At 42.9% G+C, this 144,179-nt stretch overlaps 1 long non-coding RNA gene across 1 annotated transcript; it reads right to left on the reverse strand.

The window, feature by feature from the left end:
* Positions 1-28,936: 28,936 nt before the first annotated feature.
* Positions 28,937-105,548, reverse strand: LOC130272660 (uncharacterized). Its single transcript, XR_008843668.1, has 3 exons — positions 105,422-105,548; positions 69,142-69,262; positions 28,937-29,044 (listed from the first exon to the last, which is right to left on the reverse strand). It is a non-coding gene; the product is annotated as an uncharacterized LOC130272660 (long non-coding RNA).
* Between the last annotated feature and the right edge of the window lie 38,631 nt (positions 105,549-144,179).

A 144,179-nucleotide genomic window follows, 5' to 3' on the forward strand; every position in this document is an offset into this window, starting at 1 on the left:
AGAAAGGGAGCGGACTCAGGGTGTACAGGTACACCCTTGGTCCTTAACAGGTTAAAATACCATACATTTTTATTTTCTTTCAGAATGTTAAAAATAAATAAACAGATAAGCAATCTGATTGGTTGATATGGGCAAACTCAGCAATTTTTCCTCTGGACAGGTTTTGATAAATCTCCCCCATGTGTGTATGTATGTATGTATGTGTAAATACATACAGACAGATGCTTTGGTATTAAGTCACAATGTACTGGAAAGCATGTGGCAATAAAGAGGTCAAGATACTATTTATATCATTCTGAAAAATTATGAGAGTGAAGCTAGAATTAGGCAACCCGTAATTTATTGTTTCCTTCTTGTTCACAATCAGATATGTGTAAAGCGAAGGAGCATGTAAAGTTAAACAAACAGGAAAGTAAAATGTGATAATCAATTCCCACAAACGTAAACATGATTAATGATAATCTTAATAAAAATATTAGAAATTATCTTATGTTAGTATTGTCATTCAAAGGGGAGATCAGGAAATGCTGAAATTGTCTTCTCGTTCTTAATTGTTTTCTCCTACCGCACAGTTGGCTTTCATCCCAGCATACTTTCCACTCTTCCCAAGTGGTCTTCACAAGTGTGCCTTTAAGTAGTGTTCTGATGAGCCAAAAACCACCTAAGTAAACAAAGAGAATTAAAGGAGTGAGTAGAGGAGTTACAGGAAAGGGAGAAAGTCTTTCAAGGCCTGACTAGAGTCATAAAGTCTAGACTCCAGATGTGGCTATGCAGCAGAAATGAGTTCTAAAATGGACCTAATGCATTTATCTGCCAGATGTCACAAGGCCCAGAAATAAATCCTCAGAAATGGTGACATACTTGGCTCTGCATGTTCCAATAGTTTTATCTTAACAGTTATGATGCAAAAAAAAAAAAAAGTGGAAAAGCATTAGATTGTTGTCGTACATGACAGCCAAGAGATATAAAGGGAATCATTTTGTAAAGTGTCCAATTCTTTATAGAAGATACAACATATAGTAACAAACTATTACAGATAAAATAATTTGGTTATTAATGGCAATATGTGACAATCTTAATATTACCTATTGTCCACGTATTACAAAAGGAACACATGCATATGTTAAGAAATTAATCGAGTTAAGTAAATAATGAAATCCATTTATTTTTAAATGCACTGATAGTTTACAAAAACAGATAGATACAGTTGCAAAAAAGTAAACAAACCATTGAAGATGACTGGATTTCTGCATTGGTTACTAATAAAATGTGATCTGATTTTGTAAGTCACAATTCTAGACATGGCTGTATTAATAGCCTGTGTGGCCTTAGGAACCAAGTAAGAATATTCTCCAATTAAAAAAAAAAAAACAATAAGTTATTTTGGCATGTTCTTTTGGCAGTTCTTTTGGAATAGATACCCTGAGATGAGTGCCACAATATAATCAGCGTTGGAAAAAACAAAGACAAAACTAGCTTTATTCACAATGGGGGGATATTTATCTTTGTTTGCTTTGGTAAGCAAGTTCTGAGGTCATATTTTTTTGCTTTAGTTTTGCTTATGTGCTACATATTTATCAAACTATCACAGGGGGTTGATAAATTTGGAGCACACAAGCAAAACCTAAAAGTCGCAATTAAGACTTTTGTGAGACTTTTAATTTGCTCACGTACGCTTGCACTCTAGGTCAGACCTGGAGAAGACTTGCGACTTTTTGTAAGGGGTTTGCGACTATGTTTTGCCTACGTGCGACTTTCGCACATCATAAATTTGTGACCATTGCAAAGAGAAACATTTGCTTAGATAAGGCTGTTTGTAGCTTTTTGCGTATCCACAAAAATCACACAAAAAAGTGCTTAGGCACATGTGCAACTTTTTGTGCGTCCAGAGTAAGGAAATAAGGCTCTAAATAGCTTAATAAATGTCCCCCAATGTCTTTTTTATAGCTTCTAATGTCAGGATATATTATGCCAAGAGAAAAGGGAAGGACCTAAAGATACATACAGAGGGAGCACAAATATATATTTGTGTGGATGTCTGATTGCTTTTAACCTGTTAAGGATGCAGGGTGTACATGTATGCCCTGGTCTCCTAACAGGGGTTTGAAGCATGCTTACGAGCTGAGCACACTTCAAACCCGGTGGGTCCTGACTGCTATCAGCAGCCAGGACCAAGTGTTAATGCCAGGCACCGCCGATCGGGCCAATGGCGGGCATTAAGCCTTTAGACTCTGCAAACAAAGTTGATTACGGCATCTAAAATTAAAGTAAAATTATCCAGGCAGCTCAGCAGAGCTGATCGGGACTAGGGATGAACAAATTGAATCTAACAAATCCAAATTCGTTGTGAATTTCAGGAAAAATTTGATTCACAACGAATGCAAATATCGCCGTGAATCGCTTCATAAACTCCATTTAGTGCGGTCCTGGCTCCAGGGCATCTAACATGGCTGATCCACATGTGAGGACATGGGGCAGGGAATCCTGGGGAGGCAGGAACAAGGGTAGCGATCTGCAGCCATCTGCAGTAACTTCAGCCTTTTATTGCAGAGAGATAGAGAGGCAGACAGCGCTGTGTATTGCACAGAAAAGCATTTTTCCAGCAGCGATTCACCTCCCCTTTCACATCAGTGTTCTGTTGCACAGAGAGAGGGGGAGAGAGCAGTGTTTGTTGCACAGAAAAGCTTTTTTACAGTAGCGATTCACCTCACAGTCACAAAAGCGTTCTATTACAGAGAGGGACAGAGAGCAGTGTGTTGCACAGTGTTTTGCACAGAACAGCAGAGATTCACCTCAAGCCCAAATCCTGCCTAGAAGCACTGATAGGGAAGGGAGTGAGTCTGAGAGATTGAGTGCAATTATGGGTGTAGTACACGGTGACTATCTGCTGCAGCACTGGTGTGTACTGGAGCGCATTGTCCTTCCCTCATAAGTGCATACCACATACGTACATCTATGTGGTGTACTATTTTGTTCCTGTTAAAGTCTTAAGGGCCTAGATACTGTGAAAGGGCAGCCAAAAGTACACACCGGCTGGTGTTGTAAACATATACTGTTTTAAGCGTATTGGAGCGCATTGTCTTCCCCTCATAAGTGCATACCACATATGTGGTGTACTATTTTGTTCATGTTAAAGTCTTAAAGACCAAGATACTGTGAAAGGCCAGCCAAAAATACACACCTGCTGGTGTTGTAGACAAATACTGTTTTAAGCATACTGGAGGGCATTGTCCTCAGAGTTCCCTCACTCAGGTTTATGGAACGGACTATTGCAGAAATTTCTACAACTTAAACTTCTATGGAAATCCACCCTTGATGACCTTGTCACATATAATACTACCTCTTTTTTTGATAGCACTTTTTTCACAGGTTTTAGTGTTTTTTGAAGTTTGTGTTTTTTACACTTGTATGTTCTGTAATTAGGGCTGTAGCTCTGATGAGGCAAGTGAAGTGATCGCCTCAAGTATGCTGTTGCAAGGGGGTGCAACGGGAGTCCAGCATGCATTACACTGAGGCATTGATTCCCAACCAGGGTGCCAGGACACTCTGGTGGGAAATATAATGCTAACATTTTTTTTATTTTCTGCCCAGGCCTGCATACCTGTGAGTCACAGGCATGCAGGCCAGGCGGAAGGGAAGTCTGTGTGCAGTGCCGAGACGGGTGATGCTGTGGCTCCAATCCTCGTGTATCCTCCCTCTTCTGTGGAGCAGCTCTGGACTCTGGATTCTGCCTGTTCCCTCAGCAGAATGATGTGGATGGAGGGAAGGAGCAGCGCTTACAGAGGCCTACTCAGCTTCAGGTACTGCATCCCAACCCTTCTTTCACTTCTCTACACCTCTCTGTCACCCCTCGTAACCTCTCTGTAACCCCTGGACACCCCTCTGTTATCCCGTACACCCCCCTGTCACCCCTGTATGCCCCCCTGTCACCCATGTACACCCCTCTACACCTTGTCTCCCATGTACACCCCTCTGTCATTGTGTGGGGTAATGCAGGAGGCATTGTGTGTGCTTGTGGGGGGGGGGGGGTAGCTGGAGGCATTTGAGTGAGGCTGGAAACATTGGGGGAGATTTATCAAAACCTGTGCATAGGAAAAGTTGTCCAGTTGCCCATAGTAACCAATCAGATTTCTCATTTCATTTTGCAAAGGCCTTGTTAAAAATGAAAGAAGCAAGCTGATTGGTTGCTGTGGGCAACTAGGCAAATTTTCCTCTGCACAGGTTTTGATAAATCTTCCCCCTTGTTTTTTGTGGGAGCGCTTGTGGCATTGTGTTTGGAGGAGGCTGGAGACATTTGTAGGGAAAAGGGGACGATAATACTGGAAAAGTGCAGAGCCTAATGCTAATATGTTTGTTTTGCAGGTTTCATGATGTCCTGTGGCAGATGGGGAAGAAAAAAAAAGAAAATGACTGATTATTCGGTAAGGGTGTCCCACTAATGTATGTTTTTTCCAAGTGGTGCCCCAAGCCACAATGGGGGTGGGCACAATTTTCTGTTCTCACCTCAGGAGCAAAAAGAGCTAGCTACAGCTCTGTCTGTAATGCGCATCATGTAACAATGTTTAGCACTAGAGATGAGCGAAGTTACAGTGATCAGACTCTCTCCTAGGACTGTATCCACCTTTTATTTGTACCCCAAAATTGTAAAGTGCTGCAGAATCTATTGGGACTATATAAATAAAATTATTATTACTATTATTATTACTTACTAACAAGCATTAACTGAAGCTGAAATGAACCCCCCTTCAGCACACAGTGCATACCTCTACATAAATCCACTGAGTCTTTGTACCCTCCCTGGAATCTCTGTCTGCTCAGAGCTGGTGGAGATTTAAGGGAGGGTGCTCAGGCTCGGTGGATTTATGTTGAAGCATGAGCTGTGTGCCGTGTACTGGAGGGCGATTACATTTGGAGAGGGGGCACGTCCATGCCCTTTTCAGCCAAAACCAAGAAGCCACATCCATTCAGGAGCATGGCTTATACTATTTTATTGGAGAGTATTCTGACTGGTACCTCATTTCTGCAGCCTAGTGATCTTCTGTGTAGTGGAAAGCCTCTGCTTTTCCCCCCTATCAGTGATGTGAAACACCAAGAAGGGGAAGAGGAGCACATTCAGTAATCTGGCAAGCTTTAGTGATGGGAAAGCTTCCTTTGTGCAGAGGTGCAATAGTAAAAACAAAAGAAGCTGAGTGGAGAGTCCAGAAAAAAAAGTATTTCTGTGTACTACCATCTCTCTGAGAAGCAGCAATGTTCTGAAACCCTGCCTTCTACTACCACTGCTGAGGCCCGCACCCATCTCTGGGTGAAGCTGGGTGAAGCATGCAGCAGTACATTGTACCCCCCAGCTCAGCACTCAATCAAACTCATTGCAGGAGACTAGCTTCCTATACTTATAATGGAGCCTATCTCCTGCAATGAGTCATAGTGAGGGCTGAGCCAAGGAGTGAAGCACTCTGCGGCGCATTTCATCTGGCTATATCTAGAGTTCGATAGGGCTAGAGTTTGGCTAGAGTTCGATAGGGATCAAAACTTTTGACATGTTTGTATGACTTTTCAGAAGTTTGAAAATCTGTAGGTCCACAAATATAATCAATCATAATCAACCAATAAACTAAATAATAATTTCCTACAGATAGGTGCTAGAAGGATAAAACTAACCATACCTTTAGTTTTGCTGATTCCAGTTTATAAAGTTATAAAAGTGCCTTTTTTTTGTTAGAATTAGAAGAATCAAACTGGTGGTGCTGAGCTGCTAAGCATGCCTACTGTCCCTTCTACCCTGCATAACTGTAAAGGGTTAAATGTCCAGCCCTGTATGTCAATCAGTCAAAGGTGGGTGGGAGGATGAGTTGGGAGGCGTGCTGCTGCAGTTCAGCACCACCAGCTTGATTCTTCATTTTCTAAAGAAAAAAAGGGCACCTTTATAACTTTACAAACAGTGATCACTAAAACTAAAGGTATTATTAATTTTATCCCTCTAGCACTTATCTGCTGGGATCTGCAGCTCCATACCTTCCATACCAGTTTTCCTTTAAAGCCACTACTAGCAACAGCCCCCTTGAGAAAGGTTACGAAACTGCGTTGGGGACGGTGGAGCAATACACAAATGGGTAAGATATTGGCACTTTAGATCCTACTTAAAGACTATGTTTACAGCACCATGCACTTTAAGACTAGACTTATGTCCAGTTAGGCACCTTATTCCAATAGGATATCCTGCACCTTTATCTGAGGTTTGTAGCAGTTTGCACTTTATCCTGAAGAGGCATAGGAAAGGTACTCCACCTACATAGATGAGACATGGTTAATAGTCATTATTGAGACTAGTAGTGCTCCCAAGTATCTGTGGTGTGTATTGTTCCCTGTATAGTTGCTCGGCCTAAGCTCGGAGGCCCTCACTTGTTGTATCCAGTTGTTTTATATTTACTATGTGTAATGACTATAATAAAAGTTATATTTTATTGAAGCCGTAGTGTGCAAACTCTTTTTTCTTCTGGTTGTGGTATATAGCTTAGGATAATGCAGACACAGCTCTTATGCCCCTATCAGTGGATATACTATTACATTATATTGCAGTAAGAATGTAAGTAAGAAAGTGTGATTAGTGTTAAGCAAATTTACTGTGTTTAACCAGACTCGAACCTGATGGTCTGGCGATTGATTGCTTTAGTCTGAATATATAAGTGCTTCAGCTGCTTGGAAAAGTCCAGGATGTCAGTCTTCTAGGACTTTATTCATCCTTTCCAGACATCCAATGTACTTTGAAAGTAGCACTAGTCTAGGCAGACTAAACAATCAACGGCCGAACCTTCAGAATTGGGTCGAACTTATTGCAAATGCACTCAAAACTAGTTGTGATAGAATATCCTTTTGCTGGAAAAAGTTAAAGAGTACCTGTCACGGTCTTGTTAAATTTTACAATCCTCCCAGTTCATTGCCCCATCAGGATAATATTTTTTAGTTTTCTACCTTGATATTGCTCTGTATTTTGTGCTCAGACTCAGTCACTGTCACGATTCGGCTTACGGGTTTGTGGATCCGCTGTGTCAGCGAGGGATTGGCGTGGACCGTGCTAGTGGACCGGTTCTAAGAGGCTACTGGTTTTCACCAGAGCCCGCCGCAAAGCGGGATGGTCTTGCTGCGGCAGTAGCAACCAGGTCGTATCCACTAGCAACGGCTCAACCTCGCTGACTGCTGAGAAGGCGTGGGACAGAAGGACTAGGCAGAGGCAAGGTCAGACGTAGCAGAAGGTCGGGGGCAGGCGGCAAGGTTCGTAGTCAGGATGGATAGCAGAAGTTCAGGTACACAGGCTTTGGACACACTAAACGCTTTCACTGGCACAAGGCAACAAGATCCGGCAAGGGAGTGCAAGGGAGGAGATCAGATATAGCCAGGGAGCAGGTGGAAGCCAATTAAGCTAATTGGGCCAGGCACCAATCATTGGTGCACTGGCCCTTTAAGTCTCAGAGAGCTGGCGCGCGCGCGCCCTAGAGAGCGGAGCCGCGCGCGCCAGCACATGACAGCAGGGGACCGGGACGGGTAAGTGACCTGGGATGCGATTCGCGAGCGGGCGCGTCCCGCTGTGCGAATCGCATCCCCGCCGGCCATGACAGTGCAGCGCTCCCGGTCAGCGGGACTGACCGGGGCGCTGCAGGGAGAAAGACGCCGTGAGCGCTCCGGGGAGGAGCGGGGACCCGGAGCGCTAGGCGTAACAGTCACAGACTGGAAAGGGGCATTCCCTAGCAGGTGTGACATCATCTGAAGCCATACAGGGTAGAACTTCTTCACTCTGCTACACACAGTCCAGAGCAGTTTGAGAGCAGTGTCCAGAGCAGTGTGAGATGCGCTATGATTGGCTAAGGCTGCAAATATACATTAAAAAAAAAAAAATGTAAACAACATACATTAGAAAGATTTTTTATTTACAATAAGTAATGCAATAGCAAAAATTAATTTTAATGACAGTGACAGTGCCCATTTAACCTCTTATGGAAGCAGGGCGCATCATACCGGATCGGTCCCGGCGGCTTATGGTAGCCGGGACCCTGGACTAATAGTGCGTGGCACCGATCGTTGTGCCGCGCACTATTAACCCTTTAGATGCAGCGATCAAAGTTGATCGCCACGTCTAAAACGAAAGTAAAAGCTTTCCAGCAGCTCGGTCGGGCTGATCGGGACTATCGTGATAAAATTGTGATGTCCCGAACAGCTAGGACGCGAGCGGAGGTCCCCTTACCTTGCTCCATCGCATCCGATCGGCATTTGATTGCTCCAAGCCTGAGCTACAGGCTTGAGCAATCAACCCCCTATAACGCTGATCCATGCAAAGCTATGGCTTTGCAGGGATCAGTGTAAAATATCAGTGTGTGCAGTGTTATAGCCCCCTATGGGAGCTATAAAACTGCAAAAAAAATTTGAAAAAGAAAAAGTGAATAAAGGTCATTTGACCCCTTCCCTAATAAAAGTTTGAATCACCCCCCTTTTCCCATTTAAAAAAAAAACTGTGTAAATAAAAATAAACATATGTGGTATCGCTGCATGCGGAAATGTCCGAACTGTAAAAATATATCATTTATTAAACTGCACGGTCAAAGTCCAAAAAATGCACTGCTAAGAAACAGAAGCCCCCAAAATGTACAAAATTAAATTTTTTCTTCAATTTTGTTGCACAATGATTTTTTTTCCGTTTCGCCGTGGATTTTTTTGTAAACTGACTAATGTCACTGCAAATTAGAATTGGTGGCACAAAAAATAAGCCATCATATGGAATTTTATGTGCAAAATTGAAAGCGTTATGATTTTTAGAAGGTGATGAGGAAAAAATGAAAATGCAAAAACAGAAAAACGCTGAATCCTTAAGCGGTTAAGGGATATCGTACATTGCCAAGACTTCCGTGACCTCCACTAACCACTAATACAGAGAATGAAGGGTAGTGGTCTTTCTGTGATCTCCTAGCCATCTGAGAGCTTGACATTCCAACACGTTGCAATCCTTGCACAGCATGTAGTGGTGATGTACTTTGAGAATAAAAATCATTGTAAGGGTATGTGCACACTGAGTAATGAGCAGAGGCTCCATCTGGCGGCCACTTCTGAAATCCGTCAGTGGTAGGACCGCATGGCCCTGCACCGTTACCATTGACAACAATGCAGTGCTTGCGGAATTCTGCGCAAAGAACGAGCAGGTTCATTCTTTGTGCAGTGAATCCCAAAAGGGTAGAGAGTTAAAAATTTGCTCCAAATGACACCCTGTTCCAAATTATTGTGAAAATTCTATTTAAGTGTCACAAAGTTTAAATATTTTGTTTTTCAGTTTAACTCATGGATGGCATTGTGTCTCAGGGCTCTTTTCATCACTGAAAACAATCTCAGACACTTGTGATAATTAGATTGCCAGGTGAGCCCAATTTAAGGAAAAACTACTAAAGGTGGGTGTTCCACATTATTAAGCAGAGCACCATTTTCAAGCAATGTGGGGAAGAAAACGGACCTCTCTGCTGCTGAAAAGAGTGAAATAGTTCAATGCCTTGGACGAGGTATGAAAACATTAGATTTTTCACAAAAAGTTAAGCGTGATCATTACTCTATTAACCCTTTGAGGACCAAGGGACGTATTTGTCCCATGTTTTTAATTGCCTGTATTAGGCAATTAAAAATATGGGACAAATACGTCTCTTGGTCCTCAAAGGGTTAAGAGAGTTTGTGGCTGATTCAGAGCACAGACGGGTTTGTGCAGATAAAGGCACATTGAGGAATATTTCTTCCAGATCCATGCATCGGATAAAGAGAGCAGCTGCTAAAATACCATTACATAGCAGCAAACAGATAATTGAAGCTACTGGTGTCTCTGGAGTCCCACGGACATCAAGGTGTAGAGCACTCCAGAGTCTTGCAACTGTGCATAAACCTTCTGTTCGCCCACCACTAACCAATGCTCACAAGCAAAAATGGCTGCATTGAGCAGAAAAATACATGAAGACTAATTTTCAAACAGTCCTGTTCACTGATGAGTGCCGTGCAACCCTGGATGGTCCAGATGGGTGGAGTTGTGGAATGTTGGTGGATGGCCACCCTATTCCAACAAGGATGCAAAATCAGCAAGGCGGTGGTGGAGTCATGTTTTGGTCCGGAATCATGGGAAGAGAGCTGATCCACCCCTTTAGGGTCCCTGAAGGTGTAAAGATGACCTCTGCAAAGTATGTGGAGTTTCTGACTGACCACTTTCTTCCCAGGTACAGAAGGAAGAACTATGCTTTCCGTAATAAAATCATCTTCATGCATGACAATGCACCATAAAAGGAGAGAAAGTCATGGTGTGGCCTCCATCCTCCCCTGACCTCAATCCTATTGAGAACCTTTGGAGCATCCTCAGGCAAAAGATCTACGAGGGTGGGATGCAGTTTGCATCCAAACAGCAGATCTGGGAGGCTATTCTGACATTTTGCAAACAAATTCAAGCATAAACTGTCCAAAAACTCACAAGTTCAATGGATGCAAGACTTGTGAAGCTGCTCTCAAATAAGAGGTCCTATGTTAAAATGTAACATGACTTGTTAAAATGTTTAAAAAGTTAAAATGTTGTTAAAGTTTGATTGAAATAGCTTTTGATTTCAGTAAATATGCTGCAAACACAACAAATGACAATTTTCAGTTCTTTACAGCCTATAAAGTGTTTTGAAACTTACTGTGCGTAATAATTTGGAACAGTACGTTATCATTTTTTATGTTTAAAAAGTACTGTTATCGTTAGGAGGTTTGTTCAATAAAATTTGAATTGTACTCTTAATAGTTGATAACATGAGAATTATGCTGACTGTTATTTACATCAATTATTTAGGTAAATGAGAAAAATATCATTTGCATAATAATTTGGAACATGCTGTAGTATATGCGGCCACTGATTGTACAACTTTTTATACAAACATCAGCGTTATAAACCTGTAATATGTATTCTTTATTCGCCTTATCTTTAAGCCGTTTCTTTCTTTAAGCTTTATTTTGCCGTTTCTTTAAGAGGTAACGATATGTAGGTGTGACTTGAACCGGTGTACCACGTGTGTTGTGGAAAATCTAAATATAATGTTGCAATCGTAGAAGAAAAGAAAAAATACGGAGCACTCACACTGTGACACTTGTACGGAGGCTGGTGGCTGAAGGTGATCTCAGTCCCGGATTTCCATGGCGGGTGTTACGCTATGCGCTCCAGCCTCACACGCTGGCCATGAGCGCATGGTCCCCTTACCTTCTGCTGCCGACGGGGCTGGGACTCGCACTGCGAGACGCACCCGCATGCGAGCCCCAGTCCGTCACTCTCCGGGTGTTTCCCCTGCCTCTGCTTCCACCTCTCTGCTTCAGCGCACGTGTCCCCGTGCCTTAGGGCGTGCACTGGAGCTTTAAGATTTAAAGGGCCAGTACGCTCATTAATGTAACCACCTGTGTCTTGTTGATAGATTCCTCCACCCTCCTCAGTTCTCTGCCAGATCTTTGTTGCCTTGTGCCCTAGAGAAAGCGTTCCTTTGTATTGCCCTGCCATGTACCAGATCTCCTGCTCTTGTGACCTTGACCTTCTCTGCCGCCAGCCTACTGAACTTCTGCTACGTCCCGACTACGCTACTGTGCTGCCTGCCCTGACCTACAGCTATCCTGAAGACGAGTTGTCTCATCCCTTCTGTGCTTTGCATCTCCTCAGCCACCTGTGTGGTCGAGCCGTTGCCGGGGGTTACGACCTGGGTGTCGCCTGCAGCATCAAGCCCAACCTGCTTTGCGGCGGGCTCTGGTGAAGACCAGCGGCACCTTAGACTCCGCTCCCTGACACGGTCCGAGTCATCTGCCACACAGGTCCAGCGGATCCACATACACGGGAGTTCCTGTCTTCAGAAACGTGAGTGTTACAGCGTGGAGGCGGCAGGTGTAGTGAGGGGAGCCTCAGACGCCGGCCATGGACCGTATCAAGCCCACTGGCGCTTTGTCAGGCCTGACGAAGTGCCAGTGGGCGTGATACGGTCCGTGACCGGCGTCTGGGCCTCCCCTCATTACACCTGCCGCCTCCCCGCCATGGAAATTCGGGACTGACATCACCTTCAGCCGCCAGCCTCCGTACGAGTGTCACAGTGTGAGTGCTCCGTATTTTTTCTTTTCTTCTACGATTGCTATATTTCTTTACAGTGTTTAGAAATACGTAGAGCACCTCCAGACAATATAGTTTCCTCCTATTCACCTATCCAGGTTGGATGATATACATCCACCTGTTAGTCAATTGATTGGGTTTATTTGCAACAGATTAGAAGATAAAAGCACTAGTGCCGTCCCCGACTTTTCTTGAAGAGTGAATTAAATGTAATGTTGTTTCCCTTTAAATTTGCCATGATTAAGACTTGTTAACAAGTCGAAATGTGTTGTTGTTTCATATGTGCTTTTATCTTTTGTTATTGTGTTATATTTTTCATCCACTTGTATGTTGAAACAGTCTGATTTAAACTTTGAATTTTAACATTCTATTGGGAACCAGACACCTGCCTTTTTTCATTTGTGTCCTAAATGAACACCTGAAAATTGTTTTCTCCAGCAGGACAATGCTCCATGCCAGGTCAATCAAGGTGTGGATGGAGGACCACTAGAGTGAGACCCTATAAATCACTGTGACCTAGGAGGATAATCCATCTCTGATGAAGGAAAGCATTACTTTCCGAAACGCGTTTTTTGTTTTTCGGCCTCACGCTCTCCTTGTAGTAATGATCTCACTCGCAGTGATAGCTCACAGCACTCCGTAATCCACCAACAGTACAGCAGGCTGGTGAGATGCCACCGGCCGGGGCAGATCTCCCAAATAATAGGCTGACTGGAACAACAGACTCCTGAAAACTACTCCAAGCACAAAAAGCAAGTACAACGGGACAAACTACATACTATCAAGGACACAGACTTAGAGCTTTGCGGGATGTTTAAGCGGAGACAAGAACCTCCCTCTGGGCAGAGATTCCGAGTGCACTCCCCATCACGATTTTAGTAAGTGAGCCTCTATTACTATTTCTAGTTTTTATTATTAGAGCGCTGATACACCTCTATTTATATATATATATATATATATATATATATATATATATATATATATATATATTGTATAAAGCTCAATTTTTGGTGGTTTTAGCTGAGATCCACCTGTTGTATCTAGACAACTTGTACAGGATCTATTCAGCGCTGGTGTTATCATTTCATTTTGTTATACACTAGATTTAGACCCTGTTATGGCCAGCCATATGTCCAGATCTGAACCCTATTGAAAACCTTTGAAATCAAGAAAAAGATAGATGGTCACAAGTAGAGATGATCAAAAAGAACCCCGTAGAATCACAGTTTTATCAGAACTTTGGTAAAATCTAGTTTGGCTAGAACTCAAACTTTGGTCAGTTTGGCTAAAATAGCTTCAGCTAAATGGTAGAAAGGGAATAAGGAAGGATCAAATGATCTAAGGGAATCTCATAATGCCTTTAAAACAGCTCCTCCAACCAATCAGTAGTCAGTATAGGGATGAGGTCAAAGCCACTATAAATCCTGTGGACAAAGCTTTAGCAATCAGAAGGGACACTAAGCAGTAACAACACAAATAGGAGAAGTACAACCCATATATAATATTTGTAGTAAAACAGCAATGTGGAGTGCATTCTATATCTGTATCGTCAGGGCAAAATATGTTGTAATTGGTAGTGTGCCAGGTCTTTTTTGTGTCACTTTTGTTCACTTTCTAGGATGCAAATCCTGTTGCTCTGCCCTAAAATGGGACACATTTTTCTTCACTTTCTAGGTAAAAAAAACTGTTGCTATTCCCAAAAAGGGATAATTTTTTGTTCTACTCAGAAAAAAATATTGCTTTTTTCAATACCTCACAATAATAATAATAATTTTTTAACATTAATTTAAAAATCATAAAATATCTGCTAATACGGTAATTAGTAACAAACTTTTAATTTTACTCATTTTTACCTATGAATTTTAAAACTAGAAAAACTGATAATTTTGCAGTAGTCTCTTAATTTCTTCCATAGCTGTATATGTATATGTGTATATGACAGGAATATGGTGATATAGGCTGTTGAGGCTAGCCAGAGGTGATGACATAACTTAAGGGGCAGGGCCAGAGCTCAGAGATAAGATCCATATAAGCCTCCTAAGACAGCAGAAGATGATGCATTGTCTTGGGATAGAGTGAGAATAGAGCTGGGAGCTAGTGACAATACCCCACTGACAATGAAAGAACTACACAAGTGTCTGGCAGGGGTATATTATGTAAAAGCACTCTGAAGCCAGTACTATTTCTGATAACACAATATTAGTAACTTATAAATCTTGGGGTGATAATATGAAACTCGATTACCCCAATAATGGAATAGTTCTAGTACCTTGTCTCTGAGCTCAGTATCCAATTACTACAAAAGGATGTAGTAGGAGTGATTTTTGTATATTTTCATTTTCTATTAAGCCCTTAAGGACCAAGCCCATTTTCACCTTAAAGGGGTATTCGAGGATTTTTTTTTTCTTTGACTATGTTACAGGGGCTGTAAAGTTAATGTGTAGTTAATAATATAGTGTCTGTACCTGTGTGTGACGGTTTTCTCACAATTCTTCTGTGATTTTCACTCCAATATTTATTTTTAACTGCATAAAATGCTTCAATGGGTGGAGGGATCGCTTGGTGGGAGAGAGATCAATCTGCAACTAATGCAACAGCTGTAGGCACTCTGATTGAAAACAACAGGTCTTTTGAATGGGTGCAGCTCATTAACGTTTCAATGGGTGGGGTGGCTGATGTGTGGGAGGGAGGAAAATGAAATTGTGGGATTTGTAGTCGAAAAAAGAAAGGTCAAATAGGAAATACCAATTCACAAAAAGCTAGCCACAGTGTTATGGTAAACTCACAACATAGCCATTTAGCCCAAAGACAAGCACAGATCCTTCCTAAGCATGTCCATTACTGTCCACCAGGTACATACTAAAATCAACCGAGCATTTTTTGCACATCTGACCACTAATAACTCTGGGATGCTTTTACTTATGAAAATGCAGTGTTTTTCCCCAAATTTTACATTTTTACAATGCCCCCCAAAATGCATAATCCCATGTATTCTGAGTATGAAAATACCACATGTGTGGACGTCAAGTGCTCTGCTGGCAAACTAGAAAAGCTCAGGAGAGAAGGAGCACCATTGAGTTTTTGGAGAGAGAATTTGTTTGGAATGGAACTCGAGGGCCAAGTGCGTTTACAAAGCCCCCAGTGGTACCAGAACAGTGGACATCCCAACATTTGACATTATTTTGGAAACTACACCCCTCACAGAATTTAATAAGGGGTGCAGTGAGTATTTAAACCCAACTGGCATTTCACAGATCTTTGTAACAGTGGACTGTGCAAATGAAAAATTACATTTCTCATTTTCACGGACCACTGTTCCAAAAATCTGTCAGACACCTGTGGGGTGTAAATGCTCACTGTACCCTTATTACATTCCGTGAGGGGTGTAATTTCCAAAATGGGGTCACATGTGGGGGGGTGCATTGTTCTGGCACTATGGGGGATTTGTAAACACATGTGGCCTTCAATTAGGGAAAAAATTCTCCCCAAAAGCCCAATGGCACTCCTTCTCTTCTGAGCATTGTAGTTCCCCGCAGAGCCCTTTACATCCACATATGGGGTATGTTCTTACTCAGAAGAAATGGGGTTAAAAATTTTGCGGGGCTCTTTTCCTATTTTCCCTTGTGAAAATGAAAAATTTAGGGTAACACCAGCATTTTAGTTAAATTTTTTTTTCTTTTTCCCATCCAACTTTAACTATCATTTATCAAACACTGTTAAGGCTCACTATACGCCTTGTTACGTTCCGCGAGGGGTGACACGTGGGTATTTTTTTTTTGTGTTTATGTCCGAACCACTGTAAAGTCATCCCCCCCTGTGCAAATCACCAATTAAGGCTTCAAATGTACATAGTGTGCTCTCACTGTTGTGTGTCCGCAGAGCATTTTACGCCCACATATGGGGTATTACAAATTTTGGGGGGCTTTTTCTCCTTTACCCCTTATGGAAAGGAAAAGTTGGGGTCTTCACAAGCCTGTTAGTGTAAAAAAAATGAAAAATCTTACACTAACATGCTGGTGTTGCCCTATACTTTTCATTTTCACAAGAGGTAAAAGGAGAAAAAGACCTTCAAAATTTGTAATGCAATTTCTCCTGAGTACGGAAATACCCCATATGTGGGCGTAAAATGCTCTGCGGACGCACAACAAGGCTCCGGAGTGAGTGCGCACTATGTACATTTGAGGCCTAAATTGGTGATGTAACACAATTTTTCCCCTTAAATTCCCCCCCCCCCATAAAACTGAAAAATGTATTGTACGCCAGTGATTCCCAAACATTGTGCCTCCAGCTGTTGCTAAACTCCCAGCATGCCTGGTCCGGAAATGCTGAGAGTTGTTGTTTTGCAACAGCTGAAAGCTCAGTTTTGGAAACACTGCCGTATGATACATTTCTCATTATTATTGGGGGGGGGGGGTACATTGTAAGGGGTTGTATTTGTAGTTTTTTACCCTTTATTTTGTGTAGTGTAGTGTTTTTTAGGGTACATTCACATGGGCGGGTTTACGGTGAGTTTCCTGCTGGGAGTTTGCGCTGCGGCAGAAAATTTGCCGCAGCTCAAACTTGAAGCAGGAAACTCATTGTAAACCTGCCCGTGTGAATGTACCCAAACCTCCAGCTGTTGCTAAACTACAACCCCTAGCATGCACTGAAAGACTGCTGGGGGTTGTATGCTGCTGGGGGTTGTAGTTTTGCAACAGATGGAGGCACACTTGTTGGAAAACCTTCAGTTAGGTTCTGTTACCTAACTCATTACCTTCTAACCAGTGTGCCTTAAGCTGTTGCAAAACTACAACTCCTAGCATGTACTGATCGCCGAAGGGCATGCTGGGTGATGTAGTTATGCCACAGCTGGAGGTACGCAACTACAACTCCCAACATGGCGAGACAGTCGTTGCTGTTCCTGCATGATGGGAGTTGTAGTTTTGCAAGATTTAGATGGCCACGGTTTAGAAACCACTGCACAGTGATCTCCAAACTGTGGCCCTCCAGATGTTGCAAAACTACAAATCCCAGCATGCCCAAACAGCTGTCTGGGGATGCTGGGAGTTGTAGTTTTGCAACATCTGGAGGGCTACATATTAGAGACCACTGTATAGTGGTCTCCAAACATTAGCCCTCCAGATGTTGCCAGGCAACAACTCACCACCTTCCGTAGGATCGCCGCACCAGGGAACCACACCTCATCGCCGCCCGCCGTGGGTAAGTGACCTCTGGTGCCGGTCACCGCCGGTTTCCCTGCTCTGCCCACCCACTGTAGTTCAGGCAGAGCGGGGAAACCGGCGGGGAACCAAACTTTAACCAGTTGCAGGGATAGGGGTCACCCCTGCCACCTCACTCCTATCCCTTCAGGGGGATCGGGGGTGTCTTGGACACCCCTGATCCCACTTACTTTCCGGGACAATGGAGACCCGTATGACCCGGAATCACCGCAGATCACCGGTCTGACTTGACCGGTGATTTGCGGCAATCTCCGACATGGGGGGCGGGGGTCTCAGGACCCCCCCGGAGGTTTGCACGGGGTGCCTGCTGAATTATTTTAGCAGGCATCCCAGTCCAGTCCCCGCCCGGTGAGCAGCGGGGACTGGAATTCCCACGGGTGTACAGGTACACCCTTGGTCCTTAAGTACCAGGGAGCCAGGGCGTACCAGTACGCCCTGTGTCCTTAAGTGGTTAATAGATTATCCTTTCTGATGTAAGTTGTTAGCTTTACACAACTGTATTTTAGCTTTAATGTTGATAAAGGGCCAATGAAATTTAATGGCCAGGTTCTGGATTACTTCACTCATGTTTACAAATAGAGATTATATGAATGATGCTGTGTAAACATGTATAAAGAAGGAACTTATTTTTTATATAATAATTACAATGTCGTTTTCCTAAGTCATAATTTCATTCCTTCAGATCCTTCCTTAGGTCACTTTTTCCTTGCAATAATTTAGTCAGTATTTTGCATTAGTATTTGTACGCTAAAACCAGAAGTTCATTACAGAGAAAAACTTTTATAAAGAAATAGGCATCTATTCAATGTTTTGGACCCACTCCTAGTTCTGGCTTTCAAATACTGATACAAAATACTGAACGATATGTTGCTGTCTTAAAATGGCCTAATAATCCTTCTTCAGAACAAAAATAACATGATGGCTTGGCTATTCACAAATGAATGTCATATTAAATTAATTTCATCTTAGTTTTCCAGATATCTGACATGCATAGTTGCTGGTGGGCTGAGCAACTAACAAGAAAAATTCAGAGAAAAACATCATCTTAAAATGATGTGAACAAAATATTATCTCAAGATGTATCATGTTAAGACAGTGTTATGTAACATTCACACTACAGATGTCTCTGAAAATACTGTACATAAACATCTTCTTGGAAAATAATGTGTGATATACCAGCTGTGATAGTATTTACAAACAGCCAGTATAAATAGTTGTTTAATACAGGTAAGAGCATGTGTATAATATAACGTTTCCATTATCTCAAAATAGATTAACTGTTGAAAACATAACAAATTCAACTTTCAACACTATTTGATTCACTTTTTTTTGTTATATTGGTTTAATTCTGGTTTGCGTTTTACATACATTTTCACTATTTGTATACACTATTTGTATACATTTGTAAACAATGTATATACAGCTTTCTGCCAGACACAGAATAAGTCTGAGTTCCCATAATGTACTGCTTTCGTGTAACAGGAAACAACTTTGTGCTATTTTGCAGGTTTTCTTTTATTAGGCTAGGTTTCCACACAGGGTTTTTTTTTTCTGGCGTTTTTGGAAAACTGCAACTGTAGTTTTTGAGTCAAAGCCAGAAGTGAATTCAAAAGGAATGGCAAATAGGGAGGACTTATACTTCTTCTCCCCCCTTAAATTGCAGTGGCAGTTAAAAAGAAGCCAGAAAAAAACCTAGCCTTAAAGGGGTACTCCACTGCCCCAGCATTCAGAACATTTTGTTCTGAACCCTGGGTGCCTGCTGCGGGGGGTGTGATGTCGTACCACTGCCCCTCCTATAGACTTGTATTGAGAGGGCATGGCGTGACATCACAACCCCCGCAGCCCGCACCCAGCATTTGGAACAAAATGTTCCAAACGCTGGGGCAGTGGAACATCATGTACGCCCTAGCTAGAGGTGCATTTACATACTCACACCCCTCGCACAAATACAGCCTTAACCGACTCAATACTTTACAAATGTAAAAATAGATAGATAAATTAGAAGATAGAGTGATAGCCTAATATAAATATTTAATTGAAGCTATCACTTTTGGATTATTTACTTATTAAATTGTAACTTTGTTATAGCTACAATATTCTGACACAATGACAGTCGGTCATCACTTTCTGAGAATTTAAGTAAAAACCAATACGTTTATTCATTTTTGGAAAAATGGCTGCCACAACAAAACAAAAAAATTGCGATGTCTACATAAATATACAAAACATAATTACTAGACTTCAGGACTGCTCTAACATATTAAAGCAATAAGTAAAAAAACTAATATAAATATTTTTTTACATTTTTTGATCGAAATTGACTGCATTTGTTGACTAGAAACAAATTGTCATATGTATTTTTATACATATGTAGAAGCTTTATATAAAAATTCCTTGTAAAAAAGTATTAGCATTTTACTAGCAAGTATTTTATTATTGTTTTTATAATTTTTAACTTCTTGTAAATGCCCTTTTTTTCAGGGGTGTTGGAAGTTCTATAAAGAAGCTTACAGGAGGGAAAAAGCCACTACAAACAAGAATGCAATGAAACACCAGTGACCATTTCTTATGCTGTGACATGGTCTCTGTATTTTTTAAACATATTTTATTTTCATGTGAAGAGTTTTTAACAGTATTGTAGCTATGTTAATGATTCTAAATTGTGTGTTGTCCAATAATGATATTAAACAGAAAAGAAATGATTACATAATCAGTTCCCGCAGTGTGTACTTGGCATCAGCTGGAAGATTTCTAAGCACTTCATTTATTTGATTTTATTCCTGTGTTCTTAAAAGGTACCATATTCAACAGCACATAATATTAATCTTTAGAAATTAAATACTGAAAACTAAAATATAATTGCCTCTCTTGTATTCCTTCTGCTACATTGGTGAAGTAAAATCTTTTTCATTAAGCCCAGCTATTTTTGTGAATATCTTGTATTAATGATTTTATTGTTCTGGTGATAACTTCCAGCTCCTTTTGTTTCCAAATGTAAATTTTGAGTAATTATAAAAAATAAAAAAAAATAGATATTCATTCATTTACTCAAATTACTGTTATTTTGTGGGAAAAAATACATATAATTTTGTGTTTAATGTTGTGTAATTAATGTGTAACTGTCCTTAGGGTGTGTTCACACGTTTACATTTTTAATTGCAATTATTGAGCACATGCCAGAAAAATTCATCCCTGACTCAGTATTCAATCATGAAAGACCAGAATGTGTCTATACACCCCTTATGTAGAGTCATTTCCTTTAAAGGGGTACTCTACTGGCCAGCGTTCAGAAATAAATGTTCCGAACACTGTTTTTGCGCACTGTTTTCGCGCACGCCCCCGTGATGTGATGGTCATGCCCCCTCATAGCAAGCCTATGGGAGGGGGTGTGACAGCCATCACACCCCCTACCATAGACTTGCAGTGAGGGACAGGGCCATCATGTCACGGGGGCGTGGCCGATCCCCGCAGCGTGAAAACAGCGTTCGGAACATTTAGTTCTGAATGCTGGCCAGTGGAGTACCCCTTTAACCAATTGCAGATCACCTGAAGACTATAAATGTCCAGATGTTTCAAAATTAAATGGTCACTGTCTTTTCCAAAACTTTCTGTCCTTGTGATAAGCTATGTACTTTCCAAATTTTTGTAAGTCACTTCCATTACCAAAAATGATTCCTTACTCCACAAAAACAACACTTAAGTGTTGGCCACTAGATGCCTACCTGTTGTTACATTGAACATGTCTAGTAATAACCTCAGCTGGATTGCAGGAAGTAGGATCAGGGCTTAGCATGTCCTCAGTGGTTGAGAGATGAGAGAAAGAGAGAGACTGTTTACCTGCAAGCTGTAAGTGTCCATGGAATATGCACTGGCCATGAAAGGTAAATCAAAATGTTCCACTCTTCTCAACAGCAGCAGTGTTTAGTGTATTTCATTAATTGCTTTATCAGTGCTGCTCACTTCCTTTCTAATTATAGCAGTGCATCTAATCCAGTGCATCAGTAACACCTACTCTCCCCATTTGCAATCTATAGTAGTGTACTACAACTCACCCCAACCACATACACCACAGTCCCAGCCTGTTCAGTGCTCAGAGCACTCCTTTTCTTGCTGTACTTCATATTATTAAATTTCTGCTCGCACAGCATCTTGCAAATGCAGTATAGGGTAGATGTCAAAGTCACTGTTAAAGCCTAAGCACATAGTTTCAGCAGGCATTTTACAGACATAAGGTGTTAGGTGAAGATCTCTGTGAGGGACACTAAGCAGTGAACAACACAGGTAGGAGGACCACACACATATATAATAGCTGTAGAAAGTGTAATGCATCTGTTCTGTCAACATCTGTTTTAATTAGAAGTTAAGTGTGACAGTTTCTATGTTTTAAATTAATTGTGAAAAAGCCGTGCAGGGTTTTGTGTCACTTTTGTTCCAGGTCTGGGATGTCAGTCCTGTTGCTAAGCCTAAAATGAGAATAATTTTTCACAGCTTGTAAAAAGCCATTGCTTCTTCACTTTTCAGGCAAACAACCTGTTGCTTTTCACTGAAGAACACCCTTTATATTAAAATTTAACTTTTATTCTCTACTATTAAAATTATTCAAAGAAAAAAGCCCCGTGCATATATAATCAATTATGATACTCAAGATAAAAGTAACATATCTCCATCAAGTGTACAAGAAGCGTGTGGAGCCCCCAGTCCAACATGAATAAAACAATGGACTGGTAGGATCCCAACACACAATTTCCGGCTACACACCAAGAAAATTTCAAATGCACACACAAATAATAATTGCTATTTGAAGAAAAAACAACTCTCAACGCGTTTCACCCTGCTATTATCGGGGATCCTCAGGAGAGACACCGGACAAATACAATATATCAATGCAAAATGACAGATTGAAACTCAAGCATCATCTGGGACAGTACCCAAAACATATATTAGATGTGCTCAGTGCAATTAAAGATAAACAGACGCTCCCACAATGGAGCACTCACGAGACCCCGCGTCTATGATGACCCCTGTTGCTACTTCAAAAAAGGGGATACTATTTAGACCACTTGGAAAAGGCCATTGTTTCTTTTGATACATCTATGTGCATATAAACACCAATAGGCATCTACCTGTAAAAGGAGATAATTTTTGGACGCAAAAAAATCTGTTAGTACAATCTGCAAGTGTCTTTTTATTTAACCTGTTTGTAACAACTGAGTACCATCTGTTTACCCATGCATGTTGCCATAACTTTAAAATTAACTTTATCTTGTCTTACGGTTAAGAAGTACTATGCAAAGATACACTGATAGGTTACCTAACAGTGTTAAATGGGGCTTTTAGGACTCTAAGGCTCAGTTATACAAATGTATAGCTATCAGAGAAGTACAGCTTTAGACAAATCTTGTTTGGTCAGAACCAGATCCTTTTGCCAGAGTTTGGCAAACCGTCAGAATCAAACTTTTCAAAAGTTTGCTCAACTCTGCTAGTATACTGCAAATGATCTGACCAGCACATTGCAAGTCTGTTAAGTGCACTTTCAACAGATCTATAATAGCATGGCAGAGATAAGTATGTTATTTGTTGTGCTGTGATTGGCTAGAGAAATAAAGAAGGAAGTAATTGTGTGTGTCCTACGGATAGTTAAAGAAGACCTGTGCACAATCAGTGCTTTGTAGGTATTGGAAGCAAAGAATGGTCCCTAATATGGAAGAAGTTATAAATACATAGCAACACTGTTATAAACTAGAAGAAATAATAGCGAAGGGGAAACATTTAATAATGCATTTTTACAAAAAATGGACATTATGGAGGGAATTCACGGGGAAATAGAGAGTCTTTCTCAATAAAAGGGTAAAATGCAAAAGAAAACAAGTAGTAAACATATAAATATGAGACACACTAAAAAGTGGGAGCGGGTGATTTGGAAGATGAAGGTACCACTGGATGTTAGTTTTCTTTGTAAATGTAATGTTTGTTGTGTATAAATATGTTTGGAGAATGTGAGGATATATTTGCATATGATGAAACTAATATGATGTATTTCTATATGATGAAACTCCTAAAAAAAAAAAAAAAGAAAGAAAAAAGAGAACCTGCTGGCTAAAGCCCAAAAACGAGATTGGATACACAGGTGATGAACAGGATTATACAGTCAGTGGTGTGTATTATATACATAGGAAAAAAGGGAAAAAAAAGAGGACAGTGCCTTGTGCTCAGATCGAGACCAGTGCTCTACTTTTTTTTTTTTTGAGTTTTTTTTTATTAGGCATACATGCCACTCAATGTGCAACATTCCCACCCCTTGACTGAATTCCACCCATCACTTGATCACTTAATCAATTGTCAGTCAGAGTATAAACCCAAATATCTAAGGAACGTTAGGATATATGAAGAAACTGTAAAAAGGTGTGTGATCAGGGCTTCCCAAGCTATTTAATGACAGTAACATATCATTTTTGGGGGTTGGCCACAGGTCTTCTTTTAACTGTGGTCCAACCTCTGTAATGGAGAGAAATAGTCCCACAAAAGGGACTCAATAACAACAGAGAGAACACCTTGTCATAACTCTGAAGGGTAAAGCTAATAAAATCAAGCAGGTTTTTAATGGTTTTTTTTTTGTTTTGTTTTTTTACATGCTGAGTATACTTTAACTCTGCAGGAACATTAGTAAATGTCCTTGCAAAGTCTACAATAACAAAAAGATTGTACCAATGTAGGACAGGAATGTAGGGTGTCATTTCAGACTGTACTTTACAGAAAAAAGACAGGAATAGTTTATTACCATCCAATATCGTTCAATAAGTGACGTGCACTCTGCTCAGCAGAAGGCTTTATGCCTACCATCCTGGTGATCATGTAAATACTAGATGCTAGGAGCTAATATTTCAGACAAATTTTAAAACTTTTTTAACCCCTTGCCGCAAATAGCCGGGTTTATACTGCGCTGCGGCACGGGAGGGTTATGAAGCGAGCTCAGGAGCTCAGCAGCCAGGACCCGTGGCTAATGCTGGACATCGCCGTCCGGCAGATGTCCGCCATTAACTCTTTAGACGCGGCGATCAAAGTTGTAAATAAAAATAAACATATGTGGTATCGCTGCATGCGTAAATGTCCATGTCACGATGCCGGCTGGCAGGTAGTGGATCCTCTGTGCCAGAGAGGGATTGGCGTGGACCGTGCTAGTGGATCGGTTCTAAGTCACTACTGGTTTTCACCAGAGCCCGCCGCAAAGCGGGATGGTCTTGCTGCGGCGGTAGTGACCAGGTCGTATCCACTAGCAACGGCTCAACCTCTCTGACTGCTGAAGATAGACGCGGTACAAGGGATTAGACAGAAGCAAGGTCGGACGTAGCAGAAGGTCGGGGCAGGCAGCAAGGTTCGTAGTCAGGGTGGATAGCAGAAGTTCTGGTACACAGGCTTTGGACACACAAAACGCTTTCACTAGGCACAAGGGCAACAAGATCCGGCAAGGGAGTGCCTGGGAGGAGGTCAGATATAGTCAGGGACCAGGTGGAAGCCAATTAAGGTAATTGGACCAGGCACCAATCATTGGTGCACTGGCCCTTTAAGTCTCAGGGAGCTGGCGCGCGCGCGCCCTAGAGAGCGGAGCCGCGCGCGCCAGCACATGACAGCAGGGGACGGGAACGGGTAAGTGACCTGGGATGCGATTCGCGAGCGGGCGCGTCCCGCTGTGCGAATCGCATCCCCGACGGCCATGACAGTGCAGCGCTCCCGGTCAGCGGGACCGACCGGGGCGCTGCGGAGAGAGAGACGCCGTACGCGCTCCGGGGAGGAGCGGGGACCCGGAGCGCTAGGCGTAACAGTCCAAACTATAAAAATATATTGTTAGTTAAACCGCACGGTCAATGGCGTACACGCAAACAAATTCCAAAGTCCCAAATAGCGTCTTTTTTGGTCCCTTTTTATACCATAAAAAAAAGAATTAAAAATGATCAAAAAGTCCAATCAAAACAAAAATGATACCGATAAAAATTTCAGATCACGGTGCAAAAATTGAGCCCCCATACCAGAAGAGGACAATTTTTAATTTATACATTTTCCTGCATGTAGTTATGATTTTTTTCAGAAGTACGACAAAATCAAACCTATATAAGCAGGGTATCATTTTAATCGTATGGACCTACAGAATAAAGATAAGGTATCATTTTTACTGAAAATTTACTGCGTAGAAGCAGAAGCCCCCAAAGTTACAAAATGGCGTTTTTTTTTCTTCCATTTTGTCGCACAGTGATTTTTTTTTTTCATTTCGCCATAGATTTGTTGGATAAACTGACTGATTTAATTACAAAGTAGAAATGGTGGCGCCAAAAATAAGCCATCATATGGATTTTTAGGTGCAAAATTAAAAGGGTTATAATTTTTAAAATGTAAGGAGGAAAAAACTAAAGTGGAAAAACGCTATGTCCTTAAGGGGTTAAAACATTTTAAAAATGTTTTTAATAGAAACTTCATTTATATAATAAGCCATTTTTGGTTGTTTCTTTTAGTATCCTTTAAAAACAAAGAAATCACACATTCTTAACTATTAACTAACAATCAAATAACATTTAATTAAACTTAATTTACTTAAATATATTCAAAATATGATATGCAATATCTCAAACAATTTGTCACTTCCTTGACTGCAGTTTTGGCTTCCCTTTGGGTTTACTGTATACTGAGCGATTGAATCACCAACTGCACTGACTGCCTTGAAGTTCCAGCTTCTGATCACAGTATATAATGTCACTCTGTGGCATTCCTTATTTGCTTCTTAAATCACAGCGCCAATTAATTTTTCCAAATCTCTTGATGCAATTATAGTCTTTGTGTGAAGTTTCAATCCGCTTATGGAACACTAATGGGAAAAAAAGAACATTTTAATTCCGTGTGTTTCTGACAGTACATGTGTGCGTGTGTATGTGTGTTTTATGAATAAAGTGTTGTGCTTTAATTTTATTTTACCCAATTATATGCTTGAAATATTACCTATTATTCACATGCTATCTAGTAAAACAGAATTAGGATGCTGTCTTGTATATCCAGTAGGCTTCTAAAATCCAATGTAACCTCTTGCTTTCTGCTATGATGTTAAGATGCTACTTAACTAAGAGAAAATCTCCAGATCACAACAAACTTTGGTGGTTTTATTCCCTGTTCCATTTTTTTTTTTTTAAATGACTACTAATACTCATGGTAAGTCACATTGAGACCCCATGAAACATTTGCAATGGGGCCCACATTTTAAAATAAACACAGAACAAAATGCACACTCAAACACAGCACATGGATATAAACAACACACACTATATAAAACAGACTATATAAAAGTACATCAAAATGCAGTGTTGTGATGGTATTTCATGATTATCACACGATACATTTAGACATAGCAGTATTATTATAGAAATATTGACTTTTTTATATACTATATACTTTATATTTCTATATACTATAAAGCTATTGCACACAGTGGCTTATAATGCTTAGGGGATGGACCCCCAGTGATCCCCAGAATGCCGTAACAATAAAGCCCTGAATGAACAGGCCACACATTTGCCGACACAGCTTCATTCATTCATTAATTAATTCTCCATGGCTCTCCGAAGGTTGCCAAGCACTGCCCTCAGCAGCATTTGGAAGGCTCACTAAGGCTGGGTTCATATATGTTTGGCATCTGGCATAGGTGAACGCAGCCTAAATCTCAGTGCAACGGATGCCACAACTTAAGAAAACTTGTCATCAGTTGTATGGCATAAGGCATCCATTTTTTTCTGGGCAACGGACAGGGGAACCCTGTCCGTTGCCCTCTGGTGTGTCCAATCATCCTTGAGTCAAAATTGAGACGCTGGATGATTGTGAACTGTCTCATTCAAATCAATGGGATCAGTTCTAGCATCAGTTTCCCTCCGGTGCACGCCGGAGGGAAACTGTGCCCGACGCCGTAAATATGTGAACCCAGCCTAAGAAAGAATAGAGCAGTGGCTGCACATATGTGTCCCTATGTTGTTCTGGGACTCCCACTGATCAGCCAGCTATCTGCTATCCTATGAACAGGGTATAACTTTATGAAATTTTAAAAACCCTTTAATCTTTGTACGCAAATACATTTTCACCTACACTGACCGCATACACAAAAACAGCCTACCCTCAAATGTACACAATAAATAGCATAAATATAGACAAATATAGAATAAAAATCTATTCACTAGAGTGCTACCATTTTTCAGCCTATAGGACAGTTACATGAACTTGCTGTGTTATTGATTTTTAGTCAAATTGTGGATTATTGTGAACAACTACTCACAAGGCTTAGACTAATTTAGTAAATCAAGGGCTTTTTCAGCAAAATCCTATAAACTGAAATTTTTTTTAAATATTTGATTTCGTGTGTGCATCATTTTATTTATAAAGTCAGGTTAACTGAACTTTAATAAAACCTTAATATTAGTTTATTTAAGATATGAATGTACACAAGTGCAGGCATATCCCTGTATGCAAGTGACTTTCCACATTGCCATGTGACAATAACTACTCTTTGTAGTATTGTGTTCAATGTGTTCCACATAATGTTGTGTCCTGCTTGAGTATTTATACACCACAGAGCTATAACGTTGCAATTATAGCATTTAGTAATTTGAGTACCAGTTGAGCTCTTTAGCATTAGGACCCGATCCAGATTCCTGTGCCTGCCAAATAGAAAGGATTTTGCAGCTCCATAAGTAAATTTCCTAATGTGTTAACCTTAGCAAAGCAGAAGAAAAATTATGCAAAACCGTTTTTAAATAACAATGTACATAGTAGTAGGATTTCATCATACTTTTTGGTGGAAGGAAAATAATAATACAAATAATATTATTAATAATATAAATAATAATAATAACAACATTCTTCAAATATTAAGGGGAATCTGTCAGCAATATCACCTGCACTAACTGCTGATACTGCCTTTTACTGGGGGTGATCAAAATAGGGGTTACCTTATCTTCTTAGGTACCTCCATTCCCGAGATGTCGTTAAAAATCTTAATATGTACATTAGGATTTTGGTGCACAAGGAAATTTTTGGTCCCTAACTCATGGCCCCCTAATTCATATGCCCCCATTTTTTGCCTGTAGCTACTATCCGCAGAGATCCTGGACATTTGTGCGATAATAGTCAGGGATGGCTGATCTAGTCAGGGCTGGGGGTGTCAGATTGAACAAGATCCCAGCATGTAGCAGTTATGCGCAGAAAGGGAAACATGTATATTCATTAGGGATCATGAGTAAGAGACCAGCTGGGAAGAATAACCAGGGCACCTTGGGGGCTAGGGAAAGCCCTGAGTGCACTAATTTACATATTTTATTTCAGGAACAATTTTATTTCAGGAACAATGGCATCTAGGAACATAAGGTGACCACTCTCAGTGTCATCTACACTAACAGGCAGTACCAGAAGGTTAGTGTGAGTGATGCTGCCGGGGTAGGGTCACACATAGCATATTCGCACGCTGTGCAAAATCTGAAGATACTCTACCCTGTGTGTGTAATGAGGTTTGGAGGTGGGCCCGAGAGTCAGTCATGGCTTACATGGGTAAACCTGAGAGTCTTCTTGTGGGAGAATACGCAGTGTATATGCAGTCCTGCAGCAGCAAATCAAAGCAGACATTCATGGTGGGGTTTTCAGAGATGATATCTTAGCGTCCTTCAAGACCGTCAACCTGGCAACAGAATAAATGTGTTACGCTGCCCCCACCATTTGAAGCTCGCTGCAAAGATGATAGGGCTGGTGACGGACAAAAGCAGCACATTATGGATGAAGCTGGGGTCTCCTGAAAACGTTTCTAAGTATAACCTGTGCAATTTTCCCATTGGGTCTGAGTTAGACTGCATTATGGAGGGTTGGTCAGACAAAAAGGGGAAGAGTCTTTTTCAGCAGTCCTTTTGGGACATAGGTAGACAGTACCATGGGGGAAAGCTTAATTCCCAGTTGAGGCCCTAGGAAGACTGGGGAGTACAGAGAAGAGGTTATATACAATCCTGTGAAGGAAACAAGGACAAGCATTCCAACCTGACTGTGGGCTTCGTAAAGGCTCTTAGCTATACCCCCATCCACCTGCCATGGTTCCGGACATTTTTCAATTACCTCTTCTCATATCTCAGTTGGAGAGCATCTAGAGCACTTTGAGGATGTCATTCAAGACCCTTGGGTCTAAAGGGGTACTCCGGCACTAAGACATCTTATCCCCTATCCAAAGGATAGGAGATAAGATGCCTGATAGCGGGGGTCCCGCCGCTAGCGACCCCTGTGATCTTTCACGCAGCACCCCGATACCATCAGCCCCTGGAGCATGTTTGCTCCGGGTCTGATGACTGCCGATCACGGGGTCGGAGTATTGTGATGTCATGGCTCCGCCCCCTCAATACAAGCCTATGGGAGGGGGCGTGGTAACGGGGTGCTGCGTGAAAGATCCCCAGTCCCCAGTGGCGGGACCCCCGCGATCAGGCATCTTATTCCCTATCCTTTGGATAGGGGATAAGATGTCTTAGTGCCGGAGTACCCCTTTAAGGATACTTCCAGAAGGCTATGCTATAGACCTCTTAGAAGATCCTCTGGACACATTTGTTTACACAATGATTCTTCCCTCAGCAAAGCAGGCCCTTCTAGAAACCCACATTCTAGAGCACCTTGACAAGGATAAGATGGAGGAAGTTCTGGCAGGGTAGTGTTGGTGAACTCAATGCATTCTCTTCCAATGAACATTTCACAAAGTTCCACCAGGACTGATTCCATCAGGTTTATTCCTACCTTTGCTCCCAAGGAACCATCACTAATGAATCAGAATCAGTTGATTTCTCTTCCTGTTTTGGCTCTTCATCCTGCATCCTTTTAAGAGCAAGATATTCACACTTAAGACTTTAGGAAGGATGAGATTCTTCTCATCCTATTTGCTGGTAATTTCAAATATTGCATGGCAATCGTTTTGGAAGCTGAACGGCTTCCTTCCTTAGGGAGGAATCCCTGAGGAAGGAAGCCATTCAGCTTCCAAAACGACATAGGATTCAGACACTGCTGTAGTCTTTTTTCTAGTAAACTATAGTGACGTCACTATTAGCAGCCAGGAACCATCGGGCACATCCTACAGTGGACAGAGAGCATGGTAGAGATGCCGCCGGCCGGGGCTGTCCCCTAGCATCATCTGGGAGATGATCCAAACACAGACCAGAGATACTACGGTAAACCTCTACTACTTGTACATACTACATTTTTGTATTTACACACAGAGAAAGTTAAAACTGCTAGCATTCTTCATTCCATTTCTATACTACGGCATCGCAGCTCCTGAATTGGATGCCGACACTGCCAGCTGGTACAGCGAGTTCAGCAGGACACATCGCTGAACTCCACAGGATCTGTGCATCAACTTTACCATAACAAAGGAGCTTCTTATTGCAGTGCTCAGTTTCTGCATCTTTTCACTACCATCTACTTTCACCTGCATCAACAGCTGTACTTACTAGGACCATCAGCCACAGGTACTGACCATTGTTCTATTAATTACATACATTTAAATACTAGTGCACCTAAGTATACTATTGGTATATATTGTACTATAAATTGTGCCACATTGAATACATTTAACCTATTGTTCCATACCACAGCGCAATTGGGTGTGTTTATTATTATTCAAATTGTTAATTCCTAACAATAATTTGTTTTCCCTTAGTCCTGCCAGAAGCACACAAGTTTTTCACCCTATTTGTAGCATAGTTTTTTCTTGCTATAATACAGTGGGCTGCTGGTGATCTTCCCTTCTATAGGGGGTATTTAATTGAATTATGGAGTACTTCGGGATATAAAAATGTATCCCATATCCTAAGGATAGGGGTTAGGTGTCAGATCTTAGGGAGTCCAACCGCTGGACTCTCATCCTGAAAAGGGCGCATGTCCACCATCACACAAAGCTGTGGTCAACACGCCCCCTCAATGCATCTCTAGGGGAGAGCCGGAGCGCTGCGCTCGGGTATCTCCAGTTCTCCCTTTGAGTTGCTTGAAGGGAGCAGTGTTGGCCACAGCTTCGTGTTGGTCGACACTGCTCTTTTTATGCAGAGAGCTGAAGGTTGAAGGATAGGGGATACATTTTTATATCCAGGAGTACTCCTTTAATTATTATTTTTTTTTTCTTGGGCTCATTAAAATAAGTTCAACCAGTCCATGGGGGGTAGTAAAATCCCACCTGTGGTTCTGTAAAGACTAAAAGAAAATAAATAATCATTATAAATTAATGATTTTCTCACATTGCTTCCAAAATTCCTCTAACTAATCTCAGATTATGCTCCTTGTGTTCAGTTTATTAATGAAAATGCTTCACTTCTGAACCATGTTCATTATTAGGACATAATTATTACTATATGGGGACACAGAAGAGTATGCTTACTATATAGATGGACAGAAAGGCATTATTGCTATATGTGAACAAAGGGGGCATTTTCACTATATATGGGGTACAGGAGGGAATTATTACTATTTGGGGAACAGGAGGGCATTTTTTCTATAAAATATAACAGGTGGGCATTATTACTCTATTTTTTCAATAAGATATGGTTCACTTAAATGGCCACTGTCACCAAAAACTATATTTTTAAAAACAATAGAAAATAAGTATATCTCTAATACTATTTAATCCCCCCCCCCCACAGTTTCCCTTAGAAAACTGCTCCTATAATAGGGGCCACTAGAGGTCCTCACAAAATGTCCTACACCTGTTACTATGGTCTTACCGATGTTAGCAACATCAGCATCTCAGTCAGAATACAGGAAGTGAAAGCGGGGGCTTTATTAACCCCTTAAGGACCGGAGGTTTTTCCGTTTTTGCATTTTCGTTTTTTGCTCCTTGCCTTTAAAAAATCATAACTCTTTCATATTTACACCTAAAAATCCATATGATGGCTTATTTTTTGCGCCACCAATTCTACTTTGTAATGACGTCAGTCATTTTGCCCAAAAATCTATGGTGAAGCGGGAAAAAAAATCATTGTGCGACAAAATTGAAAAAAAAACGCTGTTTTGTAACTTTTGGGGGCTTCCGTTTCTACGTAGTACATTTTTCGGTAAAAATGACACCTGATATGTATTCTGTAGGTCCATACGATTAAAATGATACCCTACTTATATAGGTTTGATTTTGTCGGACTTCTGGAAAAAATCATAACTACATGCAGGAAAATTAATACGTTTAAAATTGTCATCTTCTGACCCCTATAACTTTTTTATTTTTCCGTATATGGGGCGGTATGAGGGCTCATTTTTTGCGCCGTGATCTGAAGTTTTTAACGGTACCATTTTTGCATTGATAGGACTTATTGATCACTTTTTATTCATTTTTAAATGATATAAAAAGTGACCAAAAATGCACTATTTTGGACTTTGGAATTTTTTTGCGCGCACACCATTGACCGAGCGGTTTAATTAATGATATATTTTTATAATTCGGACATTTCCGCACGCGGTGATACCACATATGTTTATTTTAATTTTTATTTACACTGTGTTTTTTTTTTATTGGAAAAGGGGGGTGATTCAAACTTTTAATAGGGGAGGAGTTAAATGATATTTATTCACTTTTTTTTTCACTTTTTTTGTGCAGTGTTATAGGTCCCATAGGGACCTATAACACTGCACACACTGATCTTCTATGTTGATCACTGGTTTCTCATAAGAAACCAGTGATCAACGATTCTGCCGGATGACTGCTCATGCCTGGATCTCAGGCACTGAGCAGTCATTCGGCGATCGGACAGCGAGGAGGCAGGAAGGGGCCCTCCCGCTGTCCTGTCAGCTGTTCGGGATGCCGCGATTAGCCGCGGCTATCCCGAACAGCCCGACTGAGCTAGCCGGGAACTTTCACTTTCACTTTTAGCCGGCTCAGCTTTGAGCGCGCGGCTAAAGGGTTAATAGCGCGCGGCGCCGCGATCGGCGCTGCGCGCTATTAGAGGCGGGTCCCGGCTTCACTATGACGCCGGGCCCGCCATGATATGACGCGGGGTTACTGTGTAACCCCGCGTTATATCAGAAGAGCAGGACCAAGGACGTACCGGTACGTCCTTGGTCCTTAAGGGGTTAAGCCTGTGTGCGCTCTGTGTGTGAGGATCTCCGAACACAGAGGCTGGGGAGAGCTGGCAGTGAGTGAGCTGCTGTGATTGGCTGAGAGGAGGCCACTCACCCTCACACCTCCCCAACTCTCTGCAGCAGTCCTGTAAGCTGTTTGAGATACCGCGATTTCACCGCGGTGGTCCCAAACAGCCCGACTGAGCAGCCGGGTCACTTTCACTTCAGACGCGGTGGTCAACTTTGATCGCTGCGTCTGAAGGGTTAATACAGGCATCACCGCGATCGGTGATGTCCTGTATAAGCCGCGGGTCCCGGCCGTTGATCCGGGACCGACCTATATGCCGCGGGGACATCGCGTGACCCCGCGGCATATCGCGGGAGCCGGCGGAGGACGTAAATATACGTCCTTCGTTGTTAAGGGGTTAAGGACAAATGTTATTTTTGCATTTTCGTTTTTTCCTCCTCGTCTTCTAAAAATCATAACTATCTTAAATTTCCATCCACAGACCCATATGAGGGCTTGTTTTTTGCGTCACCAATTTTACTTTGTAATTACATCACTTATTTTACCATAAAATGTACGGCGCAACCAAACAAATATTATTTATGTCGGAAAATTGAAAAGAAAACCGCAATTTAGCAAATTTTGGAAGGTTTTGTTTTCACACTTTACACTTTCCGGTAAAAATTACATGTTTTCGTTATTCTGTGGGTCAATACAATTAAAATGATACCCATGTTATATGCTTTTCTATAATTTTACCGCTTAAAAAAAAAATCTCAAACCATTTTAACAAAATTAGTATGTTTGAAATTGCCCTATTTTGTCCACCTATAACATTCAAATTTTTCCGTATATGGGGCGATATGAGGGCTCATTTTTTGCGCCATAATCTGCAGTTTTTTATCAGTTCCACTTTTGCTTAGGTTGTACTTTTTATTAATTTTTTATAAAAAATGTTTTGGAATAATATGTGACAAAAAAGCAGCAATTTTGGACTTTTTTTTTATATTTTTACGCTTACGCCGTTCACCGTATGGGATAATTAACAATATATTTTAATAGTTCAGACTTTTACGCACGCGGGGGTAAAATGGGAAAAACGGACATTTTACTTTTTTATTGAGGGAGGGGATTTTTCACATTTTTTTGCTTTTTTATTGTACATTTTTTAACTTTTTTTTACACTTTTTATGTCCCCATGGGGGACTATTCATTGCAATCAGTTGATTGCTAGTACTGTTCAGTGCTATGTATAGGACATAGCACTGCTCAGTATTATCGTTGATCTTCTGCTCTGGTCTGCTCGATCTCAGGCCAGAGCAGAAGACGACTGGAGGCAGGTGAGTGGACCTCCAGCCGCCATGCTGGATGATCGGATCCCCGCCGCAGCGCTGCGGGTGTTCCGATCATCCATTCAAAGTACCACACTGCTGCAGATGCCGTGATCTGTATTGATCACGGCATCTGAGGGGTTAATGGTGGACATCCGCGCGATCGCGGATGTCCACCATTACAGGCGGGTCCCTGGCTGCTGATAGCAGCCAGGACCTGCCGGGCATGACGGGAGCACCACTCCGGTGCTCGCGATCATTGCAGCGCATAAATGTACGTCATGGTGCGGTAAGTACCACGTCACTATGACGTACATTTACGTCCAATGTCGTTAAGGGGGTATAGCAGTATGTGTAGTGTACATTTCTATACAGGTGGGGGTATGTGCAGAGCATTGCCTCTCTCAATGACCCAGGGCCTCTGAGTCTGCAGTCACTGCTATTCACATATGTACATAAACTAGAGTGCGATGCTCTGAACATACCCCCCATTTATAGCAGTGTGTGTACTACACACACTGCTATGCATGGGGAGTATGTGCAGAGCATTGCACCCTAGTATCTGTACATTTCTATGTTAGCTGAAGGGATTGGACAAAAAAATCATCGGGAGCGGGATTGAAAAACCAGTCCTGCACAGGGCTCTACTACATCGTGTATAAGGAGAACAGCAGGCAGCAATCCTTCTTCCTCTCTGTGAAACATGTGCTGCAGAGAACCAGAGAGGAAAGGGTTACAGAGCAGAGTGCAGTGATTGGCAGACAGCTCAGTGACGCACAGTGAGGGAGGAAGTTTAGTCATATACAGTGAGGGCAAAAGAGGGACACACACCCTGCCTGAGAGAAGATGAAAATTCAGTGTGAAGTAATATAAGCTACAAGAAATACAGAAGATAGACTCATAAAAGTATCTGTACATGATCAGGATGAGGTGCTGAGTAACATATAACTTTTTTTTTTTCTGGGATATGATAGGTACGCTTTAACAGTTTGCATTTCCAAATCAAGCATCACTTCAATCCTTCTTTTATTTAAAAATACTGACCAGTAACCAAGTTGATAATTTTACTCTGTAAAGTTGGATTTTCACATAATGGCTTGGTCAGTATTTTGGTCAGAACTTGGCCAGTAGCCAAATCTAGAAATGAGTCCGAAACACTGAAAAAAGGAGTAAATATTTGTCACGATTCGGCTTACGGGTTGTGGATCCGCTGTGTCAGCGAGGGATTGGCGTGGACCGTGCTAGTGGACCGGTTCTAAGAGGCTACTGGTTTTCACCAGAGCCCGCCGCAAAGCGGGATGGTCTTGCTGCGGCAGTAGCAACCAGGTCGTATCCACTAGCAACGGCTCAACCTCACTGACTGCTGAGAAGGCGTGGGACAGAAGGACAAGGCAGAGGCAAGGTCAGACGTAGCAGAAGGTCGGGGGCAGGCGGCAAGGTTCGTAGTCAGGATGGATAGCAGAGGTTCAGGTACACAGGCTTTGGACACACTAAACGCTTTCACTGGCACAAGGCAACAAGATCCGGCAAGGGAGTGCAGGGGAAGTGATGTGATATAGCCAGGGAACAGGTGGAAGCCAATTAAGCTAATTGGGCCAGGCACCAATCATTGGTGCACTGGCCCTTTAAGTCTCAGAGAGCTGGCGCGCGCGCGCCCTAGAGAGCGGAGCCGCGCACGCCAGCACATGACAGCAGGGGACCGGGACGGGTAAGTGACCTGGGATGCGACTCGCGAGCGGGCGCGTCCCGCTGTGCGAATCGCATCCCCGACGGCCATGACAGTGCAGCGCTCCCGGTCAGCGGGACTGACCGGGGCGCTGCAGGGAGAAAGACGCCGTGAGTGCTCCGGGGAGGAGCGGGGACCCGGAGCGCTAGGCGTAACAGTACCCCCCCCCTTAGGTCTCCCCTTTTTTTTGTCCGGTAACTGCCTCCCCTGGGATGAGGACACCGGGAAAGAATGGAGGGCTTCCTCAACGGGAGGCAGTACAGCAGGAGTTGGAATGGGGAGGGAGGGCAGAGGGTGAAGCTTGGTACGTTGCAGGGAGACACAAGGACGGGAGCCATGAGGGGGCACAGAGGCTTGCCTGGCGGGACTGGGAGGGGGGGAGAGGCACTTCCTGTGGCAGGCAGAGTCCCAGTTCTTGACCTCCCCGGTGGTCCAATCAAGGGTGGGAGAATGAAGCCGGAGCCATGGCAGACCGAGGAGGACCTCAGAGGTAGAGTTGGGGAGAACGAAGAGCTCAATCCTTTCGTGGTGGGGTCCAATAGACATCAGGAGGGGTTCTGTGCGGTAATGCACGGTGCAATCCAATCTGGCTCCGTTGACCGCGGAAATGTAGAGCGGCTTGACGAGACGGGTCACCGGGATGCGGAATTTATTAACAAAGGACTCCAAAATAAAATTCCCAGAGGCACCAGAGTCCAAGCAGGCCACGGCTGAGAGGGAGGAGTTGGCTGAAGGAGAAATCCGCACGGGCACCGTGAGACGTGAAGAAGCAGACTTAGAACCAAGAGACGCCACACCCACGTGAGCTGGGTGCGTGCGTGCGTTTCCCAGGCGTGGAGGACGGATAGGGCAATCCACCAAGAAATGCTCGGTACTGGCACAGTACAGACAGAGATTTTCTTCTCTACGGCGATTCCTCTCTTCCTGGGTCAGGCGAGACCGATCCACTTGCATGGCCTCCTCGGCGGGAGGCCCAGGCGTAGACTGCAAAGGATGCTGTGGGAGAGGTGCCCAGAGATCTAAGTCTTTTTCCTGGCGGAGCTCTTGGTGTCGCTCAGAAAAACGCATGTCAATGCGGGTAGCCAAATGGATGAGTTCTTGGAGGTTGGCAGGAATCTCTCGTGCGGCCAGCACATCCTTGATGCGACTGGATAGGCCTTTTTTAAAGGTCGCGCAGAGAGCCTCATTATTCCGTGATAACTCGGAAGCAAGAGTACGAAATTGGATGGCGTACTCGCCCACTGAAGAATTACCCTGGACCAGGTTCAACAGGGCAGTCTCGGCAGAAGAAGCTCGGGCTGGCTCCTCGAAGACACTCCGGACTTCAGCGAAGAAGGACTGGACTGTGGCTGTGGCAGGATCATTGCGGTCCCAGAGCGGTGTGGCCCAAGACAAGGCCTTTCCTGAAAGAAGGCTTACTACAAACGCCACCTTAGACCGTTCTGTAGGAAACAAGTCCGACAACATCTCCATATGCAGGGAACACTGAGACAAAAATCCACGGCAGAGTTTAGAGTCCCCATCAAATTTGTCCGGCAGGGACAAGCGTAGATTAGGAGCGGCCACTCGCTGCGGAGGAGGTGCAGGAGCTGGCGGAGGAGATGGTTGCTGCTGTAGCAGAGGCAGAAGTTGCTGTAACATGGCGGTCAACTGCGACAGCTGCTGTCCTTGTTGGGCAATCTGCTGCGATTGCTGAGCGACCACCGTGGGAAGATCAGCGAGACTTGGCAGCGGCACCTCAGCGGGATCCATGGCCGGATCTACTGTCACGATTCGGCTTACGGGTTGTGGATCCGCTGTGTCAGCGAGGGATTGGCGTGGACCGTGCTAGTGGACCGGTTCTAAGAGGCTACTGGTTTTCACCAGAGCCCGCCGCAAAGCGGGATGGTCTTGCTGCGGCAGTAGCAACCAGGTCGTATCCACTAGCAACGGCTCAACCTCACTGACTGCTGAGAAGGCGTGGGACAGAAGGACAAGGCAGAGGCAAGGTCAGACGTAGCAGAAGGTCGGGGGCAGGCGGCAAGGTTCGTAGTCAGGATGGATAGCAGAAGTTCAGGTACACAGGCTTTGGACACACTAAACGCTTTCACTGGCACAAGGCAACAAGATCCGGCAAGGGAGTGCAGGGGAAGTGATGTGATATAGCCAGGGAACAGGTGGAAGCCAATTAAGCTAATTGGGCCAGGCACCAATCATTGGTGCACTGGCCCTTTAAGTCTCAGAGAGCTGGCGCGCGCGCGCCAGCACATGACAGCAGGGGACCGGGACGGGTAAGTGACCTGGGATGCGACTCGCGAGCGGGCGCGTCCCGCTGTGCGAATCGCATCCCCGACGGCCATGACAGTGCAGCGCTCCCGGTCAGCGGGACTGACCGGGGCGCTGCAGGGAGAAAGACGCCGTGAGCGCTCCGGGGAGGAGCGGGGACCCGGAGCGCTAGGCGTAACAATATTTCCAGACTAGTTTTTCTTTGTGTCAGTTCCGCTCCTGGTTTTGGCTTTATATACTGACCAAAATACTGAACAAATACTGTCAAAATATTACATGTGAACCCAACCTAATTCTGTATTATCTTTTAATGACTGACCCCTTTTTTGGACATATATTCCATCTAAATTGTCCATAAATTCCACCTAAACTGTCCATGAATTCCATCTAAATTGTCCATAAATTCAATTTTTGTCATCCATTTTTTATGTTATTTCATAATGTTTATCTGCAAAACATCCTATAAAATAGATATATTTAATGTTACACTAATATTTTTAAATGGCATGAGAACTATATCACTGTAGAAGTGTGTGGTGCACATGTAATAGTGTATACATTCCATTATAAACTCTTAAAAGGGATAAAACTGTTCCATGGTAAATAAAAAAAAACTTGGCTTGGCTCCTCTTCAAATGTTTTAATGAATACACTAGTAAGGGTAAATGGTTCAGTTCTGTGTGCCCTATATAATATACAATATAATGAAGGAGACTTTTCAAAATATTTAAACTATGCATCCTCTTTGATAGGGGACTGCCCTGGGACATAACTATGCATTAATATTGCATTTATTTAGCTGACGCTAAATAACCCTCTTTGATCTAGTCTCATATAATAAATTCTCTAGAGGCTTCATGATAGTTGCATATAATTGAACTAAGAAAATTAATAGGAATTTTGCACATCCCTGAGAATAATGCCCATGATGTATATTTTTTTGCATTATTATTGTATTTTTAATATTTTTAATAATATTATAAGAATCAATAACAATACAATTACTTAACCCCTTAAGGACTCAGGGTTTTTCCGTTTTTGCACTTTCGTTTTTTCCTCCTTACCTTTTAAAAATCATAACCCTTTCAATTTTCCACCTAAAAATCCATATTATGGCTTATTTTTTGCGTCGCCAATTCTACTTTGCAGTGACATTAGTCATTTTACCCAAAAATGCACGGCGAAACGGAAAAAAAAATCATTGTGCGACAAAATCGAAGAAAAAATGCCATTTTGTAACTTTTGGGGGCTTCCGTTTCTACGCAGTGCATATTTCGGTAAAAATTACACCTTATCATTATTCTGTAGGTCCATACGGTTAAAATGATACCCTACTTATATAGGTTTGATTTTGTCGCACTTCTGGAAAAAATCATAGCTACATGCAGGAAAATTTATACGTTTAAAAATGTCCTCTTCTGACCCCTATAACTTTTTTATTTTTCCACGTACAGGGCGGTATGAGGACTCATTTTTTGCGCCGTGATCTCAAGTTTTTATTGGTATGGTTTTTGTTTTGATCGGACTTTTTGATCACTTTTTATTCATTTTTTAATGGTATAAAAAGTGACCAAAAATGCGCTTTTTTTGAATTTGGATTTTTTTTGTGCGTACGCCATTGACCATACGGTTTAATTAATGATATATTTTTATAGTTTGGACATTTACGCACGCGGCGATACCACATATGTTTATTTTTCTTTTTTTTTTACACTGTTTTATTTTTTTATGGGAAAAGGGGGGTGATTCAAACTTTTATTAGGGAAGGGGGTTAAATGACCTTTATTAACACTTTTTTTTTACATTTTTTTTGCAGTGTTATAGGTCCCATAGGGATCTATAACACTGCACACACTGATCTTTTACACAGATCACAGGCGTGTATTAACACGCCTGTGATCAGTGTTATCGGCGCTTGACTGCTCCTGCCTGGATCTCAGGCACGGAGCAGTCATTCGCCGATCGGACACCGAGGAGGCAGGTAAGGGCCCTCCCGGTGTCCTGTCAGCTGTTCGGGACGCCGCGATTTCACCGCGGCGGTCCCGAACAGCCCGACTGAGCAGCCGGGTCACTTTCACTTTCACTTTAGAAGCGGCGGACCGCCGCTTCTAAAGGGTTAATACCACACATCACCGCGATTGGCGATGTGTGGTATTAGCTGCGGGTCCCGGCCGTTGATGAGCGCCGGGACCGACGAGATATGATGCGGGATCGCGGTGCGATCCCGCTTCACATCGCGGGAGCTGGCGCAGGACGTAAATATACGTCCTGCGTCGTTAAGGGGTTATTAAAGGAGTACTCCACTGGGAATTTTTTTTTTTTTTATCAACTGGTGCCAGCAAGTTAGATAGATTTGTAAATTAATTCTATAAAAAAAATGTTTTGTCCTTCCAGTACTTATAAGCTGCTGTTATGATCCACAGGAAGTTATTTTCTTTTTGAATTTCCTTTCTGCCTGACCACTGTGCTCTCTGCTGACACCTCTGTCCATTTTAGGAACTTTCCAGAGTAGGAGCAAATCCCCATAGAAAATGTATCCTGCTCTGGATAGTTCCTAAAATGGACAAAGGTGTCAGCAGAGAGCTATGTGGTCAGACAGAAAGGGAATTTTAAAAGAAAAGAACTTCCTGTGGATCATAACAGCAGCTAAGATTTTTTTAATAGATGTAATTTACAAATCTGTTTTAGAAATCTGGCACCAGTTGATTTAAAAGAAAATGTTTTACAGTGGAGTACCCCTTTAAATAGGTAAACTGGTCAACTTTGTTCCCACCACTTCCTCTCTCTGCCAGTTCCCTGCCCAGAGTTATTGCAGAACATTTTAGTACACAGCAGACTGCTTTTCAATTAGTACATTTGCAGAACCTGCTGCAATCATTTCCTGTCTGCTTCTCTGCCTGTGGTTTTATTCATATCCACAAAGAAATACACCAATTAGGTAAATGAATAAAACATAACTTTTACTTAAAGATCAAAACATAAAATTAATCAAATATAAGGTTAACGTAATAACACCATCAGTGTGGGGGAATGGGGAAAAGGGTACAGGTGAATACCTAATCTTGACTACCTACAATGGGCCCTTCCTAATATAGTGTGGATAGGGTAAGGGAATTAAAAGCAGATGGTGGCAGAACTCCAACGCGTTTCATCCTGTAATGTGCAGGACTCATCAGGGAGTAGACATAAATTGGTAATGTTATCAATATTCAAGATCTAATACTAATAAACAGTAACACATATAGAATAGAAAGCAAGTTAGGTCAGTCAGGCACTGTCGTATGCAGTCAGTAATACGGTGAGGTGGTAAGGAATAGTGACAAGATAGATGCAACATATAACATTACACAATAGGCACTGTTACACCAATACAAAATCAGAATTATTAAATAATATTAATATAGAATTATATAGAATAAACTCCCAGGGGATCCAAATTCGAACCAAGATGTACAATATCCCTGAAAGATGATGATACAAATATTCAGTATATGATCCATAATGTAGATATATAAATGTAAAACAGATAATAATAAAGCTTACCTAACAGATAAGTACTGGATGATTGTTGTAATAGTGATAAAAGGTGTAACAGTGCAATGAGAACGGTCTCTAAAGGTAGAATAGAGAAATAATAAGGGTCAATACAAGATCAAATGAATCTGTGTTTGACCCAAAGGTAAATGTCTTACCTGTGGTCACTAAATTCTGAACCTGGTTGTATCGGATGATAAGGTACAGATATAAACCCAAATGCAAAATGACTGAGAAAAGAGAACAATAAAGAAGAAAATCCATAAGTAACAGAAAGGGAAAAAATCAAGAGAATGAGCCCACATATTAAGTAATAGAATTACCTGCTAGTGGCTGAAGTGGATACTTCAAAAAGGTAGCAACCAGAAAACCACAGTGCAGGTCGGTGAAATCACCTATAACCCAAGTGGGGCTAAAGAAAGAGGTGTATATGTGTAAAACATATATTAGAATTGACCACATACATTAAAGATTAATGTAATACAAAATAACAATAAGAAAGATGCAATTTACCTACTGGATGAGACAGCAGAGGATATCGCCGGTGATCCCTCCAGTTGGAGGATGCCACTGACATCTAGAGTGCGATGCGCTCGTTTTATATTACCCGGACCGGAAGTACAATGACTTCACGTCCGGTCGGTGGAACGCATATGCGTTCCACCATAGAGAAGATAGGGGCAAGATGTATAAAGCCCCTGAGAGCACCAGGATGGTAAACGCGGCCTCAATTGGGGTCTTAGGAAGATGATAAGTGGAGATAGATAATCGGACATCTAATACATTTCAAAAATCCTAAATTAAGAAAAAATTCCAGAAACGGAAAACCGCAAGTATCGACGACTTCCAGTCTATGGAACGCATATGCGTTCCACTCAGTTATAAATAGTGATTTTGAGCAGTAGACAGTCTAAAATGATAAAAAAGATAGTGAAAAGATATCTCATGAAGCAATAGAAGATAGAAGGTCAGCCAATTATTATAGTAAAGATGGAAATAATTCAGGATATATGATACTACGATATAAATGGGAATTGGAGAAAAATAAATAAAAGCAATGAATTCATACAGAAGATCTAATATACATGATCAATAATGTAACAGATGACACGATCAGTGTTGTAAACAATGAAATCAGCAAATGAAAGATGTAAAAGAGAGTGACTCATTTAAGCCAGATGGTGTCACGGTCTGTAGGCAATAGATCCACCTAGCCACTGCTCAAAATCACTATTTGTGACTGAGTGGAACGCATATGCGTTTCATAGACCGGAAGTCGTCGATACTTCCGGTTTTCCGTTTCTGGAATTTTTTCTTAATTTTGGATTTTTGAAATGTATTAGGTGTCCGATTATCTATCTCCACTTATCTTCTTCCGAAGACCCCAAATGAGGCTGCGTTTACCATCCTGGTGCTCTCAGGGGCTTTATACATCTCGCCCCTATCTTCTCATATGCGTTCCACCGACCGGACGTGAAGTCATTGTACTTCCGGTCCGGGTAATATAAAACAAGCGGATTGCGCTCTAGATGTCAGTGGTGTCCTCCACCTGGAGGGATCACCGGCGATATCCTTTGCTGTCTCATCCAGTAGGTAAATTGCATCTTTCTTATTGTTATTTTGTATTACATTACTCTTTAATGTATGGGGTCAATTCTAATATATGTTTTACACATATACACCTCTTTCTTTAGCCCCACTTGGGTTATAGGTGATTTCACCGACCTGCACTGTGGTTTTCTGGTGCCCTTAAGCCTCTTGACAAAGCCGCGTCTTGCGGCGAAACATGTCGAGGGGGGCATAGGATAGGTTTTTTAATATACAGTGCAGACTCCTCCACTAACCGTGTGTACACTGCAGGTACACACAGGTAGATAATAGGTGATGCCTGGCTGGCACAGATAATTAATAATACAGGAGGAGAGATACACTGCAAATTTTAACTCCTTTTTTGTTGGTGTTTTGAAATTAATAAAGATTATACCTTTTAATAAATATATGGGAAATATAGGGAATTAGTGGATCACTTCGGTGATCTTTTGGTGAATTGGTTTAAATAACCCTCCATATATTGGTCCGCAGTTGGATCATGTGGTTTTCTGGTTGCTACCTTTTTGAAGTATCCACTTCAGCCACTAGCAGGTAATTCTATTACTTAATATGGGGGCTCATTCTCTTGATTTTTTCAGTTTCTGTTACTTATGGATTTCCTTCTTTATTGTTCTCTTTTCTCAGTCATTTTGCATTTGGGTTTATATCTGTACATTATCATCCGGTACAACCAGGTCCGGAATTTAGTGACCATAGGTAAGACATTTACCTTTGGGTCAAACACAGATTCATTTGATCTTCTATTGACCCTTATTATTTCTCTATTCTACCTTTAGAGACCGTTCTCATTGCACTGTTACACCTTTTATCACTATTACAACAATCATCCAGTATTTATCTGTCAGGTAAGCTTTATTATTATCTGTTTTACATTTATATATCTACATTATGGATCATATACTGAATATTTGTATCATCATCTTTCAGGGATATTGTACATCTTGGTTCGAATTTGGATCCCCTGGGAGTTTATTCTATATCATTCTATATTAATATTATTTAATAATTCTGATTTTGTATTGGTGTAACAGTGCCTATTGTGTAATGTTATATGTTGCATCTATCTTGTCACTATTCCTTACCACCTCACCGTATTACTGACTGCATACGACAGTGCCTGACTGACCTAACTTGCTTTCTATTCTATATGTATAACTGTTTATTGGTATTAAATATTGAATATTGATAACATTACCAATTTATGTCGACTCCCTGATGAGTCCTGCACATTACAGGATGAAACGCGTTGGAGTTCTGCCACCATCGGCTTTTAATTCCCTTACCCTATCCACACTATATTAGGAAGGGCCCATTGTAGGTAGTCAAGATTAGGTATTCACCTGTACCCTTTTCCCCATTTCCCATATGCGTTCCACCATAGAGAAGATAGGGGCAAGATGTATAAAGCCCCTTAGAGCACCAGTATGGTAAACGTGGCCTCAATTGGGGTCTTAGGAAGATGATAAGTGGAGATAGATAATCGGACACCTAATACATTTCAAAAATCCTAAATTAAGAAAAAATTCCAGAAACGGAAAACCGCAAGTATCGACGACTTCCGGTCTATGGAACGCATATGCGTTCCACTCAGTTATAAATAGTGATTTTGAGCAGTAGACAGTCCAAAATGATAAAAAAGATAGTGAAAAGATATCTCATGAAGCAATAGAAGATAGGAGGTCAGCCAATTATTATAGTAAATATGGAAATAATTCAGGATATATGATACTACGATATAAATGGGAATTGGAGAAAAATAAATAAAAACCATGAATTCATACAGAAGATCGAATATACATGATCAATAATGTAACAGATGACACGATCAGTGTTGTAAACAATGAAATCAGCAATTTATGTCTACTCCCTGATGAGTCCTGCACATTACAGGATGAAACGCGTTGGGGTTCTGCCACCATCTGCTTTTAATTCCCTTACCCTAACCACACTATATTAGGAAGGGCCCATTGTAGGTAGTCAAGATTAGGTATTCACCTCTACCCTTTTCCCTATTCCCCCACACTGTTGGTGTTATTACGGTAACCTTATATTTGATTTATTTTATGTTTTGATCTTTAAGTAAAAGTTATGTTTTATTCATTTACCTAATTGGTGTATTTCTTTGTGGATATAATTTAACTTTACACCAAGGGTGTGCATCATCTGCTAGGGTATTAGAGGGACCCTTATTATCTTCCCTTCCATATAAGACTTGTGGTTTTATTCAGTATAAGGCAACACACAATAAATATGCTTCATTCTTCCCTGAATGTCCTAATAAAAGTGTGTGTTTATGACAGGCAGATGGTGATGTAGGCTGTAGAGGCTGGTCAGTGGTGGTAAGATCACTCAAAGGGTGGGCCTAGAACTTAGAGACAAAACCTAGCCACACCTCCTAAAATAGCAGAAGATGATGCATTGTCTAGGGAGGGAAAAAGGGAGGACCCAGGCAATCTCCTCACTGAAAAGTAAAGGACTATACAACTTCCTGTAAGGTTTGAGTCAAGCAAAAGCACACTGAAGCCCGTCCAATTTGTGACAACACTCTATTAGTAAGTTATGTATGTTGAGGGGATTTTGAACTACACTTTTCTGATACTGATAATGTAAAGTTAAACCAATGACTACAACATGACTGGAAAATTCCAGAACTCAGGTGACCAATGTGCCTAGAAAAAGTGCAAATAGAACTTAAGTATAATTTTTAGGCTCATTTCACACTATGCATGCAGTAATTTTTCCGCCATGATGCCCTGTCACTGCATAATGTCCGTAATAAATTGCGGGCATATACGGGTGGAAACGGGCAGTTACAAAACCCCATAGGCTGCAATGCGATTTAGTCACGGCCGTCAGGGGTTTTGTAACAGACGGTTTTCCCCGATATAGTGACGGAACGTCTGGCGGAAGTTCCTAAACTGAACTATTTCATAGTGTGAAAGGAGCCTTAGTTGTTTTAAAAATATGTCGATAAAGTTCTTATGAAGTAAAAATAGAAGGTACTATGGTGACTTGTTGCACCACATTCAATTATCTAAAGGTAGGAAATTAAATGTTTACATATCTCTTTATGAGATCTTAAGGGTCTATTCACCTGTACAATATTGTGTGCAGATTTGATGCACAAATTTGATGCGCAGGATTTCAAGCTGTGTTCAATCATTCAGTTTACATTGAAATCTGCAGCAGAAAATCCTGCGCACTATATCTGCGCATCAAATCTGCGCAGAATACTGTACGTGTGAATAGACCCTTAAGGTGTAACCTGTTAGAACAGCAAAGAATAAACATATTATAAAAGTTAAATATGTCCAATATAGAAGATGACAGCCAGGCACTGCGAGTATACTAGCAACGAGGGATATTTATCAATGTTTGCTTATGTATTCCTTTTTTAGTACTTTTTTCTTTGCTTTTTAATTCTTTTTTGCTTATGTGTGACTTATTTATCAACTGGTTTCAGCCTGTTGATAATTTTCTTTCACGTAAGCAATTTTTTCTTTTTTACTTTGGTAGTAGCTTTTTCTGCTCCATGTTTGAGCTGAGTAAATTTAGTTAATTTTAAACCTTGTTGTGGTGTTTTTTTTGCGCAGTTGCGACTGTCGCAGTTAATAAATACCAGACTACCCGTAGTCCATTTTAAAATTATTACTACGTAGTTAAGTTTTGGAAAACTTGCTTTTCTCGCTTTCCGGTCAAAATGTTGCACGAAAAATCGCGTAGTTGCAGTTGCCACATTTGTGCGACATTTTTAGTAAAAAAAAAATTTACTAAATCGCTTGATAAATGCCTGTCATGGTGAGCACTTAATTAGTCACATGTGTAGTGAGCGGTCTGTAACACAGGTCAATGCGGTGCTCAGTGTCTAAATTAAAGCTATATACGACGTATTGGAGATAAGAAAAGACACGGCAACTCACCATGGTTGACAGCTGTGCAGCGATGGTTTAGTCAGGAATGCATGGCAAATTCACATACATTTCAGACGCACATACACGAGGATCGGGGAGAGTGGATAAGGTGTGGGGACAAGGCAACGTCCGTTTCACGTCAAATGACCATCGCTGCACAGCTGTCAACCATGGTGAGTTGTCGTGTCTTTTCTTATCTCCAGTACTCATATTGTAAAAGTGGTTAATGGTCCTCTCTAGAGTGAGCTTTTAAAAGTATGGTTCACCTATTTGTGCCGAAAGAGTAAAGATCCAATGGCTTTTTACAAGTTGTGAAAAATGATCCCCATTTTAGAGTATAGCAACAGAATAAGCATCCTAGAAAGTGGACAAAAGTTCACAAATCCCTCTATGCATTTTTTTAAAATAATTTTACACACAATTTCCAATAAAAACTGATTTTGCACTGACAGAGCAGATGCAAATATCTCTCTCTACAGTGCTGCTTTATTATAATTATGATATATGTGCAGTCCTATACTTATCTGTGTTGTTCGCTGCTTAGTGTCCCTCAAAGAGATCTTCACCTAACACATGCTATCTCTAAATTGGCTGCTGAAGCTTTGTGCATAGGCTTTTATAGTGGTTTTGACATCACCCCTATATTGCCTCCTGCATGGCTGAGAATACTGTTTGAAAGGCCTTATAAGATTCTCTGAGGTCATTTGATACTTCCTCCATTCTGCCACGTGGCTGATGTTATTTTAGCAAGTTCTGCCTAACCAAACCACCCAGAGTTTGAATTCTAGCCAAACTGAGCTTTTGGTTCTATGTGTTCATTTCGCTCATCTCTAGTCCTCATCCTACAGGGCAGTAATGCAATGTGTGTCTAATATAAATAGAACAATAAAGAGGGATATTACCCAAATTTCACAAAATAAAAAACTAAAATGACACTCGGCCAAGGAAATTTACCCATAATATCATACATAGATAACTCCCTTTTTGTAATCAAAGAAGTAGAAACTGAGATGGAATGTAAACCATATAAATTATGTTGAATCTTTTCACAAACCAGAGCTGGAAAATATGTTTGTATTCCTTAAATCCTCTTTAAACTTCTATTTTCTTGACTTGTCTTTGAAGTAAGCCGTTATATGCAGGTAGTTTAAACAAACCCAAGCTTTTTATAACCATTCTAAATAATAAATCTTCTAGACTGTATAAAAAAGATAACACATTTTTTAAACATACTCATTAAAAAAAAAAAGGTGTATAAAAGACATGTGAAAACACCGGAATTCACGTGACGCTCTGTTTACACCACATATAGGACATACTGTTGAAGTATATATATTTTTTTCTTTTATTTCTAGAAGACATTTAGAACTGCATGTATTTTGTATGAATTTGGTTTTTATAGTTAAAAAACATAATAAAACGTGAATAGCATATATATATATATATATATTAATTAACCTGTGATACTTTGCCCATGGAAGCCTATAAGAATATTACAGATTATGGCTATGTTCACACAGTCTATGTTATTGAAAAAAATATGTCATTATAACAACATAAAATGTGGGTCCATATTTGCAAATTTAATGTAACCAAATAAATGGGCCTAATCTCATACCAAAGGAAAAAAAAAACACTAGTCCAACATTAAATATATCAAAAATGTGTACCTGTACAATAACACTGGACACATGTGTACTGCCTGTCACCCAGCTTTCCCAGTCTTCTGAAGGGAATATCTGTCTGGTGAAGCAGCCACATTGGAGAGAAGACATGTAGTGAAGTACCAGATGCACTGGCGTCTCTAGGGGGGCAGAGGGGGCCATGGCCCCCACTAGATCAGGCCGTGCCACCCCTTGGGCCCCCAAAATTTAAAATTAACTAAGTGATATTCTAATAACTCAGCCGGCGCCGCTCTGGCGGCATTTACAACCACGCCGGTGCCGCAGGGGAGCACTGCTTCCTTTTCCCCTCCCTCTCACCTCGCGGCTGATTATTTTGATGTGGCTGAGCGGCACCAGGGTCACGTGCACGCAACCCGTGCTTTCTGGCAGTCGGGCTCGGCGGACAGAAAGAGGAGCGGGAGCGGCGAAGAGACAGAGTGTAAGCAGTGAGAAGAAGTTAGAACCTGAAGACACAGCAAGAGCACTAAGTAAAGTAAGGAGAACTGAGCAAGGAAAGGGGAGTAGAGTGAGAAGAGCCAAGAGCAGTTAGGACAGTTAGGGGCAGTTAGGAAGAGCAAGTAAGGGGGTCTGGGGGTCTGAGCAAATAAGGGGGGTCTGACAAAATAACTTAAGGGGGGCTGAACAAATATGGTGGGAGGTTGAGCAAATAAGGGGGGCAGAGCTAATAAGGGGGGCTGAGCTAGTACGGTAAGGGAAAGCTGAGCAAGTAAGTGGGGCTGAGCTAATAATGGGGGACTAAGAAAATAACTTAAGGGGGGCTGAGCTAACAAGGGGGGATGAGCAAGTAAGTTAAAAGGGAGCTGAGCAAGTAAAGGGAGATGAACAAATAAGGGAGGGAGGCTGAGCAAGTAAGGTAAGGGGGAGTAAATAAGGGAGAAGCTGTAAGAGGGGGATGAGCAAATAGGGGGGCTAAGCAAGTTAGGGGGGCTGAACAAGTAAGGGGGAAGGCTGAGCAAATAAGGGGGATGAGCAAGTAAAGTAAGGGGGAGCTGAACAAGTAAGGAGGGCTGAGCTAATTAGGGGGACTGAGCTGTAAGAGGATGCTTAGCTAATAGGGGGCTGAGTAAGTAAGGGGGCTGGGCAAGGAAGGGGGAGCAGAGAGCAGAGTAAGTAAGGAGGAGCAGAGGATGTAAGGGGGGAGTGAGCAAGTAAGGGGGGGTTGAGCAAACAGGGGAGGCTGAGCTATTTTGGGGGGGTAAGCTAATAGGGGGCTGAAAGCTAATAGGGGGGCTGATCAAATGAGGGGGTGCTTAGCAAGTAAGGGGGGCTGAGCAAACAGGGGAGGCTGAGCAAGTAAGGAACAGCAGGGGGCTGAGCAAGTAAAGGGGGTGCAGAGCAAGTAAGGGGGGGCTGAGCAAGTTAGGAGGAGCAGAGCAAGTAGAGGGGAGCAGAGAACAGAGCAAGTAAGGGAAACTTGAGAGCAGAGCAAGTAAGGGGGACCTGAGCAAGAAAGGGGGAGCAGAGCAAGCGGACAGTGCGGCTACACCTTACCTACCTGAGATTGCAGTTTGCAGAGGGAGCCAGTGGAGCGGACAGTACGGCTACACATCATCTACCTGAGAAATACACCGGCTTGACAAAGCCATTCGGCGCACATACGGTCCGTCGCCGTTCAGTGTCCCCCCCGCGTCCTGACCATCTTCTTTCCCTGCATGTACCTGTAAGATCTTCTACAATAAAGGCCTCTTACTGAATATTACCTGGTGAGTGCTCCACTGTCTTTTTCCTTCATATTGGATACCTGAGAAAGCAGTTTGCAGAGAGAATGAGGGGAGCGAGCAGTGCGGCTACCTTTCCTACTTGAGAGTGTAGTTTGCAGAGTCTGCAAAAATCTTTTTTTTTTTAATTAAACATGTTCTGCACGGTGTGTGTGTGTGTATATATATATATATATATATATATATACATGTATATATATATATATATATATATATATATATATGTATATATATATATATATATATATATATATATATATATATATAGTGGGGATCAAAAGTTTGGGCACCCCAGGTAAAAATTCGTATTAATGTGCATAAAGAAGCCAAGGAAAGATGGAAAAATCTCCAAAAGGCATCAAATTACAGATTAGACGTTCTTATAATATGTCAACAAAATTTAGATTTTATTTCCATCATTTACACTTTAAAAATAACAGAAAACAAAAAAATGGTGTCTGCAAATGTTTGGGCACCCTGCAGAATTTATAGCATGCACTGCCCCCTTTGCAAAGCTTAGACCTGCCATGTACTGGATTGTTCTCAATCATCATCTGTGAAGACAAGGTGATGTTTTAAATGCCCAGACTCATCTGACCTTGCCCCAACAATCAGCACCATGGGTTCTTCTAAGCAGTTGTCTAGAAATCTGAAACTGAAAGTAGTTGACGCTCACAAAGCTGGAGAAGGCTATAAGAAGATAGCAAAACGTTTTCAGATGTCAATATCCTCTGTTCGGAATGTAATTAAGAAATGGCAGTAATCAGGAAAAGTGGAAGTTAAAGCAAGATCTGGAAGACCAAGAAAAATATCAGACAGAACAGCTCGCAGGATTGTGAGAAAAACTATTCAAAACCCACGCTTGACTGCACAATCCCTCCAGAAAGATCTGGCAGACACTGGAGTTGTAGAAAACCTCTTCTACATCCTCACCACAAAAATCAGCGTTTGAACTTTGCAAATGAACATATAGACAAGCCTGATGCATTTTGGAAACAAGTTCTGTGGACCGATGAGGTTAAAATTGAACTTTTTGGCCGGAATGAGCAATGGTATGTTTGGAGAAGAAGGGGAACAGAATTTAATGAAAAGAACCTCTGTCCAACTGTTAAGCATGGGGGTGGATCAATCATGATTTGGGGTTGTATTGCAGCCAGTGGCACAGGGAACATCTCATGAGTAGAAGGAAAAATTGATTCAATAAAATTTCAGCAAATTTTGGATGCTAACTTGATGCCATCTGTGAAAAAGCTGAAGTTAAAGAGAGGATGGCTTCTACAAATGCATAATGATCCTAAACACACCTCGAAATCCACGGGGATTACATCAAGAGGTGTAAACTTAAGGTTTTGCCATGGCCTTCACAATCTCCTGACCTCAACATAATTGAAAATCTATGGATAGACCTTAAAAGAGCAGTGTGTGACAGACAGCCAAGAAATCTCAAAGATCTGGAAGACTTTTCTAAGGAAGAATGGGCAAAGATACCTCAAACAAGAATTGAAAGACTCTTGGCTGTGACTACAAAACGCATTTACAAGCTGTGATACTTGCCAAAGGGGGCAGTACAAGATATTAACTCTGCAGGGTGCCCAAACTTTTGCAGACGCCATTTTTTGTTTTCAGTTTTTTTGAAAGTGTAAATGATGGAAATAAAATCTAACTTTAAGAATGTCTAATCTGTAGTTTGATGCCTTTTGGAGATTTTTCCATCTTTCCTTGGCTTCTTTATGCACATTAATACATTTTTTACCTGGGATGCCCAAACTTTTGATCCCCACTGTGTATGTATATATATATATATATATATATATATATATTTATGTATACACACACGTTTTAACCCCCCCGCACACTTTTGTCACTGGTCCCCCATGTTCCCCCGCTAAATATGAATGCTGGAGACGCCACTGACCAGGTGTCACACAAGTACTCTTAGTGCATGACTTACAGTATTTCCCCAGCTTTATAGGACTCCTAAATGGCAGAATACTAGTGTGACATCTGTTACTTTATCTCTCCAATATGGCTACTTCACCATACAGACATTCTCTTCAAGAGACTGGGAAAGCTGGGTGATAGGCAGTCCATAAATCTGGGGAAGTACTGTGAGCCCTGCACTGTGTACTGTCAGTCACCCAGCTTTCCCAGGCTCCTGAAACCCCAGATGTGATGGCCTGCTTGTCCTCCGTCTAGTTGTCACTGAATTTTATGGCAGCTGAGTTGTTACCCTGCCTCCACTCTTATCGCCCCTCACACTAACTCTGGGACACCACCACTCAGCATGCTGCTCAGTGCCCCTTCTTCCTATGTTTCCCTGGCAGGTATTAAAGTAGGGATATCATGCAAATGGATCTAACTACTATGGGAACCATTAGGGGGTTACTACTGTATTTGGGCATTGTTAGGGGGCAAACTACTGTGTCAGAGCACTATTATGGAGGTAGCTACTGTGTGTGGGTAATATTGGGGGCACTATTATTGTGTGGGGCACAAACTGGAGCATTATAACTGTATGGGGTGCTTATGGATAGAAAGTATGTATAGGTGTAGGATGCAGGTAAAGTGCAGAGCCTAAAATTTTTGTCTGACAGATTCAGCGGAAACAAGTCACAGCTGGAAAAGGTCGCCTTCTAGGCCGGAAAGAAAAGAAAAACCAACTACTCCGAATAGAGAAGACATCACCTTGATGTCACCTTTTTGTAACTGCAATGTATTGTGATTGTAAGGGAATAATATTGGTCTGTATATAGTGTTTGATATACAGTTAACAGTATGGCGGCATTATTCAGTCATTAAAGGGTAGCAATATGTGATCAGGGTGTAGCTGATTATTTGTATCCTGTATAGAGATTGGTCTTGATTCTGGGATTTATTCACATATTATGTGTACAGTATATAGTGACGTTATTCTGTCACTGTGTGCAGGTACTATATAATAATACGTGGCAGTATTATTTGTTTTCTTGTGTCGTTTTTTTTTATGTTAGTACAGTGACCCCCCGACCTACGATGGCCCCGACATACGATCATTTCAACATACGATGGCCTCTCAGAGGCCATCGCATGTTGAAGGCAGCATCAACATACGATGCTTTTGTATGTTGGGACCATTGCATAAACGCCTATCCGGCAGCGCAGACTGCTTCAGCTGCCACCGGATAGCCGTTTACGGTGCCCCGTGTGGTCCGCTGACGATCACTTACCTGTCCTCGGGTCTCCGGCGTGCCATCTTCGGGATCCCCTGCATCGTCGGCGCTCTCCATCGTCATCACGTCACTGCGCACGCTGTCCCGTCATCCAATAGGAGCGGCGTGTGTAGCGACGTGATGGCAGCGACGTGAGAGCGAGGATGCCGGGGAAGCAGAGGCCTTGCCGGAGCATCGAGGACACCCCGGGGACGCGGCGACAGCGATGGAAGGCGACATCCAGGGCAGCGGTGACGAGTGGTGACGGTCCAGAGCAATGGGGACACGTGAGTATAACCTGCAATACCAGTGGTCTTCAACCTGCTGACCTCCAGATGTTGCAAAACTACAGCTCCCAGCATGCCCGGACAGCCGTTGGCTGTTCGGGCATGCTGGTGTTGTAGTTTTGCAACATCTGGAGGTCCGCAGGTTGTAGACCACTTTCCTATACTTTACATTTCACGGATCCCTCAACATACAATGGTTTCAACAAACGATGGTCCGTTTGGAATGGATTACCATCGAATGTTGAGGGACCACTGTATTAGTACACTGGTTTTGTTTGGTATGATGTGAGGTTTGGGGGATCCGAGTTTTGTGAACAGCCAGGTCTATAGTAGTTAATCCGCCAATGCATGCATGTAATTTATATTTCAATGTGCTTGTATATAGATGTAGGATTTCTTAGGGAAACGTTCAGCACATCACAAATAGTGCAAATATTATACCACAGCGTTTGATAGCAATAACTCTTTTATTCCTTTGTTCTAATGATCAGTGCAGCCATACCCCATTGTCAAAGATTAAAAAAAGGTGTTTGCATCCATTAACATGCCAACATCTGTCCATAAGGCTAGAATTCCACTGAGGTTTTTGCCATGCGTTTTTTTGGCTTAAAAATGCCAGAAAAAAACACCAGAAAAATTGGCACTGTTTTTCCCTGCATTTTGGCATTTTTTCTGGCGTTTTTTCTTGCATTTTTGCCTTTGTGTGGAATTTGGTATTTTTTGGCCCCTTTGGCATTTTTTGTACAAAATTACTTGGGTACCAAAAAAAAAAAAAAGGATGCAGTAGGGAAGTAAAAACATGTATTTAACTAAATGTCTTTTTTTTATAACAACATTCTTATAAACATTTTTATAAAGTGTGTGTGTTAAACTTTTTTCTTTCTCTCTCTCTTTTTTTTTTTTTTTACATTTTTTATGTAGTACTACTACTCCCAGCATGGAACAGACTGTTCCATGATGGGAGTAGTAGTACCTGTTTTAATAGACACATCACCCCGGGTGTCAGACTGACACCCGATGCGCTCGTCCATAATATAGCAGAGATGCGGCTCTATACAGCACTCACATCTCTGCACTATACTCCGTCCAGTGATGTAAATAGAACATTATTCAATCATATTTTCTGCCCAGAGCTGTGATTGGCCGGATGGTTGCAGCCAATCACCGCTATCTGAGGGAAATATGAATGCTTGATTGGCCGGCAGGAGTATAGTGCAGAGATGTGAGTGCAGGAGAAAGCTGCTCCATCTCTGCTATAGACAGGATGATTGCAGCTGATGTCAGTAGTGATACCGCTGTGATCGGTTCTTACCTGCAGGTACTACGACTCCCAACATGGAGCACACTCTGCTCCATGCTGGGAGCTGTAGTACCTGCATAAATAGACAGATCGCAGCGAGTGTAATTTCTGACACCCGCTGCGATCTGTCTATCAATGCAGGTACTACAGCTCCCAGCATGGAGCAGAGTGTGCTCCATCTTGGGAGTACCTGCAGTTAAGAACAGATCACAGCGGATATCACTACTGACACCCACTGTGATCCTCCTGTATAATGTATGGATGTGGGCGGCCGCTCTTCTATGGTCCCCTGCACTGACTTATATATACACATATTCCTATTTCCCACAGAAAGCTGTGATTGGCTGGAACCATCTGGCCAATCACAGCTCTCTGCGGGAAATATGAATAGGTGTATATATACGGCAGTGCAGGGGACCATAGAAGAGTGGCTGGCCGCATCTATGTATTATACAGGAGGATCAAAATAAGCGGTCTATTAGTACAGGTACTACTACTCCCATCATGGAACAGTGTGTTCCATGCTGGGAGTAGTAGTACTACCTAAAAAATGTTGGGGGAAAAAAGTGAAAAACACACACACTACATTTTTATTATTGTCAACTACATTTTTAGTGCTTTACCCGCCCACATAAATTGATCCCTGTTTAAAAACTTATAACAATTTTGTAATAAAAAAGATAAATTTTGTTAAATACAATTTTCCATCACTACTGTATCTTTTTTATTATTATTTTTTTTAATAGTACCATACAAAATTTTTATAAAAAAGGTATCTCCATCACTTTTTTGGATCGCTAAAGTCCAAAAAAGAATAAAAACCGCCAGAAAAAATGCCAAACAAGGTTTTGTAGGGTGTTTTGAAAAACCAGCCCAAAATTGCTGAAAATGCCAAAAGGATAAAAAAAAAACGCCAAACTGAAAAACGCCAAGTGGATCTGGCATTTTGCAGTTTACTATTGACTTGCAGCTAACATCTGGACACAGCGTTTTTTCAGTTTTCAGTGTGGGAAAATTGGCGTTTTTTATGGCGATTTTGCAAAAAAAACCTCAGTGGAATTCCAGCCTAATGCTGCATGTATTTTCTGCTGTAAACAGCCAAAAATATTACACAAATTAAAAAGCAGTTTTTGGACTATTGCTTTTGATAACGGGGGGCCCAGACGCTATGGCTGTATTGGGCCACAAAATTCCTCATGGTGGCCCTTAATGCTGGTGATGTAGGACCTGTGGAGGAGAGGAAAGATTGTGGCTGAAGGACCTGTGTAATGCTGTGGAGGAGGTGGGGCTGAGCTGGAGAAGAGGTCACATGTCACTCCAGTAAGGTAAATTACATGGAAGGAGATTTGTTACACAGTGTCACCACAGTAGTAGGGTAATTACATGAGGAGGAGGTTTGTTATAGTGTGTCACCACAGTAGTAAGGTAATTACATGAGGAGGTTTGTTACAGTGGGTTACCACAGTAGTAGGGTAATTACATGAGGAGGTTTGTTACAGTGTGTCACCACAGTAATAGGGTAATTACATGAGGAGGTTTATTACAGTGTGTCACCACAGTAGTAGAGTAATTACATGAGGAGGTTTCTTTCAGTGTGTCACCCCAGTAGTAAGGTGATTACATGAGGAGGAGGTTTGTTGCAATCTGTCACCCCAGTAGTAAGGTGATTACATGAGGACGAGGTTTGTTACAGTATGTCACCCCAGTAGTAAGGAGATTACACGAGGAGGAGGTTTGTTACAGTGTGTCACCCCATTAGTAAGGTGATTACATGAGGAGGAGGTTTGTTACAATCTGTCACCCCAGTAGTAAGGTGATTACATGAGGACGAGGTTTGTTACATTGTGTCACCCCAGTAGTAAGGAGATTACACGAGGAGGAGGTTTGTTACAGTGTGTCACACCAGTATAAAGGAGATTATATAAGGAGGAGGTTTGTTACAGTGTGTCACCCCAATAGTAAGGAGATCACATGAGGAGGAAGTTTGTTACAGTGTGCCACCCCAGTAGTAAGGTAATTACATAAGGAGGAGGTTTGTTATAGTGTGTCAACCCAGTAGTAAGAAGATTACATGAGGAGGTTTTTTTTTTTATAGTGTGTTATACTCATGATAGGGACATAAGGAGGTTTTTGTTACAGTGTATTATCAGAATGATAACCCCTTAAGAACATTGGGGGATATATATAACGACCTGTACAGAGGAAAAGTGGAGCAGTTGCCCATAGCAACCAATAAGATCCTTTTTTCATTTTTCAGAAGCCTTTTAAAAAAATAAAGACGCAATCTGTTGCTATGGGCAACTGGTCAACTTATCCTCTGCACAGGTTTTAACCCCTTAAGGACGAAGGGTTTTTCAGTTTTTGCATTTTCTTTTTTTCCTCCTTACCTTTTAAAAATCATAACCCTTTCAATTTTCCACCTAAAAATCCATATTATGGCTTATTTTTTGCGTCACCAATTCTACTTTGCATTGACATTAGTTGTTTTACCCAAAAATCCACCGCGAAACGAAAAAAAAAAAATCATAGTGCGACAAAATCGAAGAAAAAATGCAATTTTTTAACTTTTGGGGCTTCCGTTTCTATGCAGTCCATATTTCGGTAAATATGAAACCTTCTAATTATTCTGTAGGTCCATACGGTTAAAATGGTACCCTACTTATATAAGTTTCATTTTGTCGTACTTCTGGAAAAAATCATAACTACATGAAGGAAAATGTATACGTTTAAAAATGTCATCATTTGACCCCTACAGCTTTTTTATTTTTCCACATACAGGGTGGTATGAGGGCTAATTTTTTGCGCCGTGATCTGAAGTTTTTATTGGTTGTTCTGATCGGACTTTTTGATCACTTTTTATTAATTTTTTAATGGTATAAAAAGTGACCAAAAATACTGTTTTTTGGACTTTGGATTTTTTTTACGTGTACGCCATTGACGGTGCGGATTAATTAACGATATAATTTTATAGTTCGGAAATTTACGCATGCGGCGATACCACATATGTTTATTTTTATTTACACTGTTTTATTTTTTTTATGGGAAATGGGGGGTGATTCAAACTTTTATTAGGGAAAGGGTTAAATGACCTTTATTAACACTTTTTTTTTGCAGTGTTATAGCTCCCATAGGGACCTATAACACTGCACACACTGATCTCATACACAGATCACTGGCGTGTATTAACATGCCTTTGATCAGTGTTACCGGCGCTTGACTGCTCCTGCCTGGATCTCAGGCACGGAGCAGTGATTCGCCGATGGGACACCGAGGGCTCTCCCGGTGTCCTGTAAGCTGTTCGGGATGCCGTGATTTCACCGTGGCAGTCCCGAACAGCCCGACTGAGCAGCCGGAATACTTTCACTTCAGATGCCGCGGTCAGCTTTGATCGCCGCATCTGAAGGGTTAATACAGGGCATCACCGTGATCGGTCATGTCCTGTATTAGCCGCGGGTCCCGGCCGTTTATGGCCGCCAGGACCGACCCGATATGACACGGGGTCACTGCATGACCCCACGGCATATCGCGGGAGCCGGCGGAGGACTTAAATATACGTCCTTCGTCGTTAAGGGATTAATAAATCTTCCCCATTGAAGGGAAACATATACGCTTTGGTGCCCTGGTACTTAACACACCAGAAAGTACACTTAAAACCTTAGGGACAGACTAACTATCAAGCGAGTGCAGGAGCTGTCAGAAGCCGCGCACTTACAGTAAATGAAATAGAACGGCGTTCTTGCTGTTCTCCTTTATTAACCCCTTAAGTGCCGTAATCATGACACTTAAGTGCTGCAATCACTGTCCCCATAAACCAATTGGCTACCCTGCAACATGTATGCGGAGGTCCAATCCGTTTACTCCCCAATCGGAGTTCCTCTCAACTGCTCCAGGTGGGTCCTGGCTCCAATCTGCTCATAGTGCCTGCTGAGCCAGACTCTACTAGCAGATCACCAATAACACTGAGTAATGCTATGCAACAGCCAAGCATTACACCAGTGTAAGCAATCTGAAGATTGCATGTAAAAGTTCCATATGGGGGGGCGTAAAAAAGTGAAAGTAAACTAATAAAAAACACACATAAGCTCCTCCCCTAAAAAAGATTTAAATCATTCCCTTTTTCTAATAATATTAATTTTTTAAATAAAAAGAAATAAAAAAATCTGCATATTTGGTATTACTGCACGTGAAAACATCCGAACTATTAAAATATAATGTTTATGATCTCATACGGGGAACGGCATAAATGTAAAATAATGCCAATGTCCACATCACAACCCAGAATAAATTGAATATAAAAGTGATCAAAAAGTCTTTTATGTGCAAAAGTGGTACTGATTAACACTACAGATCATGGCGCAAAAAATGAGCCTTCATACAGCCCCATATGGGGAAAATGTTTAAAGTTATAGAGGCCCTAAGACAATTTAAAAAAAAATGCTTGAATTTTTTTTAACCCCTTAAGGACACACGACGTACTGGAACGTCATGTGTCCGCTCCCAATGTATAACGCGGAGCCACGGTTGTTAGAGGCCGGGACCCGTGGCTGATCGCAGTGCCGCGCACTATTAACCCTTTAGACGCAGCGTTCAAAGTTGAACGCCGCGTCGAAAGTGAAAGTGTGCCGGTTAGCTCAGTGGGCTGTTCAGGATAGCCGCAGTGAAATCGCTGCATCCCGAACAGCTTACAGGACAGCAGGAGGGTCCCTACCTGCCTCCTTGCTGTCCGATAGCCGAATGACTGCTCAGTGCCTGAGATCCAGGCATGAGCAGTCAAGCGGCAGAATCATCGATCACTGGTTTCTTTTGAGAAACCAGTGATCAATGTGAAAGATCAGTGTGTGCAGTGTTATAGGTCCCTATGGGACCTATAACACCCAAAAAAAAAGTGAAAAAAAAGTGAATAAAGATCATTTAACCCCTTCCCTATTAAAAGTTTGAATCACCCCCCTTTTCCCATAAAAAAAAACACAGTGTTAATAAAAATAAACATATATGGTATTGCCGCATGCGGAAATGTCTGAATTATAAAAATATATTGTTAATTAAACCGCACGGTCAATGGCGTGCGCGCAAAAAAATTCCAAAGTCCAAAATAGTGCATTTTTGGTCACTTTTTATATAATGAAAAAATGAATAAAAAGCAATCAATAAGTCCTATCAATGCAAAAATGGTACCGTTAAAAACTTCAGATCACAGCGCAAAAAATGAGCCCTCATACCGCCCCATAAACGGAAAAATAAAAAAGTTATAGGGGTCAGAAATGACAATTTTAAACGTATTAATTTTAGTTATGATATTTCCAGAAGTACGACAAAATCAAACCTATATAAGTAGGGTATCATTTTAACCGTATGGACCTGCAGAATAAATATCAGGTGTAATTTTTACCTAAATATGTACTACGTAGAAACGGAAGCCCCCAAAAGGTACAAAACAGCGTATTTTTTTCAATTTTGTCTCACAATGATTTTTTTTCCGTTTCACCATAGGTTTTTGGGCAAAATGACTGATGTCATTACAAAGTAGAATTGGTGGCGCACACAATAAGACATCATATGGATTTTTAGGTGCAAAATTGAAAGAGTTATGATTTTTTAAAGGCAAAGAGCAAAAAACGAAAATGCAAAAACGGAAACCCCCCCGGTCCTTAAGGGGTTAAAAGCAGTACAATAATAGAAAACCATGTTAGCATGGGTATCATATTGACCCACAGAATAAGATGGCATATCATTTTGTGTACTCCAAATAAACAAACCCCTCCTCAAAAGTTGCAAAATTGCATTTTCTTTTCAATTTCTCTCATAAATTATATATTTTTTTGGTTGCACCATACACTTTATAGTAAAATGAGTGATGTCATTACAAAGCACAATTGGTCGTGCAAAAACAAGCCTCTTATGGGTCTGTGGGTGGCAAGTGAGAGGACAAAATCAAAATGCAAAAAAAGTTAACTTTGTGTCTTCAAGGCCAAAATGGGCTGTGTCCTTAATTCTATGAAGGGTTTGTTACAGTTTGTTATCAGAAAGGTAATTTGTTACAGTGTGAATTCTTGAGTGACAGTCACCCAGGGCCGTCACACCACCACATTAGGAATGCAGCCGCCCTCTACCACTTTAACAGGGCAATGGCTGCTGGGAGTAGATGTGCTGAGACAGTCCCGTCTGCCAGAATATACCGGGCCCTCCGCTGCCCGACAATGAGGAGCAGACAGTAACTAACTTCAGTAAGGGTCTACTGCCATATAGGGGCTATACAGGAGTGCTGGTAATCTCGACAGGGGGCATTATTACTGTTTGGGGCACTATAGGTGCTGGAAAAGTGCAGAGCCTAAAATGTTTGTCTTGCAGGTTCTGTGGAGACGAGTTGTGGCTGGAATTAATCGTCATGACATTCTGGGCCAGATGGAGAAGAAAAAGGAAAGTAACCGACTCTGATCAGAGAAGACGTCACGCGCGAGTCACCTGATGTAACTGTATGTAATCACTTATATGGTCTGCAGAGCCTGTGTGCAGCTGGTGTCTACCAACATTTGGTCACCGTATGTGGGAATATCTGTAGAAGTGAGGGTAGGGGGCAGTAGTTACCTCTGTTCTCTCCTTCTCTGACTACTATATTTGGTCCCATATATTCACATGATTTAACCTTAAACTTAGGGTATTTATCCTCTCAAACAGAGATGTCAACATATACTGCAGTGTAGTGGCAATGCCCCCATTTACTTTAGTGGCCTAAACATAGTCAAGGGCTAGTGTCTATGTTTAGTTAATTTTCTGCATGTTTATATTTACTTAGTGTGACTACTATACAGCACTGTACAGCACAGCAGACCACACGTTTTAAACATATACATGCAGGAAATGGACTAAAGCTTAGTCACTAGTTGACTATGTTTAGGCCATTAAAGCTAAATAGACCACTGCCAGTACACCACAGTATGTGTTGGCAACCCTTTCTGTATATTCTAAGCGTAAGTTTAAATGGTGATGTGAACAGCCCCCTAGTAGCATAACACAGAGGGTTAACCTGTTATTAACCTCTTAAGGACATGGGACGTTCTCTAACTTCCTCACTACCTGGGCTTTAATGCCCAAGGACGTTAGAGAACGTCCTGTTGTATTTCCGGTCTCTGCCGCTCGCCGGGCAGAGATCGGAACTGGATGCCTGCTGAAATCCTTCAGCAGGCATCCAGGGCAAACGCCGAGGGGGGCCATGTAGGCCCCCCATGTCGGCGATTCCGCAAATCGCGAGGGAAATCGCCCTTGCGATCTGCGGCGATACTGGGCTGATCGGATCTCTGGGACCCGACCACCCCGGTAATTTTGCATGATTCCGGCTGTCACAGACAGCCAAGACCATGCTAAAGTATAGGAGCGAGGTGGGCAAGCCTGCCACCTCCTCCTATCCCCTGCAATCCGTCGGTTAGTTAACCGACCCATCGCAGGGGGGGGGCGGTTACTTCCTCCCGTCCTGCCCGGCCCCTTGAAGTCCGGAGAGGACGGGAGGAAGACCGGAGGACGCGGCGGGGGACGGGGGAGTGCTGGGGACCGGCCCCGGTACTTACCTCGTCCCTGAAGACCCGGATCCCGGCGAGGAAGATGGCGGCGGCGGCGACAGGTGAGTATATCTTCAGCCGCGGTCGGGCCCTTTACAGCAATGCACGTCGCCGTAAAGCGACATGCATTGCTGTATTGGGACCCTGTAAACTACAACTCCCAGCATGCCCAGACAGCCCTTGGCGTCTGGGCATGCTGGGAGTTGCAGTTTTGCAACATCTGGAGGTCCACAGTTTGGAGACCACTGTGCCCTTCCAGATGTTGCAAAACTACACATCCTCAGCATGCCCTTACTGTCCAGGCATGCTGGGAGTTGTAGTTCTGTAACATCTGGCCCTTCAGATGTTGCAGAACTACAACTCCCAGCATGCCTGGACAGTTTTGGCATACTGGGAGTTGTAGTTTTGCAACATCTGGAAGGGCATAGATTGGGAACCACTGTATTAGTGGTCTGCAAACTGTAGTCCTCCAGATGTTGCAAAACTACAACTCCCAGCATGCTGGGAGTTGTAGTTCGGCAACATCTGGCTCTAAAGATGTTGCCGAACTACTACTCCCAGCATGTCTGAGAATGCTGGGAGTTGTGGTTTTGCAACAACTGGAGGCACACTGGTTGGGAAACATTGTCTGTTTCCTAACTCAGTGTTTCCCAACCGTGTGCCTCCAGCTGTTTCAAAACTATAACTACCAGCATGCACTGATAAACTGTGCATGCTGGGAGTTGTAGTTTTGTAACAGCTGGAGGTCCCCCCCCCCCTGTGAATGTACAGGGTACATTCACATGGGCAGGGGGCTTACAGTGAGTATCAGGCTGCAAGTTTGCGATGCAACAAATTTTGTGCGGCAGCTCAAACTCGCAGCGGGAACTCGCTGTAATCCCCCGCCCATGTGACTGTACCCTAAAAACACTACACTACACTACCACAAAATAAAATAAAAAGTAAAAAAACACTACATATACACATACCCCTACACAGCCCCCCTCTCCTCCCAATAAAAATGAAAAACGTCCGGTACGCCACTGTTTCCAAAATGGAGCCTCCAGCTGTTGCAAAACAACAACTCCCAGTATTGCTGGACAGCCGTTGACTGTCCAAGCATGCTGGGAGTTTTGCAACAGCTGGAGGCACCCTGTTTGGGAATCACTGGCGTAGAATACCCCTATGTCCACCCCTATGCAAGTCCCTAATTCAGGCCTCAAATGCGAATGGCGCTCTCACTTTGGAGCCCTGTCGTATTTCAAGGCAACAGTTTAGGGCCACATATGGGGTATCGCCGTACTCGGGAGAAATTGTGTTACAAATTTTGGGGGGATTTTTCTCCTTTAACCCCTTATGAAAAGGTGAAGTTGGGGTCTACAACAGCGTGTTAGTGTAAAAAAATAAATTTTTTACACTAACACGCTGGTGTTACCCTTTACTTTTCATTTTGACAAGAGGTAAAAGGGAAAAACGCCCCCCAAAATTTGTAATGCAATTTCTCCCGAGTACGGAGATACCCCATATGTGGGCGCAAAGTGCTCTGAGGGCGCACAACAAGGCCCAGAAGGGAGAGTGCACCATGTACATTTGAGGTGATTTGCACAGGGGTGGCTGATTATTACAGCGGTTTTGACAAACGCAAAAAAAAAAAAAAAAACACATGTGACCCCATTTCGGAAACTACACCCCTCACGGAATATAATGAGGGGTGAAGTGAGAATTTACACCCCACAGGTGTCTGACAGATCTTTGGAAGAGTGGGCTGTGCAAATTAAAAATTTTGCACAGCCCACTGTTCCAAAGTTCTGACAGACACCAGTGGGGGGTAAATGCTCACTGTACACCTTGTTACGTTCCTCAAGGGGTCTAGTTTCCAAAATGGTATGCCATGTGGGGGTTATTTTGCTGTCCTGGCACCATAGGGGCTTCCTAAATGCGACATGCCCCCCGAGCAAAATTTGCTCTCCAAAAGCCAAATATGACTCCTTCTCTTCTGAGCATTGTAGTTCGCCCGTAGTGCACTTCAGGTCCACTTATGGGGTACCTTCATACTCAGAAGAGATGGGGTTACAAATTTTGGGGGGTATTTTCTGCTATTAACCCTTGCAAAAATGTGAAATTTGGGGGGAAACACACATTTTAGTGAAAAAATATATATTTTTTTTTACATATGCAAAAGTCGTGAAACCCCTGTAGGGTATTAAGGCTCACTTTATTCCTTGTTACGTTCCTCAAGGAGTCTAGTTTCCAAAATGGTATGCCATGTGAGGGTTTTTTGCTGTTGTGGCACCATAGGGGCTTCCTAAATGCGACATGCCCCCCGACCAAAATTTGGTCTCCAAAAGCCAAATATGACTCCTTCTCTTCTGAGCATTGTAGTTCGCCCGTAGTGCACTTCAGGTCCACTTATGGGGTACCTCCATACTCAGAAGAGATGGGGTTACAAATTTTGGGGGGTATTTTCTGCTATTAACCCTTGCAAAAATGTGAAATTTGGGGGGAAACACACATTTTAGTGAAAATTTTTTTTTTTTTTTTACATATGCAAAAGTCGTGAAACACCTGTGGGGTATTAAGGTTCACTTTACCCCTTGTTACGTTTCCCAAGGGGTCTAGTTTCCAAAATGGTATGCCATGTGGGGATTTTTTGCTGTTCTGGTACCATAGGGGCTTCCTAAATGCAACATGCCCCCCAAAAACCATTTCAGAAAAACGTACTCTCCAAAATTCCCTTGTCGCTCCTTCGCTTCTGAGCCCTCTACTGCGCCCGCCGAACACTTTACATAGACATATGAGGTATGTGCTTACTCGAGAGAAATTGGGCTACAAATATAAGTATAAATTTTCTCCTTTTACCCCTTGTAAAAATTCAAAAATTGGGTCTACAAGAACATGCGAGTGTAAAAAATAAAGATGGTGAATTTTCTCCTTCACTTTGCTGCTATTCCTGTGAAACACCTTAAGGGTTAAAACGCTGACTGAATGTCATTTTGAATACTTTGGGGGGTGCAGTTTTTATAATGGGGTAATTTGTGGGGTATTTCTAATATGAAGACCCTTCAAATCCACTTCAAACCTGAACTGGTCCCTGAAAAATAGTGAGTTTGAAAATTTTGTGAAAAATTGGAAAATTGCTGCTGAACTTTGAAGCCCTCTGGTGTCTTCCAAAAGTAAAAACTCATAAATTTTATGATGCAAACATAAAGTAGACATATTGTATTTGTGAATAAAAAAATTTTTTATTTGGAATATCCATTTTCCTTACAAGCAGAGAGCTTCAAAGTTCGAAAAATGCAAAATTTTCAATTTTTTCAGCAAATTTTGAAATTTTTCACTATGATACGATGCAAGTATCGACAAAATTTTACCAATAACATAAAGTAGAATATGTCACGAAAAAACAATCTCGGAATCAGAATGATAGGTAAAAGCATTCCAGAGTCATTAATGTTTAAAGTGACAGTGGTCAGATGTTCAAAAAACGCTCCGGTCCTAAGGTGTAAAATGGCCTGGTCCTTAAGGGGTTAAAAAACACATGTGTATACAGTTAAAATCTGTGACTGAGCATTGAGTCTTGCCCTGTTACTAAACTCTTCTGAACCACAGGCAGCTGTATACAGCCTGTAAGAAGCCTGGAACCGTGCAGGATGTCAAGTTTTAGCTTCAACATTTGGTGGTGGGGGGGGGGGGGGGGTGTATATTCGAAATCTTGGGTGAGTTCCCACACTTTTTTTTCCAGGACTTGACCCCTGTTTGCAGTAATAAGAACACAGCATGTCTGCATTGCTGATAATATTATATAACTACATATCTTAAAATATAGGCTGGATTTGTTCACTTAGTCAATTTTGTTCACCGTAATGACGTGTGCAAACGGGCCATGACATAGCAGACCAGTTCATACTCAACAAGATGGGGACCGCAATGCACACATGCTGCATTCTTGTTACTGCATACAGGTATACATTTATATTATAATTCCTGCATTCCTATTGGCCATTATGAGTATATATGACACATTCAGTTGTTACCAAACTTCTTCCTGAGGAAGCCTGGTGCGAAACGGCATAGGGGTGGCTACCTGTGCGAGGGTAAAGACTATGGGTATTGCTTACAATACCTTTTTGTGTGTGTGTATATATATATATATATATATATATATATATATATATGTTAGCAATATCTCTACACTGTCCTTTTTTTGCCCTTATCAGACTGCCATATACAGTCTGTCTGCTGCTGATCCATTCTTTTAATGTTTTTAATTGTATTTGATTTTGTTTCAATAAAGTCTTACAAGTCTGTTTTGCCTTAATTTGTGTCAAGTGTTATTATTTTTACAACTGTAAAAATATTTATATTTCTTTCTATATTGGGTGTGTACAGACAACCACTTTCCCATAGACTTACACAGTGCACATTAATTTTGCAAAAACGGATGCAAATTTTCCACAATTTTACAAACACATTTTGTTCAATTAAATATGCCTAAAAATATACTGTGTGAACATAGCCTATAAGTGAGTACTTATTTTTGTTAACTAAACATTACTTTCCTATGCAGATGATAGGTAGTGGAAACCAAGCCATAGATATGTAACAATTTACTGGGAAAGCACCACAAACATATTACAGGATTAAAGTTGTCAAAATTGCCACCATTGTTTTTTTTTTCCATGACCAGTTAGGCTGGGTTCATGTAATTTGTGATTGAAAATAACTTTATTTGCAATCAATCTTCAATCATATATACAAAAAAAAGGATACATTCACCATACATAGCATGACAACACAATATACAATGTAGGTTCCCTAAGCTACACATCATACTACATGCTACACTAACACTCCTGCATACATTTTAAAAATGTTTTCAAGAAGAACTGTATTTACAATATCAAACAACAAAGCATAGGGGACGATGACAGGGAAAGGAGGTTGGGAAAACAGAGGATAGTGAGGGGAGATCACAGGCCAGAAGCTTTATTGAAAGACAAAGACAGACAAAGAAGACGGGAAGGACATGGATGTTAATCCTCTTTCTCCTTAATTTCTGGACTGTCCCTGATGGAATAGTTCCTCAACTGCCTGTGGCAGTCATGGATGGACATCCTCACCAAGTTTATAATAAGGTTTTTCCAGGCAAAGATAAAAACATCCATAACAGTTCACTGACAAGAATGGGATCGGTCCTGGGCAAAGTTTTCCTCAGATAGAAGAAAAGAAAAGGTCAACCAGACACCAGACATGTGAACGAGCCCTAATAAATAAATAAATAAGCAATATGCTTTCATTTCAGGGCTCTAAACTATATTTTTGATGGCAACCACTACCATCATACATACTAATTCCTGAAAAGTATAATAACAAGTTAGTGAGATAAATAGTGTTACTGTATGTCATGTCTGTATTATGTAGCAAAGCCATATTGCTAGTGTGAATAGAGTCTATAGTGCTAGGTTAAAAGAACACTGTATCGATGACATATCATAAGGGTATGCAAAAAAGAAACTTATATACTGGGAACCTCATTTTGGTACTTAGGTTTTGTTATACTCTTTACATAATACTTGGGCTAATTTCCCACCAGAAGTCCTGCATAAATTCTCACCACCTAAGTGCAAGAGGGATATTACCAACCAGGACTGGGTTCACTTCTCCAAGGACTCTACAGCAACCACATGGCCTCCATGGTACACACACCCTTGTATACAGCTAGATGATTAGTTGTGCTAGGGACAAAAGGGGGGAAAATGAAATTAATTAAGAATTTATTGAAAATGACTGAGGTGACAACATTGTATCTGGGTATTTATAGCTATACTGCAACTGCAATTTCAAGCAATATATGAACACAGTGCTCTGCAAAGATCACAATTAATATTTCAATCAGAGATCAATTATTCATATAGTGAATATTTAAAATAATTATTCTCTGTATGTAAAATATCCACGATATGAATAGCTCCAAGGTCATCTGATGGTCTCTCTGTGTAAATGAGGGAGAAATGAAAACACATAGCTCATTTTACCTTCATTTTAGCTTCCCAAAGAGATGTTTCACCTTTTTGCACTCACTTTAAAATGTCTCTGGACCAGATGGCTGGTTCCCAATTTCCCAGCATGATTGTGACTGACAGGAGATTTTGATAAACCTCTGAAGAATTAAGTTATCTCGCAGTCACCTTCTCTGTCTGACCTTTAACATTGCACGTTTACCACCATTATATTGCTGAATTGCAAACAAAAGATTATTAGCTCTGACTTTCTCTTGCTTCTAAGATAGCCACAAAGCTGAACATTAAAGCAATGCAATGCCCTTTGGTTTCATTAGAAAGGTACAAATGTCATTGTCATTGTAAAGACAAACACGAGGCAGGGAGTGATAATAGATTTGTCTTTTAAGACTATACAGTTCAGGTTCATCTGCTTTGGTGATATTAAACCATGAATTCACCGTGTAGACTATTCCATCTTCAGAGCCTTGGTTACAGAGGGCCCTATATTTATCTGCAAAAATTGTCAGAAAACAGCAATAGACAAGATTGAATTGAAAATCTAAAGGCCCTTTCCTACTATTAAGTCAATATATAGTTTTTGATGGAGTAGAGGTGTACATGAAGCTGCTGGGCCCTAATGCAAGACGGCCCATCTCCCATGTGCCCTTGATATAAGTTAAACCAAATGGATAAATAGGCCCAACTTTATCAATCTGCCTGAAAACCAAAGTGTTTGTTTTTTTCCACAGCAACCAATCACAGCTCAGCTCTCATATCTTAACGAGCTCTTGTAAAGTAAAAGTTGAGCAGTAATTGGTTCATTTGGTAAAATTAGACAATTAGGGTTTAAGGCTGATTGATATGGGCCATCATAATGTGTAAACTTTTTTTTATCAGTAAGTTGTGGAAAACCATTACATTTGCAAACTAATAGCTTTATTTATTTATTTTACCCAGTGTTCTTCTTATCTTGCAAAGGTGCCTACCTCTGCAATTCCTTGAGCTATGCCGCTACATGTACCGTAGCAAACAGAATTCCAATGATTCCATACTAAGGAGCTTTCACATGGCATATTGTTCTATATTATAACAGCATTCTCTTCTACAAACATTACTAGAGAAGAACATTTTTGTAATACAGCATGATTTTATTACTCTCCGAATCTATATTAACCAAAGAGGAAAAGATGAAGCATAAGGAAGTACAATTTGGGCTAAAAGATGTCTATATGTGTGCCATACAACTCATAACTTAAGTCCAGTGGAGTATTAGTATAAAGACTAGTTGTGAACGAGCTGAGCCCAGCAAATTGGTCTCTCTCAGAACTTTGGGGTGAAAAAGGCTCATCAAACTGTCGAGCATTGCCAGTCTTAGTAAGTTCCCCCTATGAATTTTTGACACTTTTTAGGCACATTTCCAATGTGAAAAAAGGGTCATAGCTCGGTAAAAAAGGCACCATTTAAGATTTCACAATGTGAGCCAAAAATGTCCCAAAATGCTGGCACAAATTCCTGGTGCACATTAAGCCACCTGAAACAAGATATTCTAAGGGCTCTGTCACATTTACCTCTATAGAAAAGCACCAGGGGGGGAACAGATGATCCCATTATTTTAAAAGGGACAGTTCCGATTCATTTGGTGCCTCGAATGAGACACCAGATCACCAGACAGGCCAGAGGGGGCAAAGCACGTTACATCATTCCCCTGTACGGTCTGCAGAAATAACTGGGTCCTGAATCAAAGACTACTTATGCACTTTGTCATCAACTGTGGCATTAGTTGTGGATCACTGTATATATGTGACGGCGCATTAAGAATATGATTTATTCAACAGCCACTGAGCCACTGTGATAAATCTGACAAATTGTTAACTTGTAAGTAAGAGTAAGATTGTGTCTGCTTGTGAAGATTAGTTAAGTTTAATGTTTATTATTGTTATTATGCTTGTGAAGATTAGTTAAGTTTAATGTTTATTATTGTTATTATTTCTGAACATAATTATGTACTATTTGCTGGGAATTTAACATCAGAAAAGACTTTTGTGAGACATAATTTATTTAATTTAACATGGACGATTGTCCCAATAAGGTCAGTGATTGGTTTAGTTAAACCCAGCAGTTCTGTCATGTGACAGCTTTCCTGATGATAACATTATCACTGGGACCAAAAGATACCGCACTATGGTTGCTGCTTCTATTGTATACACACTGCTAACTGAGTACTGCGTATCCAGAAATTGAGATTGCAAAAATGCACAGACACTTTTTTGCAGTGCCATTTTTTTTACTACCCTGCAGAAAAAATAAAAAATCATAGAGAGGGCCTCTAAGGGGTTACTTGGAACTTACTATCCAAATAGAATGGAAGAAGTGACACAACAGGTATTTGGAGCAAAGTTAGTCCAGGTGACTAGTCTCTTGTGTTAGCAAACAGATGAAGACTAAGCCACATGAACCTGGTACTTATACAGAAGTGAAAGACATGGTATATGTATATATATATATATATATATATATATATATATATATATATATTATTTATAAGTTAAACAAATGTTAGAGCAGTAGTAAACAAAAGGGGATTATCCTTTTTTTTTTTTTTTCTAGTGGTCAGGTTGGGTTAAATAGTCTCACTTGCCCTAACCCCTACTGCTGCCATTGACACTGACTAGGTCCCTGCTCATCACCATTTTCCTACTCAACCAATTACTGGCTGTAGCTTTGACCTACCCCAGCCTGTTATTGGCTGAAGCTTGAACTCAGTGAGCTTCAAAACAGCAGTGGTGGGAGATTGTGCAGGCGAGTAATGCCTTCTAATGCTGACTGCTTTTAAAAAACAACAAACAAAGTTTGTTCTCTTAGCAATACCACCACATCTCTGTCATGTTATAGCAGCTCAATTTTACACAATTGACAAAAGGTAGTGCAGCCATATCGGTTATTTATTTTGATTGAGCTTCTCCAAAAATGGCAACTGTCATTCTGACAGCATGTTTACCATCAACTGCTGAGATTAAGCCAATTGCAACCTCATAACATTGTGAGTACTCAGAAAATGTATGCTGGACTGTTGGTAAATGAGCAAAAACAGAAGGTTTGTTAATGCATGATGATTTTTATGAAAGAATAGGCTTTTATAGACATATTGGAAAATCACATTGTAAAAAACTTTAATATTTACAGTAAACATCCACAATTACAGCAGTGTTTTAAAAGTAATTATGAAAATGTGCATATTGGCTGAAAGTAGCAGCTGTTGACATTTTCCAGTCACTCAAGCCTAGTGATTTATTGATATTCTCTACCATTATTTGCAGGTGGGACAAACCATTGTATGCTCTTATAAATCTTGTACATGAAGAAATCAAATGAAAAGAAAAAGTTACATTCAGGAGAAAAAGTAGGTGTGATGTGGTATAATGAGCTCCATAATAAGAAATCTTAATTGTAGACATGTTGAACATGACATTTAACCAGTTTATTGTTTTATCTTTACTGTTATAAATCAGTGTGAAGCTACTTTCTAACACATCAAAATGTGATGGTGGCAGAAGACTATATATATTGTGCTGGTGTTAATTTATTATATCTGTTCAGGATCAAACCAGCGAGTATAAGTGAATTGACAACAGCGACACAAATTCAAAATGACATGGCGTATAGGTATCAGGTACAGGTTGCCCATATCAAAAACTTAGAAATAGAAGCATGCAGATACCTATCAGTCTCCTAAATCCCCATTTTACACATTCATATCAGGCAATTTCAAATACATTTTCTATGATAAGCATAATCACCCTGAGTGCAACAGTCTTGTTCCTTCGTCAACCAAGGCATTCAACACAATTGTTCAAAGTCTGGTCATTTCTCACAAGACAATGGAGGTGCGAAGTCTCTGATGTTTTGGGTACTTCTCCCTTCCTCAGGCATGCAAAGAAGTGCACCAACCACCATCAGACACATTGGTGTATGTCATCACATTACATCTAAGTAAGTAGTACTACAAAAATAAAACCCAATAAAAATACAGTTATGGGACACTAGATTGGACGCACATATAGAATTTACAAGCAATTTAAATTAAAACAATGTTTAATAAACCCCTTCCCGCAAATGGACATATATTTACGTCCACTGCAGGCTACAGCAGCTGAGCATGCATCATAAACGGGACTCACGGCTAATGCTAATGACATTGCAGAACGGACTGATGTCTGGCATTAACCCTTTAGATGCCGCAATCAAAGTTGATTGCAGCATCTAAACGCGGTAAATCCCGTTCCCGGCTAGCTCAGTGGGCTGATCGGGACTGCTTAAGCGAAACAGCAGAATCGATCAGCAACATTGATCAGTGTAAGCAATATAAAGATTGCATGTTATAGTCCCTAACAAAAAAGTGAAAAAAAAATATGCATTAAGCCCTCCCCTAATAAAAGTTGAAATCACCCTCCTTTTCCCATTTTTCAATTACAAAAAAAATAAAAATAAACAAAGATATGTGGTATCGCCGCAGGCATAAATGTCTGAATTAATAAAATATAATGTTACTTAAATCCCACCATCAAAAAAATTCCAAAGTCCAGAAATGCGTATTTGGTCACCTCATATACTAGCAAAAAAAAAATTAATAAAACACAATCAAAAGGTGCCATCAAAACAAAAATGGTCCCGACAAAAACTACAGATCACGGTGCAAAAAAATAAAAAAAAAAGTTATAGGAGTCAGAAATGGACAATTTTCACCCCTTAAGGACCCAGGACGTACTAGAACGTCCTGGCACCCTGGGCTTTAAGGACCCAGGACGTACTAGTACGTCCTAGTGTTTCTCCGGTCTCTGCCGCGCCCCGGGCAGAGATCGGAAGCGGATGCCTGCTGAAATGCTTCAGCAGGCATCCAGGGCAAACGCCAAGGGGGGCCATGTAGGCAAATCGCAAGGGAAATCGCCCTTGCAATCTGCGGCGATACCGGGCTGATCGGGTCTCTGGGACCCGACCGCCCGGTAATTTCGCATGATCCCGGCTGTCACAGACAGCCAGGATCATGCTGAAGACTAGGAGCGAGGTGGCAAGCCTCCCACCTCCTCCGATCCCCTGCGATCTGTCGGTTAGTTAACCAACCAATCGCAGGGGGGGGGGGGGGCGGTTACTTCCTCCCGTCCTGCCCGGCCCCTGGAAGTCCGGAGAGGACAGGAGGAAGACCAGAGGACGCGGCGGGGGACGGGGGAGTGCTGGGGACCAGCCCGGTACTTACCTCGTCCCTGAAGACTCGGATCCCGGCGGCAGAGACGGCGGCGGCGGCGACAGGTGAGTTCCTCTTCAGCCGCGGTCGGGCCCTTTACAGCAATGCACGTCGCCGTAAAGCGACATGCATTGCTGTAATGGGACCCTGTAAACTACAACTCCCAGCATGCCCAGACAGCCCTTGGCGTCTGGGCATGCTGGGAGTTGTAGTTTTGCAACATCTGGAGGTCCACAGTTTGGAGACCACTGTGCCCTTCCAGATGTTGCAAAACTACACATCCTCAGCATGTCCTTACTGTCCAGGCATGCTGGGAGTTGTAGTTCTGTAACATCTGGCCCTTCAGATGTTGCGGAACTACAACTCCCAGCATGCCTGGACAGTTTTGGCATACTGGGAGTTGTAGTTTTGCAACATCTGGAGGGCTGCAGCTTGGACACCACTACACAGTGGTCCCCAAACTGTTCTCCTCCAACTGTTACGTAACCACTACTCCCAATATGCCCTTCGGCTGCCTGGGCATTGTGGGAGTTTGATAGACTGTGCATGCTGGGAGTTGTAGTTTTGCAACAGCTGGAGGTCCTCCCCCCCCCGTGAATGTACAGGGTACATTCACATGGGCAGGGGGCTTACAGTGAGTATCAGGCTGCAAGTTTGCGATGCCGCAAATTTTGCGCGGCAGCTCAAACTCGCAGCGGGAAACTCGCTGTAATCCCCCGCACATGTGACTGTACCCTAAAAACACTACACTACACTAACACAAAATAAAATAAAAAGTAAAAAACACTACATATACACAGCCCCCCGCCCCTCCCCAATAAAAATGAAAAACGTCTGGTACGCCACTGTTTTCAAAATGGAGCCTCCAGCTGTTGCAAAACAACAACTCCCAGTATTGCCGGACAGCCGTTGACTGTCCAAGCATGCTGGGAGTTTTGCAACAGCTGGAGGCACCCTGTTTGGGAATCGCTGGCGTAGAAAACCCCTATGTCCACCCCTATGCAAATCCCTAATTCAGGCCTCAAATGCACATGGCGCTCTCACTTCGGAGACCTGTCGTATTTCAAGGCAACAGTTTAGGGTCACATGTGGGGTATCGCCGTACTCGGGAGAAATTGCCTAACAAATTTTGGGGGGCTTTTTCTCCTTTCATCCCTTATGAAAAGGGGAAGTTGGGGTCTACACCAGCATGTTGGTGTAAAAAATTTTTTTTTACACTAACATGCTGGTGTTGCCCTATACTTTTAATTTTGACAAGAGGTAAAAGGGAAAAAAGCCCCCCAAAATTTGTAATGCAGTTTCTCCTGACTACGGAGATACCCCATTTGTGGGCGCAAAGTGCTCTGGGGGCGCACAACAAGGCCCAGAAGGGAGAGTGCACCATGTACATTTGAGGTGATTTGCACAGGGGTGGCTGATTGTTACAGTGGTTTTGACAAACGCAAAAAAGACAAAACCCCACATGTGACCCCATTTCGGAAACTACACCCCTCACGGAATGTAATGAGGGGTGCAGTGAGAATTTACCCCCCCCCCCCTGGTGTCTGACAGATCTTTGGAACAATGGGCTGTGCAAATAAAAAAATTTGTACAGCCCACTGTTCCAAAGATCTGACAGACACCAGTGGGGGGGGGTAAATGCTCGCTGTACCCCTTGTTACGTTCCTCAAGGGGTCTAGTTTCCAAAATGGTATGCCATGTGGGGGTTTTTTGCTGTCCTGGCACCATAGGGGCTTCCTAAATGCGACATGCCCCCGAGCAAAATTTGCTCTCAAAAAGCCAAATATGACTCCTTCTCTTCTGAGCATTGTAGTTCGCCCGTAGTGCACTTCAGGTCAACTTATGGGGTACCTCCATACTCAGAAGAGATGGGGTTACAAATTTTGGGGGGTATTTTCTGCTATTAACCCTTGCAAAAATGTGAAATTTGGGGGGAAACACACATTTTAGTGAAAATATATATATTTTTTTTTACATATGCAAAAGGCGTGAAACACCTGTGGGGTATTAAGGCTCACTTAATTCCTTGTTACGTTCCTCAAGGGGTCTAGTTTTCAAAATGGTATGGGATGTGTTTTTTTTTTGCTGTTCTGGCACCAAAGGGGCTTCCTAAATGCAACATGCCCCCCAAAAACCATTTCTGAAAAACGTACTCTCCAAAATCCCCTTGTCGCTCCTTCGCTTCTGAGCCCTCTACTGCGCCCACCGAACACTTTACATAGACATATGAGGTATGTGCTTACTCGAGAGAAATTGGGCTACAAAAACAAGTATAAATTTTCTCCTTTTACCCCTTGTAAAAATTTAAAAATTGGGTCTACAAGAACATGCAAGTGTAAAAAATGAAGATTGTGAATTTTCTCCTTCACTTTGCTGCTATTCCTGTGAAACACCTAAAGGGTTAAAACGCTGACTGAATGTCATTTTGAATACTTTGGGGGTGCAGTTTTTATAATGGGGTAATTTGCGAGGTATTTCAAATCCACTTCAAATCTGAACTGGTCCCTGAAAAATAGTGAGTTTGAAAATTTTGTGAAAAATTGGAAAATTGCTGCTGAACTTTGAAGCCCTCTGGTGTCTTCCAAAAGTAAAAACTTGTCAGTTTTATGATGCAAACATAAAGTAGACATATTGTATATGTGAATAAAATAAAATAAATATTTGGAATATCCATTTTCCTTACAAGCAGAAAGCTTCAAAGTTAGAAAAATGCTAAATTTTTAAATTTTTCATCAAATGTTGGGATTTTTCACCAAGAAAGGATGCAAGTTACCACAAAATTTTACCACTATGTTAAAGTAGAATATGTCACGAAACAACAATCTCGGAATCAGAATGATAACTAAAAGCATTCCAGAGTTATTAATGTTTAAATTGACAGTGGTCAGATGTTCAAAAAATGGCTGGGTCCTAAGGTGTAAAATGGCTGGGTCCTTAAGGGGTTAAGCATACTAATTTTTGTAAAAAAAAAAAAAAGTTAGAATTTTTTAAAAGTATTAAAATAAACCAAAACCTATATGAATTGGGTATCGTTTTAATCATATGGACCTACAGAATAAAGTTTCCTATATTAATGTTTCTTTTTAGGTGCACTGGGTAGAAACGGAAGCCCACAAAAGTTGCAAAAATGTTTTTTTTTCTGTTTTGCCCTACAAATAATTGTTTGCTTTTTTCACTGTACATTTGGAAGTAAAATGAGTGATGTCATTACAAAGTACAATTGGTGACACAAAAAACATACCCTCATATTGGTCTTGGAAAAATAAAAGTTATGTCTATTAGAAGGTGAGGGGGAAAAAACAAAACCTTTTAAAAAAATGGCTCGATCCCAAAAGGTTTATTGTATTTTGAGGGGAAAAAAAGGGTTTGTTATGCATAACCTAAAAATACAGATCTTACTTAGTCCTTTTTGGCCATCTATACTCACATATGCCATGTCTGCAATCAACAAACTTATGGTTCATGAAAGATAACACTACTACTCTCATCCTTTCCCTTTTCCTTCTCAGTATTCAATTTGATTGCCTCTAGACGTCTGGCCCACACAGATCTTTCCACATGGCACTTTAACCCCTTAAGGACTCAGCCCATTTGGGCCTTAACCCCTTCATGACCCAGCCCATTTTCACCTTCATGACCTGGGCATTTTTTGAAAATCTGACCACTGTCACTTTAAACATTAATAACTTTGGAATGCTTTTACTTATCATTCTGATTCCGAGATTGTTTTTTCGTGACATATTCTACTTTATGTTATTGGTAAAATTTCACTGATATTTGTATCCTTTCTTGGTAAAAAATCTAAAAATTTCATGCAAATTTAGAAAATTTAGCATTTTTCTAACTTTGAAAGTCTCTGCTTGAAAGGAAAATGGATATTCCAAATAAATTACATATTGATTCACATATACAATATGTCTACTTTGTGTTTGCATAAAAAAATTGACAAGTTTTTACTTTTGGAGGGCACCAGAGGGCTTCAAAGTTCCGCAGCAATTTTCCAATTTTTCTCAAGATTTTCAAAATCGTAATTTTTCAAGGCTCAGTTCAGGTTGGAAGTGGATTTTAAGGGTCTTCATATTAGAAATACCCCATAAATGACCCCATTATAAAAACTGCACCCCCCAAAGTATTCAAAATGACATTCAGTAAGTGTTTTAACCCTTTAGGTGTTTCACAGAAATAGCAGCAAAGTGAAGGAGAAAATTCTAAATCTTCATTTTTAACACTCGCATTTTCTTGTAGACCCAATTTTTTTATTTTTACAAGGGGTAAAAGGAGAGAAATCACCCTAAAATTTGTAACCCAATTTCTCTCGAGTAAGGAAATACCTCATATGCATATGTAAAGTGTTCGGCGGGCGCAGTAGAGGGCTCAGAAGGGAAGGAGCGACAATGGGATTTTGGAGAGTGAGTTTTTCTGAAAGGGTTTTTGGGGGGCATGTCCCATTTAGGAAGCCCCTATGGTGCCAGAACAGTGGACCCCCCCACATGTGACCCCATTTTGGTAACTATACCCCTCATGGAATTTAATAAGGGGTGCAGTGAGCATTTACACCCCACTGGCGTTTGACAGATATTTGAAACAGTGGACTGTGCAAATCAAAAATTTTATTTTTCATTTTCACAGACTACTGTTCCAAAAATCTGTCATACACCAGTGGGGTGTAAATGCTCACTGCACCCCTTATTACATTCAGTGAGGGGTGTAGTTTCCAAAATGGGGTCACATATGGATATTTATTGTTTGGCGTTTGTCAGAACTGCTGTAACAATCAGCCACCCATGTGCAAATCGCCTCAAATGTACATGGCACACTCTCCCTTCTGGGCCTTGTTGTGCGCCCCCAGAGCACTTTGCGCCCACATATGGGGTATCTCCGTAGTCGGGAGAAATTGCGTTACAAATTTTGGGGGTCTTTTTTCCCTTTTACCTCTTGTGAAAATGAAAAGTATAGGGCAACACCAGCATGTCAGTATAAAAAATTTATTTTTTTACACTAACATGCTGGTGTAGACCCCAACTTCACCTTTTCATAAGGGGTTAAAGAAGAAAAAGCCCCCCAAAATTTTTAAGGCAATTTCTCCCGAGTACGGCAATACCCCATATGTGTCCCAAAACTGTTGCCCTGAAATACGACAGGGCTCCAAAGTGAGAGAGCGCCATGCGCATTTGAGGCCTGAATTAGGGATTTGCATAGGGGTGGACATAGGGGTATTCTATGCCAATGATTCCCAAACAGGGTGCCTCCAGCTGTTGCAAAACTCCCAGCATGCCTGGACAGTCAATGGCTGTCCGGCAATACTGGGAGTTATTATTTTGCAACAGCTGGAGGCTCCGTTTTGGAAACAGTAGCGTACCAGACGTTTTTCATTTTGGGGGGGGAGGGGGGCTGTGTAGGGGTATGTGTATATGTAGTGTTTTTTACTTTTTATTTTAGGTTAGTGTTAGTGTAGTGTAGTGTTTTTAGGGTACAGTCACATGGGCAGAGGTTCACAGCAAGTTTGCCGCTGGAAGTTTGAGCTGCAGCGCAAAATTTGCGCCATCTCAAACTTGCAGCACTCACTGTAAACCTCCGCCCATGTGAGTGTACCCTGTACATTCACATTGGGGGGAGGGGGCAAACATCCAGCTGTTGCAAACTCCGAGCATGCCCTTTGGCTGTCCGTGCATGCTGGGAGTTTTAGTTTTGCAACAGCTGGAGGAACACTGGTTTGGAAACACTAAGTTAAGTAATAAACTTTCAAGTGTTTTGCAACCAAACTTAGTGTTTCCAAACCAGTGTGCCTCCAGCTGTTGCAAAACTACAACTCCCAGCATGCATGGTCTGTCAGTGCATGCTGGGAGTTATAGTTTTGCAACAATTGCAACAGCTGGAGGCACTGAGGTAGGAAACGGACAATGTTTCCCAACTAGTGTGCCTCCAGTTGTTGCAAAACTACAACTCCCAGCATGCCCAGACTGCCCAGGCATGCTGGAATTTGTAGTTCGACAATATCTGAAGGATCAGATGTTGCAGAACTACAACTTCCAGCATGCTTGGGCAGTCTGGGCATGCTGGGAGTTGTAGTTTTGCAACATCTGGAGGTCCACAGTTTGGAGACCACTGTATAATGGTCTCCAATCTGTGCTCTTCCAGATGTTAGAGAACTACAACTCCCAGCATGCCTGGACAGACTGAGCATGCTGGGAGTTGTAGTTTTGCAACATCTGGAAGAGCACAGATTGGAGACCATTATACAGTGGTCTCCAAACTGTGGGCCTCCAGATGTTGCAAAACTACAACTCCCAGCATGCCCAGAAAGCCAAAGGCTGTCTGGGCATGCTGGGAGTTGCAGTTTTGAAACTCTCAGAGGCAGCAGTGAGATCGCTTTACGGCGATCTCACTGTTGCCAATGAAGATGCCGCACTGCTGCTGCAAACTCACCTCCGGGACGCAGTGCAGGCGGGACCGCATGGAGGACGCCGGGACCGCCGGGACCGCTCGGGACACCGCTCGGACGGGTAAGTGACGCCGGGGGACGGGTCAGGGACACTTAGCAGAGCGGTGTGTGTCCCGATCCCCGTGATCGGAACTCACACACCGCGCTGCTAAGTATTTTGATAGCGAAACGCTGCTATCAGCTAGTCAGATTTGACCAGCTGATAGCAGCGATCGCTGGGGGGGGGGGGGGGGATCTTCATTTTTTACACTCGCATGTTCTTGTAGACCCAATTTTTTAATTTTTACAAGAGGTAAAAGGAGAAAATGTATACTTATATTTGTAGCCCAATTTCTCTTGAGTTAGCACATACCTCATATGTCTATGTAAATTGTTCGGCGGGCGCAGTAGAGGGCTCAGAAGGGAAGGAGAGACAAGGGGATTTTGGAGAGTACGTTTTTCTCAAATGGTTTTTGGGGGGCATGTCACATTTAGGAAGCTCCTACGGTGCCAGAACAGCAAGAATAAAAAAAAAAACATTGCAAACCATTTTGGAAACTAGACCCCTTGATGAACGTAACAAGGAATTAAGTGAGCCTTAATACCCCACAGGGGTTTCGCGACTTTTGCATATGTAAAAAAAATGTTTTTCACTAAAATGTGTTTCCCCCCAAACTTCACATTTTTGCAAGGGTTAATAGCAGAAAATACCCCCCAAAATTTGTAACCCCATCTCTTCTGAGTATGGGAGTACCCCATAAGTGGAGCTGAAGTGTACTGCGGGCGAACTACAATGCTCAGAAGAGAAGGAGTAACATTTGGCTTTTTGAGAGCAAATTTTGCTCGGGGGGCAAGTCACATTTAGGAAGTCCCTATGGTGCCAGGACAGAAAAAAAAAAAAAACACATGCCATACCATTTTGGAAACTAGACCCCTTGGGGAACGTAACAAGGAATTAAGTGAGCCTTAATACCCCACTGGGGTTTCACGACTTTTGTATATGTAAAAAAAATAATAATTTTCACAAAAATGTGTGTTTCCCCCCAAAATTTCACATTTTTGCAAGGGTTAATAGCAGAAAAGACTCCCCATAATTCGTAACCCCATCTCTTCTGAGTATGGCAGTACCCCATTAGTGGAGCTGAAGTGTACTGTGGGCGAACCACAATGCTCAGAAGAGAAGGAGTAACATTTGGCTTTTTGAGAGCAAATTTTGCTCGGGGGCATGTCGCATTTAGGAAGCCCCTATGGTGCCAGGACAGCAAAAAATCCCCCACATGCCATACCATTTTGTAAACTAGCCCCCTTGGGGAACGTAACAAGGAATTAAGTGAGCCTTAATACCCCACAGGGGTTTCACGACTTTTGCATATGTAAAAAAAAAAAAAATTTCACTAAAATGTGTGTTTCCCCCCAAATTTCACATTTTTGCAAGGGTTAATAGCAGAAAAGACCCCCCAAAATTTGTAACCCCCTCTCTTCTGAGTATGGCAGTACCCCATAAGTGGAGCTGAAGTGCACTGCTGGCGAACTACAATGCTCAGAAGAGAAGGAGTCACATTTGCAAACTTGCTGAAATGGGGGGGGGGGGGGACATGTTGCATTTAGGAAGCCCCTATGGTGCCAGGACAGCAGAAAACCCCCCACATGGCAACCATTATGGAAACTAGACCCCTTGAGGAACATAACAAGGAATTAAGTGAGCCTTAATACCCCACAGGGGTTTCACGACTTTTGCATATGTAAAAAAAATATATTTTTTTTCACTAAAAATGTATGTTTTAACCAACATTTTCAATTTTTACAAGGGTAAATAGCAGAAAATCCCCCCCACAATTTGTAAATACATTTCTTTGGAGTAAGGACATACATTATTTTTGAATGATTATGGCTTGGCGGAGGCACAGCGGGTCTTGGTATAGCATGAGGTCAGTCAGGGGCCTTGAGCTTCATATGGAGCCAGCATGTGGGACCCCCCCTCAAGGAGCATTAATGGGGGAGCACTGAGCCCTAAATTAGGGGAACACTATGGGGGACAACGGCCGTAACTGGGGTAGACAGGTGGCGTACAGAGGCCCGTAATATGGGGTACAGTGGGCCAGAAAATTATAAATAATGATAAAACAGGATATGTTCCCAGAAAAATATGCCCGCCCCAAACCCTATGCTCTGAATCATCATTCTGGGAATGTGATGTGTGTGGGCGTCCCTAACCTGTTGCCTCAAATGCGCACCCGTTCAGGTGGAGAGAGAGCGCTGCGCATTTAAGGCAGCATAAAAAGTCCCCGATGAGAGTGACTCAGTGACCTATGACCCATTTTTTGGGAGAAGAAAAACCCCCCAGAGGTCTTCAGGTTTTTTTTTTTTGTTTTTTTTTCAGTTTTTTGGGCAATTTAGTGATTTATGGGGTTAAAATTTGGAATGTACTCTGGACTTGGTACATTGGTCAAATTATGGACGATTCAAAATGTAAAGGGAAAATTTAGGGCTCCATGGAAGTGTGATACTCCCTGAAGCAGCCTATGCAGAGGCGCGGATTATCTGGGCAAGTGGCGCACTGATAGATGGTGTCCTTCCAAATCCCCTTCCTGCGACACACTCTGCATTTTTCTGGCGCCTATAACTCCAGACCCTTGGGAAGTTTGGCCTGATCTTTCCCGGTCGTCAAAGATCAGGAACCTTAGGACTTCTTCCTGGTACTGGAGGAATGTCCCTGTGTTGCCAGCGTACTGGGATAGTACAAAAGCGTTGTACATGGCAACCTGTACCATGTAGACCGCAACTTTTTTGTAACATGCCCGTGTTTTTCGCATAGCGTTGTATGGCTTGAGGACTTGATCTGAGAGATCAACTGCCCCCATATACCGATTGTAGTCCAGAATGCAATCGGGCTTGATGACCGGTCCCACGGTACCTCGCACAGGGACAGGGGTGCTGCCATTCCCATGAATAGTGGTGAGTATAAGGACATCCCTCTTATCCTTATACTTCACCAACAACAGGTTATCATGGGTCAGGGCACGGGACTCACCCTTGGGGATAGGCGTCTTGACCAAATTTAGAGGGAGGCCTCTCTGGTTCTTCCGCACGGTCCCCCAAGCGGACGTGGATCTGGTGGAAAGGGATTTGAACATAGGGATGCTGGTATAAAAGTTATCCACGTACACGTGAAAACCCTTATCCAGCAATGGGTGCACAAGGTCCCAAACGAGTTTCCCGCTAACACCCAGAGTGGGGGGACATTCTGGGGGTTCAATACGGGAATCTCGTCCTTCATATACTCTAAACTTGCAAGTGTACCCGGAGGTACTCTCGCAAAGTTTGTAGAGTTTCACGCCATACCGCGCCCGCTTCGAGGGAATATATTGGCGGAAGATGAGTCTCCCCTTAAAACTGATGAGAGACTCATCTTCCCGAGAGGTCCCTGAGGGGAACGTAGGCCTCCAAAAATGTGGCTCCAAAGTGATCGATGACCGGCCTCACTTTGTAAAGCCGGTCATAGGCGGGATCACCTCGGGGCGGAACATGCTGCATTATCTGCATAATGCAGGCATTTCTGAATCGCCTCGTACCGCCTCCGTGTCATCGCCATACTGTAAAGTGGGGTCTGGTAGAGGACGTTCCCGCTCCAGTAATGACGAGCACTTGGTTTTTTGTCCAGGCCCATATGCAGCGTGAGGCCCCAAAATGTCCTAATTTCCGCTGCATCAATAGCGCGCCATTCATTGGGTCTGGCAAAAAGTGCATCTAGGTGGTGGGCAATGAACTGCTGGGCATACAAGTTTGTTTGCTCCACCATTAGATTGACCAGGCTGTCACTGAAAAAAAACGTTAAAAAGTCCAGATCAGTGAATCCAGCAGGGTCATTCCGGATCCCTGAGTCGCCAACAAACTCAGGAATCCTTGGCTGATAACCCTCTGGGGGGCTCCGGTGCACTTGTCTGGGGGGCCGGACTCCTATTACGAGTGGCATTGCCACCCGTACTAGTGTTGGCCACTGGGTCACTTTCATGGGGAGTGCGTGGCCTCGCCTGGTGGCGTCACCACCGCCTTACAGGGGACTCATCTTCACTACTAGATGACGAGGAGGGCGAAGAAGAACACAAAAAAGTCGGATCTTCCTCGTCCTCACTGGCAGATTCGGAGTCGGAGGCTAAAAAAGCGTAAGCCTCCGCTGCCAAAAATGCCCGGCGGGCCATCGCCTATTTTCTACGGTGGCGGGGGTGGGGAGGTGGCGTGGGGGGAGGGGGTGTGTGCGGGGGGGGGAGGGTGTGTGTGCGGAGGGGGGGGCAGGGAAGTATGTAGTGTGTGGTGCTTGGTGTAAACTTACAGGGGAAAAAAAAAAGTTGCGGCCCAAAAAAAAATGGGTGGCACTCGCAGCACCTTGAACCCCTAATAGGGCCCGGGGTCACACGGATTAGGTGACAGGGGACCCTTGGGGACTCATTAGGGGGTCAGGGGGGGATTTTTTTTTTTTGCTTTATTTTTTACTTTTTTGGGACACAGAATGCCTACCTTGCCCTGAATACTGCTCTCCCTGATCTAGGGGCTCCTGAGGGGCTCTGATCATGCAGAGGGGGGTCCCGGTCCTCTCGTGGCAGCTCTGCTCGCTGACTGAACTCAGCGAGCGCGCAGAGCTGCGTGAGGGGACCGTTAACCCCTCCTCTGCTGGACTACTATTGGCCGGACGATCGACGGCCAATAGCAGCGTTGCTGGGGCGGTGACAGTACTGTCACCACTCCCCAGCAACTGGAGGTGATTGGCGGTGTATTGTACACCGCCGATCACCTTCTTTTTCCGGGTCATCGGGTCACAAGTGACCCGAATGACCGGAATCGCAGCAGATCGCTCGCGTGAATTTGTGAGTGCTCTGCTGCGATCGCCGACATGTGGGGGTCCCGGGACCCCCCTCGGCATTTGCACGGCATGCCTGCTGAACGATTTCAGCAGGCATGCCGTTCCGATCTCTGCCCGGCGCGCGGCAGGTATTGGAAAACGCCAGGGCGTAACATTACGCCCTTGGTCCTTAAGGGGTTAATGGTGGACATCCGCAGGATTGTGGATGTCCGCCATTACCAGCGGGTCCCTGGCTGCAATCAGCAGCCGAGACCTGCCGCGCATGATCCGGGCATCGATCCGATGCTCGCGGTTATGCTTAGGACGTAAATGTACGTCCTGGTGTGTTAAGTACCAGCTCACCAGGACGTACATTTACGTCCTTCGCTGTTAGGGGGTTAAAATATTACCCCATATTTATCAATGAGCCTGAAACCCTAATTGTCTGGCTTTTCCCATAGCAACCAATCACAGCTCAACTTTCACTTTACAAGAGCTCGTTAACATATGGCAGTTGAGCTGTGATTAGTTGCTATGGAAAAACCAGACAATTAGGGTTTCAGGCTGATTGATAAATCTCCCCATCGACTACATTCTTCATACTGTAAGTAAACATCCCTGTCACTGCAAAACTACTTTCCTTAGTGGGATCTTGTACCATTTCACCTTTATTATTGCTGAACAATTTTGACATGTAAGACACAGAAATGTGCCCTTCTTCTGAGATCTCAAAATGTTTGTCTCTGTACCACATTCTGCTTCACACCTACGTAAATCAAATAATTAGCTAAATATTTTCCTTTGCAGTAGACAAACCAAGTCTTCTCCTTAAATAGAAACTCATTTCACACATTTTGGATCTCTCCCAAATAAACCTTGTCATTACCAGATAGTATTCTTTATCAAGCATGACAATAATATATAGCAATAAACAATAGAATATGCAGCACTACCAAAGACAAAGTGGCACAATTGTGGATATCCTAACAATAGCTGCAGGACAACAGCTCTTTAATATCTCACCGCAGGAGATCTGGGTCCTAAGCCTGTGAGTCCGGAGGTGCCAAAGAACTCAAAGTTACAATAAGGTATGCTCAACAAGAAAAGCAGTTACCCGCTCTCACCCATAGGCTTCAGTGGAACGACTCGGCTGTGTCGGCTCTCATGGACATCTCTGGTGTCAGTCCCGCTGCAGGGCGCTCAGTCGGCTGGTTTTGCGCTAATTGGATACAAGGCCAGCAGAAGTGCAATCAACGCAAAACCAGCCTTCAGTCGCTTCTGAGCACCCTGCAGCGGGTCTGACACCAGAGATGTCCGTGAGAGCTGACACAGCCAAGTCGTTCCACTGAAGCTTAGCGGTAACTGCGGGTAACCACTTTTCTTGTTGAGCAAACAACAGAATATGTTCTTTCTCTTTTCTGTTGTTTCACCTCTTCAGTTGACATATTGCCCACCTCATCTGCTACCTTTTGAATCTCATGTGTATGATACCCTCTACATTGAAATATCCTTAGCATTTTTTCTTTCATATTCCATGTCATCGCTACATATCCTATGGGCTTGTATAAATTGTCCTGAAGGTATTCCTTTAAATGGCTGGGTAGCATGGGGTACCAAATTGTTTCTGTCTACCTCTTTAGCATGCAATGTAGTAATCAATGTGCCTTCATTCCTTTTACCCAATTCAACACCCAGATTATTAACAACCTCCCCCACAATGTGGACAGTAAACTCAATTAATTGTATGTGCACTATTAGTCCACAGGAGAAAGACATTGTCCACATACCTGGCCCACATCTTAACAAACTCACTAGAACTTTGCAACCAAACCCATCTCTGTTCAAACTAAGCCAAAAAGATATTGGCCACACTTGGAGCAAAAGAAGACCCCATCAAAGTCCTCTGTCATTGGAAGTTATATTCATTGCCAAATCTAAAACTATTTTTAGTAAGAACCATCTCCAACAATCCCATTAACAAATAAGTCAGCCAATTACTCTTAGATGGACCCTCTGGCTGCCATGTAAACCAATCGGCATCTCATATTCACACTGCATGGAGGGAGGGTGGCAATTAAAATTGTGTGATTCCCTTTTTACTTTAAAGTAAACAACCCTGGTAACAAAGAGAATCTGCAACCTTTGGTTTAAAGGGGTATTCCGAGCAAAAATATTTTATCCCCTGCTGCTGAGACCCCCGTGATCTCCCTGCAGCACCCGCTTTGTATGCGGGTGCTGAATCTACAGTTTTGGAAACCTCCAAGTTTCCGGGACTGGGGACGTGATGTCACGCCACGCCCCCTCCATGCATGTCTATGGGAGGGGGCGTGACGGTCATCACGCCCCCTCCCATAGACATAAATGGAGGGGGCGTGGTGTGACGTCACGTCCCCAGTCCCAGAAACCCGGAGGTTTCCGAAACTAGAGACGCAGTCCCCGCATGGAATGCAGGTGCTGCAGGGAGATCGTGGGGGGTCTCAGCCGTGGGCCCCCCATGATCAGACATCTTATCCCCTATCCTTTGGATAGGGGGATAAAATGTTTTTGCCTGGAATACCCCTTTAAAGGGGTACTCAGGGCGAAAATATATATTTTTTAAATCAACTGGTGCCAGAAAGTTAAACAGATTTGTAAATTCCAGTACTTATCAGCTTATCAAATTCCAGTACTTATCAGCTGCTGTATACTACAGAGGAAGTTCTTTTCTTTTTTAATTTATTTTCTGTCTGACCACATTGCTCCCTGCTGACACCTCTGTCCATGTCAGGAACTGTCCAGAGCAGGATAGGTTTGCTATGGGTATCTGCTCCTGCTCTGGACAGTTCCTGACATGGATAGATGTGTCAGAAGAGAGCACTGTGGTCAGACAGAAAATAAATTAAAAAAGAAAAGAACTTCCTGTGGAACATACAGCAGCTAAGTACTGGAAGGAAGAAGATTTTTAAATAGAAGTAATTTACAAATCTGTTTAACTTTCTGGCACCAGTTGATAAAAAAAAAAAAAAAAAAAAAGTTTTCCACGGGAGTACCCCTTTAAATGGCAACTTTATCTATCATTACCTATTGCATATTCCTGTGTTTTTAGGTAAAATTTTTGGAAAATAGCTGTAAAATTGTGGGGTAATTAATGGTGGTACTGCTAATTGAACATCCTGTGTGAACACAGTCTAAAGTAATCAAAAGGAGGATTCATCTGCAGTTTTAATATGTAGGTTTGGTAACATGTTCTTGCTCATTGTAGCCAATGGGGATGTAGTGGGCCTGTGGCTTCTACTTCATTTCCAGTTTCCAAAATCTCCTTTCCATAGTCTTTTTACATAAAATGGGCAAATAATCTTGCCAATATTGCTTGTTTGTCTCCTAAAGCTCTCTTCTTAGAAGGTGTGCAGTGTTAGGTGCAAACAGTAACATAATGTGAAACTTTACAATAACCTGGAATTTCTTAAAACGTGTATCCCTCATAGTAGATCCTGATACCGAAAATTGTGCAAAATAACTGTAACACCAAAACACTACAGAAAGTAAATGCCTTCCATTACTTTTGAATACCTCATTAACCCCTTGAGGACAAAGAGCTTATATGAAGCTTATATGAAGAGGACAATTTTAAACATACTTATTTTTGTACAAAAAAATTATAAAAAAAAAAAAGAAATTAAACAAAATAAAACCTATATACTTAGGGTATCGTTGTAACCATATGGACCTACAGAATGAAGAAAATGTGTCATTTTTTACCAAAAAGTGCACTGCGTTTGTGATTTTGGGGTGAAATGATTGATGTCATTATAAATTGGTGGCACAAAAAACAAGCCCTTATATGGGTCTGTAGGTGGAAAATTGAAAGCGTCATGATTTTTAGAAGGTGAGGAGGAAAAAACTGAAGTGCAAAAAATGAATAAACAGGATGTTCTTAACCCCTTAAGGACACATGACGTACTGGAACGTCATGTGTCCGCTCCCAATCTATAACGCGGGGCCACGGCGGGTCGGGACCCGTGGCTAATAATGCGCATCATTGATCGCAGTGCCGCACACTATTAACCCTTTAGACGCGGCGTTCAAAGTTGAAAGCAGCGTCTAAAGTGAAAGTGTGCTGGTTATCTCAATGGGCTGTTCGGGATAGCCGCAGCGAAATTGCAGCATCCCGAACAGCTTACAGGACAGCAGGAGGGCCCCTACCTGCCTCCTTGCTGTTCGATCGCCGAATGACTGCTCAGTGCCTGAGATCCAGGCATGAGCAGTCAAGCGGCAGAGTCATCGATCACTGGTTTCTTATGAGAAAACAGTGATCAATGTGAAAGATCAGTGTGTGCAGTGTTAAAGGTCCCTATGGGACCTATAACACCAAAAAAAAAAGTGAAAAAAAAAAAGTGAATAAAGGTCATTTAACCCCTTCCCTATTAAAAGTTTGAGTCACCATCCTTTTCCCATAAAAAAAAAACACAGTGTAAATAAAAATAAAAAGAAACATATATGGTATCGCCGTGTGCCAAAATGTCCGAATTATAAAAATATATCATTAATTAAACCGCACAGTGAATGGCGTGCGCGCAAAAAAATTCCAAAGTCCAAAATAGTGCATTTTTGGTAACTTTTTATATCATGAAAAATAAGTCCTATCAATGCAAAAATGGTACCGTTTAAAACTTCAGATCACATCGCAAAAAATGAGCCCTTATACCGCCCCATACGCGTAAAAATAAAAAAGTTATAGGGGTCAGAAATTACAATTTTAAACGTATTAATTTTCCTGCATGAAGTTATGATTTTTTCCAGAAGTACGACAAAATCAAACCTATATAAGTAGGGTAGCAATTTAACCGTAGGGACCTACAGAATAAATATCAGGTGTTATTTTTACCGAAAAATGTACTACGTAGAAACGAAAGCCCCAAAAGTTACAAAATGGCATTTTTTTTTTCAATTTTGTCTCACAGTGATTTTTTTATCTGTTTCACCGTAGATTTTTGGGCAAAATGACTGACATAATTACAAAGTAGAATTGGTGGCGCAAAAAATAAGCCATCATATGGATTTTTAGGTGCAAAATTGAAAGAGTTATGATTTTTTAAAGGCAAGGAGCAAAAAACGAAAAAGCAAAAATGGAAAAACCCCCGTTCCTTAAGGGGTTAAGAGGTTAAATAGTGTTTAGTGATATGCCCCAGGTATACCGGTAATAAAACCATTATATTCCTAATATATGTGTATAGCAAATTCCATGAGTTTTTACCTCATTCATTATCAATGTGCCAATTTGGAAAACAGCTACAATGAGTGAATTTGTTTTTAGAGGATGCTACATGTTGTCACGATGCCGGCTGGCAGGTAGTGGATCCTCTGTGCCGGAGAGGGATTGGCGTGGACCGTGCTAGTGGATCGGTTCTAAGTCACTACTGGTTTTCACCAGAGCCCGCCGCAAAGCGGGATGGTCTTGCTGCGGCGGTAGTGACCAGGTCGTATCCACTAGCAACGGCTCACCTCTCTGGCTGCTGAAGATAGGCGCGGTACAAGGGAGTAGACAGAAGCAAGGTCGGACGTAGCAGAAGGTCGGGGCAGGCAGCAAGGATCGTAGTCAGGGGCAACGGCAGGAGGTCTGGAACACAGGCTAGGAACACACAAGGAAACGCTTTCACTGGCACAATGGCAACAAGATCCGGCAAGGAAGTGCAAGGGAAGTGAGGTGATATAGGGAAGTGCACAGGTGATCAGACTAATTGGAACCACTGCGCCAATCAGCGGCGCAGTGGCCCTTTAAATCGCAAAGACCCGGCGCGCGCGCGCCCTAAGGAGCGGGGCCGCGCGCGCCGGGACAGGACCGACGGAGAGCGAGTCAGGTACGGGAGCCGGGGTGCGCATCGCGAGCGGGCGCTACCCGCATCGCGAATCGCATCCCGGCTGGAGGCAGTATCGCAGCGCCCCGGGTCAGTGGATCTGACCGGAGCGCTGCAGTGAGGAGAGTGTAGCGAGCGCTCCGGGGAGGAGCGGGGACCCGGAGCGCTCGGCGTAACAGTACCCCCCCCCTTGGGTCTCCCCCTCTTCTTAGAACCTGAGAACCTGAGGAGCAGACTTTTGTCTAGGATATTGTCCTCAGGTTCCCAGGATCTCTCTTCTGGACCACAACCCTCCCAATCCACTAAAAAAAAGGTTTTCCCTCTGACCTTTTTTGATGCCAGAATCTCTTTGACGGAGAAGATGTCCGAGGAGCCGGAAACAGGAGTGGGAGGAACAGATTTGGGAGAGAAACGGTTGATGATGAGTGGTTTAAGAAGAGAAACGTGAAAGGCATTAGGAATACGAAGAGAAGGAGGAAGAAGAAGTTTGTAAGAGACAGGATTAATCTGGCACAAAATTTTGAAAGGACCAAGATAGCGTGGTCCCAACTTGTAGCTAGGGACACGGAAGCGGACATATTTAGCGGAGAGCCATACCTTGTCTCCAGGGGAAAAAATGGGAGGAGCTCTTCTTTTCTTATCCGCGAACTTCTTCATGCGTGATGAAGCCTGTAAGAGAGAATTTTGGGTCTCTCTCCATATGATGGAAAGGTCACGAGAAATTTCATCCACAGCGGGCAGACCAGAGGGCAAGGGGGTAGGGAGGGGGGGAAGAGGGTGACGGCCGTACACCACGAAAAATGGGGATTTGGAGGAAGATTCAGAGACTCTGAAGTTATACGAGAATTCGGCCCATGGAAGGAGATCTGCCCAGTCATCCTGGCGGGAGGAAACAAAATGTCGTAAATAATCACCCAAGACCTGGTTAATTCTTTCTACTTGTCCATTGGATTGGGGATGATATGCAGAAGAAAAATTTAATTTAATCTTGAGTTGTTTACAGAGAGCCCTCCAGAATTTAGACACGAATTGGACGCCTCTATCCGAGACGATCTGCGTAGGCAACCCGTGAAGACGAAAAATGTGTACAAAAAATTGTTTAGCCAACTGAGGCGCTGAAGGAAGACCAGGAAGAGGGATGAAATGTGCCATTTTGGAGAATCGATCAACGACCACCCAAATAACAGTGTTGCCACGGGAAGGGGGTAAATCAGTAATAAAATCCATACCAATCAGAGACCAAGGCTGTTCGGGGACAGGCAGGGGATGAAGAAAACCAGCGGGCTTCTGGCGAGGAGTCTTATCCCGGGCACAGATAGTGCAGGCTCGCACAAAGTCCACAACATCCGTCTCCAGAGTCGGCCACCAATAGAAGCGGGAGATGAGTTGCACAGATTTCTTGATGCCCACATGACCTGCGAGATGGGAGGAGTGACCCCATTTGAGGATTCCGAGGCGTTGGCGTGGAGAAACAAAGGTCTTTCCTGGAGGAGTTTGCCTGATGGAGGCTGGAGAAGTGGAAATCAGACAGTCAGGAGGAATGATGTGTTGCGGAGAGAGTTCAACTTCCGAAGCATCCGAGGAACGAGAGAGAGCATCGGCCCTAATGTTCTTATCGGCAGGCCGAAAGTGAATTTCAAAATTAAATCGGGCAAAGAACAGAGACCACCGGGCCTGGCGAGGATTCAGCCGTTGGGCAGACTGGAGGTAGGAGAGGTTCTTGTGATCGGTGTAAATAATAACTGGAAATCTTGATCCCTCCAGTAGATGCCTCCATTCCTCAAGTGCTAATTTGATGGCTAGAAGCTCTCGATCCCCGATGGAGTAGTTCCTCTCCGCCGGAGAGAAGGTCCTAGAAAAAAAACCACAAGTGACAGCATGCCCGGAAGAATTTTTTTGTAGAAGAACAGCTCCAGCTCCCACTGAGGAGGCATCAACCTCCAATAGGAAGGGTTTGGAAGGGTCAGGTCTGGAGAGCACGGGAGCCGAAGAAAAGGCAGACTTGAGTCGTTTAAAGGCGTCTTCCGCTTGAGGAGGCCAAGACTTGGGATCGGCATTTTTTTTGGTTAAAGCCACGATAGGGGCCACAACGGTAGAAAAATGTGGAATAAATTGCCTGTAATAATTGGCGAACCCCAAAAAGCGTTGGATAGCACGGAGTCCGGAGGGGCGTGGCCAATCTAAGACGGCCGAGAGTTTGTCTGGATCCATTTGTAGTCCCTGGCCAGAGACCAAGTATCCTAGAAAAGGAAGAGATTGGCATTCAAACAGACATTTCTCAATTTTGGCATAGAGTTGATTGTCACGAAGTCTCTGAAGAACCATGCGGACATGCTGGCGGTGTTCTTCTAGATTGGCAGAAAAAATCAGGATATCGTCCAGATATACAACAACACAGGAGTATAAAAGATCACGAAAAATTTCATTAACAAAGTCTTGGAAGACGGCAGGGGCGTTGCACAGGCCAAAGGGCATGACCAGATACTCAAAGTGTCCATCTCTGGTGTTAAATGCCGTTTTCCATTCATCCCCCTCTCTGATGCGGATGAGATTATAAGCACCTCTTAAGTCCAGTTTAGTAAAGATGTGGGCACCTTGGAGGCGATCAAAGAGTTCAGAGATGAGGGGTAGGGGGTAGCGGTTCTTAACCGTGATTTTATTAAGACCGCGGTAGTCAATGCAAGGACGTAGGGAGCCATCTTTTTTGGACACAAAGAAAAATCCGGCTCCGGCAGGAGAGGAGGATTTACGGATAAAGCCCTTTTTCAAATTTTCCTGGACGTATTCAGACATGGCAAGAGTCTCTGGGGCGGACAGAGGATAAATTCTGCCCCGGGGTGGAGTAGTGCCCGGGAGGAGGTCGATAGGACAATCATAAGGCCTGTGAGGAGGTAGAGTCTCAGCTTGTTTTTTGCAAAAAACATCCGCAAAGTCCATATAGGCCTTAGGGAGACCGGTTACTGGAGGAACCACAGAGTCACGGCAAGGGTTACTGGGAACCGGTTTTAGACAGTCCTTGGAACAAGAGGGCCCCCAACTCTTGATCTCCCCAGTGGACCAATCCAGGGTTGGGGAATGAAGTTGAAGCCAGGGAAGTCCAAGGAGAATTTCAGAAGTGCAATTGGGGAGGACCAAAAATTCAATCCTCTCGTGATGAGATCCGATGCTCATTAGAAGGGGCTCCGTGCGGAAACGTATGGTACAGTCCAATCTTTCATTGTTTACACAATTGATGTAAAGGGGTCTGGCGAGACTGGTCACTGGGATGTTGAACCTGTTGACGAGAGAGGCCAAAATAAAATTTCCTGCAGATCCAGAGTCCAAGAAGGCCATAGTAGAGAAGGAGAAGGCAGAGGCAGACATCCGCACAGGCACAGTAAGACGTGGAGAAGCAGAGTAGACATCAAGGACTGTCTCACCTTTGTGCGGAGTCAGCGTACGTCTTTCCAGGCGGGGAGGACGGATAGGACAATCCCTCAGGAAGTGTTCGGTACTAGCACAGTACAGGCAGAGGTTCTCCATGCGGCGTCGTGTCCTCTCTTGAGGTGTCAGGCGAGACCGGTCGACCTGCATAGCCTCCACGGCGGGAGGCACAGGAACGGATTGCAGGGGACCAGAGGAGAGAGGAGCCGAAGAGAAGAAACGCCTCGTGCGAACAGAGTCCATATCTTGGCGGAGCTCCTGACGCCTTTCGGAAAAACGCATGTCAATGCGAGTGGCTAGGTGAATGAGTTCATGTAGATTAGCAGGGATTTCTCGTGCGGCCAGAACATCTTTAATGTTGCTGGATAGGCCTTTTTTAAAGGTCGCGCAGAGGGCCTCATTATTCCAGGATAATTCTGAAGCAAGAGTACGGAATTGTACGGCATACTCGCCAACGGAAGAATTACCCTGGACCAGGTTCAACAGGGCAGTCTCAGCAGAAGAGGCTCGGGCAGGTTCCTCAAAGACACTTCGGATTTCCGAGAAGAAGGAGTGTACAGAGGCAGTGACGGGGTCATTGCGGTCCCAGAGCGGTGTGGCCCAAGACAGGGCTTTTCCAGACAGAAGGCTGACTACGAAAGCCACCTTAGACCTTTCAGTGGGAAACTGGTCCGACATCATCTCCAGATGCAGGGAACATTGGGAAAGAAAGCCACGGCAAAACTTAGAGTCCCCATCAAATTTATCCGGCAAGGATAGGCGTAGACCAGGAGCGGCCCCTCGCTGCGGAGGAGGTGCAGGAGCTGGCGGAGGAGATGACTGCTGAAGCTGTGGTAGTAACTGCTGTAGCATAACGGTCAGTTGAGACAGCTGTTGGCCTTGTTGCGCTATCTGTTGTGACTGCTGGGCGACCACCGTGGTGAGGTCAGCGACAACTGGCAGAGGAACTTCAGCGGGATCCATGGCCGGATCTACTGTCACGATGCCGGCTGGCAGGTAGTGGATCCTCTGTGCCGGAGAGGGATTGGCGTGGACCGTGCTAGTGGATCGGTTCTAAGTCACTACTGGTTTTCACCAGAGCCCGCCGCAAAGCGGGATGGTCTTGCTGCGGCGGTAGTGACCAGGTCGTATCCACTAGCAACGGCTCACCTCTCTGGCTGCTGAAGATAGGCGCGGTACAAGGGAGTAGACAGAAGCAAGGTCGGACGTAGCAGAAGGTCGGGGCAGGCAGCAAGGATCGTAGTCAGGGGCAACGGCAGGAGGTCTGGAACACAGGCTAGGAACACACAAGGAAACGCTTTCACTGGCACAATGGCAACAAGATCCGGCAAGGAAGTGCAAGGGAAGTGAGGTGATATAGGGAAGTGCACAGGTGATCAGACTAATTGGAACCACTGCGCCAATCAGCGGCGCAGTGGCCCTTTAAATCGCAAAGACCCGGCGCGCGCGCGCCCTAAGGAGCGGGGCCGCGCGCGCCGGGACAGGACCGACGGAGAGCGAGTCAGGTACGGGAGCCGGGGTGCGCATCGCGAGTGGGCGGAGGCAGTATCGCAGCGCCCCGGGTCAGTGGATCTGACCGGAGCGCTGCAGTGAGGAGAGTGTAGCGAGCGCTCCGGGGAGGAGCGGGGACCCGGAGCGCTCGGCGTAACACATGTCTGTATAAAACCCAGACAGCCCATTTGATTGGGCACTGTGTAATGCAATGTCCACTCTGAAGTCCCTGTAGGGGTACTGAAGTCTTACTGCTGGTGCTGGATATCTTTCAGATTGCAGATGATCACTGAAGACCTCTTATTTTTGGGGCATGCCTATAACAATATGGGATGGTTTAAAATGGGGCCATGAAGACAACCATTGATCTGTGTCAGTGGTTTCTAGTGAACTTAGCTGTCTTTGCAATATAAAGATGGGAATTCATCAGAATGGCCACCATGTTATACTACACTTGCCCTAAAGTGGCAACTAGGCATAGGTCACCCTGGCAAAATCATTGTTTTTTTTTTTTTGGGGTGGCAGGAGTGCTGATCCCCTGAGGAGAACATTTAAAAAAAATAACATTTTTAAAACAAAGAGCAGTGAGATGATAAAACTCTTTGCCAGAGGAAGTGATCATGGTAAATTTATGGGGACAGAACATTTATCCAGGGAATTATTCCGATATTGGGGTTGGGAATTTTGTTTTTTCCCACCTGGTATGGAGCAATTAGCATCAGGCTCATAGGGTATTTTTGCCTTCCTCTTGATTTAAACAAAAGGGAAATATAGATTAAGCTTGGATGATGTTTGTCTTTTTTTCAATCTTATGAACTGTGTAACTAGTAAGGCAACTTTAGATCAACATAGACTTCATGGGGAGATTCATCAAGACCTGTGCTGAGGAAAAGTTGACCAGTTGGACATAGCAACCAATCAGATTGCTTCTTTTATTTTTCATAGGCCTTTTCAAAAGTGAAATAAGTGATCTGATTGGTTGCTCTGGGCAACTGGTCAACTTTTGCTCTACACAAGTTTTGATGAATCTCCCCCCATATGCACCAAACACTGGGTGTTTATCTCCAAAAATGTCCACAGAACTCCAATATTCAGGAGAAAATTTGTGTGTGCAACAGGGCTCAACTCAGAGGAGGTTTGAGGCTCCAATGATCTAAGATGAAATGTTGCACATAAGTTACAGATAAATAAAATCTAAAAGTATAAAATCATTGATCGTTCACCTAAATATCTCTACATCTTCAAAGCATGAGAGGAATTATAAAAACAAAAAAAGAATGACAGATTCCTCTTCAGCTCTTTATACTTTTAAGGATTACCAAGGTATACTTGTAAATAATCTACAAAACACACATCTTTTGTTGTTTGCATAACGTACTTAAGTGTTAAAAGCTTGTGACTAAACAAACAGATGGCTCACTAGTCTATTGTGCTCAGGCACCTGGCGTGTTAAATCATTGCTTTCACCTTTTGTATGTAAGACTAGAAGGAAATAATATTAGAGGGAATATTTAATGGTATGCACAATCTGGCATAAATTAAATGGTATAATAACGAGTCATATGTGTACATTTGTCAAAAGAAGGTACAGAAAATACTATTCAGTGTGCCTGTTACCTAACTGTTCAGTCCCATTTATTTTAGGTTTCTCTTCAATGGGATATAGAAATTCTAACTCAAACAGTCTTGTTAAGTGTCTAATGATCGGTAAATTTATTATCAGTACAGGCCAAAACATACATTGATATTTTACAAGGAATCATTCAATACATTTCAAATATTAAAATATCATTGAAAATTTGTGATGGGCAAAAATGTGTTGGGCATATAAACCAATTTTAAGGCTTGTATACTAAAAAACATACAAAAGTATTTCAACATTTTTGCAAATCCCTCATTTTTTTGTAAAGAGAGGGGGGGGGGGGGACTTAGTCTGCTAAGACTGTGGGAGGGGCATGGCCACCCCCAGCCTGGCAGGTTTACTGTAATTAAACTGAACATATAGTATTTCTACCTGGTTTGAACATAGCCTTGCATTTATTTGACTATGCTACAGGAGCTGTAAAGTTAATGTAGTTCATAATATAGTGTCTGTACCTTATGTGATATTCGCCCCAATATTAATTTTTAACAACTTAACATGACATGACATCAATAGTCAGTTGTGCAAAGGGAGCCTGTCCTGCTTCAAAGGGTGGGGCAACTGCTGAGTGGGAGAGAAATTATTCTGCAACTAATTGTATTTTTGCAACAGCTGGAGGCACTCTGGTTAGAAAACACTGGTCTTTTGCATGGAATGCAGCCCATTTAGGTGTCAATTGGTGGGGTGGCTGATCTGTGGGAGGGAAGAAAGTGACCTCACACTTACAAACAAGGAACTATGGGATGTGTAGTTTGAGAGAACAAACTCCAACAGGAAATGCCTAGTTCACAAAAAGATAGCCACAGCATTATGGTTATCTCACAACATAGCCATTAAGCCCTAAGACAAGCACAGATCCTTCCTAAGCAGGCTCATTACTGTCTGGCAGGTATGTACCAAAATCACCTTATGGTGGATAACACCTTCAAAAGCATTGAACATGGAAAAGCCATCAAACGCTAAGTTATGAGTATTTTCTGAGTTAATTAAAAAACATAGCATTTGTAGCTGGGTTTACCATAAATACACATTTCTAGTGTTGAGAATAAAAGTTGACTATTTGAAAAGTTGAATAAAAGGTGAGTGACAAATCACTCTAAAAACATTAAAATAACTTGCACATCTTTTCAAATAAAATATTTGGTAAAGAAATTGTTGGACAGGGTAAAGGACAGAACACCCCTGCCATGTCCTCTGCCAGTAAGAATGTTAATGGCAGTACCAGCACCAGTACAGGTAGCAGCAGCAACCAGACACTTGTTGGTAATAGTAGCAGATGCGCCAGCAGGCAAAATTTCTCACTGTCTTCCATGGGTTGTGGGGTTTCAGAGTGTAGTATGGACCTTGTGAAATGGTTGACTCAATTGAGGTCTTCTCAGGAGGAGAAAGAATAGTCTGACCATAAGACATTGAGCCAGGTGTCAGTGGATTCCTCATCATCCACAGTTACATGGCGTGGTGGAAATGTTGTTTCTAGACTGCCTGTTCCATGATGACTGTCTTAGCTTTCCCCCATAGTGATAAGCAGATGGAAAGCATAAGCCATGAGGAGTTGTGTGAGGTCAGTCAACCTTTGGAGTATGTTGCATAGAAGTAGAAGCAGTGGCCGAGCATAGTACCAGCAGGACTGGTGGTGGTAGGGGTGGTGGGGATACTGTAATGAGTCATGGTGGATATGATTAGGGGAGCATAGGGAGCTTAGTGGGGATGACCAAACATCAGAAGTTCATACAGAGAGGAGTGGTGGGAACAATTAGTAGGAGGTTACATGTTCAGAGCAGAAGGGCAGTGGTCAGCAAAGACCATAGCCAAGGTAGGGCCAAAACACCTGGAAAATGTAAAAGACGTAGGCCTGCAGTACTGATCAGCTTTGATGATGGCGATGCTGCTGCATCTTAAGGCTCAAAAGAAAAGTCACTCCTTGATAAAGCCCTTAGGGAAACGCGTTGGAGGAACAGAGCGGAGGTGTGGAGTCCTGCCTAGCATTTATTGCCCCCACTAGTTTCACTGCTGCTAGCCTTTTTTCTTGCACTGACACTTGGTTGTTCTCATTTATTGCATTAATGGAAGCTTGTTTTGCACGTAGCACTTTACTTTCATTCATTTGAGTGATTTTTGCACGTGTTGGTTAATTACACATTAGTCTATATTGATACTTCCCCTCTTTTACACTACGTCCTGCACTTTATTTTCGCTTCCTTTCATACAGCAGTGATCCGATTTTATGTATACAGACCTTTTTTGTGGCTATATTAACTTGGCTATTGTCTGGACTCCCCTCCTGTTCCCTGTAAATTCGCATATGCGAAAATCAACATATGCAAATTTTCGCATATGCGAAAATTCGGACACAAGTCTCGCACAGTAGTATTAGAGCCTTCTTTACACCCCACAAGCTGAAAGCAGAGAGGGGTGATCACTGTGATGTGTACTGTGAAGAAAAAACAAAAAAAACGAATATTTGTAATTACGAATATATAGTGCTATATTCGCGAATATTCACGAATTCGCGAATATGCGATATTGCGAATATTCGCGAGCAACACTAGTCTTTTCCAGGCCTCCAGGCAGGTTGCTCACCAACTTTCAGACTAGAGCCAGAGCATGGAGGACTTCAGCTCACTGCTCACACAGAGTAATCTACAAACATGCAATCCCCCCCAGCTGGTGAAGCAAGCTGCATTTAATGTCAACAAAAGGTGACCTGGATTGTGGGGAATGGCCCCCACCCAACACTTTGCCATCCCCAGTAAGAGCCGTCCCGGGTTAGCTTTGCTGCTAAACTACAACTACAGTGTCAGTCTGCAATCTGCAGTGCTGAGACTGGAAAATTAACGGCTCTTACTCCACCGAGGCCAGGAACCTCAGTGACACATACCGACTGTCCATGATGGCCCCTTTCACCTTCTCACAATATATATAGTGGACGTGCATGCAAATAACCCCATATACAATCAGGAAAAGAAGTAAAATCATGTGAGCGAATAAATATATATTTTTATTAGTTAGTCATTACATCAGTATATTACACAAGGACAGTATATATATATATATATATATATATATATATATATATATATATACTTATATAAAACTAACATAAAAATATATATTTATTCTCTCACATGATTTTACTTATTTATTTCATTTTCTGATTGTAATTGGGGTTATTTGCGTGCACTTGCTGTGCACATGTAGGTGTTTCTAATTTTGTTTTTAAACCCCTCTTTCAGTACTTATGTTTTATTGAGCCAGTTCTGGGGTTGGGTAATTTTGGTCTCTTGTAAAAATGTGTTCATTTATTCTACACAATTAAATTTATTGAGCTGTGAAAAAAAAACAAAAAACAAAAACAAATGGCTGACCATGCAGCCACCAAAGGATCACAAGGGCAACTGATAGTATTATACAGTTAGGTGATCCCTATGTTAATTATCAATACATTAGAAATAGCAAGTACTGTACAGAATTAGAATTAAACATTCAGATTACAAAAATATCCTCTATTTCAATTTTATTAACTGCAGACAGCATTACTACTATTATAACATTTATTAGACAATTTTTTTTTTTTTAAAGCTTTGAATTAGAAGGGATGTTTTCAGTATGACAACCTTTTTTATATTTAGTTCTGCCAAACTTCTGCTTCATAAACCCGCAGTGCTCAGTTTTTATCACTAGTGGAAGCTCTTGCTGACCATATAGGGATTTTATAGCATAAAAAAGTCGATTTTCTACTGATTGACCAACCACATAAAACATAGATAGCAAGAGCGTCTGTTTGCAGAGGCTCGCTGCTGGTTAACAAAAGGGGGTCTGAGCATGGAAATCTACTGTATCATGTCCATATGCCTTAATATACGTATGGATCGGGGTTGCCCTGATGAGACTACACCATTAATGCATATAGACTTATGTATTATGGGGAATATATATATATATATATATATATATATATATATATATATATATATTTATGTGGTGTCCCGGTACCGTATTGCATACCGTACCTTGGTTAGGGGTCCCCAAAGTCAGAGTTCCTAGTAACTGTGGGGTTCCACTTCTTTAGTCATCCCCTAGTCACCCCTCATATAGTTAATATATTTCTAAAATAAATGTAAGTACTGTATAGAAAGTGTATACTTACCTTGCATAGTGTCGCAGGGCCTGCGGGTCATGTGACTGTGGTTTAGTCTCTATGGTAGGTAAAAGGACCTTTGGGGGTTCATGGGTGATGTAATACCCACAATGCCTTGTAAAGCTGATTGACAGATGGTGTGGATCAATCCTAAAACGGCCAGCCCCTGCCCATATAAGGGAGCTGCAGCCAATAGACGCTCTCTTGGGTTCCGGATTGTTGGAGAGTCAAGATCTGCGCAACTTACAACGACAAATACTAGGCCACAGCCTGCCGGCCTCGGCCTAAACAGTGAGTTCTTACAAACTTCCCCGCTTATGCTAGCGAGACCTCTGGACCTAAACATAACCCTAAATCCAACGGATCTGCGCATACTAAATCCTACTAAGCTAAAGAACTTACAAAAGTCCCAACCATATGTCAATCTCAGCTGAGCTGTATATAGACTCTGTTATAAAGACATTTCCTGTATTCGCATGTTACAGAAAATCTTCAGTAAAGTTTACGCAAGTTTTCAGCAAAGCTCTGGTTGTGGACAATACTTTATTCTGTATCTACCTTTCGCTCTTAGGAAGGGTGGCGATAGGCCAAGCCATACAGCATTTAACCCACACCCTGGCGTCACGACTGACAAGAGTTAATTATAATCGTGATATACCTCACAGCAACACCCCAACTGCAATACCCCCCCCCAAGGCACCACAAAGCCTTTTAAAAGGTAGATGCAGAATAAAGTATTGTCCACAACCAGAGCTTTACTGAAAACTTGCGTAAACTTTACTGAAGATTTTCTGTAAGATTTTCTTTCTCAAGTGACTACAATGCAGCATACATCATGACCTGAGGTTGACCAAGCATGATGACTTACCTTATATACCGTATGTATCGGCGTAGAACACAAACTTTTTAGGCTAAAATTTTTAGCCTAAAGTCTATCTGCGTGTTATACGCCGATAAGCCGCTGCAGTTCAATGATTTAAAGCGGGTGCTTTAAATCAATGAACTGCAGTGGCTTTGTAGGTGCCGAGACCTGCCGTCGCTGCCGGCTTCTCTGCCCCTGCCTGTCCTGGGGTCTAGAGCCCTGCTGCCGGCCCTTCTCTCCCCCTGGCTATCGGTGCCGCTGCCCGTTCTCTCCCCCTGGCTATCGGTGCAATGGGGCGCCGACAGACAGGGGGAGAGAAGGGGCAGTGGCACCCATTGCCAGCGCCGCTGCCCCATTGCCTCCCCCATCCCCGGTTGTATAATTACCTGTTGCCGGGGTCGGGTCCGCGCTGCTTTTGGCCTCCGGTGTGCGTCCCCTGCGTCGCTGCTATGCACTGCGAGACGCAATGACGTCACTCATCATTGCGCCGCGCCGTGCAGTGCATAGCAACGACGCAGGGGACGCACACCGGAGGCCTGAAGCAGCGCGGACCCGACCCCGGCAACAGGTAATTATACAACCGGGGATGGGGGAGGCAACGGGGCAGCGGCGCCGGCAATGGGTGCCGCTGCCCCTTCTCTGCCCCTGGCTATCGTCGCCGCTGCCCCATTGCCGGCGCCACTTCTCTCCCCCTGGCTATCGGCGCCGGCAATGGGGCGCCAGCACCGATAGTCAGGGGGAGAGAACGGGCAGCGGTGCAGATAGCAAGCGGAAGAGAAGCGGCGGCAGCAGGGCTCTAGACCCCAGGAAAGGCAGGGGGAGAGAAGCGGGCAGCGACGGCCTCTCCCCCCCCCTCCCCCCGCCTTTCCTGGGGGCTTCTGCGGGGTCAGAAACAGTGTATCGGGGTATACGCATGCACACACATGCACCCTCATTTTACCAAGGATATTTGGGTAAAAAACTTTCTTTACCCAAATATCCTTGGTAAAATGAGGGTGCGTGTTATAGGCTGGTGCGTGGTATACCCCGATAAATACGGTATACAATAAGCGGCTTGAATTGTGCCCTAGCCGCCGAATGAAAGTATGCTTATAAACTGGGCAAAAATCAAGCCAGTATATTACATACACAGAAAATGTAATATCTGTACCATGAGTATCTTTGAGTAATCATATGACCACTGAAGACTACCATACGTGGACAGTGACACAGTACAATATGTTAATTGTAACAACATGAATAAGTACTTGCAGTGACCACGGTTTATATTGTGTACGAAGTACATACGTGGTAACCCTCATAAATGACAAGCTACTTACTTAGGCTGGGTTCACACTACGATTTGAACTACGGCTCCCGTATACGGCTGGGAGGAGGGGGGCGGGGCTTAATCACGGCGCCCGCACACAGCCGTATTCGGGAACCGTATTTAATGCATGTCTATGAGCCGACCGGAGTGAACCGCAGCCTCCGGTCGGCTGCTTTTTCGGCCGTATGCGGTTTCCCGACCGTAGGCAAAAACGCAGTTGACCACGTTTTTGCCTGCGTTCGGGAAACCGCATACGGCTGAAAAAGCAGCAGACCGGAGGCTGCGGTTCACTCCGGTCGGCTCATAGACATGCATTAAATACGGTTCCCGAATACGGCTGAGTGCGGGTGCCGCTGTTAAGCCACGCCCCCCTCCTCCCAGCCCTATACGGGAACCGTAGTTCAAATCGTAGTGTGAACCCAGCCTTACCCATTCCTGCTCCTTACGTGCTGTATGCCATTATGTTGAACCAGTATAATCGGACTACCTTCTCTAAAGTGAACGCCTGTTGCACCTCAAATAGCCTAAAATCTATGTGGCAAAATATAACAGAGCAGGTAGGTGACATGAAAGCTTAAATGAACATACAGTAACATCCTGACATACTACAAGTGGCAACAATGACAGAAGGAATTTGTGTTAAACAGATACACTCCCAATTAATCTCAGTATACCCTGTAAGAAAGTAATACTCACACTACTCGAATGCTCTGAGAATCAGATTCTGAAGCAATCTAGACTGACTACCTGTATACTCAACTGAACTCAACATGACCAATGGTAGCTGTATACATGATATATCTTTGCATAACCATCGAGCCTGTGGAAGTGAAAATCTAAACGTAACCATTAGAGATGAGCGAACTATTCAAAAATTCGATTTGGCCGATTCACCAAATTTTCCGAAAAAGTTTGTTTCGATCCGGATTTTTATTGCGGCGAACCTATATTAACCCCTTGAGGACAATTAACGTACTCCTACGCCCCCGTATCCGAGTCCTTAAGGACCGAGGACGTATGAGTACGTCCTGTCCATTCCGGGCCCACCCGCCGCTGGCCGGAGGTAAGCCGGTGCCCGATACCTGCTCATACCCAAGGGGGTCATTATGTCCCCCCATGTCGGCGATGGCCGCAGATCGCTGGACAATTCAGCCCAGCGATCTGCGGCGGATTCCGGGTCAATCAGGTCTCCAGTGACCCGGTGACCCGGAATTACGGGCTGATCGGGGCCGTCTCTGAAGGCCCCGAACAGCCATAGCCAGCAGGGGTGAGGTGGCACTGGTGCCACCTCACGATCGCCCTGATTCGTCGGCTGGCCGACCGATCATGGCACCTGCTGTGGGTGTCACTCCCGCAACCCGCTCCGCCCCTCTTCCGGAGGACGTGATCGGGTGTGGGAAGAGGACCCCGGCAGCTGGGGACCCTGATCCCCGGCGTCCCTGTTGGGATCGGGGCCCCAGGAGCGGCGGCGAGGGACTGACCTGAAGCGGCGTGGATCAGCAGTTGGACGTGAGTGACAGCCTCCTGATGTTGCTTAGCAACAGCTCCCAGCATGCAAAAAGGACATGCTGGGAGCTGTAGTTATGCAACAGCAGGAGGCAGACCACCACAACTCCCAGCATTCCCTTATGGGCATGCTGGGACTTATAGTTTTGCAACAGCTGGAGGCACATTTTTTCTATGGAAAAGTATACCTTCAGCTGTTGTATAACTACAACTCCCAGCTTGCAAAATCAGCTAAAGTGCATGCTGGGAGTTGTAGTGGTGCATCTGTTGGTTGCATAACTACAACTCCCAGCATGCCCGTTGGCTGTCGGTGACTGCTGAGAGTTGTAGTTTTGCAACAGCTAAAGGCACACTGGTTGTGAAACACTGAGTTAAGTAGCAAACCAGTGTGTCTCCAGCTGTTGCATAACTACAATCCCCAGCCAAAGTAGTATGCCTCCAGCTGTTGAATAACTACAAGTCCCAGCATGCCCTTCCACTGTCCATACATGCTGGGGGTTTTAGCTTTTGCAACAGCTGAAGGCACACTGGTTGCAAAACACTGAGTTTGTTACCAAACCCGGTGTTTCTCAACCGGTGTGCCTCCAGCTGTTGCAAAACTACAACTCCCAGCATGCACTGATAGACCGTACATGCTGGGAGTTGTAGTTTTGCAACAGCTGGATGTGTCCCCCCCCCCCCCCAATGTGAATGTACAGAGTAGACTCACATGGGCGGAGGTTTACAGTAAGCATCCGGCTGCAAGTTTGAGCTGCAACTCAAACTGCCAGAGAGAAACTACTGTGAACCTCCGCCCGTGCGACTGTATCCTAAAAACACTACACTACACTAACACACAATAAAAGAAAAAGTAAAAAACACTACAAATACACATACCCCTACACAGCCCCCCTCCCCTCCCCAATAAAATTGAAAAACGTCTGGTACGTCACTGTTTCCAAAACGGAGCCTCCAGCTGTTGCAAAACAACTACTCCCAGTATTGCCAGATAGACACTGACTGTCCAGGCATGCTGGGAGTTTTACAACAGCTGGAGCCACCCTGTTTGGGAATCACTGGCGTAGATTACCCCTATGTTCACCCCTATTCAAGTCCCTAATTTAGGCCTCAAATGCGCATGACGCTCTTTCGCTTTGGAGCCCTGTCGTATTTCAAGGCAACAGTTTAGGGTCAATTATAAGGTATCGCCATACTCGGGAGAAATTGTGTTACAAATTTTGGGGGGTATTTTCTGCTATTACCCCTTTTAAAAATGTAAAATTTTTGGGAAACCAAGCATTTTAGGTAAAACATTTTTTTTTTTACATATGCAAAAGTCGTGAAACACCTGTGGGGTATAAATGTTCACATTACCCCTTTTTTTATGTTCCCCGAGGGGTCTAGTTTCCAAAATGGTATGCCATGTGTTTTTTTTTTGCCGTTCTGGCACCATAGGGGCTTCCTAAATGCGGCATGCCCCCAGAGAAAAATTGGCTTTCAAAAAGCCAAATGTGACTCCTTCTCTTCTGAGACCTGTAGTGCGCCAGCAGAGCACTTTTCACCCCCATATGGGGTGTTTTCTGAATCGGAAGAAATTGGGCTTCAAATTTTGGGGGGTATTTTCTGCTACTACCCTTTTAAAAAATTAAAATTTTTTGGGAAACCAAGCATTTTAGGTAAAAAAATTTTTTTTTTTTACATATGCAAAAGTCGTGAAACACCTTTGGGGTATTAAGGTTCACATTACTCCTTGTTACATTCCCCGAGGGGTCTAATTTCCAAAATGGTATGCCATGTGTTTTTTTTTTTTTTGCTGTTCTGGCACCATAGGGGCTTCCTAAATGCGGCATGCCCCCAGAGCAAAATTTGCTTTCAAAAAGCCAAATGTGACTCCTTCTCTTCTGAGACCTGTAGTGCGCCAGCAGAGCACTTTTCACCCCCATATGAGGTGTTTTCTGTATCGGGAGAAATTGGGCTTCAAATTTTGGGGGGTATTTTCTGCTATTACCCTTTTTAAAAATGTTAAATTTTGGGGAAACCAAGCATTTTAGGGGGGTATTAAGGTTCACTTTACCCCTTGTTATGTTCCCCGAGGGGTCTAGTTTCCAAAATGGCATGCCATGTGTTTTTTTTTTTTTGCTATTCTGGCAACATAGGGGCTTCCTAAAGGAATGCCCCCCAAAAACCATTTGTTGTTCCTTCCCTTCTGAGCCCTGTACTGCACCCGCCGAACAATTTACATAGACATATGAGGTATGTCCTTACTCGAGAAAAATTGGGTTTCAAATACAAGTAAAATTTTTCTCCTTTTACCCCTTGTAATAATTCAAAAATTGGATCTACAAGAACATGTGAGTGTAAAAAATGAAGATTTTGAATTTTCTCCTTCACTTTGCTGCTATTCCTGTGAAACACCTAAAGGGTTAAAACACTTACCGAATGTAATTTTGAATACTTTGGGGGGGTGACGTTTTTTTAAAGGGGTCATTTGTGGGGTATTTCTAAGATGAAGACCCTTCAAATCCACTTCAAAACTGAACTGGTCACTGAAAAATAGTGAGTTTGAAAATTTTGTGAAAAATGTAAAAATTGCTTCTGAACTGTGAAGCCCTCTGATGTCTTACAAAAGTAAAAACTCATAAATTTATGATGCAAACATAAAGTAGACATATTGTATATGTGGACCAAATTTTTTTTTATTTTGAATATCCATTTTCCTTACAAGCAGAGTGCTTCAAAGTTAGAAAAATGAAAAATTTTCATTTTTTTCATAACATTTGGGGATTTTTCACCAAGAAAGGATGCAAGTTACCACAAAAATTTACCACTATGTTAAAGTAGAATATGTCACGAAAAAACAATCTCGGAATCAGAATGATAAGTAAAAGCATCCCAGAGTTATTAATGTTTAAAATGACAGTGGTCAGAATTGCAAAAAATGCTCCGGTCCTTAAACGGGTATTCCAGGCCAAAACTTCTTTTTATATATCAACTGGCTCCGGAAAGTTAAACAGATTTGTAAATTTCTTCTATTAAAAAATCGTAATCCTTCCAATAGTTATTAGCTTCTGAAGTTGAGTTGCTGTTTTCTGTCTAACTGCTTTCTGATGACTCACGTCCCGGAGCTGTCCAGCTCCTATGGGGATATTCTCCCATCATGCACAGCTCCTGGGACGTGACATCATCATTGAGCAGTTAGACAGAAAACTTCAGAAGCTGATAACTATTGGAAGGATTAAGATTTTTTAATAGAAGTAATTTACAAATCTGTTTAACTTTCCGGAGCCAGTTGATATATATATATATATATATATATATATATATATATATATAAAAAAAGTTTTTGCCTGGAATACCCCTTTAACCCCTTAAGGACGCAGGACGTAAATGTACGTCCTGGTGAGGTGGTACTTAACGCACCAGGACGTACATTTACGTCCTAAGCATAACCGCGGGCATCGGAGCGATGCCCGTGCCATGCGCGGCTGATCCCGGCTGCTGATCGCAGCCAGGGACCCGCCGGCAATGGCCGACGCCCGCGATCTCGCGGGCGTCCGCCATTAACCCCTCAGGTGCCGGGATCAATACAGATCCCGGCATCTGCGGCAGTTCGCGATTTAAATGAACGATCGGATCGCCCGCAGCGCTGCTGCGGGGATCCGATCATTCATAACGCCGCACGGAGGTCCCCTCACCTTCCTCCGTGCGGCTCCCGGCGTCTCCTGCTCTGGTCTGTGATCGAGCAGACCAGAGCAGGAGATGACCGATAATACTGATCTGTTCTATGTCCTATACATAGAACAGATCAGTATTAGCAATCATGGTATTGCTATGAATAGTCCCCTATGGGGACTATTCAAGTGTAAAAAAAAATGTAAAAAAATGTAAAAGTAAAAGTTAAAAAAAAGTGAAAAATCCCCTCCCCCAATAAAAAAGTAAAACGTCCGTTTTTTCCTATTTTACCCCCAAAAAGCGTAAAAAACATTTTTTATAGACATATTTGGTATCGCTCCGTGCGTAAATGTCCGAACTATTAAAATAAAATGTTAATGATCCTGTACGGTGAACGGCGTGAACGAAAAAAATAAAAAAAAGTCCAAAATTCCTACTTTTTTAATACATTTTATTAAAAAAAAAATTATAAAAAATTTATTAAAAGTTTTTTATATGCAAATGTGGTATCAAAAAAAGTACAGATCATGGCGCAAAAAATGAGCCCCCATACCGCCGCTTATACGGAAAAATAAAAAAGTTAGAGGTCATCAAAATAAAGGGATTATAAACGTACTAATTTGGTTAAAAAGTTTGTGATTTTTTTTAAGCGCAACAATAATATAAAAGTATGTAATAATGGGTATCATTTTAATCGTATTGACCCTCAGAATAAAGAACACATGTCATTTTTACCATAAATTGTACGGCGTGAAAACAAAACCTTCCAAAATTAGCAAAATTGCGTTTTTCGTTTTAATTTCCCCACAAAAATAGTGTTTTTTGGTTGCGTTATACATTTTATGATATAATGAGTGATGTCATTACAAAGGACAACTGGTCGCGCAAAAAACAAGCCCTCATACTAGTCTGTGGATGAAAATATAAAAGAGTTATGATTTTTAGAAGGCGAGGAGGAAAAAATGAAAACGTAAAAATTTAATTGTCTGAGTCCTTAAGGCCAAAATGGTCTGAGTCCTTAAGGGGTTAAGGTGTAAAATGGCCTGGTCTTTAAGGGGTTAAAAAAAGCTATTTCTAGCCTACATAATTGAGGATGACAATTAATCACACGTCTGTGAAATCACACTGTCCACTCAGGAAGCAACACTGATTGACAATCAATTTCACATGCTGTTGTGCAAATGGAACAGACAACAGGAGGAAATTATAGGCAATTAGCAAGACACCCTCAGTAAAGGAGTGGTTCCGTAGGTGGTGACCACAGACCACTTCTCAGTTCCTATGCTTCCTGGCTGATGTTTTGGTCACTTTTGAATACTGGCGGTGCTTTCACTCTAGTGGTAGCAAGAGACGGAGTCTACAACCCATACAAGTGGCTCAGGTTGTGCAGCTCATCCAGGATGGCACATCAATGTGAGCATTGGCAAGAAGGTTTACTGTGTCTGTCAGCGTAGTTTCCAGAGTATGGAAACGCTACCAGGAGACAGGCCAGTGCATTAGAAGATGTGGAGGAGGCCGTAGGAGGGCAACAACACAGCAGCAGGACCGCTACCTCCACCTTTGTGCAGGAGGAGCACTGCCAGAGCCCTACAAAATTACATCCAGCAGGCCACAAATGTGCATGTGTCCACTCAAACGGTCAGAAACAGACTCCATGAGGGTGGTATGAGGGCCCGACGTCCACAGGTGGGGGTTATGCTTACAGCCCAACGCCATGCAGGACATTTGGCATTTGCCAGAGAACACCAAGATTGACAAATTTGCCACTGGAGCCCTGTGCTCTTCACAGATGAAAGCAGGTTCACACTGAGTCTGCAGACGCCATAGAGAATGATCTGCTGCCTGCAACATCCTCCAGCATGACCAGTAATGGTGTGGGGTGGCATTTCTTTGGGGGGGGGGCTGCACAGCCCTCCATGTGCTTGTCAGAGGTAGCCTGACTGCCATTGGGTACCGAGATGAGATCCTCAGACCCCTTGTGAGACCATATGCTGGTGTGGTTGGCCCTGGGTTCCTCTTAATGCAAGACAATACTACCTCTTGTGGCTGGAGTGTGTCAGCAGTTCCTGCAAGAGGAAGGCATTGATACTATGGACTGGCCCGTTCCCCAGACCTGAATCTGATACACATCTGGGAGATCATGTTTCGCTCCATCCACCAAAACCATGTTGCACCACAGACTGTCCAAGAGTTGGCGGATGCTTTAGTCCAGGTCTGGGAGGACAACCTTCAGGAGACCAACCACCACTTCATCAGGAGTATGCCCAGGCATTGTAGCGAGGTCATACGGGCACGTGAAGGCCACACACACTACTGAGACTCATTTTGACTTGTTTAAAGGACATAACATCAAAGTTGGATCAGCCTGTAGTGTGGTTTTCCACTTTGATTTTGAGTGTGACTCCATATCCAGACCTCCATGGGTTGATAAATTTGATTTCCATTGATAATTTTTGTGGGATTTTGTTGTCAGCACATTCAACTATGTAAAGACGAAAGTATTTCATACGATTAGATCATTCATTCAGATCTAGGATGTGTTATCTTAGTGTTCCCTTTATTTATTTGAGCAGTGTATATATATATATATTTATATATATCCCTTTGTAGCTGCCTAATAAAATTATTATAACTATTAGTAAAGCAGTTCCAAATACACATTCATATTTGAAAGAAATAATAAGTTACTACAAACAAACCTTGTTTAAAGTCTGATCTGTTTATTCAAGTTTATGGGCTCTCCCCTCAACTTACTATAAAATTAGCCTTTGTAAGGATCACGGCAGGTGGTGGATCCCCTGGGCCTGTGTGGATGATGACTTGAGCCGTGCTGGGGAGCGAAATCTAAGGTTCTGCTGGTTTTCACCATAGCCCGCCGCAACATGGGATGGTCTTGCTGTAGCAGGCGGTACCCAGGTCGCTACCTCTGGCCCAGCCCGTCCACACAGGTTGCCTGGATGTAGAGTGGTAAGGAAGGATTCAGAAAAGACATGGTCAGGAAAGCACATCAAGGCAGGTGGCACAGTAGCAGGGTACAGTCACAGAACAAAGGAACACGTACACGGATAAACAGGAACAATGGAACACAGAGCTTTCACTCAGGCACTAGGGCAACAAAGATCCAGCCGGGAGTCATCAGAGGAACTGATACATATAGGAGAAGATGCAGGTGAATTCACTAATTATGGGCGTATTGGCCCTTTAAATGTAAGAGCCCGGCGTGCGCGCCCTTGGAGGTGGGGGCACGCGCGCCGGGACTGAGAACATGGAAAACCAGGGAGGTGAGTGATGGGCTTGAACTTGCATGTGGGCGCGTCCCACGATCCGAATCCCAGCCTCGCCGGCAGCGGGGACAAGACAGGGGAGCGCTCACGGCCAGCGTGTTTGGCCTGAGCGCTGACGTTACAGTACCCCCCCTTTGGTCTCCCTCTCTTCTTGGAATTTAGAAGGTTCCAGAGTATAGGAGGGTGGCAGATCGGTAATAAAGTTCTAAGCACTATAAACTGAAGTGGGCAAAGACTGTAAGAGGCCCGTAGGTTTCTGTAGAAGAATTTTGTCACGGGCACAGGTGATGCAAGAATGAACAAAATCTGCGATATCGCACTCAAGGTGTGGCCACCAGTAATGCCGGGAGATAAGTTGAAAAGTCTTACGTTTTCCAGGGTGACCAGGCAGCAAAGAAGAATGACCCTTATTCAAAACTTTACGTCTCAGTTTAGAAGCCACAAAAGATTTTCCAGGTGGAACTTGTTAAAGATAAACAGGAGCTACAGGAAACAATCGCTCTGGAGAAATATTATGCCTTGGTGTGGAATTCAAACCTGCAACATCGGAAGACCTGGAAAAAGTGGCAGCTCTGACGTTTTTGTTAGCAGGCCTAGGAGGAGGTGAAGAAAGAGTTTTAGACTGGATTGGCACAAGACAATTATTTTGGCAAAACTGTCCCCAGCATATGATTTCACCAGAATTCCAGTCTAGTTGAGGAGAAGGACGTTGAAGCCAAGGAAGACCAAGAAGAAGCTCAGAAGTACAATGTGGCAGCACATAGAACTCAATGTTTTCCTTATGCAAATCTCCTACTTGCAGGATGAAAGGTTCAGAAGTCGCTAGCGGAACCAGGGTCCAAAAATGCAGAAGCTTTGAAAGACGTCTTGGCAAGAGAAAAGACCTGTACTCGGATGGTCAAACGAGGAGAGGTAATATTCACATCTAGGGAAGCCACTCTTACTTGTCCAAGATGAAAGCATTCTCCCGGACGCGGAGGACATATAGAACAGTCTTTGAGAAAGTGCTCTGGGCTGGCACAAATTCTCATTGCGTCGATGGGATCTTTTCTGATGTATTAGGCAAAAGTTATGCACCTGGATAGCCTCTTCGGCAGAAGGCAAGGAAGATGGTAGAGGTGGAGTTTGAAACACAGGAGCCAGTCGGGGTAATTGCTGTGTTCGGGCAGGTGCTCTTTCCAAATTAAGTTCTTCCTGCCTCCCAGTAAAACGCACATCAATACGCGTGGCTAAATGGATTAGTTCCCTCAGGTTAGTCAGAGGATTTCGTGCAGCGAGAACATCCTTGATTTTACTGGAGAGTCCATTTTTAAAGGTGGCACACAAGGATTCGTCGTTCCATGCCAGTTCAGAAGCTAGTGTGCAGAATTGAACAGCGTAGTTGACAAAGAGTCAGAAGAGCCGTTTCGGCAGAGGAGGCTTGCGCGGGTGCTTCAAATACTTTGCAGAATTCCACAAGGAAGGCCAGTAGGTTCGATGAGACCAGATCATTAAGATCCCAGAGAGGTGTAGCCCAGGCCAGGGCTTTTCTGGACAAAACACTGACCACAAATGCCACCTTAGCTCATTCCGTCAGGAACTGATCCGCCATGAGCTCCAGATGCATGGAACACTGAGTCACGAAGCCTCTACACATCTTAGGATCTCCATAAAACTTTAAAGGCAAGAATAAGCAAAGCTTGGACCCAGAGGAAATAGCTGACACAGGAGGAGACTCAGGCACAGGTTGCTGCTGTTGTTGCTGTTGTTGCTGCTGAGCAGCAAGAAGCTGTTGCACCATAGCAGAAAGTTGATTCAGTTGTTGCGCTTGACGAGCTAACTGCTGCGACTGTTGAGCCACAAAGGTGGAAAGATCCAAAACATCTGACAGAGGCACCCCATCGGGATCCATGGCCGTATCTTACTGTGAGGGTCATGGCAAGTGGTGAATCCCCTGGGCCTGTGTGGATGATGACATGAGCCATTCCAGGGAGCGGAGTCTAAGGTCCCGCCGCAAAGCGGGATGGTCTTGCTGCGGCAGGCGGCACCCAGGGCGCTACCCCTGGCATGACCCGTCCACATAGGTTGCTGGGATGTAGAGTGGAAAGGAAGGATTCAGACAAGATGTGGCCAGGATAGCTGATGGTCAAGGCAGGCGGCACAGTAGCAGGGCATAGTCACGGAACAAAGGAACAGGTACACAGATAAAAAGGAGCAATGGAACACAGAGCTTTCACTAAGGTATTAGGGCAACAAAGATCCGGTCGGAAGTCATGGGAGGAACTGTTACTTATAGGAGAAGTTGCAGGTATATTCACTAATAAAGGGCATAATGGCCCTTTATATGTAAGAGCTCCAGTGCACGCGCACCCTAGAGGGGGGGAGGGCACGTGTGCCGCAACTGAGAACATGGAAGACTAGGGAGGTGAGTGACGGGCTGGAACTCGCATGCGGGCGAATCCCGCAATGCGGATCCCAGCCCCGCCGGCAGTGGGGACAAGAAAGGGGAGCACTCCCGGACACTTGTTGAGTGATACTTGAATCAGTCTGAATGGTCTGGAATCAGGAGTCCAATATCAGTAACTACACTAGATATAGGCAGTGTACAATAAACTAGCCGTAGTCAGTAATACACGGTTAATAGGACTGTAGACAGGTAGCACTAATATGAGTACAGGCAGAAGCCTGGTCAATTCTTAACCATCTTTTGATATACATATGCTAGAATAAAAAGTATGGCAGCAGAGAGTGGAGAGCTTGATCGGAAACACAATAATTTCCCAGGGAGCAAGGGGAAAGACCATGCTTATATGGGAAGTCCTGGGTGGGAGCCAATCTAAAAACAAGAATAGAATCTAAGCAAACAAGAACCTAGGTAATGAGTTCAACACAGGAGCTGTCCAGCAAGCTTAGTTGCTTAGGGAGAAGCAATGGACGATGTCATAAATCTAAGGAAAAAAAATAAATTAAAAAAATGTGCCTCTGTGGACAATCAGTAGGTACTGTAATACAGCACAGTGAATCATGGAGACTTGTAAAAAGCCATTATACCATAGTGTGCATGAGAATTTAGATACAGCTAAATACGGTCATAGATAAAGCACCTTTTATAAAGAAAAAATTGAATAAAGACCACAAAAAAAGTACATGGAACAGAATGCTAACAAATAAGCTCATTAAATCATTTAAACTTAGAGGGGGGGAAAAAAATCACGTTTTGAGACCAGTATATGTACAGTATGTTTCCATTGTGTTATTGGCCTCTGTGTATCATAAACATTATGAGCCTTACCTTGCGTATATGTTTAAAAGAGGCTGTGATGGATGCCTCATAGAGGCAATCTTCACTCATAGGCGATAATTGCATCTATTTAACATATACATCATGAGCTTTTCAATAGCTTTCCATGATGTTTACATTTAAGGAATGCCATTATGGGTGACAGACGCTATTGTTATCTGTCACCCATAGGCTATTATGGTTTTCCTTTAACATATTCAGGATGAACAGCCACTGAATCCTCAAGATGTATACATTTAACAGATGCCTTTGATGGATGCCATACAGTGTATGAGTCCCCATATAAACAGTGGTCTCCTGCTTCTTTACATCTGCCGGCGACATCTTTCACCCCCCTCCTTCCCTTATCCCCCATGCCACTTCATTTCATTTCTCCTCTGCCAAATCACCCCCCCCCCCCTTTATTACCCCTTGTGCCACATCATTTCCTCTTGATCCCCCTATTTCATTGTCTCTTTATTACCCTCTGTGCAAATTCATCACCCCCTCTTTACCACCCACTGTGCCATTTCATCCCCCCCCCCTTTATCTCCCTGTGCCATTTCATCCCCCCCCCTTTATCTCCCTGTGCCATTTCATTCCTCCTTTTCCCCCCTGTGCCACTTCATTTACACAGAGGGTAAGAAAGGGAAAATTAAATGGCACGGGGAGGGATCAAGGTGAAATTATGTGGCACAGGGGGTAAAGGGGGGATAATTTGGCACAATGCACAGGGGAATAAGATGGCACATGGTATAAAGGGGGATTAAATTATACGGGGGAAGGATAAGGGATGATTAAACAACACTGGGAGATTCTACTGTAATATTGCTTTTTATTATGTTTTCTAGGTAATTACACTCTGGAGTGAGTACAGTACAGTATTCGGTCAAAATCAAGATTTTTAAGCCTTTTTTCTCAATAGAGGACATCTCTCAATAGTGGACACTTTTTTATTCACCGTGAGTGTCCACTATTGGGAGATTCTACTGTATACATGTATAAGTAAGGTAAAATTTAGAAAAAAAACTATTGCACAATAGAACAGCACCCATTCGTGGTGTGCCCTAATAGATCATCTGTAACCCCAGGCATGTAATACCAATGGTATGGTATGTATTGCCAAATGCAACTATTTATGATGTACAACACCTACAAGAAATGTTTTAATGGACCACAATATATGTATTTAAAAGCTATTTATTTTATTAAACAGAAAGAAGGAGTTTACCAAAACGTACATAGGGGATGGCACTCTTTTGGCTTCCCCACAGACTTTGATCTTGTTGGTAATGTGTTTGCACTTTGTTTTTGTCTTTTCGTTATGTTTTGCACATACATTTTATACCGATACACATAAACTGTAATGTATGTATATAGGGGATTTTTGTTGATGTCTTACACTACTTTATACACCACTTGTATCATTTGTTGATTATTGTGTCACTTTACTGCTTGGGTAGCCATTTGAGCGTTTCTTCATCTTTTGCTGATGTCTGTTATTTTCTACTTTATTATGAACTTATATGTTAAAAACATTTTTTTCCATCTAATAAAATATCTGGATTTTTAATACATACATTGCGATCCAATGCAGTATTTCTTGAAGGTGATGTGCAAGTAAGGGTATAATATAAAGATGTATACAATTCATTACTGCTGTCTTTTTAGAACTCGCTATTCAAAGACAATAATATGTTGACCTTGTTTTATCCCTGATATAGCACAATTCGATTTATGTCAGTGATTTTACTTTTTCTTTGAGCACTTTGCTTATAAAAACAGTGCAGCCCAAAATCATTATCCCTTTTTAAAAGGTTTATCACAACTACTGTACTGTTATAATTTTATTGCCAGTGAGGACCTGAGATCATACTGTTGAGACTGCATCGCAACACTTTAATTTTCTTTTTTTAAAGGCTGTGGCTAACCATCTACCTTAACAGGGTACAAACGAAATTAGACAATTATTTTTGTGTGCTCAACCTTTTAATAGCATTTTGCATTTGCATATTGAGAATAGTTCTACCTAATTTAGAAAGGAAAAAACTACAAGGAATTTACAGGCATCTCTTTTTGTAGGTCCTGCAGAACATTAATGCTATGAAAAATCCTCTCATATGGTAATAGAATTTATTATTATTATTATTTTTTATTATTTTTTTTTTAAGAAGACCTGCATGGCATAATACAATGCAGCAGAGGACACTGAATGCTATTTAGATTGATTTATATTTAGGAGAAACATACAAGTGTATATTGTGCTCTGCTTTACTAGGATGCTGTTGACTCAATCCTGCTGACCAGTATTTAGCCTCCTAACCCTGTTTAATCCCAATAAAGACATGAAAAATTAAGTGAATTTATTAAGCATTCAGTAGCAATTTATTAAAACAAACTCAAAAGGATGCCTCATAAAATTATAACATTATAAAATTGTATAAAACTATTACTGAATATTAAACCCAATGGGAGAGGTCCTTGAAACCCATAAAATTGTCAATAATCTGCCCACCAATTTAACTCCAGTCAATTATTGCTGTTTTACAGATAAAATAACCAAACTAGTGGCCATAGCCAGATAATCTTTCAGAAACTATTAAGAGACCTCCATGCTTTGTTTCTAACTCCTACACACTTTCTAACACTGCTTTATGCTGTGTCATAATTCAACAATTAAATTAATGATCTTGAAGAGTACTGGTTGTGTCAGGTGACTTTTCAAGATGAGCTGAGGAACTGCACTATCTCTGGCCATTATATAACTTGTAATGAATATGGTATTTTTTAACCATTTTCTTCTCTGCAGGCTTCATCTCTAACTTTCATTTGTCCCTGAGCAAGTGAATAAATCCTACCATCTTTGACACCATAATTTTTAGAACACCTTAAGAAGCAGAAGCAGCATGAAGGATATTATAGAGCAGTACTGGACAAGCTGACTCTCTCTGCAGTCTCTGTTTGCTCCTGGGTCTATCCAATCACTTTTCTATCTGCCTGTTAGCCCTTTCCCTTTATATAGACTTGTATTAATAACATGTAACTGGCCATTTAGTGAGTGCCTAACTTGTAAAGACAATATAGAACTGAAGAAAAGAGAAGACAGAAGTGTTTCTCATAATCACTTGCACTACTGATTTATGCAGTTTCTTTCCATAGGCACTGTATTGGACCACTCCAGGAAAAAAAGGCCCCAAAAGGCATGTGGGGGTCTTTCATGTGCCTAGAAAGCTATAATTGGTGCTGATTAGCCCTTATGTGCTGTCACATATTGACTTGTGGGCAGAATTCTGTATTGTAAGTGTCATACCAGGAAAAACAAAATTTCACAGCTTAAAAATAAGCCATTAAACAGCTGCGTGTATAACGTGTATGTGTAAAAATAAAATGGTTATATGGGTAATTTCTACTGTACAAGTAGTACAGTAACAGACAAACATGTAAACATAGGTATCATTTTCATCTAATTGACCCACAGAATAATGTCAGTTTCACCGTAAAGTGCACTGTGTAAAAATTAGACCCCCCTCAAAAAAAATACAAATAAATGTGAAAAATTTTTTTTTTCTCCAACCCCCTCCCCAATTATATATTTTTTTGTTTTGGTGTACATTTAATAGCAAAATGAAATATCATCTAGGACTGCTTGTACATCCTCCCACAGTTACCAAGCCCTTGCACACACTGATAATTTACCTAATGCTAGCGAACCCCTGGTTAATCTTCCTATATCTCCAAAGGCTGATTCCACAATGACTTGTGATTTTCCACCTCATTCTTGTTTGATGTCATGTAGGAAATTCTGTGACATCATCATCTGAGGATTCCTCTACATCAAAAATTACATTTTACCAAAGGCAAAAAAGTGGGAAAAAATGAGTGAAAGAAAGGAAATTGCACTATGATAAGGAGATAAATCTGCACATGCCAAAATCTATGCAAATTGAGTGGAATAAAGGGATATATAATGATCTAGACATTTTACAAAATTCATGTTGCTGGATGTAGCCATAACAACCGAAATAAGAATAGTATATGCTTACATTGCTAGATGCATTCAAATACCTGAATTATTGTATGATAGAAATAAAACTAACTAGTTGGGATTGCTTTACACACTGTAATAATACCTTCTATTCTGCAGGGCAAGAGACATGTCATCCATTTTGTATGCTCCCTCATCTGGTCATCTGTTCAGTTAAAGGGATATGTCAAACTGGAACATTTAAGGCATATCAGAAGGACATAGATGCCTGTTGGTTATGGATCGCTAGTTTAGTTTTCGTAACACTTATTGGTGTAAATGACAGTTGCATGAACAACATAGCACTGCAAGTTCCTAGATGGGCCCTGCATCTGTCAGACATTTAGGGCTGGATATGTTGACTCTCTTTGTAGACTCTCTCTTGTTTCATGGCCGTGGCTCCCAGCAATGTTGCACATTTGGAAGCCGCAGCCATGACAGAACCAAGGCAGTACATGGTCTTCTTGCAACACTTATCTCAGTTGTCAGGAATGCCATGCTGCAGGGGCTTGTGGGATTGATAGTGCTGATTACCTCAGAGTCCCCATAAGCAGCAGCCCAGAGCTATTCACTGCTACTATGGATGCAGCTGTCCTTCAGCAGGGGGTGTAAGTTGCTGCAAAACTCCAAATGGCTCCATATTTGGTGGAAATTGCTGTCTTTCACATTGCCTTCACTCCGATTTAATGGGCCTCTGTAACCAGTTACTGAAGAATATTTTAATTTACAAGCAAGATAAAATAGGCTGAATGAAATGACTGTATTGTGTATGGACAGCAGAAAAGGAGCTTTTTTTAAAAAAATCCCTCATTTTCTTTGTCGTTACTGTCAGTAATAATATTTAATAAAACAATAGCATTGCAATCTTCCTAGATACTGTCATCATTTATCTCCTCTTTGAAGTTAATGAAATTAAGAAATGCATTGGGCTATGATTTAAGATAGTTGATAATGTTCTAAAAATAGAACAAAATTGATTCGAATGGTTAACAAAAGTAATTTGTTCATGTCTTTTGAAATTCCCTTTGACTTAGAGCACAATGTTATGTCATACTGTTATTGCAGACTATGTTTTCATATTTGAATATTGAAACAAACACTAAGACTCAATACTTACATGGTTGTTATGATACGTGCTCATGCCGGCCGCACATGCCGGCTGTGAGCGCATGGCCCCATTTTCCTCTGCTGCTGGCGAGGCTGGGATTCGCATTGCGGGACACGCCCACATGCTAATCCCGGCCCGTCACTCACCTATCCTTCCTCCTGCCTCCTCCTCGGTCTCTATGCTCCAGCGTGAGTGTCCCCGTCCCCTAGGGCACATGGGTGCCGGAGCTCTGAGATTTAAAGGGCCAGTGCTCCCATTAATTAACACCTCTGGCCAGTTAATAGATTCCTCCGCCTCCCTCACTTCCCTGCCGGATCTTTGTTGCCCTAGTGCCTGAGAGTAAGTGTTCCTGAGTATTGCCTTGCTCTGTATCGTACCCTTTGTTTTGTGACCTGACTTTGCTCCTTTGCTGCATGCCAACTGAACACTTGTTAAGTTCCTGACTACCCTACTGTGCGCCTGTCCTGACCTCCTGCTATCCTGACTAAGAGTTGCCTTATCCCACCTGTGCCTCGAATTTCCTCAGCCGCCTGTGTGGTCGTGCGGTGCCAGGGATAGCGACCTGGGTGCCACCTGCCGCAGCGAGTCCATCCCGTTTTGCGGCAGGCTCTGGTAAAAAACAGCGGCACCTTAAACTCCGCTCCCTGGTACGGTCTGTGTAATCTGCCATACAGGTCCAGCGGATACACTATCACCGGTGTTCCTGTCTACTGAAACGTGAGTGTTACAATGGCTTGTTGTCATCAACATATAATATATGCTTTGTTTGTCAATTAAATCACTATAGTCAGGAAGCGTAAAAAACATTGAAAATGAATGAGCAGTTACTTAATGTTTCTTACAAAATTTTGGTCAATAAACTCTAAGTTAAAAGTAATAAGATTGTTCTATTTTGAGTTTTCATTGTACATAGTATACATCTATCATTACTGTAAAATCTCCAAGAAACCATGATTGTGAGAAGACCACCATTTTACCTAGACCAGATTCCATCAAGGATTTTCAGTTATTTCATAGTTTATGTATGCGTACCATCTTGTTTAAGGGAACCACACCTCTAGAAGGTAATTTTCATCCTGTTTTGTGAAAGGACTGCAAACCGTGATATACTATGGGTCAAAAATGAGCCGACCAGAGTCACTATCTGACTCCGGTCGGCTCATTCAAATGAATGAGATGCAGGCTCGGTCACCACATTAAGGAATCGTGGTGTGAATGCACCCTGTTAGGGTAATTCGGTCTCCAACAGCAGAGAGACCAACACAAAGCACAAGAAATCATGGCAATGCTTAGCTAGTGCTATGTACAGGAGTAAACCTTGACTGTGTGCTGAGTCTGTGTGCTTCTTTCAGAGGGTCCATAACATATCTGAAAAGTAAATGCAGTCTTCTCTCTTATGTCTGACCACCCATAAAGGTATGGGAAACTGTCCTTTGTGCAGCTTGTTATCTTCATCAGCAGCAGCAGTTTCATTCTCAGACCAGGGTTGTTTTTGTTTTGTAATCCCTTGGTAGCCATCATCCTTTATCCTCTTTTCAGTTTAGCTTGTCATTCCATCATCATCATTTTAATGCTTAGACCAGGGCTACTTTTTTGCTGTACTCCCTGCCTTGCTGTGATACTAATGTTGTTATACTTTCTGCTCACATAGCCCTTTTCAATGCCAGTGTAATAATAATTTAGTCCAGATCCAGCCTGCAGTTCATGTCCGAATACGTCAGCTGTGACCACTAACACTGCATGTAACAGGGCCTTTAGGATAATTAGGAAGCAGCAAATAGGTTAAGCTGTTAGTAGTTGATAACATTGTTAAAAACTACATTTTAAAGGATTATTTACACTGTAACTAGTTTGTCCTTGGGACCTTGACATCTGGATAGCTGTACCTGCATCATTTTTCCAAACACATACATACAGAGTCATGCTGGAGTTCTTTTAAACCACTTTCCACCAATAACACATGTCCACTTTAAGTTAGATCATACACTTTGATCTTGTCAATGGACATGCAGGAGATGTCATCAACAAACCCTAAAAAATCATTTGAAAATAAGTCTGTAATATATAACCAGGTAGCAAGTAATTTCAAAGTTTAACCAAACTTTGAAGGATTTTAAAATACTCGGGTTGGCCAGTCTGGCACTACATCTCTAAAAGAAATTCAACTACAATGTGCTTAGCTCAATTAAATCTGACCTCATGCACGCTTATTATGGAGTTTATTATACCATATGCATCATAGATCCCTTTCCTATAACTATGTATTAAGTATTCCTTCACACATACTGAAACATGAAATGATACCCTACTGTATATAAACTGTCATTGTTTCCATATCTATAAAAGCCTTGTAAAATACCAAGGGTATGTAACTTCTTAAATTATTTCCACCCATACATTATTTAATAGTACTGAGTAGCTTCTATTTTCACTAGAAATTTGGGAATTGTATCCGTTTCCTATTTTACATCTAGATACTTTTCTATTTTAAACCCACACAGACTTTAATATTAATAATAAAATATATATATAAAATATTTAAAATCTAATGAAACATGTCCGCTTTTGGTTCAAAGAAGATTAAAGAATGACATATTTTGTTTAAATAAAACATGTTTTACTCAGCATGTAATGCTGTGTGCTGTCTTTGTTTCCAGTTTATTTTTCAGAGCATGGCATCCACCCAGTTTTTGTCAAAATGACTTTTTCACAAAACAAGGACATTTTACAGTATTTTGTTCTTACAGGGACTCTGAGACAACAATGTGCCTCTAATTGTAGCAAAAAGAAATTCAGTGAACATGTGTGACTGTTCTTATCTCATGCTGGTTAACAGCATCCATACATTACTTTCAAGATCATTAACATCAATATCCTAACATAATGCAAATGTGTGAAAGTGACAATACACATTTATGATTGCCATCAATCGGATTATCAGATTATGTATGCTATGTATTATAGCAAGGTTTTCCACTTAACCTCCCTCCCTACCCACTAGATTATTAGAATTAAAGCAGTAGTGCAACATGTGACCTATGGCCAGACAACCTGTGTCGCAACCATTGTCGCCTTGTAGCTCTGGCCCTACACTCAATTTGATATTGAGATATATATATATATATATATATATATATATATATATATATATACACTGCTCAAAAAAAATAAAGGCAACACTTAAACAACACAATGTAACTCCAAGCCAATCACACTTCTGTGAAATCACACTGTCCACTCAGGAAGCAACACTGATTGACAATCAATTTCACATGCTGTTGTGCAAATGGAACAGACAACAAGTGGAAATTATAGGCAATTAGCAAGACACCCCCAATAAAGAAGTGGTTCTGCAGGTGGTGACCACAGACCACTTCTCAGTTCCTATGATTCCTGGCTGATGTTTTGGTCACTTTTGAATGCTGGTGGTGCTTTCACTCTAGTGGTAGCATGAAATGGAGTCTACAACCCGAGCTGTGGCAAGAAGATTTGCTGTGTCTGTCAGCGTAGTGTTCAGAGCATGGAGGCGCTACCAGGAGACAGGCCAGTACATCAGGAGATGAGGAGGAGGCCGTAGGAGGGCAACAACCCAGCAACAGGACTGCTACCTCTGCCTTTGTGCAAGGAGGAGCACTGCCAGAGCCCTGCAAAATGACCTCCAGGAGGCCACAAATGTGCATGTGTCCACTCAAACAGTCAGAAACAGACTCCAAGAGTGTGATATGAGGGCCCGACGTCCACAGGTGGGGGTTGTGCTTACAGCCTAACACCATGCAGGACGTTTGGCATTTGCCAGAGAACACCAAGATTAGCAAATTCGCCACTGGCGCCCTGTGCTCTTCACAGATGAAAGCAGGTTCACACTGAGCACATGTGGCAGACGTGACAGAGTCTCCAGACGCAGTGGAGAACGTTCTGCTGCCTGCAACATCCTCCAGCATGACTGGTTTGGCGGTGGGTCAGTAATGGTGTGGGGTGGCATTTCTTTGGGTGGCCACACAGCCCTCCATGTGCTTGCCAGAGGTAGTCTGACTGTCATTGGGTACCGAGATGAGATCCACAGACCCCTTGTGAGACCATATGCTGGTGTGGTTGGCCCTGGGTTTGTTCTAATGCAAGACAATGCTAGACCTCATGTGGCTGGAGTTTGTCAGCAGTTCCTGCAAGAGGAAGACATTGATGCTATGGACTGGCCCGCCCATTCCCCAGACCTGAATCTGATTGAGCACATCTGGGACATCATGTCTCGCTCCATCCACCAACTCCAAGCACAGACTGTTTAGGAGTTGGCAGATGCTTAAGTCCAGGTCTGGGAGGACATCCCTCAGGAGACCATCCGCCACCTCATCAGGAGCATGCCCAGGCATTATAGGGAGGTCGTACTGGCACATGGGGGCCACACACTACTGAGCCTCATTTTGAGTTGTTTTAAGGACATTACATTAAAGTTGGATCAGCCTGTAGTGTGGATTTCCACTTTGATTTTTAGTGTGACTCCATATCCAGACCTCCATGGGTTGATAAATTTGATTTCCATTGATAATTTTTGTGTGATATTGTTCTCAGCACATTCAACCATGTAAAGACGAAAGTATTTCATATGATTAGTTCAATCATTCAGATCTAGGATGTGTTTATCTTAGTGTTCCCTTTATTTTTTTGAGCAGCATATATATATCATTTTATGCTTATGGCTGTGCACTGTAGTATGTTGTTGACAAAAAGTTTAGCTTTTTAGAATTTTACCAGAATTTACAGTTGCTATTTACAATCTATATTTAATTGGGTTGGAAAGCCTATTTTCAAATTCCCTTCTTGGTCATTTTGAATTAATAAAGGACAATCTCTAATTCCTTCTCCTTTAATTACCTGGAACAGATTGCAGCTACAAGGATCATCTCTCACTCTTGATCGGCCCAGCTCATCCGTGCATTACACAGACATTTCAATGATTTTATTGATTATGAGCTGATCATTAGGGGTCCTAATAATAATCATCTCTGGCCTCCTTTACACACACTGCAGCTTTTCTGCAGGTTTTTCTTTTTTGTCTTTTTTTTTTTTTGGAAGGGGGGGGGGGGAGCTTGTAAATGCCATCAGCTTTATGCATATTTTTCAAATATTTTTATTGCAATTGTTCTTGTCTTATAAATAAGCCTGTCTAAAATACAAAAAGAAGAATGTCACCAGTCCCTGCCCTTGGAGAATCACCACTAAAAAGGCTGTCACTGCTCAGAAGGTAAGGGCTGGAGTACTCCAAGGACAGGTAAGTTGCTGGGCCCATTCAGGAGATAGCGGGGCTCCCAGCAGTCTCCTTGATCAAGTTCCTATTCTCTATCCTGTGGAAAGAGGATAAATTGAGTTACTTAAATACAGGGGTATTAAGGCCTCATACACATAAGCATATTAGGTGACTATATCACACAGAGGCTGTCAGTCGCCTCTGAGTGCCCCTAGCAGTCAAACAAGCCAGGTCCGCCCGTCATTCCACAGAGGGGCTTTGAGTTCTCTGTTGAGTGTAGGATATCATTGTATGTTCTTATTTACTATCAATCATGAATAAGACCTTAAAATAAAAGAAGTCGTCCATTTATATCAAGCTTTCCAAGTTATCTTAGACTACATCTTAGATTGGGCTTATATGCAAAATTCTTTGGAAATTTTTCCATGCAATAACATTTCATATGCAATAATTAACTGTAGCAGTTTTTCACATTTTACTTTCATATTTTTATCATATTAAATACTTACCCTTATTTATATGTGTGCCAGTTTTCCAGTGTAATGGTCACTCAAAGTTGTAGTAATAACAATTGCCAGATAAAAAACACATTAACACAATCATGAAAAAGCAAAAATGTTTCCTCCTTCTTAGTGAAAACTGTAAATTTCATTGTCTTGAGTATAAAATCCTCATAACAATACAGTAGCAATTACTACATTAAAAGCCAGATTTACCATTTCTCTCTACAGTGATAACTTGCCACCCCTTTTTAGACTCCTTTCTTGATTAAGTGACACTTGGGCATTTGGATGTCTCCTATCTCCACCTTCCATTACTGAACCTGCTTGATTAATAGCTGGAAGCTGAGCACTGCTTCCAAAAATCGCAACTGTGCACAAATTTTATTCACAGCACAAAAACAAGATTTAGAAACAGGGCTTGGCACTGAAAGCTGAACCCTGACTGCCAATCAGGCAGGTATAAGGATGGGGGGTGGGGAGGGGGGTGGGAATGAGGAGATGTTCTAACCCTCAGCACATTAAGGGCTTGGGAACTTGGCCCAGAGAGTAAAAGCATGTTTGTATGTGATGGAAGCACAGACAGATATATGAAATGTAACATGTATCTCCTGGTCCCAACAGCTATCCAACATTTTCAGCATTTTGGAAGGTAATTGCAGCTGACAGATTCCCCTCAATTCCTGTCTATAATCTAAAAAACAATGTTTAATCTAGATATATACCAGTTAGGTCCATAAATATTGGGACATCAACACAATTCTAACATTGTTGGCTCTATACTCCAACACAATGGATTTGAAATTAAACTACCAAGATAAGCTTTAACTGCAGATTGTGAACTTTAATTTGAGGGTATTTCCATCCAAATCATGTGAACGGTGTAGGAATAACAACAGTTTGCTTATGTGCCTCCAACTTGCTAAGGGACAAAAAATAATCGGACAATTGGCTTCTCAGCTGTTCCATGGCCAGGTGTGTGTTATTCCCTCATTATCCCAATTACAATGAGCAGATAAAAGGTGCAGAGTTAATTTCAAGTGTGCTATTTGCATTTGGAATGTGTTGCTGTCAACTCTCAAGATGAGATCCAAAGAGCTGTCACTATCAGGGAAGCAAGCCATCATTAGGCTGAAAAAAGAAAACAAACCGATCAGAGAGATAGCCAAAACATTAGGCGTGGCCAAAACAACTGTTTGGAACATTCTTAAAAAGAAGGAAAGCACCGGTGAGCTCAGCAACACCAAAAGACCCGGAAGATCAAGGAAAAGATCTGTGGAGGATGACCTAAGAATTCTTTCCCTGGTGAAGAAAACGCCCTTGACAACAATTGGCCAGATCAAGAACACTCTCCAGGAGGTAGGTGTATGTGTGTCAAAGTCAACAATCAAGAGAAAACTTCACCAGAGTAAATACAGAGGGTTCACCACAAGATGTAAACCATTGATGAGTATCAAAAACAGGAAGGCCAGATTAGAGTTTACCAAACAACATCTAAAAAAGCCTTCACAGTTCTGGAACAACATCCTATGGACAGATGAGACCAAGATCAACTTGGTGATGGGAAGAGAAGAGTATGGAGAAGGAAAGGAACTGCTCATGATCCTAAGCATACCACCTCATCAGTGAAGCATGGTGGTGGTAGTGTCATGGTGTGGGCATATATGGCTGCCAATGGAACTGCTTCTCTTGTATTTATTAATCATGTGACTGGTGACAAAAGCAGCAGGATGAATTCTGAAGTGTTTTGGGCAATATTATCTGCTCATATTCAGCGAAATGCTTCAGAACTCATTGGATGGCGCTTCACAGTGCAGATAGACAATGACCCAAAGCATATTGCAAAAGCAACCAAAGAGTTTTTAAGGGAAAGAAGTGTAATGTTATGCAATGGCCAAGTCAATCACGTGACCTGAATCCGATTGAGCATGCATCTCACTTTCTGAAGACAAAACTGAAGGAAAAATGCCCCAAGAACAAGCAGGAACTGAAGACAGCTGCAGTAGAGGCTGGCCGAAAATCACCAGGGATGAAACTCAATGTCTGGTGATGTCTATGCATTCCAGACTTCAGGCTGTAATTGACTGCAAAGGATTTGCAACCAAATATTAAAAAGTGAAAGTTTGATTTATTATTCTGTCCCATTACTTTTGGTCCCTTAACAAGTGGGATGCACATATGAAAACTGTTGTAATTCCTACACCGTTCACCTGATTTGGATGTAAATACCATCAAATTAACCCCTTAAGAACTTAGCGTTTTTCAGTTTTTTTGCATTTTAATTTTTTTCCTCATCACCTTCTGAAAATCATAATTTGCACATAAAATTCCATATGATGGCTTATTTTTTGCGCCACCAATTCTACTTTGCAGTGACTTTAGTCATTTCACCAAAAAATCCACGTTGAAATGGAAAAAAAATTCATTGTGCGACAAAATTGAAGAAAAAATTTCATTTTGTAACTTTTGGGGGCTTCCGTTTCTATGCAGTGCATTTTTCGGTAAAAATGACACCTTATCTTTATTCTTTATGTCCATACGGCTAAAATGATACCCTACTTATATAAGTTTGATTTTGCCGTACTTCTGAAAAAAATCATAACTACATGCATGGAAATTTATAGGTAAGGGGGTCTCCGCTCGCGTCCTAGCTGATCGGAACATCGCGATTTTATCACGATAGTCCCGATCAGCCCGACTGAACTGCCGGGAAGCTTTTACTCTGATTTTCAATGCTGCAATCAACTTTGATCACCGCATCTGAAGGGTTAATAGTGCGTGGCACAACGATCTGTGCCGCGTGCTATTAGCCCAGGGTCCCGGCTATCAATAGCAGCCGGGACCGACCCGGTGTGATGCGGGGTCACGGCGTGACCCCGTTTTAAACACCGGGACCTGGCGCAGGGCGTACAGGTACGCCCTGCATCCTTAAGAGGTTATAGCTGGCATTCTGCAGTGAAAGCTCATCTTGTTCATTTCATTTCAAACCCATTGTGGTGGTGTATAGAGCCAAAAAGGGTAGAATTGTGTTGATGTCCTAATATTTATGAACCTGACTGTAGTTCATGAATAATGTCCACATACTATGTCAAGCACGGATACTGAAAATAATGCATAGGTAAAAAAGTATATCCATGGCATTATATAAATAAATAAATAAATGGCCATTCACTGAATGCTCTTGTTAATTCTAAACAAAGACTATATAGAGGAGCATTGTTGCAGTCACAATCACATTCTTCTTAAGCTGCAAGTAGGGCAGGAAATGGCTTCATTCATGGGGATGGATAGCTATTTGATTGTCTGTAAAAGCGGTAAGTTACTGCAGTGGAAATCGTATTACACACTTGAATAAGATAATTTAACAGTTCATGCACAAGGAATGGTAAGTTTAAGACAAAGCTAATTTAAGTTATTTGATACTGGATATGCTTCTGACTCTTGTCATTTAATAAAACGACACTATGTGGAAGAAAATAATTAAATTTAATCTTCAAGGACAGCATCAAATCTGGTGTGATTCACTAGTCTGTTCTAATAATGGTGGTAATAGTAACTTTTATTCTTTACTACTGATTATTATTAAGGCTAGTAATAGCAGCAACAGTAGTGTTAATTGCAGTATTTCATATGTACTCGTATACACAAATAATTTTTTAGAAATTACAGATGTTATCAGCCAAAATAGTCAGTAATTTATCAGTAAACACTGCTTCTTCATTTTATTTAGAGAAAATAGTCATTGTTTTAATTGTCCTCATACTAATACATTAAACTGTGTACCAGCACAAGTGTCATATGCATATACTTAATTTAATGCTTAGTGCAATTCACACACAAACTAACAAATACGATCATGAGCATTAGGCCATATTTACACACTGTACAAAAAGGTCTGTATTTTGAATTCAACTATGGTCATTCATTTTTTTTTTGCAGTGTGTGAACATAGGCTAAAGTGGTTGTCCATCTTTCATACCACTAACATCATGGCTCCCATCACTGAGCAGTGAAGGCAGTAGTATGTCACGGGACTGCTGAGACTGCTGATTGGCTGCAGTGGTCACGTGACATCTGCTGCTTAAGTAATACTGGGGCCAGAGCCGGATTAAGGACATCATAAGCCTGGTGCTGTGGACTATGTTGGGTACAGTTTCTGGCATAATGTGTTCAAACAAGGACAAAGACAAAGGATCAGCTCACCAGTTCTGCAGCTTCTAGCGGATACCAGCACAGCCTTCCTCCTGGAAGCAGATGGATCAACACTGGAGCCGTGTCTCCAGGTGGAACAATCAGCAGGGAATGAAAGTAAATCCCAGTAGGTAAAATCTAAGGTTTCTTATATCATGTTAAAATCCAAGTGTAACAAACAAATAGGGAATAAAATAAAGCAAACGAAACGCACCAACGCGTTTCGACTTGTTAACAAATCTTAGTCATGGCACTAAATGATAGCATTGCACAGCTATAAATACCCAAATGTATCAGGAGTAAGTCACATGATATAAATAGGAAGGGGAAGAAAAGGAAGGAGGAGTAAAAAGAGCGAAAGGAAAAAGAGTGGGGGAGGGGAGAAAGAAAAAGAAAAAGATGGGGAAAAAAGATAGGGGGGAAAGGGGGAGGGGTTGGGGAAACGAAAAAACTGAAAAAGACTGAAAGAAGACAAAGAGTTAAGCTATGTACGATCGATAAAAGAATACTCACTAATGTGTGTTGCTCTTAGTAACAAAAATGATAAATAAGTATATATAAATCCTATTGCATGCATTATTATAGCACAATATAGCCCATACACATTAGTATATATAGGACAAATCATGTTTATAATTCAGTCCCAACGGGAAGCGGGTATCCATGGACAAAATCCAAAACGCTTCCCATCTGAACACAGCTTTTTTTTCAAAATAGGTTTTTAATAAAGTTTTTGAAATAGTTACAGGTATAAAACTGTGCACGCAACATAACAGTAAAAGTCAACAGTATTGCCAAGATCAGGCACAATTAGTAAATAACAGCCAGAAACATGAGCGGTTATGTAGTCAGTAGGCAAAGTGATTGTCCAATGTGGGGGCTGCGTGTCATGCGTACGTAGACGCAACCGGAGCGGGTGGCTGTTTTCTTAGCCCTTGTAGGTATGAGTCAGGTGGCCAGTGTGTTAAGCGGTATTGGACGGAAGAAGAGAGAAGGAGAAGAAGGAGGAAAGAGTGCCAGAGGATGGCGAGAAGAGAGGATGACAGGGAAGGAAAAGTAGGTAGTTTGGTAGTTGGAGGCAGAATTAGGATAGGCTTTCCTTGCGGACGGGAGTGTAGTGAATTCAGGAGAGGAGACACAACGTGATCAAGTTATACTATGATAGATATACTATGGAACTTGTCAAATTGTTTCCTTGAGTCCGCTGATAGTTCCTCCATTTTGTAAATGTGGGAGACTTTTTGAAGCCAGGACGAAAGAGTAGGGGATGAGGTAGATGGATATTCATTATCTATGGCTACAGAAGAATAAGAAAGTCATCTTGAAACACGTATAGCCTTGGTCTTATACCCATTACCTACAGCAACCACCTTATACTACTTTTAAAAAACCTACCTCGGCTTTGGCAGCACTGCAGACCCCTTATTCTGGGACCTCTGTGGACTGCACGCACGATCCTCTCTTCTTAGGACACTTGGACGCCAGGGTCAGCAATCACCTCTTCATCCACAATACTCCACTTGTGGCCGGACGCTATCCCGTGCCAACCTGTCCAATCCACTTTATCCAATCCACCATCCAATCCACTTTACTGGGATCACCATCGATCACAAAGGCCGGCCACCACGCCGTGCCAGCACCGACAGAAACCCTCACTGTGAGACTGCTACTCCTGAGGATGCCGGCTGCACTTCGCCAGTAAGTGATACCACTCAAATCGGCATACAGGTACTACCTAATATTATGAAACCTACATTATTTGCATATCACTCCCTGAACTGCTCCATTATATCATTTCATGAACTGCATTACCGGACCACTTTATTTCTGAATTATATTACCGGCCCATTTTATTTTTGGACATTTCCACATTTTTTGCGCCTTATTTTAGGTGGTTGCTTTATAAATGACTTTTTAATATTACATATATTTTAATATCAATATCTTATTAACATCTGGTGAAAGGGCCCTGGCCAGATGTAAGTTATCATCTTGTGAATAAATGTTATATTGTATTATGTTACTGCATTATTGTTACGCCGAGCGCTCCGGGTCACTGCTCCTCCCTGGAGCGCTCGCGGCGTTCTCTCTGCAGCGCCCCGGTCAGACCCGCTGACCGGGAGCGCTGCACTGTCTCTGCCGGCGGGGATGCGATCCGCGTAGCGGGACGTGCCCGCCCGCGGGTCACATCCCAATCCACTCACCTGTCCCGTTCCCCGGCTGTCACGTCCCGGCGCCCGCGGCGCCGACTCTCTGAGATTTAAAGGGCCAGTGCACCACTAATTGGTGCCTGGCCCAATCAGTGTCAATCACTTCCATTGTGCCCTGAGAAAGCGTTTTAGTGTGTTCCCTTCTGCGGTTGCCCCTGACTTCGACTCTTGCTGCTTGCCCTGACCTTCTGCTACGTCCGACCTTGCTCTTGCCTTGTCCCTGTGTACCACACATGTCTCAGCTGTCCCGCTTTGCAACATATATTCTTGTAGGTCTTGACTATATGTACTATATTAGGCCAAGTGATGAGACACGGCTATAATAGCCTTGTCATGCGGTATGCACATATAAAGTGCCACTATATCGCATGACAGACAAATATCATTTTTGGACCATTTCATAGTTTTTGTCGCCTGTAGCAACAATTTAGTGTCTTAGATGAAGTCCATAGTGTGGGATACTAACGGTTTTAGGAGTCTATCCAACCATGCAGGAGTCCATCTTATTCCAGCAGTGAGTCTATTCCCGCTACTATAGGTCTCAACGGAGGAGTCTTTGTGAAGTTTCGGCAAAGCATGAATTATCGGACACTTACGAAAACTGGGTAGTAAATATTTTGACTGTTTCTCAGTTCTGATGGATAAAAATGTGCCTTCCTTAAGTAGGTCCGATAGTGGATCCTACAGAAAGTGTCCGAAAAAACTATCGGACCTACTTAAGTACATTTTTGTCCATCATAACTGGGAAACAGTCGGAATATTTACTACCCAGTTTTCCTAAGTGTCCGATATTTCACTCAGCAAGACGAGCATAGATTTCTTAGATGTTACTTTGGTAGGAGATGAGATTAATAATTGTATACATACCAAATTATATCGGGAGCCATGTTTGGGCAACATCTTGCTCCATGCGGGGAGCTGTCATCCCGAACATGTAATAAAAAACCTACCTATAGGTGAATTCATCAGGGCGAGGAGAGCCTCATCTAGTGAAGCAGGGTATTCACATGCTTGCAACGATATTAAAACATGCTTACAAAAGAGAGGGGCTACAGTATTTATCTAATAGCCAGAGCAGAAGGCTCTGGCTATTAGAAAATTTTAAACCACCTGATCATTACTTACAAAACAAACCAACACACAAACATAATGACTGTTCTATTCCTACTTTCACATCAATTTCAAGATGTAAAACATATCATCCATAAACACCTTCCTGTTCTGAAATATGACAATATCATGTCTCAAATTATAGAAGCAGGGGTGAGAATAGTCCCTCGTAAGGCTCGGTCCTTACAAAGTCAATTATCTCCCAGTGATTTCTCCACTAATTCCACCAACAGTAACTGATTATCGAGCAAGGGCAGCTACAGATGTACTCATACTAAATGTAGTATTTGTCAGGATATGAACAATGCCACCTATATTATGTCATCTAGTACGGGGACGCTGCCCTCCATGGATTTGTGACAGGCAGCGTCCCTGCAGCGCAGGACAGCGATCCTCACCAGTGAGGGGTGTTTACCTCTCCAAACCTTGATCACCTGCCAGGAGTATCATGTCCAATATATCGTTTGCACAAGCAGAAAATTAAAAACTAGGATTCAGGAACATCTACATATACCCAACTCTAACAATATTAATACTAGATCAATGTCCGGCATCACCAAACACATTGTAGACAAGCATTCAGGCATTATTCCCAACATTAGTGTTAGCGGTATTGAGAGAGTTTGGGGATTGGAGTAAAGCTGTGTTCAGACGGGAAGTGTTTTGGATTTTGTCCATGGATATCCGCTTTTTGTCGGGACTGAATTATAAACATGATTTGTCCCATATATACTAATGTGTATGGGCTATATTGTGCTATTATAATGCATGCCATATGATTTATATATATATATATATATATATATATATATATATATATTTTATATATATATATATACATTTACATATATATACTTATTGAAGAACAACTGCAGTGCTAATGAAGTAGTGCTCTAATGTCATTAAATAAGAAGTTATGCAAATTACTAATTGTGCTCCATTACCTTTTCTGCACAGTTTAGCTGCTTTGCTGTCACAGGAAGTTGCTGCCTGGGGCTCTAATGTGAGTAGCGTCTACCTTTTATTCCCTATGGGGCTGTCAGATAGGTCGACGCTACGTCACAAACTCCCAGGATCCTTCACTCCCCCTGCAGCTCCTCCAACCTCATCCATATTCATTAGGCTGTTATGTGCTCTGCTCTAATTGGCTGAGCGCACAGTAGGGGAGTTTCAGGGCTGTAAGCTGAGCCGTTTGGATGTGAGCAGAAACAGAGCCTGTGCCTGCAATCAGCTTCAGCATGGCCTGCGCCCCCTCCTCCCCCCTCGGTCTCCGTGGTGACATCTGCCCCGCTGCTAAAGTGTGCTGCTGTCAGTGAAGGGAGTAACCCTTTATGTGCCTGCCTCTCACAACCATGTTAGCTATTGTACTGTGTGTCCCTTTTCTCACTGCCCTCTTGGGATAAAGTTTACAGCAGTGAGAGAAAGCATAGCATTCCTGTGGGTCACTGCTGCTGAGAGGTCCATAAGTTCACATTGTCCCCCTGTCCTCAGTCCCTAAATGTTGTACCATAATCTATCAGTGTTTCCTAACCAGAGCACCTCCAGCTGTTGCAAAACTACAACTCCCAGCATGCCCTTACAACCGTTGGCTGTCCAGACATGCTGGAAATTGTAGTTTTGCAACAGCTGGAGGCACCCCTGCAACTCCACACTACATTATAGCTATGTAAGCTGTTTTCCAGGCAGCCGCAGCAGGCTCTCCTATTGGACAGGGGAGAACATGTGGTGAGGATGGGAGGGGATAACCACAAGGGAAGGAGCTGTGGGTGTCACTTTATTATAATTTATTATAATTTCCTTGGGGGGAGAGGAGGGGGGAGAGCAGCAGCTCACAGGAAGCAGGTGCAGGGGGTCATGGGAAATATAGTCTTTATGACATGGCTGCTTACTGCTTTGGGTGGCAATTACCAGAGAACGACTGGACCGTTTTGGACAATTGAGGTATCTTTGGAAAGGTCTTTTAATGAGCTAACAGATGAGGTAAACTTTTTTTTAAAGGGGTATTCCAGGCAAAACCTTTTTTATATATATCAACTGGCTCTGGAAAGTTAAACATATTTGTAAATTACTTCTATTAAAAAATCTTAATCCTTCCAATAGTTATTAGCTTCTGAAGTTTTCTGTTTAACTGCTCAATGATGATATCACGTCCCGGGAGCTGTGCATGATGGGAGAATATCCCCATAGGAACTGCACAGCTCTCGGGACGTGAGTCATCAGAGAGCAGTTAGACAGAAAACAACAACTCAACTTCAGAAGCTAATAACTATTGGAAGGATTAAGATTTTTTAATAGAAGTAAGTTACAAATCTGTTTAATTTCCCGGAGCCATTTGATATATTAAAAAAAAGTTTTGGCCTGGAATACCCCTTTAACCCCTTAAGGACCAAGGACGTACCGGTACGTCCTTGGTCCTGCTCTTCTGATATAACGCGGGGTTACACAGTAACCCCGCGTCATATCATGGCGGGCCCGGCGTCATAGTGAAGCCGGGACCCGCCTCTAATAGCGCGCAGCGCCGATCACGGCGCCGCGCGCTATTAACCCTTTAGCCGCGCGCTCAAAGCTGAGCCGCGCGGCTAAAAGTGAAAGTGAAAGTTCCCGGCTAGCTCAGTCGGGCTGTTCGGGATAGCCGCGGCTAATCGCGGCATCCCGAACAGCTGACAGGACAGCGGGAGGGCCCCTTCCTGCCTCCTCGCTGTCCGATCGCCGAATGACTGCTCAGTGCCTGAGATCCAGGCATGAGCAGTCATCCGGCAGAATCGTTGATCACTGGTTTCTTATGAGAAACCAGTGATCAACATAGAAGATCAGTGTGTGCAGTGTTATAGGTCCCTATGGGACCTATAACACTGCAAAAAAAAAGTGAAAAAAAAAAAGTGAATAAAGATCATTTAACTCCTCCCCTATTAAAAGTTTGAATCACCCCCCTTTTCCAATAAAAAAAAAAACACAGTGTAAATAAAAATAAAAATAAACATATGTGGTATCACCGCGTGCGGAAATGTCCGAATTATAAAAATATATCATTAATTAAACCGCTCGGTCAATGGCGTGCGCGCAAAAAAATTCCAAAGTCCAAAATAGTGCATTTTTGGTCACTTTTTATATCATTTAAAAATGAATAAAAAGTGATCAATAAGTCCTATCAATGCAAAAATGGTACCGTTAAAAACTTCAGATCACAGCGCAAAAAATGAGCCCTCATACCGCCCCATACACGGAAAAATAAAAAGTTATAGGGGTCAGAAGATGACAATTTTAAACGTATTTGTTACGCCGAGCGCTCCGGGTCCCCGCTCCTCCCCGGAGCGCTCGCTTCACTCTCCCCGCTGCAGCGCTCCGGTCACGTCCTCTGACCCGGGGCGCTGCGATTCCGCTGCCAGCCGGGATGCGATTCGCGATGCGGGTAGCGCCCGCTCGCGATGCGCACCCCGGCTCCCCTACCTGACTCGCTCTCCGTCTGTTCTGTCCCGGCGCGCGCGGCCCCGCTCCCTAGGGCGCGCGCGCGCCGGGTCTCTGCGATTTAAAGGGCCACTGCGCCGCTGATTGGCGCAGTGGTTCCAATTAGTGTGTTCACCTGTGCACTTCCCTATATCACCTCACTTCCCCTGCACTCCCTTGCCGGATCTTGTTGCCTTAGTGCCAGTGAAAGCGTTCCTTGTGTGTTCCTTGCCTGTGTTTCCAGACCTTCTGCCGTTGCCCCTGACTACGATCCTTGCTGCCTGCCCCGACCTTCTGCTACGTCCGACCTTGCTTCTGCCTACTCCCTTGTACCGCGCCTATCTTCAGCAGCCAGAGAGGTGAGCCGTTGCTAGTGGATACGACCTGGTCACTACCGCCGCAGCAAGACCATCCCGCTTTGCGGCGGGCTCTGGTGAAAACCAGTAGTGGCTTAGAACCGGTCCACTAGCACGGTCCACGCCAATCCCTCTCTGGCACAGAGGATCCACTACCTGCCAGCCGGCATCGTGACAGTAGATCCGGCCATGGATCCCGCTGAAGTTCCTCTGCCAGTTGTCGCTGACCTCACCACGGTGGTCGCCCAGCAGTCACAACAGATAGCGCAACAAGGCCAACAGCTGTCTCAACTGACCGTTATGCTACAACAGTTACTACCACAGCTTCAGCAGTCATCTCCTCCGCCAACTCCTGCACCTCCTCCGCAGCGAGTGGCCGCTCCTGGGCTACGCCTATCCTTGCCGGATAAATTTGATGGGGACTCTAAGTTTTGCCGTGGCTTTCTTTCCCAATGTTCCCTGCATCTGGAGATGATGTCGGACCTGTTTCCTACTGAAAGGTCTAAGGTGGCTTTCGTAGTCAGCCTTCTGTCCGGAAAAGCCCTGTCATGGGCCACACCGCTCTGGGACCGCAATGACCCCGTCACTGCCTCTGTACACTCCTTCTTCTCGGAAATCCGAAGTGTCTTTGAGGAACCTGCCCGAGCCTCTTCTGCTGAGACTGCCCTGTTGAACCTGGTCCAGGGTAATTCTTCCGTTGGCGAGTATGCCGTACAATTCCGTACTCTTGCTTCAGAATTGTCCTGGAATAATGAGGCCCTCTGCGCGACCTTCAAAAAAGGCCTATCCAGCAACATTAAAGATGTTCTGGCCGCACGAGAAATTCCTGCTAATCTACATGAACTTATTCACCTAGCCACTCGCATTGACATGCGTTTTTCCGAAAGGCGTCAGGAACTCCGCCAAGATATGGACTCTGTTCGCACGAGGCGTTTCTTCTCCTCGGCTCCTCTCTCCTCTGGTCCCCTGCAATCTGTTCCTGTGCCTCCCGCCGTGGAGGCTATGCAGGTCGACCGGTCTCGCCTGACACCTCAAGAGAGGACACGACGCCGTATGGAGAACCTCTGCCTGTACTGTGCTAGTACCGAACACCTCCTGAGAGATTGTCCTATCCGTCCTCCCCGCCTGGAAAGACGTTCGCTGACTCCGCACAAAGGTGAGACAGTCCTTGATGTCTACTCTGCTTCTCCACGTCTTACTGTGCCTGTGCGGATGTCTGCCTCTGCCTTCTCCTTCTCTACAGTGGCCTTCTTGGACTCTGGATCTGCAGGAAATTTTATTTTGGCCTCTCTCGTCAACAGGTTCAACATCCCGGTGACCAGTCTCGCCAGACCCCTCTACATCAATTGTGTAAATAATGAAAGATTGGACTGTACCATACGTTTCCGCACGGAGCCCCTTCTTATGAGCATCGGATCTCATCATGACAGGATTGAACTTTTGGTCCTCCCCAATTGCACCTCGGAAATTCTCCTTGGACTTCCCTGGCTTCAACTTCATTCCCCAACCCTGGATTGGTCCACTGGGGAGATCAAGAGTTGGGGGTCCTCTTGTTCCAAGAACTGTCTAAAACCGGTTCCCAGTAACCCTTGCCGTAACTCTGTGGTTCCTCCAGTAACCGGTCTCCCTAAGGCCTATATGGACTTCGCGGATGTTTTCTGCAAAAAACAAGCTGAGACTCTACCTCCTCACAGGCCTTATGATTGCCCTATCGACCTCCTCCCGGGCACTACTCCACCCCGGGGCAGAATTTATCCTCTCTCTGCCCCAGAGACTCTTGCCATGTCCGAATACGTCCAGGAGAATCTAAAAAAGGGCTTTATCCGTAAATCCTCCTCTCCTGCCGGAGCCGGATTTTTCTTTGTGTCCAAAAAAGATGGCTCCCTACGTCCTTGCATTGACTACCGCGGTCTTAATAAAATCACGGTTAAGAACCGCTACCCTTTACCCCTCATCTCTGAACTCTTTGATCGCCTCCAAGGTGCCCACATCTTTACTAAATTGGACTTAAGAGGCGCCTATAACCTCATCCGCATCAGAGAGGGGGACGAGTGGAAAACGGCATTTAACACCAGAGATGGACACTTTGAGTATCTGGTCATGCCCTTTGGCCTGTGCAACGCCCCTGCCGTCTTCCAAGACTTTGTCAATGAAATTTTTCGTGATCTGTTATACTCCTGTGTTGTTGTATATCTGGACGATATCCTAATTTTTTCTGCCAATCTAGAAGAACACCGCCAGCATGTCCGTATGGTTCTTCAGAGACTTCGTGACAACCAACTCTATGCCAAAATTGAGAAATGTCTGTTTGAATGCCAATCTCTTCCTTTTCTAGGATATTTGGTCTCTGGCCAGGGACTACAGATGGATCCAGACAAACTCTCTGCCGTCTTAGATTGGCCACGCCCCTCCGGACTCCGTGCTATCCAACGCTTTTTGGGGTTCGCCAATTATTACAGGCAATTTATTCCACATTTTTCTACCATTGTGGCTCCTATCGTGGCTTTAACCAAAAAAAATGCTGATCCCAAGTCCTGGCCTCCTCAAGCAGAAGACGCCTTTAAACGACTCAAGTCTGCCTTTTCTTCGGCTCCCGTCCTCTCCAGACCTGACCCTTCCAAACCCTTCCTATTGGAGGTTGATGCCTCCTCAGTGGGAGCTGGAGCTGTTCTTCTACAAAAAAATTCTTCCGGGCATGCTGTCACTTGTGGTTTTTTCTCTAGGACCTTCTCTCCAGCGGAGAGGAACTACTCCATCGGGGATCGAGAGCTTCTAGCCATTAAATTAGCACTTGAGGAATGGAGGCATCTGCTGGAGGGATCAAGTTCTCCTGTTATTATCTACACCGACCACAAGAACCTCTCCTACCTCCAGTCTGCCCAACGGCTGAATCCTCGCCAGGCCCGGTGGTCTCTGTTCTTTGCCCGATTTAATTTTGAGATTCACTTTCGTCCTGCCGATAAGAACATTAGGGCCGATGCTCTCTCCCGTTCCTCGGATGCCTCAGAAGTTGAACTCTCTCCGCAACACATCATTCCACCTGACTGCCTGATCTCCACTTCTCCTGCCTCCATCAGGCAGACTCCTCCAGGAAAGACCTTTGTTTCCCCTCGCCAACGCCTCGGAATCCTCAAATGGGGTCACTCCTCCCATCTCGCAGGTCATGCGGGTATCAAGAAATCTGTGCAACTCATCTCCCGCTTCTATTGGTGGCCGACTCTGGAGACGGATGTTGTGGACTTTGTGCGAGCCTGCACTATCTGTGCCCGGGATAAGACTCCTCGCCAGAAGCCCGCTGGTTTTCTTCATCCTCTGCCTGTCCCCGAACAGCCTTGGTCTCTGATTGGTATGGATTTTATTACTGATTTACCCCCTTCCCGTGGCAACACTGTTATTTGGGTGGTCGTTGATCGATTCTCCAAAATGGCACATTTCATCCCTCTTCCTGGTCTTCCTTCTGCGCCTCAGTTGGCTAAACAATTTTTTGTACACATTTTTCGTCTTCACGGGTTGCCTACGCAGATTGTCTCGGATAGAGGCGTCCAATTCATGTCTAAATTCTGGAGGGCTCTCTGTAAACAACTCAAGATTAAATTAAATTTTTCTTCTGCATATCATCCCCAGTCCAATGGACAAGTAGAAAGAATTAACCAGATCTTGGGTGATTATTTGCGACATTTTGTTTCCTCCCGCCAGGATGACTGGGCAGATCTCCTCCCATGGGCCGAATTCTCGTATAACTTCAGGGTCTCTGAGTCTTCCTCCAAATCCCCATTTTTCGTGGTGTACGGCCGTCACCCTCTTCCCCCCCTCCCTACTCCCTTGCCCTCTGGTCTGCCCGCTGTGGATGAAATTTCTCGTGACCTTTCCATCATATGGAGAGAGACCCAAAATGCTCTCTTACAGGCTTCATCACGCATGAAGAAGTTCGCGGATAAGAAAAGAAGAGCTCCTCCCGTTTTTTCCCCTGGAGACAAGGTATGGCTCTCCGCTAAATATGTCCGCTTCCGTGTCCCTAGCTACAAGTTGGGACCACGCTACCTTGGTCCTTTCAAAATTTTGTGTCAAATTAATCCTGTCTCTTATAAACTTCTTCTTCCTCCTTCTCTTCGTATCCCTAATGCCTTTCACGTCTCTCTTCTCAAACCACTCATCCTCAACCGTTTTTCTCCCAAATCTGTTCCTCCCACTCCTGTTTCCGGCTCCTCGGACATCTTCTCGGTCAAAGAAATTTTAGCTGCCAAAAAGGTCAGAGGAAAAAATTTTTTTTTAGTGGACTGGGAGGGTTGTGGTCCTGAAGAGAGATCCTGGGAACCTGAGGACAACATCCTAGACAAAAGTCTGCTCCTCAGGTTCTCAGGCTCTAAGAAGAGGGGGAGACCCAAGGGGGGGGGTACTGTTACGCCGAGCGCTCCGGGTCCCCGCTCCTCCCCGGAGCGCTCGCTTCACTCTCCCCGCTGCAGCGCTCCGGTCACGTCCTCTGACCCGGGGCGCTGCGATTCCGCTGCCAGCCGGGATGCGATTCGCGATGCGGGTAGCGCCCGCTCGCGATGCGCACCCCGGCTCCCCTACCTGACTCGCTCTCCGTCTGTTCTGTCCCGGCGCGCGCGGCCCCGCTCCCTAGGGCGCGCGCGCGCCGGGTCTCTGCGATTTAAAGGGCCACTGCGCCGCTGATTGGCGCAGTGGTTCCAATTAGTGTGTTCACCTGTGCACTTCCCTATATCACCTCACTTCCCCTGCACTCCCTTGCCGGATCTTGTTGCCTTAGTGCCAGTGAAAGCGTTCCTTGTGTGTTCCTTGCCTGTGTTTCCAGACCTTCTGCCGTTGCCCCTGACTACGATCCTTGCTGCCTGCCCCGACCTTCTGCTACGTCCGACCTTGCTTCTGCCTACTCCCTTGTACCGCGCCTATCTTCAGCAGCCAGAGAGGTGAGCCGTTGCTAGTGGATACGACCTGGTCACTACCGCCGCAGCAAGACCATCCCGCTTTGCGGCGGGCTCTGGTGAAAACCAGTAGTGGCTTAGAACCGGTCCACTAGCACGGTCCACGCCAATCCCTCTCTGGCACAGAGGATCCACTACCTGCCAGCCGGCATCGTGACAGTATTAATTTTCCTGCATGTAGTTATGATTTTTTCCAGAAGTCCGACAAAATCAAACCTATATAAGTAGGGTATCATTTTAATCGTATGGACCTACAGAATACATATCAGGTGTCATTTTTACCGAAAAATGTACTACGTAGAAACGGAAGCCCCCAAAAGTTACAAAACAGCGTTTTTTTTTTCAATTTTGTCGCACAATGATTTTTTTTCCCGCTTCACCATAGATTTTTGGGCAAAATGACTGACGTCATTACAAAGTAGAATTGGTGGCGCAAAAAATAAGCCATCATATGGATTTTTAGGTGTAAATTTGAAAGAGTTATGATTTTTTAAAGGCAAGGAGCAAAAAACGAAAATGCAAAAACGGAAAAACCTCCGGTCCTTAAGGGGTTAAGTACGAGCGCTGCAGATGTCCTTTAATATAATTTTTGTTACTAAGAGCAACACACATTAGTGAGTATTCTT

Source organism: Hyla sarda, chromosome 5 (genome assembly GCF_029499605.1).
Source record: "Hyla sarda isolate aHylSar1 chromosome 5, aHylSar1.hap1, whole genome shotgun sequence".
Lineage (NCBI taxonomy): Eukaryota > Metazoa > Chordata > Amphibia > Anura > Hylidae > Hyla > Hyla sarda.